The 144,179-nt window shown below is 41.9% G+C and overlaps 1 protein-coding gene across 1 annotated transcript; it reads left to right on the top strand.

Annotated features, from left to right (window-relative positions):
• The first annotated feature begins 86,996 nt into the window (after positions 1-86,996).
• SMYD2 (SET and MYND domain containing 2) lies at positions 86,997-143,190 on the top strand. The gene is made up of 12 exons (XM_007988460.3): positions 86,997-87,292; positions 111,702-111,765; positions 121,260-121,370; positions 124,603-124,663; positions 125,374-125,498; positions 131,172-131,239; positions 134,110-134,212; positions 136,641-136,751; positions 137,418-137,538; positions 138,470-138,644; positions 140,639-140,747; positions 142,764-143,190. The coding sequence occupies exons 1-12, from the start codon at positions 87,120-87,122 to the stop codon at positions 142,842-142,844; spliced, it is 1,302 nt and encodes a 433-aa protein (XP_007986651.1). The 5' UTR covers positions 86,997-87,119; the 3' UTR covers positions 142,845-143,190.
• The last annotated feature ends 989 nt before the right edge of the window (positions 143,191-144,179 follow it).

The following is a 144,179-nucleotide window of genomic DNA, read 5'->3' as shown; positions in this document are numbered from 1 at the left end:
ATGGTAGGAAGGTAGTGCTTGGAGACTGAAGTCAGAAATTATCTCCAGACAGGGCCACAGTTGGTTCTGAAAGTGTTCAAGTCATCTTGTCAAAATTAAAATCTGGGGGGAAATGCGTGCATGTGTTTGAAATGACTTATCTGAATCACTGATTTTGGAGAGTTCAGACCTTCAAAATACGACATACATCAGGAACATGACCTACATAGATCATTCTGGGATGCCCAGTGAAAAGCGAACTATCAAGAATCTTAGCAGATGTTTTGAGCACAGTGAAACAAGCGTGCCTAAAATGGGAGGATCTCATTTACATGTTACACCTGACTCAGGGTGGTTCTTGCATGAATTTCCCACATTAACTAATTTCATGGAAAGTTGACAAGTTTCCTCTTTACCAATCCTGCTAGGAACATCTAAAGTACAAAACGAGCACTCTACCATAAAGAAATATGAAAAGATTTCATCAGACATTTCATTAAAGCATAACTCTCAGCCAGGCATGGTGATGCACACCAGTAATCCAGCACTTTGGAAGGCCAAGGTGGCCTGATCGCTTGAACCCACAAGTTCAAGACCAGCCTGTGCAACATGTCAAAACCTTGTCTCTACAAAAAATATTAAAATTAGCCACAGGACATGGTGGTGGCCCATGCCTGTGGTCCCAGCAATTCAGGAGGCTGAGGTAGGAGGATCACTTGAGCTGGGAGGTTGAGGCTGCAGTGAGCTGAGATTGTGCCACTGCACTCCAGCATGGACAACAGAATGAGAACCTGTCTCAGAAAAAAAAAAAAAAAAAAAAAGTTACCTTATAATTTCTGGAGAGAATGAAGTTTCACAAGGGAAATGAGAAAGTCTCTCTTCTTGACCAAACTCCAGCCCTCCAGAATAGATTTGCCCATGATCTGAGCCCCCTTAACCTTGGCTGATAAAGACTATGATCATGCACTAACACAGTTTCTAACAGCTCAAGGACATACCCCTGGGATGACCCTAGTCCCCTTGAAAGTGCCAGCTTGAGAAAACTCAAGGCTGCCAAAAGAATTCACTGTTCGTTGCAGCTAACACATAAAGATAGAGTGTGTCTTCCCATTTCTGTGGGAAGGTGGGAACTTAACTTCATTCAGCACAAGTTAGCAAAAAACCAGATGGGTTTTTCATAGACCAACCCTTCCTTCCCACTTTTTGTATTTTTCATTTCCCTGATTATACTAAGCCCTTGCTCACCCCTCTCCCTTTCCCTCATTCTACCCTGAAGACTCCCAATTGCCAATGTACAAATTGAAGTTCAGTTCGGTTCATGCTGTACTCTTTTTTCCCTATCGCGATAGTTATTACTGATTAAAATCTGTCCTTACCACTCTAACCAGTGCCCAGCTTTGCTTATCTTTGACAGGAGAGATCCTCCTGCCTTGCTTACTACCATATTTCCAGTATTTGTACAATCTTTGTTCACTGTGTCTGCTTATTGAATGAATACATATAGTGAGTGTTCACTGTGGAGAATTCATTGTCAGCTCAGTCCAAAAAACTCATTCACCTTGTCCACAACTACTGATGTTTCACCCCTTTCCCTAGTTGGCACATGGGTTCACTACCTTGGAATTCCACTTCTCATCTTTCCCAGAATGTCACAGCAGGGACATTCTGCCCACGACCTGACCCACTGGACACATCTTGACTAGCCTAACAATTCCTTCCTCCCCTGGAACACATGTTTTTCTATGATGTCCATACAGTCCCAAGCATCGTCCCTGAATGAGTTTACAGGGAGAATAGATATTACCAGCCTTATAACTCACTCAAGGTTGTGGGTTCCAAATTTGAACTTGAGCTTCCCTCAGTTCAAGTTGCAATGAGCACTGGCAAAAATGTGACCTCCTACTTCAAGAATAAAGGCTTTCAGGCGTTCTTCACTATCAAGTTGCTCTCACAAAAGTAGATCCTGATGAGTCAAGTGTAAAAGAATCAGGGTCTGAAGGATTTCATTGCTCTTGAAATATTTGATGGTTTTGTGGTGAAGGAGGCATTTATTTAGTAATATGCATGTGAGGTCTCACCCATCCCAAAATGTTTAAAAAAGAGATGAAGTTATCTTTAAAATGCCATAGTCTTGCTAAGTCCCGTATTCCTTTACCTCCTTGAATAGAGTCTGCAAAGTTGCACTAAAATATTCCCACACTCATTTTGTACCAACTACAAACCAGCATTGTCCTAGATGAGATTAACTCAGGACATGGAAATGAAGCAGAGCTTAAGTTCAAATCTTGCTGCTAAAATAAAACAACAACAAGGAAAAATAAAAATTCCCCAAATTCATCAAGGTGCTAGAATCCAGCACCCCTAAAACATGGGCCTTCTTAGAGCTTGGAATATACAGTTTCTTTTTAATGTTATTTGTTGAAAAAGAGTTTGCCTATAGCTATAAATATTTCTTATGACCATCTCAGAAAGTTCCAGAGGCCCCTGGTTTTTCCAACCAAATATGGGATTCTCTGGGTTCAGAACTATCATTTACCTTCACACTTTTACTGCCTGGAATGCTTCAGGGAAATGTTGTGAGGCACCATGAGTTCTTTGGGCTCTGGTGTATCACTCTAATTCCAACAATTAAGAAGCACATAATTATTAAAAGTTTATGCTTAGGATTGAGCTAGGGAATATAGAAGAGAAAGAAATAGTCTCTACCCAAAAGAAGTTTGTAACCTGAAATCAGACATGAGACTTACATAGATGAAAGAATTTGTAAGCAAGACAATAATAATAATAATAATATTGATAGCTAATCTTGATCACATATTTACTAATGAAGGGCATTGTTCTAAGAGCTGTACGTGTATTATGTGACCACCGTCTTACAAGACAGATACTAGTATCATCCCCAGTTATACAAGAGAACACTTAAATAAAATAGGTTGAAGACCTTGCCGAAGATCACACACCTGAATAAATTCAGGATTTAAAGCCAAAGCAGGGGTTGCTGGGTATGCCTATAATCCCAACACTTTGGGAGGCTGAAGCAGGAGGTTCACTTGAGCTCAGGAGTTTGAGATCAGCTTGGGCAACATAGTGAGAAATTGTCTCTACTAAAATTCAAAAAAATTAGCCAGGCATGGTGGTACATGCCTGGAGCCCCAGCTACTTGTGGGGCTGAGGCAGGAGGATTGCTTGAGCCTGGGAAGTCAAGGCTGCAGTGAGCCCTGATTGTGCCACTGCACAGCAGCCTGGGCAACAGAGCAAGACGCTGTCTCAAAAAACAAAAACAAAAAGACAGCCAAGGCAGGCAGCTCCAGAGCTTGAATGCCAAATCTCAGTCCACTACTGCCTTCAAACACACATGTATACAGGTAAAGGTTAATGCATGTGTGTGTGTGTATAGATATAGCTACGCAATTGTTACAAACTGAAAATACAGTATGCCAATCCAGTTTTTAAAGAATCTTTAATATTTTCCATGCATTTCAACCTACATTTCATTCAAAAATATTTACTAGACACTTGTTATATGCAAGTTTTAAGAAATTAAGGCATTAACTCTGTCTACAAGGCAATAAGACAAAGCTAAACATTTTTTCATAGTGCAAGGAAGAGGAATATTAAACACTGCTGGAGACATAAAAAACATTTTCATAAAATAGAAATTAATTGAGCTAAGACAGAATCGCATGTAAAATTTGGGAGAGTAGGGTGGCATTATTTGTGTATGTTTATCTACAATCTGCAGGAAACTATTTTCAATGCACGATCTCGTTATTATTTGCTTGCATCTTACTTTTCTATATGCCATTGCAATTACTTACTACAACTGATCGAGATCTCATTCACCAAAATGGGAAGTTAGTTGGACAAGACAAAACAGGAAGAAGAAACATCATCTAAAACCAATGCTGAACCACTTTAGAGAACTCCAAGAGTGTCAGCAACAAAACAAATTCAGGGCAGCAACTTCCCTGAAGAAAGGTTTATAACTATTTAACAATATTGCAGAGTGCCTCCTTTCAATTTCTCCATTCCTTCTTCCTGGCCTTTTCATCTTCTGTATACTCTGCAATTAAAATGTTCCTTTTCCATTGGGAAGCCAAAGTAGAGGAACACTTGAACCCATGAGTTGGAGATCAGCCTGGGCAACATAGCAAGACCCTGTCTCTACAAAAAATAAAATGAAATCAAAAAATTAGCCAGATGTGGTGGCACATACCTGTAGTCCCAGCTACTCAGGAGGCTGAGGTGGGAAGATCTCCTGAACCCAGGAGGTTGAGGTTGCAGTGAGCCATGATGGAGCCACTGTACTCCAGCATGGGTGACAAAGCAAGAGCCTGTCTCTAAAAAATAAATAAATACAATAAAATGTTCCCTTTACAGTAGTCCCTCTCTTTTCTGCAGTTTCAGTTACCCACAGACAAGTGCAGCTCAAAAATATTAAATAAAAAATTCCAGAAATAAACAACTTATGTTTTAAATTGTGTGCTGCTCTGAGTAGCATGACAAAATCTCACACCTTTCCACTCTGTTCCACCCAAGATGTGAATCCTCCCTTCATCCAGCATATCCACGCTACCCGCCAGCTAATCACTTAGCAGCTGCCTGCTTTCCTCCAGAGGTACAGCCTCTCCACCCCATCACCCAGTCATCTTACTTCTAGCCATGATTTCTCCATCTTTCTGCATGCCCCGACCTTCAGTACTAAATTTTGCTTCCACCATTATGTGTCTCTATTCTCTCTTACCTAGATCATGTAAGTGGAAAGCCCCTTCCTTCTTTGATGGGGCCCAGGTCAATTTGTGTAATAGAAAGGCAAAGCTAATAGAAACATAATAAAAGCAGAAGGGGTCACTGAAAGTGTTCTTTCACTAGGTAGATATGTGCCCAAAACATGCACAGGGAAAATAAGTAAGTGTGTCAGTCCAAAAGAGGAAATGAAGCAAATATGGAGAATGCAGGACATCAAAGGAAAACTCACTATTATGTCAAGGAGGAAAGGGTTGTGCATTAATGATTTAAACATCAGAAGAAGGGGGACTCATTAGGCATTCCTCTCAAATCAGAACTGTATATATACCTCTGGACACCTGATGCATAACAAGGACACCTGCATTTCAACAATGGATGATTAATAGTACCTGACTTATCCCACACTGCTTTAGCACATGAAGATCACATTAGAATCAACATTTATTGAGCTGTGCCAGGTGCTCTTCTAGGGCCTGGATTACTGGGAAAGGTAAATATACAATAGTCCAGTGGAGGCAAAACCATGTTTTACATATATTCTAATTTTCTGGTATCATCTATAAGAAACTACTTTAAAAAATGGAAGACAATCTCTGAGAAAGTAATTTGTTCAACACAAGTTTTGAAGTTTTGCCCACCCTCATCTTAAGGAGGAGAAATGGAAGTAGTAAGCATGGATAGTCATGTACCTACCCTAATAATAATGAACAGAAAGTGAGAAAAGTAATTTTCACAGTTAAGAGAACAATTAGCAACTTTTATCTGAATAATGCTGGTAACTGTCACGAAAAGTGATTGAAATAACCCATAGGTGAAAATATGATATGGGTCTGTAAGAAAAGCAGAGCTTTTTTTTTCTTTGCTCTAACTGTAATATTATATTCCACTTGTGCAAAATAATGCTAAAATTAATTATGAAACTGATTACTTACTAAAGAATTATATTTTTGTAGAGTAAGTACAAGCAAGTGTATTAACTTGTGTTAAATTCTATTTCTCTACACAGGTTGAGTATCCCTAATCTGAAAATTCAAAATCTAAAATGCTCCAAATTGGAAAATCAGAAACTTTTTGAGCACCATCATGATGCTCAAAAGCAATGTCCACTGGGGCATTTTGGATTTTGGATCTCCAGATCAGGAATGCTCAGTCAGGTACTATAGAATGTAAATATTCCAAATCTGAAAAAAATTCAAAATTCAAAACACTTCTGGTCCAAAGCATTTTGGATAAGGGATACGCCACCTGTATTATCCATGTTGAATGGAAGTTTAAGACCTAAGCAATAGTAACCATTCAACAGATAACAACAAGCACCCAAAAGAGAAGACAACCACAGCCAACAAGTTAATTCATTTCCTTAGGGCTAATTTTTTGACCTTCAGCTATTTTGTTACAGAACTATTCACTGATTTGTTCAATTAATACACTATCTTATTATTCCACTTTGGGAGGCAACAGCATTTCAAAACAGGCTGGGTTTTGAAGCAGACAGACTGGACTGTAATCAGCGACCTGCTATTTTCATGCCCAGTGACCTTGAGGCATTCCTATAATCTCACTAAGCCAGATTTCTCTATCTGCAAAATCAAGGGCAATAAGACCTACCTTATAGGATGATTCATGTCAAGCTAAAATTAGATAAATAGGTAAGACATAGCAATGGGCAAGGGACATGAATAGATGTTTCTCAAAAGAAGACATACAAATTGCCAGTGGATTTATGAAAAAATGCTCATCATCACCACTCATTAAGGAAATGCAAATGAAACCCACAATGAGATAGTACCGCACATCTGTGTGAATGGCTACTATATAAATAAAAGATAACAAGTGTTGGCGAGGCTGTGGAGAAATGGGAACCCTTGTACACAGTTGGTGGGAATGTTAATTAGTATAGCCATTGCGGAAAACTGTATGGAGGTTCCTCAAAAACTGAAAATAGAATTACCGTATGATCCAGCAATTCCACTTCTGAGTATTTACCGAAAAGATTTGAAATCAGCGTGTCAAAGAGATGTCTGCACTCCCATAGTCACTGAAGCACTATTCACAATAGCCAAGTTATGGAATCAAACTCTGTGTTCATCAGCTGATAAATGAATAAAGAAAATATGCTACATATACACAGGGAATACTATTTAGCCTTAAAGAATAAAGAAATTCTGTCGTTTGCCATAACAAAAAGTAAAGTAAGCCAGACATGGAAACACAAATACTGCATGTTCTCATTTAAACATGGAATCTAAAACAACTGAACTCATAGAAGCAGAGAGTATAATAGTGGTTACCAGAGGGTAGGGAATGGAAGGAATGAGATGATAGGCAAAGGATACAAAGCCTTGGTAAGACAGGAAGAATAAGGTTTTTCAGGTCTATTGCCAATATACATTATTATCAAGTTTATTAATTAATCATGTATTATACAGTTCAAAATTTCTAAGAGAGTAAATTTCAAATGTTCTCACAAAAAAAATGATAAGCATTTGAGGTGATGGATATGTTCATGGGCTTGACTTGATTATTCCACATTGTATTCACAGACCATAACATCACTTTGTGCCCCATAAATAATACAACTATAATTGGTCAATTTACAATAACATTTTGAAAATAGATAGATACATAAAGCATAGCACTTAACCTAGGGTAGGCAAGTTAACATTAATTAACTTTTCCTTTCAAAGTCTTGTATTCTAAAGCTGATAAAGTCAAAATTCCATAAGAGGGCATTCACAATTCTTCCAAATGCATCCCTGACCTATTGGCCTGGATAAAGCTTTGCAATACTATCCAATGTTTTCCCTGCATTTTCTTTAATACTTTGGACTTTTCCTTAAAAATTCAGCTAGACTAGCAGTTCTTGAACCTGACTATAGTTAGAACCTACTGGGGAGCTTTCAGAACAATACCAGTATCTGTGCCCCACCTCAGACCGATCAAATCAGAGTCTCAGCCAGTGGACTTCTGCATCTGTACTCGATGTTATGGCTCAGAGCGACAGTAACGTGCATCTGTGGTGGAGGACTCTGAGCTAGACCTTTCCAGATCCCTCAGAAAAGAAATTACAAGGTAGGAATCAAGACAAAAGGGGTCTGCTGTCAACTTTTGAGTGTCAAAAGCCTAGCTTTCAAAAGAAACGAACAGAACATAGGACCTAAACAAAAATTTTGTAAAATGCACAATGGATAAGAGCAAAGATTCTCCATCATGACCACCCCCATTTCTACATCCCAAAGCCACACCCTGCAAATGACAAAAGCTAACCCTGGTTGGGAAGAGACTCAAAAGGGAGGTAAGAATAGCGATTGGAAGCTTGTCACTTCTGAGAAATGGAGGGCTTGTACTCTGTCTTCCTGGGGTGGAGGGGAGAAGGGAGACAGAATCCTTCTTGATGAGTCTGTGGATCCAAAATCAGAAGGTCTTGTGCCTTGCTTCCCAAATAGAGCCCCAGATAGGCAACTGGAGCTCAGAGAAGTTAATGCACTGTGATTAAGCAAAGCAGATCTTAGTGTCAGAGAGCCACAGAGCCTGAGGCTGCCTCCTGGGACCCTGGGAGCAGCTCGGCAGCCTTCCCAGAATGACCTAGCAGCAGCCATCAAGAACTGACAGCCAAAAGTCAGGCAGGATAGCAGTCATCTGACCATTTTCCATTCCCATTGATGTCTGCATAAAGCCTTGGAACCCAGGGAAAACTTAGGAAAAGAGGAGAGGATTCCAAAATAGATAGAGATTAACTTTTCTTCACGTGGCAGAATGCGAGCTTTAAAAAGTAGGTTGATCAATAGAAGAATAAGTGGAAGTACATGCCCCTTGCACCTGAGCATGTGGACTTAGATTTCCACCGTCCTCATTACTCTTCCATGTTTATGAGTTTTAGGGCCACATAACTTGTCTTTAGAATGCCCTCTCCCACCCTCCCAGGCAAAGCCCCCCATGTTTTCTCCCTGATGCCCACTCTGACTTTCCTCGGAAAAACTCATTATCCCACCTCCACATGCCCCTTAGAGAACTGCCCTAGTCCTCTAGACAGCTATAAATGAAGCTTACATAAATGTCTAGGAAGAAGAGCATGAGTGTATAAATGACTACATATACACACATTTGCATATATAGCCACTGTATTAGTCCATTTTCATACTGCTGTGAAGAAATACTCAAGACCAAGAAATTTATAAAGAAAAAGAGGTTTAATGGACTCACAATTCCACATGGCTGGTGAGGCCTCACAATCATGGCTGAAGGCAAAGGAGGAGCAAAATCACATCTTACATGGCAGCAGGCAAGAGAGTGTGTGTCGGGGAACTGCCTTTTATAAAACCATCGGGTCTCATGAGACCTATTCACTATCACGAGAGCAGCACGGGAAAAACCCAGCCCCATGATTCAATTACTTCCCACCAGGTCCCTCCCACAACACGTGGGGATTATGAGAGCTATAATTCAAGATGATATTTTGATGGGGCCACAGCCAAGTCATATCAGCCACCAAAACCCTTAGGACACCGTGTGATAGTCGGGAGTTCGTCTGTCTCCTCCACTACATTGTGAGCCCCTTGAAAGCCAGGATCATGTCACACTGATCTTTGTATTCTGACACCTTGCACAGAGGAAGTATTCAATTGTTTGCTAAATGAATGAATGAAAGCATTAATTAATATGATAAATAACTATCATGTGTAAGCCACAGTGATACTTTTCAAAATAATGGAAAATTTTTCAAGGTGTTGTTTTTTTGAAAAGATTACTCATGATATCCTCAAAGTATATAAAGGAAACGATCATTCCCCATGTTGGCATCATTCCTTCTAATCACATCCACAATTGTAGACTGCATCTACTTCAATTAAAATAGATGGACTAGCTAGATAATCAAAACCCTGATGTCTCTAAACAAAAGTTATTTCGATGCTTCTATGTAATGCTGTTTACTGCCTTCAATCAATCAGTAGAGAATTAGTTAAGCAACTGACAATAACTATGGGATTGGAGAGGGACAAATATCTCATTTGCAACCAGTAGCAAACAAATTTGCTCCATGATATCGCTATGCAGTGGCCACATGCCCTCAAAATTCAGTTGGATTCCTAAAACATTTGTAGTGCCATTTCTCATGTTTTAATATCCAGAAATTAGTCAAAGTGATAAATATGACCGCCATGCACACAAAAGCAAACTACACGCTAAACAGAGGAAATAAAATGAAAATAGAAAAAAATTAAACCAGCTTCAGAGAGAAAATGCCTGATGATTTGAGAAATCAGGAGTGGGCAAGGGTAGTATACCCAGGAGAGGCAAAAGATTCATTCTTTTTTTAACAGGCTATCGTAAAATGACTTGATTGGATCGACCAACTTTTAAGCTAAGGTATCCATGTCACTGTGTGTTTGTTGTGATGGAGGCACAATCATAAGCTCCGAGTCCCAACAGCCTAATGTGCCTTCTTTCACTCCCAGCTGGCCCCAAACTGTACCCTGTCCTTCACGATGAAGATCTCATCTCTCTGACTCACCCTGGTCATCCCTCTGGCCTGGGAAGTGTCAGTTCTAATGAGCAGGAGGAGAAGGACTGAGATTCTTCAATGAGCATGGAAGAATGGAGGGACGCCAGCTAAATGCCATTCACACCCTAAATAGCCATTCAGATTAGTGGCCGTGGCTCCTAAAGGACAGATCCCACACTGATGTGTGTGCAGACCCCTTTCGAGATCAGTGATCCATGCAACTTGAGTGGTAATGGGATCCGACCCTTAGTGTCGAAACCTGCACCTGTTAGGCTTGGAACAATGGGTCATTCTGAAGTCAGCCACTGCAACTTGCTCTTTTCCAGACCAGTGAAAAGAATATCTCATTTCTCTTGGAAATTGGTGACCACCACGCAAAATACTTTCGGACTATTTGCAAAACAGCATACAAGCCGTGAAAATGATGCTATTATAGATGTAACACCACAGACCTGCTAACCTCACATTTTGAGAATGATGCTCGTTAATCATATCTTCCTTCCATGTCAGCGGACTGTATATTAAGCTCACATGAATGGGTAGGAAGAGGGACATGAATATATGTGTGTATACATAGAGGGAGGTGTTAATTAAACATACGCAAAGAGCACATTGACTTCTAATTTGAAGCACGGGGTCCTAGTCTCACTTCTCTCACTAGTTATGTGACTTTGGGTAAGTCAAGTCATTGTGCTTCTCTATGGAATGGAGAGAACCTTAACCTCAGAGCATCACAGAGGATCAAGAAATTTACCTTCCCTTTGATTTACTTTCAGTGAGTTTCATCATCCATTAAAACTTCGAATTAAGTGATTGCTAAGGTTTCTTCTAATTCTGAAATTATATTATTCTACTTAGTTATTTGCTTAAATTATTCTGTGATTCAATATAATCTTAAAAGATCATGCTGCACACGACTTACCAGTCAGCAGAATTGTACCAATATATTACACGTTGATGAAAATGTATAACAAGTAGCTGCCTAAATCTGTTTTTATTCATTTTACCAAAATAGCATTGATTATTTGTCTTTTGTTTTTTTAGACAAGGTCTGGTTTTGTCACCTAGGCTGGAGTGCAGTGGCACATTCATAGCTCACTGCAGCCTCAACCTCCTGGGCTCAAGTGATTCTCCTACTTCAGCTTCCCTCCCAAGTAGCTGGGACTACAGGCACATGCTACCACATCCAGCTAATTTTTTTGAATTGTATTTTGTAGAGATGGGCTTTTGCTATATGTTGCCCAGGATGATCTCAAACTCCTGGCCTCAAGCAATCCTCCCACCTTGGTCTCCCAAACTGCTGGGATTATAAGCTTGAGCCACCAGCCTATTTGTGTCCTTTTTAATTAGCTTAAGAAGGCACTATCTTCAACTGCCCTGCCTCAAGGAAAATAATTAGAATAATCTTGCAACACTAATTTTGAGGATGAAGATTCTGCATGCTTCCTTCATAGTTGGTACAGGTTTGTTGTCACACTAGTTGAGTATTGACAACCCAGTTTCCCTTTTGCTTCTGGTCACATGGTTAGGCTACATTTTCCAGCCTCCCTTTCACCTGGGCACAGCCACGCATCCTAGTTTAGGCCAATATTGTGGGTGGGAGTAATGTGTGCCACTACTAGTTCTGGCCCATAAAATCCTCCCACATGGAATCCTCCCCATCTGTCTATTTAATGGAAAGAATTCTAATGATTAAAGGAGGTGCAGCCAAAAGATGGAAGGTTTCCATGTCCCCAGATCAGAGCTTTAAGGAGACCTACTCTGAAAAGCTACCTGAAAAAAAAAAAAACACATTAAATTGTTGTTGAGCAAAAAAACCGAAGTTTGTTAAACCTGTTAAATTGAGCAGTTATTATTACCAGAGTTAAATAACCCTGATTAATAAGGTCATACAGAACTCACCTTGATTCAGAGGTAGCCTACAAGGATACTACCAGGCAGACTACCCCAGAGGTTACAGAACAGAAAGGCTCACAGAGCAAGTCAAAACGCTCTGATCACATGGGTGATTGAATTCATTTGAAACACACAAGGAAAGCAAGAAGGAAAGAGAGGGGGTACATTAACACACTGAGGCCTGGCCCACACTAACTAAAGCCTGGAGCACATGATGTTCGTATGTCCTGCCTCTGGTTCAGCAAGCTTCCCTCATGATGGTGCAGTTATAAGCAGCAGAGTGGGGATCCAGGCAACACAGACCCTCCAGAAACTCACTGAGCCTCGAGAAACTCAACACAGATCCTCAGGAAACTCGGGCCCCCTCCCAAGCCCACACACTGCCCTAGGGATCTTCTCGACTCCCTGCTTCTCTGGAACCACTGGATTCACCAAGGCCAAACACACGAAATGTGTAGGCCAAAGCCTTGCCACCCCAAAAAACTGATAGATGAAAGGAGCAGAGGAAATCTGAAGGCCCCTATGTCATTTCAAACATTCTTCTCATTTTTCCCAGTCCTGGAGAGATGACCCAGAGGATGTGCCTTGCAGTTCTTTTGTCGATAGCTCATGTTTCAGCAAATAACAAGGAGGCAGCCCTTTCTATCATGAAATATGAGGTATTATTTTCTTCCCCATTATTCAGCATTGTGAAACCCTCCAGAAACTCTTCAATCATCTGCAGCAATTTTTCTCAAGACAAATCCAAGTATAATAAATGGTGTTTTGCATATTGAGAGGATAATGGCCGTTGGAAAAAAAAAAAAAAAAAGAAATTCTCTCCTAAATTATTCTGTTAGCCTAATTTATATTCCCTGATTAAGATGAATACTGGCAACAATAAGAAATTACTCACATGCTCTAAGATATTTCTCAGGGGCCTAAAGCTTATACAACTGGGGTGCCATTTTAAAGGAAAACTGTATTAAGAAGTCTTATTTTCACAGATTTAACAAAAACATGGGACCATGTGACCACATCACCAGACCCCTTCTCAGGCTCTTGAATGCAACCTGTGAAAGTGAGAAGCCCTGCAGCTTAAGTTTTATTCATTCACGGTAAACACACCTCTAACTGAGGGTATTCTTAAACTACAGGTTTAGTCCAGAAGTATCTGGGGATCTCTCTGTTTTTGCAAAGGAAGCCTAAAGAGACACTGCCAGGAAGAGATGGAGTCAGGACATTTAAAAACTGAACTTCCACATTTCCAAGCAATTAAAATCACAGTTGTAAACGGATGTTCCAATACCATTCAGTGCACAGCTATTCTTTATTCCTCAGAAAGAACCAAATATCCAGACAATATTTGAAATGTCTTAAGCAAAAAACTCACAGGAGGTGGGAGTAGGGGATGACAACTGATCGGCAGCTAATACCAGGAAACAGTCTTTGTGTTCTGCGTCGAGACACCGTCTGAGGCATCAGATACACACATGCCTGCTCTACCTCCTAAGTTAGCCTGAGAAGAGGATGTGGGGCCTGCAGAGGTAGCCACATTTCTCAGCATAACCTTTCCAAGCACGCCTTCCCGTCTATGCACAGACAGCGGGCATTTGGGAAAGAGGCCAGGCTCAAGGGGACCAGGTCATTTTCCTGGTGCTTTGTCGCTGGCTTTTATTTTCTGGGAATCCCACAGAGTCAGCACAATCGGGATAAGCTGAGCTCATGTGCAGACAAAGAGCAGACTCATTGCCTCAGCATAGAGGTCTCTGCTTGCTTCACATAGCTCGTGATGTGGATGGCAGGGAAGTGGAATATGCCGGAGATGAACATTAAGTAGAGAAACTTGGGTGCCTTTGTCTTTTGACTTAGATCACTTCGTCAGGTCCAAACACAAACCTGATAGCACAGACCACTTTCTCCAGAACGATCAGATGGAAACAGCAACCAGCGGTCAAGAGATTTCTTTGTCTTCCTGTTGGCAAACATCTGTGCACGTAAAAACATCCGGGGAGCTGACTGAACTCAGTTTAGATCCAGAGGTTAGGCATCCTACAGACACGGCCCCTCCCACCACCCACCATTTCCGTAGCCAGCTGTTTACCTGGTCCTCCCAACAACTTGCCAAAGAGCCCTAAAGTGTCCCGGTCCTCACTCAGCGAGGAGCCAAGGGCCAAGGGAGGTAACTCCATCAGAGTCCATCAGATGTGAGCCTGGCAGCAGGGCTGCACCGCACAGCTGCCCCTTTTATTCCAAAGGGCCCACTAAAAATCACTGGGTTTTGCTTTCCTGGCAGAGCATCAGTCCTTCACGGAAGGCACCTACTGTCAGGACAACTCAGCAGCTTCAAAGGCCTGAGGATTCCTGCGACAAAGGGAGTGCAGCTTCGTCCATGGGAACGATAGGTCACCCTGGGGTGGCCAGCAACTCGCTCGGCTCCTCGTGGCTGCTCTGCCCTGGCCGGGGAAAATGAATCCCTGCTTTAGAGCCAGAGGAACACAATGACCTCCTTATCCCTTTTTAAACAGCCACTTTCCTTGCAAATCTCTGCTAATAAGCACAGCTTATCTTTATTTACCAGGTAGCTCCTTTCCCTTCTGAGATATCAGAAGGCCCAATGAGAGGAAGCAGAGAGAAAAGGGTTTTCTACAAAGTGACAAGAAGACAGCACTTTTCTGTCTAAAAATACACCGATGTCCTTCCCCTTAGTGGATGCTAACTTGTTATAGATAGTTTGGGGACAGCTTTGAAAAACTTCTTATGAGAATTCCATGTAGCCTGTGATTGGTGGGAGTTCCCACTTAACTGTTCTGTGTTCTTTTCATCTTTCCATCAGCTGAGCTAAACACTGCAAAGCAAAAGAAACTTTAAAGTCAATTGGTCGAGCCCCCACCTCTGAGCAGAGTTACACTTAAACATTCAATATTCTTAGATTAAATGACTTTAATAAGCTCTCGTGATTCTCCCACTCCAATCCCATAAACCAGGAGTGAAATCCTCAATTCTGAGTTCAGATGCTAGGAAATCCTTTTTCTGAAGCACACTTTATGACTTTTATGCATTTTAATTCTAAAAATGCTACTTTCCTAATTAAATGCAGTACAATCTTTCCTAATCTTATGCAGTACAATTGCAGCTCAATCATATATTTTGGAACTCTAGAATACCCTGGAATATATAAACCACAGCTATATGTAAATATATACATATATATGTGTGTGTGTATATATATAAGGATACAGTAAGTCGACACTCCTAATATATAAATAAGTCTGTTCACTTGCATAATTGTAAGGACTGAACAGGATAAATTTCACTCCTGTAAACCCAATAGGCCTAAGAAAGACCCCAATCTCTATCTCAGTTTCACAGGGAGCTCTAGGGAAGCACATTCCCAAAGCAGGTGTGGTTGGGTAAAAGCTAATGCCCTTTTGTAGTAAAAATATTGCAAATTTCCTAAGCAAAATGTGTTCCTGTTCTAGAAAAATAGGTTATGTTCACCTGGATCACCCAAAAAGGCTTCTGGGATTCGATGGAATACCAGGATCCACTGAACTGTGAAGTACCTGAAGGCAGAAAATGTATCATTCATTTTTTAAATCCCTGACACGAAGCATAGGGACTGGCGGTGCTGGTGGTGGTGGTGGTGGTGGTGATGATCATGATGATGATGATAGCAGCAACTGTTCATTGAGCACTTACAATGTGTCAGGGACTTTGCCGTTTCCTTTATATATATTAATTCATTTATTACTCACAGCAACCTGTGAGCCAGGTACTATTAACAACCCTATCCTACAGATGAGGGCACTCAGTAATAAATTCAGAGTTTAAGTCAAGTCAGAAAGTTTAAGTAATGGCCAAAGTCATACTTCCGGTAAGTGGTAGAGACAGGATTCAAAGCCAGGTCTTTCTGAACCTGTAAATTGCACTACTCCTGTACCTGTAAATTACACAACTATGATAATATAGCCTGGTACATGGTAGATGCTTAATAAATGTATTTGGACAAAACTGAGCAGATGTAGTAGAATTGGTGGGATAATTCTCTCCCTACTTTCAATTTCTATCTGACTTGCGCAGGCATTTCTTTGTTATAGACCACATTCTTGTGATTATTACTGTGATGGCCTCAGTTCCCCAAACTACACTACAAGTCTCTTGAGGGCCAGACAACATATTCTTCACAATAGTAATAGATGCTGTATTATGCTCCATACTTTCATACGTTTTTAATCCTTATGATGGATCTGAAAGGGACATATTAGCATCTCCATTTTTCAAATGAGAAAACAAATGCAAAGGGGTGAATGACTTGCCTGTGGCTACAAAGCTAACAGTGGGAGATTCAAACACCTTCTGTCTACCTCACATTTTTCCACTTTGCTCTGCTGAGAGCCAACCACTTACACTACCCAGCTCTCAAAATTTAGCATGATCTATGGTATTTGAATATTATTGTCTCAGATACTCTTCATTCAGAGCTCTTTCTCCTGGCTAGACTGGTGAAAAACATAGAGCTCTGGTAGATGAGGAATAGGGAGGAAAAAGATGTCACATTTCTGGTCTGGTTTGGTTCTCTGATCTCATTTGCTTGGATGGGCTACAGAAAATCAGCAGTCGGGGTCAGGGGATTGTGGGCCAAAGTTTAGTTATGTAAGAGAGCTGGACAGAGAAGAAAACCTTCCACTTTCTTTGTCCCATCTGCTCCACACCCAAGGGCTGGCATCGCACCACTGCTGACATGTACAGTGTCTGTTGGCTGGGCTGAGAACCCCATGTAACCTCCACAGCTATGGTGTCCTTGGGGGATACAGGCCAATTTCTCCAGCAGCCCCAGTTCCAGAGGGACAATAATGTCTCATCAGGTCCTAACACTGTCATGTGCTACCCCTACTTCTGGGGTTAGAATGCTTCACTAGGAACCATAATACCTCCTAGCTATGTAGTCTCACCTCCCTACAAGTCTGAGATATGGTGTCTGACACAAGGGAAGGGTATTTCTTAGACTGTAAAGATGTACCGCTTTTATTCTCAGCTAGAGGCCTTCTCTTTGGGGTCATGACCAGCCAGTAGCTGCAGGCGTGGGAAAGGGTTGCCTTTTCTTGATACTCAGTCACCTCTTATGAAAGAATGTAAAAGTGAACCTAAAGACAATAAATATTACATAGAAGAACAGATTCCTAAGAATATATTCCTTTCTAATATTAGAAAGAGGAATAGATTCCTTGGCCAGTCAGCCTCTGCATGTCTGAAATCACCCAAAGAGTTCTACTTTTAAAAAAATGTTTAGATGGAGTTATCTAGTTAAAATCAAACCCTCCAGGCTGACTGATATCAATGGCTCATATGTGCAATTGACTTTCCACCTGGTTGTAAGCAAGAGGACAAGGACCACATCTTCCCTGTGCACCCAGCACAGCATGGCCCATAGCAGGTACTTCATAGGCACTTGTACACATGTACAACAGTAATTATGGCTTGTTGTAATTATTCAATTTGTTGAATGAAGGTTGAACATCCTCAAGAGAGACTCACTTGGCCTTCATCTGTGAACATAAAGGATGAAAATGTAATAGAGAATAATAGAATAGAGACATCTTCATGGTCCCTGACTCCCAGGAGAGCTAGGATCTTTGTACCTAATCATAGGTAACAGGGATGTTCTGAAGGGGTTCTCTGGCCCCTTGACAATTATAAGTGATTTTGAGAAATAAACATTTTGATATCTAGACCCAAAGCATTAGTCATGAGACTGACAATCATTGATGAGACAGTGGAAATGTGGAAGTTAGCATTGGGCTGTGAAAATGCAGTTCCGTGGGACTTGGATGAGGCATGACAGCCAGAGATCAGCTTCAGATGCAAACCCTTCCCCCCAGCCCCACCAAAATTACTCTTCAGTGTGTAGCTCCATTGCATATGGGCTGGGGATGAGCCTTCTCTTCTGTGTTGTTCCCCTGATTCTCCTTCATGCACATTCTTGGCATGTCACAGACTCTCCCCGGCCTTGAATTCTAGCCCCATTCCATCTCATCTGGGGCAAGTCTCACAATTCCTCGTCTATTCAATGTGCACAATTCATATCTGCTCTACCTGACTCAGGATTCCTGGGAGAATCAAATGAGATTATTCATTCGGGCTTTCAACAAATATTTGTTGAGTAGTTGCTGAATAACATAGTGTAAGGGAGACTGTGAGAGACGACGATGAATCAGACTGCTTCTTACCCTCAGGGACCCAGGCAATGTACAAGGCGAGACAAGTCTACATTCCAAGGTGAAATCATCAGTCCAAGAGAGGCCCAGATACTGGGCTATGGGAGCTCAGAGGGAATATGGATTATTCCAGCAGGAGGTAATAAAGAGGGCTCCAGAACAGAGTCTGCTGTTTTTGAGCTCAATTTCCAGAGTTAAAATGCAAGCAGTTTGGAAACAAAATTGCTACACAACTATTGAGCATAGGTTATAAATATCTAATTTATGAAATTCTCTATGTCCCAGAGTAATGCCTGCCTAAACTCACATAGATTTCCAGCAAACAACAGACAACATTTATGGAGTACTCTTGCAGTGCAAGATACTGTATGCTTTATATCTGAGAACTCACGTAATCTAAGCAAAACCCTAAGAGGCAAAATCTAGTATCAAATCCACGTTGTAAATGAGGAGAACAAGGCACTGAGAGGTTGAGTTTCTTGCTCAAGGTCACATAGACAATAAATTGTAGAGCCAATTTTTTAACTCAGGTGGTCAGAGTTCAAATACTGCTTCTCAGACAAAGGAACAAAAAAAATAAAGTCATTACTCAAATAATTCGGTCCATTCGGAACTGTTATTTTGAAAAAAATAAATGTTGGATCCTGGTGAATTATGGCACAATTTATCTGGGAAATTACATTTCAGGTAGAGAAAGTACAGGAATAAAGCCTCCTTCCTCACAGGCGTCATTGAAGTCATTCCAGAGTATTTTGTGCTATGGCCGGTAGATGGCAGAAAGTGACAAGAAAAGGACTGGAAACCGGGACCCCCCCCCCCCCCCCACCTCCCCACCAGCACACACACACACACACACACACACACACACACACAAGCTCCCTTCTTGCGGAACAAAATGCATTTTGCCTACAATATGGTTTGTTTAGAGTAGCAAACCGTTTCTCCTTCCTCACAGCGAGCTCCAGAGTAGAAACCGCAATTGTGTTTTTGAAATTCTCCAGTCACCAAATCCTAGAAAGGTGAAAAGGAACTGCCCCAGTGGTGTCTGTGAGGCGTTTCCTCTATAAAGCTGTCGTCCCCAGCTCTGGTCAGTGCTGACCAAGTCACCCTGGCCTCCTCCCCGGCCCCTCTTTCTACTGCAGGAAAGGCTGGAGCTTCAGAAGAGATAACATCGGGAAGTACTTGGCAACTATGAAGAGTTTTACCCCTGTTAAGACAAAAGCCAACAAAGCATTCCTTCAGCAAAGACACATTAAGCACCTATCATGTGCCGGGCTCTGGGCACAGCCAAAAGCTTGGCAGCTGCTATTTAACTTCGTCCTGCTTCACCAGCAGCAAACTGTTGCCAAATGAGCCTAAAAATAAATTAGTTCCATGGATTCCTTTGCTGAGTAATTCTGCAGTGAAAATAAGAGAAATCAAAGACACACTGGAAACTTTGAATTACAAGAAAACCTGAGGGAATCCTATTGCCATCTTAGATTATAAAAGACCCCTCTAAGTATTAAACTCAGAAGCTTTAAAAGGAAAAAATATTATTAAACTTGACTACCTAAAAATTTTAATCATCTGAACTGCAAAAGGCACTTTGAAAATCAGAAGAAAAAATTAAAAACTGTAAAACATATGACAAAGGATTTATGTTCTTAAATATAAATATTCTAAGAGCTCTTTATAAATCAATAAATGTATATATCAATAAATCCTGAAAATCAGTGTTCTTATAAATTGATCAGATGGGCAAACAGCATGAAGAGGCATATCACAGGATAAAATGGAGCAAAGGGCCAATAAAACATTGGAAATGTGCTCAATTTAATTCATAGTAAATAAATACAAATTTAAATGGAAACAATAGTTTATTTTTCACCCCGGGTATGGAGTCAGCCCTTTCCTGGGGTATTGGTAAGTACGAGTTGGCAAAACTTTTTCAAGAACAATTTGACAACATTTAGGAATATGTTTGCATTTCTTTGACTTAGAAATTCTAGTCTTTTCTGGCTCACTCACTCAGGTGCACTCAGTCAGTCCGGTATCTTTCAACATGTCCCATAGACTGACAGTGGCCAAATTAAGTCTCCAACCCTGACCTCTCCTCTGCCCCTCTGGCTCCTGTCTGAACACCTCCCTCTGGATGTGTAATAGATACAGCAAACATCAGTCCACGATGGAATTCTTCTTCCTTTCCCCTACCTTCTCAAAACTGTCCCTGCTCCCCATCCCCTCTTAGTAAATGGCCCTGCCACTCAGCATATTACTGAAGTTCCGGAACCCTGGAGTCATCCTTGATATGCTCTTCTCTCCTTGAACCTGCCATATTTCTGTCTTTGACTTCCTGTTCCAGAATATTCTCTCCCTTGCTTCATTCAGGTCTCTCACCAGAGAAGTCTTTCCTGACCACACACTCGAATAGTAACTCTGTCACTCTCCATTCCCTCCACTGTCTTATTGTTCTTAGCTTACATCACCACCCGACGTCATGACTCTTGTCTGTCTAGGCACTAGTGTGAAAGCGCTACTGAAGCAGGATCTATATTGTCTTCAACACAGCATTCCTAGTGCCTATGGCATTTCCTGGCACATAGTGGGCTCTCAAAAATCAGTGTGGGATGCATGAATCCAGGACTTATCCTACAGATGTGTGTGTGTATGTATGTATAAATATATATTCAATTAACTATGCCTTAATAGGGACTAGTGAAGTGGATTATTATTTTTTAAAACCCTCAGTTTCCTCATATAAAAATAGGATGGAAAAAAGTACCTACCTCATATGGTTTTTGTGAGAATAAAATTAAAAATGACACCTGGTACTTGATACACAGACACACTCAACAAATGTTAGGTATTGGCAGCTCATCACTGCTTGGCAGCCAATAAAAAGAATGAGTTAAATCAAATGTACTGACCTGGGAGATGTCCACAACATACGGTTAAATTTAAAAACCAAGGTTGCAAAGCAATGTGAATACTAGGCTTGAAAGGCTCAGAAGAAGTTCAGGGAAGCATCTGAAGACGATGGGTGGCTGTGGTAGCCACCTATGGTGAATGAAGTTCACAGAGAAAGGTCTGGGGAAGAGAGAAGAGACCAGGCATGTAACTTATTTGCTTAAATATGCTTCTGTAAGGTTTGAATGTTTGGCAAAGCACATTGTTACGTTTACAATATTTTTAACTTTAAAAGCAGATAACGCCCCACAGAACTGCTCTGTTGTTAGACTGCAACAGGGAAATGTGTTGAGGGAAATGTGTTGAGCTTCCAAAGAGTTGAAGACAAGCTGCTAAAGAAATTTTGCCCCAACCTGCCTTGAATTTTTACAGGTAAAACCTGACACTACAGGAGAAGTTTGGGACAAGTTAGCAAGCATATTCTACTCCAGTCTGGTGAGAAAACTGTAATTGTTAGATTTTAATTTTTAAGCAAGACCACAGGATGGCTAGAAGGATTCAATGAATTGGCAAATGTGAAACATGGAGACTTGTACCTAATGGCTGTCCATTAGATACCAGCTGTGTCAGAATCTGATACAGACAGGAACATTTTCAAGGACTGGGGAGAGTTATTAAACTGCATTTGCTGTTTGTTCTCCTTCACTGAACAAATATTTATTGAGCATGCACTATGTGCCAGGTGCTGGGCCAGGCATAGGTATTCAGCAGGACCAGACAGACTTCATTTTTGCCTTCAGGGGATTTCCCTCCTTTTGTACTCATGCAACTGCAGTGCTTCCAGGGTTAGGCAGGATTTCAGGCAGCCTGGTTATTCAGGTAGCATGCTTATCTTCAGTGCTGTGGGTTTTCCGTCTAGAATTAAACAGATAAAGTGATGAAAACATAAGGATTATCTCTAAATTTAGAAATTTAACCAGGATCTTTCCTGAGCAATGAAATGGCATGAAAGTAGTTTCCAAACAGCAGTATTCCAAAAGTGCAATGCTAAGGAAACCACACACCACAATAGCAAGAGTTGTATTCCAACCTTCATGTAGCAGAGATGAAGACTACAAGAGCTCTAAGGAGAAAAGTCCACACGTTTGGTGAAGAGTAGCCCATTACCTAAGGAGAGTATTCTCTTACAAGTAAAATAAAAACTCAAGCCGTTACACCTGTGTACAAGAGTCAAAGTTCCATGGGCCCTTCTCGACCTAGGATCTACTTGAAGAGGGACATAGACCCCACACAACAGCCGAGGGATGAGACATGAATGGGGGAAGGTGGATTGGGATACGCTTTCAACAACATCTCCTGGAGCAGATTCCTTGCTCCAAGCTTGGAGGACTCTTCTACAAGAGCTCCGTCCATAGCAGAAATCATACACATTTGAGAATCTGTTTATGTGGGTTTGTTGTGCTGGCCTTTCATCCATTCATTTCACAAGAATTTATTGAAAGTCGCTGCCATTTCTCTTCTGTATTCCTCTCATGAGAAACAATCCAGTGCCTTGCCCAGAGTCGATGCTCTCAAAGCCACCTGTACATATCGGGGACAAAACAAGTGGACTTCACAATATCTATTTAACTTCTTGAACTACAGGAAACATTATTAGAGCGCTATGCTATGTTTCCTCCGCATTACCTTGTGGTCAAGCAGGGCATTGAACCGAGGACACAGGGACGGCAAGGTTGACTGTGTCATCAATATTTGGGGAAGGGAACATAGCAAGACTGGATTGAAGGCCATCCCACAGTTCTGGCATGGCTTCTGTAGAAGAAGGAGACAGACAGAAAGGAAAAAAAAAAAAAAGCCTGTGTTGCCCATTCTCAATGATCCTTCCTCACTAACCTAATCCTATCGGCTGCTGCTCATTATGGGGTATCCTTTTTATCTTTGGTTTAAACTAAACCAGATCTCATAAAAAGTTGGCTTTGTTTTCAATCATTCGCCTCCTTTTTCCATTTTTTTATTTTTTGCAGAGAGAGAGTTTCACTATGTTGCCCAGGCTGGTCTTGAACTCCTGGCCTCAAACCATCCAGCTGTCTCAGCCTTCTAAAATGCTAGGATTACAGGCATGAGCCACCAGCACCCAGACTCCCCTTCCTTTTTAGGTCTAAGTAATAAGCCAAGTCTAGATCACCTCTTATAAGGAGTTGGCCCCAAAGACACTCCATAACATTTTTGTGTTTGATTAAGGTAACCCAGAGAGAAAAGAATGGGAAACCAATCCTTAACTGTCTCTTTAGACATTAAAAAATATAATTTTAAAACAGTCTGCTGTTCATTTGCAGAAAAGCCTGCCCAGCTCCCCAAATTCTTCAAAACCACTTCTGTTCAGTTCCATCCAGATGCCTTACTTATTACTAATCTAAAATTAAGTGCAGTGTTTTGGAGGTGAGAATGACATTTTTGTTCATTTTTTAAATAAGATATTTGAGTATTCCTCTTCTCTATAACCATAAACCTTTCAAATATTAATCTTGAGTTAAAAGATAAATTATCCCTAAAAAGCATTCCAAAGGATTTCCATTTAAATTCAACAATTTTTACACTTAACCTTCATTCCTTTGGATTTTCCCAAAAGGTTTTGCACATCTCTTCCGGCCCTACCTTCAGTCCCTGACTCTCCCAGCCGTCAGTATACGCCTTAGCAGGCAGTTCTTTCTAAAGGCAGGTCAAGCAGGAAACACTTCCGTCAACTTAGCAGGAAACTGGTGAATTGGTCTCCTCCCTCCTTTGACCACTATTCCCTGCCCCTAAAACCCACCCCAGCCGTGGAAAATCCAGCATCGTTGTGGGAAGAGATAGACAGTGATGAGTTGGCTATGGAGGAATAATTCATGGAAAAGTTATGGGAAGTTTGGGAGCACTCGTATTAACAGGTAGTCATTCTGAAATCTGGCTGGACTGAGCCCTCAGATGGAATGAGGGGCCACCAGCAGAGCCAGTCACTCAGCACTCTGAGCATCTTGTGCCTTTATTGAGAAATATGACAAATACAGTCATACATTTAAATCCTAAAACTTCAACTTTGCAAGAAGCTTATCTCAATTCTGTTGTTTTACAATTGTTGAGCACTAAGTGCCCAGTGCTATTGCTAAATAATGTAAAGATAAATTTAAATATATATATATGTGTGTGTGTGTGTATGTGTGTGTATATATATATATATGATTTTTTCCCCTGTGGGAACTAAGAAATCCCAGCCCACTGTTATAAGAAACATTCTGCCTCAGAGGATAACATCAAGGAAACAATTTAGAAAATTTCCCATATTGAGTTTCCCTGAGTTTTCCAGATGAAGAGCCCATAGGGTGCTCAGAACCGTGGAAGAAAATAGAAAAACACAAAGCACATCCTGGTAAAATTTCAGAACACTGGGGACTAAGAAAAGATCCTTAAATCTTCTAGGGGTAGGGGAAAGCATGCTCATTTAAAAGGATCGGGAATCAGTTTAGCATTGTAGGACATGTTGTAATGCATTAAAATACTGAGGAGAAAAATATTTCCAACACAGAATTCTCCACCCAGCAAAACTATCAAAGAGACATGGAGGGTAAAGATATATTTAGACATTCAAAGTCTCAAAATTTTCCTTTTCTGCACTTTTCTCAGGAAATTTCTAGATCAAGGAAAAGGAAGAAAACGGATCCATGAAAAGGAGGATCTAACTCAAGAGGGACACAAAGGGAATCCCCAACATGTTGAAGAAAAAAAAAAAAATCCAGGATGACCGTTCTGTTCCAGCCCAGAATGGAGCAGGTCAGGAGGCTCTCGGAGAGCTGTCTCCCAGGAGAAGAAATGGACAGAATTCCTGCTGTGTGTGAGGGAGATTTAGACAATGGGGAGAGGAGTTGGAGGATGAATTAGTGATGAGTACATAGAAAAGCTAAGCAAAGCAAAGCATGAGATAATTATTAACTCCAGGAAAACAAATAGTTGCACAAGAAAAGAGACATAATCATGATGTACTAGGTGGCTCACATGTGATTAGCATTCGTATAGACAAAATCATGTAAATACTGGGTTCAGATCTAAGCGAAAGTATGATTTAACCACACTGTGAGGATGCAGGTGGGTAGGCAGAAAGCAACACGTGTGTTACAGTGGAGGCGGACAGTTAAAGAGAGATAAACCTTTGTCTTCCATGGTGAGAATTCATTGGATAATCCCTAAAACTGAAAAATTAAGAAATGAGAGCAGAAAAGCCAGACTAGTTGGAAATGTTTGTTGCTAGGGAATGGCAAATGGAGATATAAGTAAGTAAGGCATTGGTGGTTTTTGTAATAAGTCTTGCAGAACCACTTGACTTTTAAACTATGTGCATATATATCTTTGTTAAAAATTTTTTTAATGTAAAGACCCATCATCTTCTAAGAAATTTCCATCTTTCGTGGCCTGGAACCACTGTTACGTTTTTAGAAAGCCCATATAAAGTAGCAGTTAAAGCATGAGTTTTGAGTCAGACATGCCTGGGCTCAAATCCTGGAGCTGGCATCCACTAATTATGACCTTAGGAAAGTCACCTAATATTTCTGAGCCACAATTTCTTCATCTGTAAAATGAGGATAGTAGTAATAATAGCACCTATCTTATCTGGTATGATAAAGATAAAATTATAACAAGCATATAAAAAGCAATAAATTGTTCGATATTGTAATTGTCATCGACAGGGAAGTATGTAAATCGATAGAAGAGTTCAGGCTAACAGAAGCAGATATGGCACATGCTGTGAATTTGTCTGCCTGTTACCCTTCAGAATTCAGCAGCTAGCATGTTGCCTGGCACATAGAAAGGGCTCACTTTTAAATATTTGTAGAATGAATGAATGCATGCCCCAAGCCTCTCTGGATATTCTAGAACTAGTTCAACCATAGGTAGAGGAAACCCAATGAACCCTGAACTCAAAGACTTAGTAACTGGGGCAGAGGCTTTCATACTAAGGAATGAAAGTGTGTCTTTCATTCCTTAGTATTTGAATTCCAGGTTTTAGCTGGGCACGTGGCTACCACATGGAGACTGCATTTTCCTCCTGGTTGTAATTCTGCTCTTTTTTTTTTTTTTTTTTTTTTTTTTGGAGACAGTCTCACTCTGCCACCCTGCCGCCCAGGCTGGAGTTCAGTGGCACGATCTCGGTTCACTACAACCTCCGCCTCCCGGGTTCAAGCAATTCTCCTGCCTCAGCCTCCCGAGTAACTGGGACTACAGGCGCCCACCACCATGCCTGGCTAATTTTTTGTATTTTTAGGAGAGAAGAGGTTTCACCGTGTTAGCCAGGATGGTCTCGATCTCCTGACCTCGTGATCTGCCTGCCTCACCCTCCCAAAGTGCTGGGATTACAGGTGTGAGCCACCACACTTGGCCTCGTACTTCTTATCTACTGCTATTAGGATTTCCTCCAGTACTGCTTCTCCCCTAGCCACTTAATCTGCTTTTCCTGGCCCATCAAAGGTAAACTCATCTCATCGCTGAGCAAGCCTGTTCTGACATACCATCTCTGGCTGTCAGAGCCAGCTGTGATGCGGTCAACACATTGAGAAGATGAGCAATTCCAGGGACAGTGGGCATCAGACTGATGCCACTGAGGGATTTCTGGATGAGTCAAGTGCTGACCCCTACCCCAACAGATGTTAGACAAATGTCCTTCAGATGTTTTGAGCTGAATCAAATAATCCAGGTGCTTTTCCCCAAAGTATAACTAAATGATTTGATTCCTTGAATCTTTTACTAATTTATTTATCTATTGAAACATCTCCTCACACTTGTAATCTCTGCACTTTGAGAGGCCAAAGTGGGAAGATCACTTGAGGCTAGGAGTTTGAGACCAACTTGGCCAACATGGCAAAACCCTGTCTCTACTAAAAATACAAAAATTAGCCAGGTGTGGTGGTGCACACCTATAATCCCAGCTACTCAGGAGGCTGAGGCAAAAGAATCGCTTGAACCCGGGAGGCGGAGGTTGTGGTGAGCTCAGATCGTGCCATTGCTCTCCAGCCTGGGCAACAAGAGCAAAGCTCCATCTCAAAAAAAAAAAAAAAGAATATAAATATTCCTTAGCAAAGGGCTTCAACACGTGAATTCGGAAGGAGATACAATTCCATAACACCTGTTTTTTCCCCACACAACTGAGACAAACAACATATGAAGAAGGAAAGTCATTTCACTCCCAGGAAGCAGGGAGAAAACTTTAAGCAATATTGTGTGAAAATTTCGAGTCTGTGTAATAAATGGCAAGAAGTGGCATGCCCAGTGGTTTGTAACCAGATCCTGGAAGATGAGGAATTGCAACATGAGTTTGTAGACCAGAAGTGGCAAGCTCAAATGTTGATGAGGTGCAGGCAGGCACTGTAAATGCAAAAGCTGGAAGGGTAATGTAGGTGCACATGTAGACATTGAGGATGTGATGGAGACACTGATAGGATGCTCAGCAAATGGAAAAGCAATGCCCCTTCTAAAAGGGGAAAGAGCTACTCAGCTCCAGGCAGGCCAAATGGTTCTCATTATTACCAAATCTTGATATGCTTCCAAAGAAGCCAAACACTAGACTTGCATGTAACCTTTGGATATTTAAACAATAGATTTTTGAAATTTTTAAATGCTATTCAAGTCCATTACAACTCATTTACTGACCAAATTTGAATCACAAACCATGAGTTTTAATCTTGCTCCAGGTGTTTCTGGACTAGATAGTAACATGAGGCAAGGCAACAAATATTCATACGGATTGATCGTGTATACCCCGCCCTGTATTAGGAACTGAACATATGTGCTTAAAACGCATTTATACCTAGTGTTCCATTACTGGAACCCTAAGCATGTGGGAGTTATTGATATCCTACCACTCAAGGTCATCGCCAAGGTCTGATTGCAAAAATTCAAAAAAGTGCAACCTCAGGCATAAATGGGCTAAGCCTCACCATCCTAAGAGGGAGGCAGCATTATCCCCTGTTCTTATGGATGAGAAAACTGAGGCTCATATAGTGGAGTGCACACCCAAGGTTACTTGGCCAGTCAATGGCAGAGCCGGATTCAAACCAGGGTGAATCTGCTGCCAGCCCATGTGCTTCTACACCACCTTTCCACCCTCCTTTCACCGTCCATATCAGCTGTTCTCAACCCTGACTTACACATGTAAGTCACCTGGAGGGCTTGGAAAACTCTCACACCCAAAGTTAAAGATCAGAATCTTTGGAGTGGAACACTGACTTCAGTTTAGTTTTTGTTTTTGTTTTTGAGACAAGGCCTCGCTCTGTCGCTCAGGAGTGCGGTGGCACAATCACGGCTCACTGTTGCCTTGACCTCCCAGGCTCAATCAATCCTCCTGCCTCAGTATCTTAAGTATCTGGGACCACAGGTGTGTGCCATCATGCCAGGCTAATTTTCTTATTTTTTGTAGACATGGGGTCTCGCTATGTTGCCCAGGCTGATCTCAAACTCCTAGGCTCATGCGATCGTCCCACCTCAGCTTCCCAAAGTGCTGGGATTATAGGCATGAGCCACCACATTGGGCAGCCATCATCAGTATTTTTTAAACCTCCCCAGGAGTTTCAAGGGGAACCAAGAACCATGATCCAAGAAGCACTGACATCACCTGGGAGCTTGTTAGAAATGGAGGGCTGGGTGCAGTAGCTCATGCCTATAATCCCAGCACTTTGGGAGGCTGAGGTGGGTGGATTGCTTGAGGTCAGAAGTTTGAAATCAGCCTGACCAACATGGTGAACCTGTCTCTACTAAAAATACAAAAATTAGCCCAGTGTGATGGTGGGCATCTGTAATCCCAGCTACTCGGGAGGCTGAGGCAGGAGGATCACTTGATCCCAGGAGGCAGAGGCTGCAGTGGGCCCAGATTGCGCGACTGCACTCCAGCCTGGGCGACAAAGCAAGACTCCATTTCAAAAAAAAAAAAAAAAGAAAGAAAGAAAGAAGGGAAAGAAAAAAGAAAGAAAGAAGAAGAAAAAAAGAAAGAAATGTAGAATCTAGGGCCCCATCCCAGACCTACTGCATCAAACTCCGCATTTAAGAAGATCTCTATGAGATTTGAATGCACATCAAAATTTGGAAAGCATTGGTCTAAGAAAGAAGTAATGAAGGCCTAAACACGGCTTCAGAAGTGTGGCTGCTTCTTCCAATTTTGCATTTACTGATTATCCCCCCAGCCACCCACAAAGAAAAAAAAGAAGAAGAAGAAGGAGGAGGAAAGAGAGAAACAGAATTTACAGTACGCTGATGAGTAAAACATGCCCTTAGATGTGAATGTTATGCTTTCCCTTCTAGGATTTGTGGGTTTTAGTTAATTTGCTTTTGCCTTCTCTGCAGATTATTAAAAAATAACTGGTGCTGTCTTCCCAGCTTCAGACTCTGTCTCAAGAATAAGGAAGCAGAGAAGTTACCATCAGCCAAGTCTCAACTAAACATGGACCCAACTTCATACAAGCAACTGGCATTCCACATTCCCCAAGCACCCTCCTTGGGCCAGGCACTGCATCATATGGGAGGTGAGAGAAAGGGACAGCAGCTTGGCTCAAGCAGGCCACGTGGTGCAACGCTGCAGGCTCTTCCCTTCCTCCATCCTTCCTGGTTTCCCACAATGATAGGGAGCAAAATTCATCTCTCCAGTTCTCCCGCTCCTTCCTCCCTCCTCCTCAACCTCCTCGTTTGTTAGGAGCTGTGACGCCTGGCTCTGGGGAGGCGCTGGCACTGTGTATTTTACAGCTCTTTAATTCTGCCTTATTATCCTCTGTTCCTACAACCAAGGTCTTTGACTGCTGCTTTCATTGTGTTGTCAGGTTTCTCTTTGATGCCTAAATTAATACTAATGGGAAGCCCTCTCAGCTGTTTGCTTACTTTTCTTTCTGCTCGGTTTCTCCCAGTTGAATATTCCCCAGTCCGTGCTGTGCACTCATCTGTCAGCCCTTTCTTGGATCCACTTTAAAAGAAGCCTGAGTATCTTACACACGGTTTGCCACTCTAGAGCTGGGTAATTCAGATGGTGACTGGGGAAGAAGATTGTATGGAAATCTGCCTGTTTTCCCATCCCGTCGCCTCCCGCTTGAAACTGCAGAGCATTGGCTCAGTCTCTTCGTCCCTTGGGCGGAATGATTTTGCCCCTAACACTTGCTAGTGTTTCTTATTCAACGATTCTTCTAGAGGCCAATCCCTGCCATTTGAGGGCCTCATGAAAGGCTCTCCTGCCCCCACTTTCTTTCATGGCCTGCTTATATCAAATATATTTCACTTCTTCAGAAGTTGTTCCTATAGGTTTTTTCAGGGTCGAACCAAAAGAAGAATCAAACAACTTTGAGAGGTTTTGCATACTAAAGCAATGATTATTAGTACCCATTTGAACTGGGGACTCAGTGGATGGATAGATGACAGGAAGACTGAGACAGAGAGTCCTGAGGCTGGGGTGGGTGGGTGAGGAACCACGTGCCTCTTCCCAACTTTGCCTAGGAGTAGCTGTGATTAAAAAAAAAAAAAAAGGTTAGCCACCTTCCCCTCCCAAGATCATTTATCCTGGTATCTTTCCCTCCCTAGGCAGCCAATATTCAACAAATATTTATCAAGAGCATAAGCCAGGTGGGGTGGCTCACACCTGTAATCCCAGCACTTTGGGAGGCTGAGGCAGGCGGATCATCTGAGGTTGGGAGTTCGAGACCAGCCTGACCAACATGGAGAAACCCTGCCTCTACTAAAAATACAAAATTAGCTGGGTGTGGTGGCACATGCCTGTAATCCCAGCTACTCAGGAGGCTGAGGCAGGAGAATCGCTTGAATCCAGAAGGCAGAAGTTGCAGTGAGCCAAAATGGTGCCATTACACTCTAGCCTGGGCAACAAGAGTGAAACTCCGTGTAAACAAACAAAAACAAAACAAAACAAAACAAAGCCTAAAGTTCTAGCCAGAGTACAAAGAGAAAGAAGTAGAACATAAAGATAAAAGTAAATCAGTAACCAATCTTAAATACCTTCTAGGTTCAGAATACAAGCCACCACAGAGGCCTACAAAGAACATACATATACAGGTCTTGTCTTTCAAACATACAGGTCTTGTATTTAAAAACTTACAGTTTAGGGCCAGGCACGGTGACTCACACCTGTAGTCCCAGTACTTTGGGAGGCTAAGGTAGGGGGATCACTTGAGCCCAGGAGTTCAAGACCAGCCTGGGCAACATAGTGAGATACTGTCTCTACTAAAAATTAAAACATTAGCTGAGCATAGTTGCATGTACCTGCAGTCCTAACTACTCAGGAGGCTGAGGTAGGAAGATTTCTTGAGCCCAGGAGTTCAAGGCTACAGTCAGCCATGACTATACCACTACACTGCAGCCTGGGTGACAGAGTGAGACCCTGGCTCTCAAAAAAAAAAAAAAAAAAAAAAACCATAAAACAAAAAAACATTTACAATCTAAGGTACAGAGACACACACATAGTTGGGAGGGGTGGGGTTTGCAAGCAATACCTTCATACGTATATACATATACACCCATATATAGCAGTACAAATTTTATATATCTATTCTCCCCATATGTGTCTCTTCAAACCTTAGACTATATAAACCTATACAAATACATACACATAATGCTCAATTCATAGAAACAAATAAAGCTGCTGCTCAACTTACAATGTGGTTACATCCTGATAAACCCCTTATAGGTTGAAAATATCATAAGTCAAAAGTGCTTTTTCAATTTATATTTTCAATTTACAATGGATTTATCCAGATGTAACCCCATCATTAAGCCAAGATTGCATATGACTTTTGCACCACTGCAAAGTTGAAAAATTGTAAGTTGAACCATGGTAAGTCAAGGACCATCTGTACAAATTAATAACTTCTTGTTGCTGAACAGGCAAAGTCTGAATCCCATGGGCTAGAGGAGTTACCCACTACCCCCATGCCCCTCTTAGTTTTCTTTAATAGCCTCAACTCAGGAAATTTTTCTCCTTTTCTTTGTTTCGTTATTGCTTCTCCTCCATCTCTTCCATTGTTTCATCTCATACTCCTCACAGTCTCATGTTAGCCATCCAGGATTTACTCACTAATGCTTTTTTCTTTTCCCCACTATTTTCTTCCCTTTGGTTGGTTGACTTTTTCTTTATCCTTTAAGATTTTTTTTCTACTTGGTCTTCCAAATTATTAACTTGAATTTCTCAAATCATAGCTTTTAATTGCAAAGTCTTCTTTGAACTATCCTTGAATTCCCTTAAGTCATCTTATTTTCCTTAACTAAAGTTGACAAATATCTCCCAGGCTGCTCCACTTTATTCGGATTGTTCTCTTTGATCTTCACTTATTTGGCTGAAGGGTGTCCTTGTAGGTGCTGTTATTGTTGCTTGCCTGCTTTTAGGGGCCTCACCCAGTTGTTGGAATCGCCATGGAGCCCAAGTTTTTAATTGCTCTGAGCTGCCTGCCAGCCCCCCAGCTGCTGGGCTCAGGACAGACAACAAGTTTAGAGCTGGGAATGGAGGGGGAGTGGGATGGAGTCAGGTTGCCATCTGCCCCAAATCCCTGAGAAACCTTTGGGAATTGAACGTTTAAATCACACTCCACTGTATTTTCAAGAATCCCATATTTAGAGTCAATGACCTGGATTCCAGTGTGGTGTCTTATTCTCTATCCGAGTGATCTTGAGCACTTACAATGTGAGGTTCCTCTTCCTCGAGCAAAAATTGAGGATTCGCTGTATTGCCCCTCCATGCCTCCCCAGGATTTGTTGTGAGGATCAAGTAAAACCACATCTCAGTGCCAAACACTGGTATGTTTATCCTGGCTATGGTTCCTAATCCTAGCTTCTATTCTTTTTTTGGCTAAAGTAATAGAAATGGAAAAAGAATGTACGTGAAAAAAAAAGTTGTGAGATATATACAGTTGCTAGAGCCCAACAGAAAAATGCCTACAAACAGAACAATTCGAGAAGATTTTCAAGAAAACTATACATTTATTGTTTCACCTAAACTATAGATAGGGAGAAGGAAGAAGGGTCACTGCAAACACACACCAGTGCCAGTGCCTGCTCCCTGGCTAACTACTAAGCAGGAGTGGAGAGAGCAGGAGAGGAAGAGGAGGTGAGGGAGAAGAGAGGAAGTGATTAAGCACAGCAGTTTGAGATCAGAGAGAAAGAGAGACATGCTGGAGACCCCCCTCACCAGTCTCCAATGATAAAAGAAAAACTTTAGTCAAAATCAATTTAACAAAGTGTATTTGTTACATTTTATTTGATCAAAGAGCGATTCACGAAGAGGCAGCGCTCAGGACCCGAAGAGGTTCAGAGAACTCTACTCCGAACTGTGGGCATTGAGAACTCACAGGCAGGAAAAGGCTGAAGAGAGCAGAAACAAAGAACACCAAGTGGATCTGTCATTTCAAAGTTACTTTCCTGGTAAGGGTTAAAGCAGAGGGACTTACTTATGCCTGCTAAAACTGACCTCTTTGGATATTTGGCTATTACCTTTCTCCTGATTTCTCGGAAGGTTAGATAAGCCACTTAGGTGATGTGGAACTTTAGCACAAGTGATTCCATTTTGGTTTGGTTTATTGGAGCCTAGTACGTGGGGCTTAGCCAAATCAATAACCTCCCACAAATTGTATTTAACACCGTTTATGTGACCTTGAGCAAGCTTTTTTATCTCTCTGAACCCATCCCCTCATCTGTAAAATGGGGAAATAATATAAGAGCATTGCCAGGGAGTTTCTGTCAAGATAAAGTGGGATAATAACATATTATACACAAAATTCCTGACACATAAGAAATTCTCAATAAATGGGAGTAAATTGTATATGTACTTCCCTTTTCAGATTACTCACACTACATTTGTTTGACTTTACAGACAGACCTTTTTTTCAATTTTCTGATTTAGACCCCCAACCTATTACTTGCAATTCAAGGGAAAGAAAATCCCTTTCTTGAATTATAAAATAACAGCCCTTCTGTGATAGGCTTGAATGATGAGTTTCTCCTCTGCCAAGAATAAAAATAAAGTGAAATTAACATTCTCATCAGCTGAACACAGGCCTCAGAGAGACTGGCAACTGTCACTACGTCATTGTGGAGACACATTGACAAGCAGGAACACAGAGTGCCTGGTGGAACACTGTATGTCTAATTATAGAATATTTAATTCGCTGGCCTATTTTGGCAGGGATGGCCCCAGCACAGATTCATGAAGACAAATAAAGCTTCTGCATCTTAGCACTTGGCTTGACAGCCAACAAGCACTTACAAACACCTGCTCAGTGCTAAGCACCAAGCATTAGGGGGAATCAAAAGAAATTAAAGAGGTGGTCCCTGCCCTTGAAGAGCTTATGGTCTATGCTTATGGTCTACATGATCAAGTTGCTTCTACATTCTTACTTTAAAATAGATGTATATATAACCACACAGTTGGGATTTGCAGAACCTTATTTTAAACACCTTTAACATTATGTTATTTAACTCCCTTTGTTTCATCGTTTAGTTAACTGTGAGACCTGAAGAATTTGTGTGACTTATTCATACAAAAATGATATCACTTAAAGAGAAAGAGTATGTGAAAGGTGGTTTCCAAGTACAGATCTAATGAAGTTCTTGAAAATCATAAAAAATTCCTGTGAGTGTATCAGGCAAGCTGCATGGTGTGTGTGACCCAGTTTTTTTTTTTTTTATCACACGTTTTTCTTCCTTTTCAGCAACACACAGATACATAAGAAAACTGGCTTAAATGAAAAAACGGACAATTCCAAGGGGGGAAAAGGATGGAGGTGACAAGTGTGTAAGTTGGCAGCCAGCCCCAGTGGCGGGGGGGGATGTACAGACCAGGGGGTCTCAATCAGCAGCAACCGAGTGGCCACCTCCTTCACCTCTCACAACACAAGAGCCTCCAGGAATGGCTCCACCTTTGACTCTGAAGGATCATCCCTGAAAGAGCCGGCAGAGGGCAAGCTCCCAGAATCGGGGCCTGTCTTAGGAACTTTTCCGGCTAAGGAGTTAGAAAAACATAATTTTCTCACAGAAACTCATCCAATGCCTCCAAAACATTTTCTTTAATGTAATCCAAATGCCCATAGCAACATTGACTTCTACGCCTCAGAACACTCCACACCACCTCTCACTCCAGTTACACATAAATACAAGATGCAATGAATGATTCCTGCAGTTGGGCGGATGCAAATTCCCATCCAGGTTCTGTAAATTAGACATACAATTGACCCACTGCAAGCCACAGTTTTCCTGTCTGCAAAGTTGGGGTCACGAATCCTCCTCGGGGGATGTGTGGGAGAAGAGGGCCAGGCACCCGGAGGCATTCAGAGAATGGCAGCTCCCCTCATCTGTTCCACCTCAGGGACTGCTTTTCCCAGGTGACCTTATTTGTGTCACCTCCTTTCAGCAAAGGGTTTACTCTGGGCTCCTTAATGGAAATGTGCAGAGAAGCTCCAAAAAACGTCTGGAGAGAAAGGGCTACAGAAGCTACGTGAGTAAAACCTTCCACTCTCATAGCCCCGTGTGAGCCTTCGCAATCACCCGAACTTTTCCAGAAGTAGAAACTCGGGCAAGTTGTGAACTCCACAATGTGTTAGTTTTCAAATGGGGATAATACGACTATGCCTACCTGAGGACACAATTATGAGGGTTTAAAAGAACTAAAATGTATGCAGTGTTCAGGACCGTGCCGTGGCCCACTGTATGCACACAATGCAAGTGTTTGCTCTTAGTGCAAACTCAGTTTCTCAGCGATCACCAAGGGAGCTGGTGGCAGAGCTATGGCTAAACCCACTCTCCAGACTCCTCACCCAGTGCTCTTTCCCAGACCCTGTGTCTTTCGTTTCCTAAGCTGCACATTCCTAGCTTTTCCTCTTAACTTGGAGCAGAATTGGATTTCTATTTACTGTTTCACGCACCAAGCTAACATTTCAGGTATACATTTCCCATCGTCCACAAATCTGTGGAGAAATATGAGCCTTGATTGCTCTGAATTAGAATGTGATCCAATTACATAATTTTTTTCAAGACATGGTGCTTTAGAACATACATGTAGTAACAAGAATTAAAACAGTCTACTGTGAGAGGATGTGTGCTGGGATGCCTGGATTGTCTCTCAGTTTAACACCAATACCTAATTCCTACTTCCTTTCTGCCCAAGCCCGTGGAAGAGATGTTCTATTTCCCCTCAAGGACAAGCTCTCCATCCTTGCTTAAGATCCCTCAGCTACTCCTCTTTACCTTCTGGTGAAAATCCATACCGTTCAGCAGGGCACACAGGTTAGGAAGGCACCACGTGGCCCCACCCTGCCTCTCCAGCCTCTCCTTTTTTGCACATCATAACCACTCTGGGCTCCTGCCGCCCTGAACCACTGGTAATTACCTAGACATACTAAGCCTTGTCAAGCCACTGTAGCTTCGCACACACTGTTTCCTTTGTCCGACGTGGTCTTTGCCCTGCTCCTTCTACTAATTAATGTACTCAGTCATCAAAACTCCTATCAGGTAACTCCTCCTCCAGGAAGCCTTCCCGTACCACCCCAGCCTGCCTCCTACGTGCTCTCATTGTACCTTAAGGCCATCTTCACCTCAGCATGCATAGTAATCCATCATCATGGTCTGTGCTTGGCTGACTCCTCTTCCACACCAAGAGCAAGCTCAATAACTAGCAGGGTGCTTGCAAAGAGCAAAAACTCTGAAACTGTTTGACAGATAAACCCAGTCCCACAACTTACCATGTGACCTTGAGCAATTCATTTGCCTCGTTCAGGTCTCAGTTTCCTCATTTAAGACAGGAAGAGTTAGATCAGATCATCCCTAAGAATCGTGTTAGGGCCGGGCACGGTGACTCACGCCTGTAATCCTAACACTTTGGGAGGCAGAGGAGGGTGGGTCACAAGGTCAGGAGATCCAGACCATCCTGGCTAACACGGTGAAACCCTATCTCTACTGCAAATACAAAAAATTAGCGGGGCCTGGTGGTGGGTGCCTGTGGTCCCAGCTACTCGGGAAGCTGAGGCAGGAGAATGGCGTGAACCCAGGTGGTGGAGCTTGCAGTGAGCTGAGATCGGGCCACTGCATTCCAGCCTGGGCGACAGAGCCAGACTCCGTCTCAAAAAAAAAAAAAAAAAATCATGTTAGGCCTGTATTTTACAAGGTGCTGTGGTTCTTTCATTTTTTTTTTTTAAAAACAGCTTTTCCCACTCCAGTTATTGATAAAATCAGATTAGTAATTTGAAAACACTTAAAAATGAATGTTTAATGTTTTGAATTCACATTAAAATAACGTGAATTTTTAAATTCACGTTATTTTATGTAATTGTAAAAATAAAAAATAAAAATGTTTTTGGTACTACCTAGCACATATTGGTAGATGATATGCATTCATTAAGTGTTCCTTGAGAGCTAGATTCATTTTGTCATATAGTTACAATTACTGCAAGAAGTAGAGGTGTTGGCTGGGCACAGTGGCTCATGCCTGTAATCCCAACACTTTAGGAGGCCGAGGCGGGCAGATCACGAGGTCAGGAGATGGAGACCATCTGGCTAACATGGTGAAACTCCATCTCTACTAAAAATACAAAAAATTAGCCAAGCATGGTGGCGGGCACCTGTATTCCCAGCTACTCCGGAGGCTGAGGCAGAAGAATCACTTGAAATCGGGAGGCTGAGGTTGCAGTGAGCCGAGATCATGCCAGTGCACTCCAGCCTAGGTGACAGAGTGAGACATCATCTCAAAAAACAAAACAAAAAAAAAAGTAGAGACGTTAATTTTTCAGCAGAGGTAGTTAAGCAAGTCACACAGGTAACTTGGCAAGTGACTAGCTGAGATGGAATTCCCATATCCATATTCTTTCCACTGCTTTCATTTTTAAGTAAGCTTTAAAAAAAATCACCTTGTATGACATTTTTCCCAATAATGAAAATAAAACCTCCCCTATTCCACCTCATCAAATTGATCACAAACCATGAAATAATGTACTTTTATTTAAAATAAACCTTTGACATACTTCAGATTTTATGCAAGTAGCCAGAAGGGAGTAATAATATCTGAAAAGTACAATTAAGTTAATGCCATGATGCCTTAAAACAGATTGGCTGATCACCACGAGCACCACACTCCCCAAGTCTTAAAGAAAAGATGATTGGGTTCAGCCCAATTTCTTACACACCAAATGATGGGCGTGACTGCAATTGCTTCTACTTTGATTTGCAAGGACTTTTCCCGGCTGCCTGGCCTCGGAGGCCCCCATTACACCGCATGAGGACACTGGTACTCTCTGCCACTTGTTATGGCAGAAGTTGTTTAATTTCTGTTTTCCATACACAAAATTCCAAATAACTACTTGCTCTCAGCCACATGTAACTACCATTTTTCTTTCCCTTTTTTTTCTATCAATGTAAGAACTCTACAAATTTTTTTTGCACAATCATAAAATGCTATCAGAGACCTTGTTATGGACTGAATTGTGTCTCCCCAGAATTTATATATTATATTTGGAGATAATTAAGGAGGTAATTAAGGTTAAGTGAGGTCATAAGAGTACGGTCCTCATCCAATAGGACTTATGTCTTCATAATAGGACTTGTGTCTTCATAAGAAAAGGAAGAGATACCAGGAGCACAGGCACACTGAAGAAAGGCTATGTGACGACATAGCGAGAAGGTGGCCTTCTGCAAGCCAAGAAGAGAGCCCTCACCAGAAATCAGCCCTGCCAGCACCTTGACCTTAGCCTTTTAGGCTCTAGGATTGTGAGCAAAGAAATTTCAGTTGTTTAAGCCACCCAGTCTGTGGCGTTCTGTTATGGCATTCCCAGCAGATTCATACAGACCCCTACCATGACCTGAACTCCCTCCTCATCTCTGTTGTTGAACGTGAAAACATGAACATACGTATCTATGGAACATGGAGGGGAAGCCATGAAAACAATCAATACTTCAGCAAAATGGAAAGTGTTTAAAATCGTTCACATTAGCAAAAAGGAAAAAAGGTACTGCAGGGTCTTCCAATTGTTGTGTAAAGAAAAAAGAAGTCCCGCTGAGTTTATCAGCATTTATTTTTTACATTACTTAAAATAACAAGTGAAAAAGTTTATCTTGTCATTCCATGGCAAAAAAAAATAAAATAAATTTTTGCATTATAGTTCCTGTTGTATTTTTAGTTAGAAGGTAAAATCTTGGGAATGATGTTTGATTTTTCCAAGTGTTCATTTCATTCAAAGCAAATTAGTCAGAGAATCACAACTGGTATAAATCCATCATCGCAAGTGGCCCTGATCTCAGAACACTACTGTGCTGAATCCTGAGATAAATCTTTATGTCAGAAATCCTATTATTCAGAAGTACAATAAAAATAACAATCGGAGATGACATCAGAACAGGGAGAACATTGAGTTTTTCTTATTTGCGTGTCAGAAGAATTTAACTTCCGCTCATCACCGGCTGAAATGATCATACAGGATCCTGCAAAATATCTGGTTAGCTCCAACATAAATAATCTTCTGTCCTCTGGGGAAAATTCTCTTTTCACTCTATGGCTTCAGAAAAACTGTTGGCATAGGCACCCAAACACCTTCTGGAGATGGCATGGAAATATCATTCAGTGAGTTGAGAAGAGATAAGGATGTGTTTTTACACTTGTGGATAAGCAGACACTGCTTGGAGAATTACGATCACTCTTGTCAACACGTCCTTTCTCAACTCTTAGTCTGTGGCTTATTTGAAGACATTAAAGGGAGTATTGGTTGGTGGGGTGGGAGTGCAATTAGGTAGAAGAAATTGGCAAGAGTGCAATACAGATAAAATTGAAGAGATGAGGCAAGGCAAGAGGAAACATCTGGAGCACCTAGCAGGGGTCATTTTAGGCTTCTCGCCTGAAGTGGCTCATTACTGACTCTTCTTCATTGTTAGCCTATAATCTGGTTTTTACTGCTATTGCAGATTTCTCTAAAAACAAGTAGGATAAAAGCAAACATTACCATTTGCTTTTAAGGTTCGCAAGATGTCCTCTCCACTCTCACACGCAGATCCTATTTCAATAATGTCACAACTAATTGGAGCTTTTGCCATGACTGCTCCTCAAAACACCACTTAACTTGAAGAACACATCACAGAGAAACTATAATCAGAATCTGCGTGAGTCACTCGTGCCTGATCACAAATCAAAGAGAAAGCCCTGCAACTGTGTTTCTTGGGTCTGACTAGGTCAGTTTCCTTTTACTTTCATGAGACAGTACATTAACCCAGAATGTTCAGAGAAAACAGTTTAATTTTAAAATATATATATATAAACAATATATTTATTGTTGTATATATATTGTTTTATTTATGTATATTGTTTTATTTATAAAACTATATATATGTATATTGTTTTATTTATATATATATAGTTTTATTGTGGTAAGAACACTTACCATGAGATTTATCCTGTTAACAAATTAAGTGTATGTAATACAGTATTGTTGATGGTAGGGACAATGTTGTACAGCAGATCTCTAGAACATGTTCATTTTGCTTAACTGCATCTTTAAGCCTATTGATTAGTAATTCCCCATTTCCTCCTCTGCCCAGCCCTTGACAATCACCATTCCTCTCTTTGATTCCATGAGTCTATTTGAGATATATCATCTAAGTAGAATCATGCAATATTTACTCATCTGTGACTGTTGTTTCACTAAGCATGATGTCCTCAAGGTCCCTCTATGTGACTTGGAATATGGATGTTTAAAGCAATAGGATCAAGTAGGATCCATTTGATCCTGAAGCCCTCTGAACTGAGGCAGCCCTTTTCATCCTCACCTAGAAAATAGTCCTGAGTCTTGCTGAGTGACAGGGCTGTGACGCTAACCCTCAGTTACGTGGAGCACTTTTGAAGAAGCAGAAACTTTAGCTGACATCCAATAGACATTGCTTTGGGGAACAAGTTTCAGATGTCTTCTACTTTCTCACTTTTTTGCTTTCTCAAAAATGAAAACTCTAGATACTTTTGTGACCCTTATTTTTTCCCTCTAATTCAGCTACAGATTTCTGTGGACTTTTCAATCCTAACATGTCCAAGTGTCAGCTCTTTCATGACTAAGCAGACACTTTATTGATAGCAAGAGTAAGATAAACAAGTTCATAGGGATTTAAATTTAAAATAATACCTCATTTACTTCATTATACATGGAGCCGAGATGAAATTTCTATCTATACATTCTTTCCCATTATATTTTCAGAGCACTTTTCTACAAAATCCCCTACCCCATAAACAATTGCTATTCACAAATTAATCTAATCAAATCAGGTCTCAGCAAATTCCCAACTCTGCAATAAAATTGCAATGTTTTTTTTTTTTTTTTTTTTTTTTTGAGACGGAGTCTCGCTCTGTCGCCCAGGCTGGAGTGCAGTGGCGCAATCTCGGCTCACTGCAAGCTCCGCCTCCCGGGTTCACGCCATTCTCCTACCTCAGCCTCCCGAGTAGCTGGGACTACAGGCGCCCGCCACTGCGCCCGGCTAATTTTTTTCTATTTTTTAGTAGAGACGGGGTTTCACCACGTTAGCCAGGATGGTCTCGATCTCCTGACCTCGTGATCCGCCCGTCTCGGCCTCCCAAAGTGCTAGGATTACAGGCTTGAGCCACCGCGCCCGGCCGCAATGTTATATATAAAAGGCATCCTGAAATAAGTGAGCTATTATCATATATTTGAAAAATTGGCCGGGCATGATAGCATGCGCCTGTTATCCCAGCTACTCAGGATGGGGAAGCTGAAGTGAGAGGACCACTTGAGCCCAGGAGTTGAAATCCAGCCTGGGCAATATAGAAAGACCCTGTTTCAAAAAACTAATGATAATAAAGAAAAGAAAATCTGTTTTGGATATCAGAGATACTAACTTTAGTAATATTTGTTGTGATAGCTCTTCACTTCCTTTTTCCTTTGGACGAATACCAATTTGTAGAACAGATCACTCTGTAAAAATAGATTTTATTTTTTCACAAAAATTTAATGATGTGAATAAAATTAATAGATGTTCCTCTTAGATCAAAATGCACAGAAGTTATGAAAGTATTCAGTAACTATTACTTTATTTTCTTTCTCTGTCAGTCACATTCATTTTAGAAATGCAGTTTTACTAATATACTTTCCTCAGAAATGGAGGGAAACAGGCTGGGTGGGACCTCATTAGGACTGATGATATGACACTCCCTAGGTACAGACAATCCCTGCTCCTTTATCTAATTCTGCTGGTGGGCTAAAATTTCTCAGTTAGATATACAACACATATTAATAACAGCTACTTGTTATTGAGGGCTTACCTAGAACTAAGCTATGGTATTTATTCACATTATTTCATTGAATGAAGAGACATTATTATACACATTTTAAAATGAAGAAACTGAATCCTAGTGAGATTTTGCAACTTGGCTAATCAGTAAGTGACAGAGCCAGAATTTGAACCTAAATTATAGCAGAGGTTCTCATTATAGAAATGGGCATCTCCGAGGCCAAAGCTATTTTTAGAATACTGAGTTATTTGCCTTTTTCACTTTTGTTTTTTCATGAGCGTACACTTGAATTTTCCAGAAGCTACATGATGTGGGCTGATAGCAACACTCTGACAGCTAATAGAAGGTGGGCTTGTGTATTCCCATATTTTAAAAATTAATTGATTTTCATTTCCATCACGGTAAATATTTCTAGAAATTACCCACATATCATCTGCCTACTTTTTAATGGGGTTGTTTTTTGCTTGTACATTTGTTTAAGTTCCTTGTAGATTCTGGATATTAGACCTTTGTCAGATGCATAGTTTGCAAATATTTTCTCCCATTCTGTAGGTTGTCTGTTTACTATATTGACAGCTTCTTTTGCTGTGCAGAAGCTCTTCAGTTTAATTACTACAGGTCTCATTTGTCAATTTTTGCTTTTGTTGCAATTGCTTTCCGTGTTTTCATCATGAAATCTTTGCCAGTTTCTATGACCAAAATGGTATTTCCTAGCTTACTTTCCAGGATTTTCATAGTTTTAGGTTTTTAGGTTAAAAAAATCAGGTCTTTAATCAATTTTGAGTTGATTTTTGTATATTGTATAAGGAAGGGGTCCAGTTTTCAGTCTGGGGAAGACATACGTGTGACCAACAAGCATATGAAAAAATGCTCAATATCACTAATCATTAGAGAAATGCAAATGAAAACCACAATCAGATACTATCTCACAACAGTCAGAATGACCATTGTTAAAAAGTCAAAAAATAACAGATGCCAGCAAGGTTGCAGAGAAAAGGGAACACTTATTCACTGCTGGTGGGAGTGTAAATTAGTTCAACCATTGTGGAAATCAGTGTGACAATTCCTCAAAGAACTAAAAACAACTACCATTTGACCCAGCAATCCCACTACTGGGTATATACCCAAAGGAATATAAATGATTCTCCCATAAAGATATATGCCTGTGTATGTTTATTGCAGCACTATTCACAATAGCAAAGACATGGAATCAACCTAAATGCCCATCAATGATAGGCTGGATAAAGAAAATGTGGTACATATACACCATAGAATACTATGCAGTCATAAAAAAGAATGAGATCATGTTCTTTGAAGGAACATGGATGGAGCTGGAGGCCATTATCCTTAGCAAACTAACGCATGAAGAGAAAACCAAATACTGCATGTTCTCACTTATAAGTGGGAGCTAAATGATGAGAACACATGGACAGAAAGAGGGGAACAAAAGGCACTGCGGCCTACTTGAGGGTGGAAGGTAGGAGAAGGGAGAAGTTCAGGAAAAAAAAAAAAGAAAAGAAAAGAATACCTACCGGGTACTATGTTTAGTACCTGGGTGACAAAATAATCTGTACACCAGACCCTCGAGTTACAAATTTACTATATAACAAACATGCACTTGTATCCCTGAACCCAAAATAAATGTTAAAATATATTTTTTAAGTTTACCATCACACTGATTTTTTTAAAAAGATGTGCAACATGTATACCTATGTAGCAAACCTGTACGTTCTACACATGTATCCCAGAACTTTAAAAAAAAAAAAAAATGTGCAAAATAAAATCACAATGAGGAAAAAAAAGGCTAAGGAAAATGTCTTCTTTTCCTTAAAATATATCTAAATTGTCCAAGTCTCTAGAAAGAAGATAAAAATAGCATGATCTAACTCACTAGGTCATGCTGTGCTTCCTCACATCTGTGTTTTGTTGCTTTATCGATGTGTAAGGAAATAAGCTCTAGTTTATTAATTTTTTTAAACAGAAAAAAGGAAAAAAAAGAGATAACCCACATAAACAAATGTTTTGTCTTGCTTTTTCAAGTCCTCAATAATTTTTTGTTGTTGTTTTGAGATAGGGTCTTACTCCATCACTCAGGCTGGAGTCGAGTGGTGCAATGTCAGTTCACTGCTACCTCTGCCTCCCGAGTTCAAGCGATTCTCCCACTACAGTCTCCCAAGTAGCTGGAACTACAGGCACGCTCTACGACACCCCGGTAATTTTGGTATTTTTTGGTAGAGATGGAGTTTCACCATGTTGGCCAGGCTGGTCTCGAACTCCTGGAGAATGATGCATTTATGTTGATATTTTGCCTTTTAAATCTACTTGTAATTCTTGTTCTCTTGACCTCAAGTGATCCCCTGCCTCAGCCTCCCAAAGTGCTGGGATTACAGGTGTGAGCCACCATGCCTACCAGTCCTCAATAATTTTTAAGAGTGTTTAATGCAGACCTGAGACTAGAGTTTGAGAAACACGACATTATATTACACTGGAGAATAATGCTACTTCAACCTCAGATTTCTAGTAGCCCAGTAAAATACATTTATTGAACAAAGAAAATCAGCGGGGTGCGGTGGCTCACTCCTGTAATCCCAGCACTTTGGGAGGCAGAGGCGGGCGGATCAAAAGTTCAGGAGTTTGAGACCAGCTGGGCCAGTATGCTGAAACCCCATCTCTACTAAAAATACAAAAATTAGCCTGGCGTGGTGACGGGTGCCTGTAGCCCCAGCTACTCGGGAGGCTGAGGCAGGAGAATCACTTGAACTCGAGAGGTGGAGGTTGCAGTGAGCCAAGATCGCATCATTGCACTCCAGCCTGGACGACAGAATGAGACTCTGTCTCACTAAAAAAAGAAAGAAAGAAAACCTCGTTGATAAAGTATAAAACAAAGCAAGAGTTTTTGTTGTATTTTATGGGGTGGAAATTCTTTATTTCAAGGTTGGAGATAAATGATAGGTTGGTTCCCAGACCCAGTTTTAAGGGAGATTTCCAGTGAATCCTGGAGAAGTCCATCTTGAACTGTCCACATCAGCACTTCCACCTGCAACCTTCTCTTGAGGTCCAATAGAAATATCCCTCCTTTATGGGACATAGTAGAAAGCTTACAAGCCTGGTTAAGGATTCAGTCAGACTGGTTTCAAATCCTAGCCTCCCAGCTATGAAACCATAGGCAAATTATACTTATCTTCTCTGAACCTAATAATAATGTAACTAATAATTATTATATTATAGGGTTATTGGGAAGATCAAATGAGATAATGCTTCTCAAAAGTGAATGAAATAAAAATCGTTTTGAATGCTTAGCACACAACCCTTGGGACACAGTAAACACTCAACACATTTTAACTGTTATTTTATGGTAACTAGACCCCTTGATGTGGTCTCATTTTTCCCCCCTAAACTCCATTCAGATTTCAGGGAAGAGTTGATTTTTTCTTTGGCAGGGAATTAATTCTTCCTCTTCTACCACATTTTTAGCCACAAAGTGACTTAAAATAATCAGGAAAAATTTCAAGAGGCAGTTCGGCTAGTTGCTTCTCCCTTTTCAGAAACCATCTGTCAAAGATGACAATTCTGGAGAAGATATAAATTGTGGACTTCACTCTTAGACCTGTCTCTCCTGAGAACTATGGGTGTGACCTAAAGCAGATCGTGTCTCTCTGAGCCTTGTTTTTCCCTCGTGAGAAGGGAAAAGGTATCACCTTATAAAGATCCTTGCAGCCGTGTCATACTATGACTATATATTTTTAGATGTAAGCATTATTTCCTCCCTGAAAAGGCAAAAAAAAATCCAATGTGTCCATGGCATTATTCTATGATATGTTATTTAAATAAAATTGAGTAAATTTTGCAAACAAGAATTACAAGTAGATTTAAAAGGCAAAATATCAACATAAATGTATCATTCTTCATATTTTCCAAGTAAAACACAGATTTTAATGTGTGCATAGTGTTTTATCCATTTTCTTGAATATTTCTAATTTATTATAGCAACATAATCTAATCCTAGACTGATTTCCCTAAGGGATTAGTCAACATTTATTTTAATGCCTTTTAAATCTTTGGGTTCATAAAATCTTACATGTCTCAATTTAAATCAAATCTTGATTTCCTGGAAATCCTGGTTAATGTCAACAATCCCTTGAATCCTTAAAGGGTAGCTGATAACTCATGGAAATAGTTGAAGTAGATTAATTTTCAGTGATCACAGCTTTCCCACATGGGGAACAATATATTTTTAACTTTGTTTATTCACACATTTTAATGAGGAAAACAAAACCAAACTTTTCAGTCAGTCATCAAAATGAGCACTTTTTGTTTTATGATGCTACAATATTAACAGCTAATTTATTCATTTTGGTTAATCTCTTAAATCTAAATGGTGTTAATCGTTCTTTTGTTTTTTCCTCCACATCATTGTTAAAGTTTGCATTTATGCTCATTCATTCATAAATGCTCTTCAGCATATTTGTATTCTAGTTTTCTATCATGCTATCCAAAAATGCAAGGACAAATAAGAGGTTAAAATATATAGGTATTAAAGTAGACATATTTAGTATACGTATTGAATTATAGTATATATTTTATATATGAATATACGTTGATTTAAATATGTGTGTAGTATACATTCACATGTATGTACCTGCTTACCAGGTGTATGATAAACCTAAAATCAACAAGGACTATATTGCCTTACATTATTGTATCATTTTCTCTCTCCCGTCTCTAATAAAATAATGTTCTGCACATTGGGAAAGGAATAACCAATGATGACTCATTGCTACCATTTCAGATAGTAGAGTAGCAGTGCTAAAGAACTAAATCCAACCCATAACATTTAAAGAGAAGTTCCTGTGGCATTAGCTAAGGCACAATGAGGTAGTTAACATTTACCACCATCACCATCATCGTCATCAACATTTTCAACAATCAAATATAATAATCTGGGAATTCCTGGGTGGACCGTTCCAAGGTGACCTTTATGTCTGTCTCACTCATTTGTGTTCCTCTATTCCGGGAGGACACGGGAGGAGAAGATCATGGGGAAGGAGACAGCTCCATAGGCTTTTCCCCATGGATTTTAGAAACACCCTCCAAAGCTCCTCCTTTGAGAACTGTTAGAAGCCTGGAAGATGAGGGAAAGGTGAGAAAACATATAAAGACATAGAAAAAAGTTTGCAAATCAGAATGCAGTCCATTTGAACAAGAGAATCCTAAGAAAGAACAAAGTGGGGGATGGCGACGAAGAAAAGAAGAAAGGTCTAGAAGGGAACTTGGGACAGAGCCTGCCCCGGAGAGACTGATCAGCAGCTTCTTAGGGCGGGGAGGGGAGGGGGCGGACACGTGGATGACACAAGTAACACAGGTAAGCTTGCAGCCTTTCCTATAGTCTGTGAGTCCCCGTGTTGATTGATTTATTCAAAATGAGAATTCTGTGTCATGATGATAACACCACACTTTTAGAAATCTTACTTTAGACCTGTAATACTCCCATACAGACTTTTAAATAATTTTAAATAGAAGCTGGACCTAACATTGTATAAGAAAATGTCTGGAGATTTTGATTTGCTGCTCGAAAAAGTGAAGTCACAGTTATGAAAAGCCCATTGAGTTAGGAATTGTTGATATGGCTAACCAGTTCAATCAGGCTGTATACTTCTGATAGAGCTTGGATCTGTGTCCCCACCCAAATCTCACGTTGAAATGCAATCCCCGGTGCTGGAGGTAGGGCCTGGTGGCACGTGATTGAATCAGGAGAGCAGATTTCCCTGTTGGTGCTGTTTTCATGATAGTGAATGAGTTCTCGTGAGATCTGGTCGTTTAAAAGTGTGTGGCTCCCCGCTGGCCTTCTTCCTCCTGCTCCTGCTGTGTAAGACACCTGCTCTTGCTGTATAAGACACCTGCTCCTGCTTTGCCTTCTGCCACGAGTAAAAGCTCCCTGAGGCCTCCCCAGAAGCAGATGCTGCCATGCTTCCTGTACAGCGTGCAGAACCGTGAACCAACTAAACCTGTTTTCTTTATAAATTACCCAGTCTCAGATATTCCTTTATATTAGTGCAAGAACAAACTAATACAACCTCCCAGCCTAAGTCAGATGACTGCATAGAGCAGTACAGACAAACTGCCAGGATGCAGACTTTCCTGAGGTTAACATTAGTCTTATTCACCCACAAACAGTCAGGATGCCTTTGACCTTGAGACACTGCCAACCCTTGCCCCACCACCACCTCACAGATCAAGTTAACTGTGGTTTTCCAGTGGACAACAGCATTGACGTCAAGGGACAGCCAGTTTTGTAACAGTCTTTTTTGAAGAGATCTACATAGTTTGTGCTTAACTGTACATTAGAGTGAATTTTGAAATAACCTATGACATATTTTTGCTTTCTGGCGGATCAAACAGTTTTTGTTTGTTTGTTTGTTTGAGACAGAGTCTCAGTCTGCCACCCAGGCTGGAGGGCAGTGGCACAATCTCGGCTCACTGCAAGCTCCGCCTCCCAGGTTCAAACGATTCTCCTACTCCGGCCTCCTAAGTAGCTGGGACTACATGCACGTGCCTCCAGGCCCGGCTAATTTTTTGTATTTTTAGTAGAGACGGGGTTTCACCGTGTTAGCCAGGCTGGTCTCGAACTTCTGACCTCGTGATCCACCCGTCTCGGCCTCCCAAAGTGCTGGGATTACAGGAGTGAGCCACCGTGCCCGGCCCCGCCAGCCAGTTTTAAAGGCAGCATCAGAAGATGTCATGGTTCTTGGCTGATAAACTACACTTGCTCATTGGAAATAGAGGTATCAAAGCATTCTTGTTGCCTTCTCTAAAGCACTAGATCACAAAATGTAGTGTGCATCAGAATTTCCCAGGCTGCTTGTTGATATTTAAAATTTTGTTTGGCATTCCCACCCTCTCATCTCCCCTTCCCCCCCAGCTACTGATTCCTCGGGTCTGGAATAGGTCCAGGAATCTGCACTTTAATTGGTTCTTCCAGGTGATTTTAATGCAGGTGGTATAAACACTAGCAGAAATATTGCTGAGACAGACTCAGTGGTTTCTGTCTTGTTTTGTTTTGTTTTGTTTTGTTTTGTTTTGTTTTTGAGACGGAGTCTCCCTCTGTTGTCCAGCCTGTAGGGCAGTGGCGCAATCTCGACTCACTGCAACCTCTGCCTCTGGGGTTCAAGCGATTCTCCTGCCTCAGCCTCCCGAGTAGCTGGTGTGTGCTACCTCACCTGACTAATTTTTGTATTTTTGGTAGAGACGGGGTTTCACCATGTTGGCCAGGCTGCTCTTGAACTCGCGACATCAAGTGATCCCTCCCTCAAACCTCCCAAAGTGCTGGGATTACAGGTCCTCTAATGTCATACTATCTCTTTAATGTTTGCCACATTTTAGGTTTTCCAAGTATTAACCCTAGGAAATAAGAATCTTTACCATCGACACAAAAGCCTCATATCAATTTCAAGGAGTGTGTGTGTGTGTGTGTGTGTGTGTGTGTGTGTGTGTTTGTAGACATTGGTATACAAGATAACTATTCAGAGGGCCTTGAACTTGGCCCCCTGTGACCACATAATTTGACTGGTCTCTGTCTACCCTGGTGTTACTGGATGAGAAGTACACTTGCAGAAGTGATGGCTCTATATGAGAGAAATTAAAGTACTAATGCTGGGGCATGGAACTACGTTGATAATTCAAAGTGACATCATGACTATTTCTATTTCTATTTCCTGAAGGTGAACAAGTTGATAGTCATTTAAAAGGATAAGTTTTTCTGAGGACAGCCAGAAAAAAGAAAGGTATCTATAAAATCAACTCGATGGTATTCTTTAAATTCATTCAGATTCACTCCTATATGCTTTCAGGAATAATGCAGGGAGGAGGTTGCTGACATAGCAGGCTGCATTTCCTTGGACTTCAGCTCCTTGACGCTCTTTGTGGTCAAGATTGAGGGCTTACCTTTAAGAAGCAGCTGCGGTTGCTACCCAGGTGAACCAAGAACGAGGGACCGTGTCCACTGCTATCTCCCAGAAGCTCGGACATGTCTGGAGCACAGTAGGTTCTTAATCAGTATTTGTTGAATGAATTAATGTCCTGATACATTGGTTGTTAATGTTCTTTTAACATAAAGTATTTAAGCTTTTTAAATCTTTGCACAAAAGAAGAGAATTTGACTTATTTTGTTTTTGTTTGTTTGTTTGTTTGTTTGTTTTATTGAGATGGAGTCTCGCTCTGTCACCAGGCTGGAGTGCAGTGGCGCGATCTCGGCTCACTGCAACCTCCACCTCCTGGGTTCAAGTAATTCCCCTGCCTCAGCCTCCCAAGTAGCTGTAACTACAGGCATGCACAAACATGTCCGGCTAATTTTTGTATTTTAGTAAAGATGTGGTTTCACCACGTTGGCCATGATGGTCTCCATCTCCTGACCTTGTGATCCGCCCCCTTTGGCCTCCCAAAGTACTGGGCTTACAGGCTTGAGTCACCGTGACCAGCCAAAAATATGACTTTTTAAATAGTATTCTAAATGTTCTCCTTATCTTTGTTGGCAAAGACATGGTTGTTTTCCTATTGCTATAATCGAACTCAAAAGTCATTTCATGAATCTGAATTTGTTCTCCAAAAATGTTCTCCGTGATTCCAGGCAACCTTCATTTCTCTCTCCCCTCTGTGCTGCCTCCAGCACTGCAAAACATTACTCTCTTTCAGACCTCCAACTGGCTCCTGCCCTCCTGCCCACAGTCTGGCTTTCCCAAGGCTTCTCAATTAAAAACACAGCTCCAGGGAATGAAGGGGAAAGAGATTATTTCAGTTGTCTTAGATCCATACGAATGAGAATTTTTCTGGGGTAAATTTAGCTAAAATGATTTTATAGCCCTTTCCTCCTCCTTTGAAAATACTTGGGTTTTAAGAAAGACTGGGAACTCGCACTCCTCAGTTTACCTCCTGCTCCTCAAATGCACACACACACACACACACCCCTTACTGTTGTCTAAGGCAAAGTTCAATTAATTGTCTATGGGCGTGTCCCCAAATCTTTATCTTCTTCTCAGAAACATTCTTACCTGACTTTGTCATCAGAGACATGAAAAGTAAGTTTCCTGTCTTCTTGGCTATAGCTTTTTCTAGTCTTTATTTTTTATTTAATGTGTGTTTTTTTATTTTTTGTTTTCTGAGACACAGCCTCACTCTGTTGCACAGGCTGGAGTGCAGTGGTGCAATCTCAGATCACTGCAACCTCTGCCTCCTGGATTCAAGCGATTCTCATGCCTCAGCCTCCAGAGTAGATGGTGTGTGCTACCATGCCTGGCTAATTTTTGTATTTTTAGTAGAGACAGGTTTCCCCCTTTTGGCCAGGTTGGTCTCAAACTCCTGACCTCAAGTGATCTGCCCACCTCCGCCTTCCTAAGTGCTGGGATTACAGGCGTGAGCCACCGCACCTGGCCTAATGTGGTTTTAAATTCAAAATGATCTACACTGTATTTCTTAAAAATGAGAAGAAAAGCCAGCAGGGAAATATTTTTAGCCTGTATTTTTTAAATCTTCATTATTAGTTCTTCCATCGCAGGGGGCTTTACCAGCTCTTGGTCTGAATCTTGTCCCAGAGCTGTCATAACTGCTCAGAAGGCCCAGCAGTGTCGCTTTGCTGAAAACAATCTAATGTGACTCCAAATTTGCCTATTTAAGAAAGACAGAAGTCACTATCTAATTATCAGCCATGGCAAGAAAGCATCTGGGTAAATGGAGCTCATATAGGTAAGTGAGAAAACTAGGACTTTCCAAATTGCAATTAGCTAGTTGACTAACAATGCGAAAATCCCATAGTGACCAGAAGGGTCAAGCATGCTGCCTCCTATTGTTCTTTGCTGTCTGTGCTTTTATTCTCTCTGTCCTCTCCTTTCCCACCTGTCAGTGTGGGTCTCCGGAGACACATACATAATGGGCAGGAAATTATTGTGGAATAAGCACACAAGATAATGAGATGAAGTGGTTGACAACATGCTACACAAACACAAGAGGCTACAACAATAGTCATGGCTTTCTTCTAGAAAGTGTATAAAACAGTATTATAAATCAAGCATTGCATTAGGGTTCCCTAGAGGGAGAGAACTAATAGGAGATAGATAGATAGATAGATAGATAGATAGATAGATAGATAGATAGATAGATAGATATACAGATATATAGGTAATATATATTTCATTAACTATTAACTTACACAATCACAAGTTCCCACAATAGCTCATCTGCAAGCTTGAAGAGCAAGGAGAGCCAGTCCAAGTCTCAAAACTGAAGAACTTGGAGTCCGATGTTCAAGGGCAGGAAGCATCCAGCACTGCAGAAAGATGCAGGCTGGGAGGCTAGGCCAGTCTCTCCTTTTCACATTTTTCTGCCAGCTTTATATTCACTGGCAGCTGATTAGATTGTGCCCACCAGATTAAGGGTGGGTCTGCCTTCCCCAGCCCACTGACTCAAATGTTAATCTCCTTTGGCAACACCCTCACAGACACAAGTAGGATCAATGCTTTGCATCTTTCAATCCAATTAAGTTGACACTCAGTATTAACCATCACAAGCATGCTTTTCTTCCCTCTTTCTTTTTTTTTCTTTCTCTCTTTCTTTTTCTTTTCCCTTATGTGATAATTTCAAGATGTATCGTCTTCATTTCTAATAGACAAAGGCCTGAATCAAAACTCCCCCCCTTTATTTATCTGTCAAGGAGTTAACAAGAAACAAACACTTAAAAGTGTTACAGAACCTTCTTTATTTCAGAGAATCTTAAAGGGGAAAGAGACTTCAGAGCTTATCCATTGCATTGGTTCTTAAATGTGTTTTATTGGATCCACAACTAGAGATTCTGATTGTGTAGGCTGGGATGGAATCCAGGAATGTGTTCATTCAAGGAGCCCCAGAGTCGTTCTGCTGTCCAATGTGGGCAAATCTAGTCCAAACATCTTGTTTTTTACAGGAGAAACTAGAGACCATAGAGACTAAGTGAATGATTAAAGAGTCATTTAAGTCTCTTTAAAAATAAAAATAATTTTTTATTCAGCAATCTCTATCACATGCCTACTATATGCTGTAATCTGCATTAGGCAATGATAGTATAAAGATAAATGAGACAAAGACTTTGTCCTCAATTATCTTATCTAGTCAAGGCAAATAATCATCAAATTATTAAATTAGTTCATGCATGTTAAAAGCACTTGCAAACTATAAAATGTTAGTTTTATATTACGTGTAATTATTGCTTCTTACATTTAAAACCTGAAATTTTATGTGAAGTAAATACTCTTGCATTTTTTTTTTCTTTTCAGGAAATAGTGGTGAATGTTTTGATATATGATGGAGCAACTCAAGGATTCCACATCATTAATTTGGGAAAACTGAAAAGTAGCTTCTGTGCTATTTTAGCTGAGCTAACCAACCCGAAACCCCCATGGCCCTAGCTCAACTGACTCATGTATTTATACACGTGTACTCTCATGTATATCTACACAATCATCAATATGAGAAGAGGGCAAAGTAAGAGCCTCTGGACTTTTCCAGATTGTTCTGCTGCCCCTTTGCAGAAGACATAAGATGACAACAATTATTTTGGGTGTATTGAGATTCTGAACATCTATTTCATTTCCAACAACACGTCAATGTTTTTGCTGAGTGCTATTCTCTCGATTACCTCACTTCTACTAACCCTTGTGTCTGCTGTGATGCAGGCGCCCCTCTGCAAACCCCACAGTGAAAACATATGGCACTGTGGGTATTGAGGTGGACAGGACTTAATTCCTTTTCCATTCCCTTAGCTAGCACTGGTGCATTTACTCCCTGATAGAGTGCTCTAGAAGATTAGCAAGGGCATTCATTTTCCGCTAACTGCACACAAACACCGTGAGCCGACTTAGGGGCTTACTGATGCCTCAGACAATTCTGTTTTCCAAGTTTGCTTTTCATTCTTCTATGTCTTTTCTTGTGCCATTTGGCTCAGTGTTTCAACTCCATAGAAAACTAACTTTGGGATTCTTTTCATTTGTATTCAGATTCTCTTGTCTCCCATTTTGGGCAGAATCTTACTAATAAATGCTTAAACAGCAACTCCACAGTTATTAGTGGTTTTTCATTACCAGAATAAACACCAACTAACTAGTTATATAAGTAGGTCCTTGACTGGCTTAGTAAAAATGTATTTTACTGTTAAGAACAAATAATAGAAGGGAATTTTTTTGTGGACACAGCCATAACGCCAATAAGAAAGGGTTAAGGATATTATATTTTTGAGTGCATCAGTAACTTTTTGAGAACAGCACCCTAAAGGATGATGATCTTTTCTACAAATTATCCTTCAGTCCTATTTTCTGGAAAAAATCCTGAGATGGGTGGATCATAAGTGTCACTTCAAACGGCCTCTGATGTGATTGTTTTTAAGAAAGAACACAGATGTGTATATAGACTTGATGTCCCCAAAGGAGACTTGCTTATGGGTTTATAATGTTCAGTTATCCTACAGTTGGCCTTACTCATTTCTTTATTCTCATCTATGTCCAGGATGAATTAAATGAGATTACCCTAGACTAGGACGTGCTGGAGACTTTAGTCTCATGACAAGGAATCCCTTCGTGGCATTTCAATCATGCATTTCCTCTTGGAGTCTAATTCTGGAGGGAGATGATCCCCCTGGGTAACAATGCCTCCAACCCACCACTTTCTCAGAGCCAAAGTCTTATCTCAGGTTTGCTCTCAAACACTATGTATCATGCATCCGTGGCCATCTTTCAAGCTCTTTTCCTGTTGATTGCCTTAAAACTGGGAAATGGTTCACTGAACAAAGGCAGTCCCCCAAGGCCAAGCAGTGTGCAACACGCTAATAAATATTCAAGCCAATGTCTTTCAAATGTTATTGTGAATCATCTTTCCCTCCTTCCTTCCCATGGTTCAGTCATCTTGCTGGCTCCGAATTTTCACCTTTTGTCTCAGGCCTCAGCTGCCTCCAGTTTACTGCATATGACTGCAATTGTCTTTGTCTCCTTTATCCGCTTCACTGTGTCTCATTTTCCTAAAGTATCTGGCACCCACTTTTCCACAACATTGTTCCTTTGTTCCAGGAAAAAAAAAAATCGGAGGCAGCAGAAACACAGTTCCAAAGGCCACAGGGTGACATCCTCTCTCACCTGATCTTTATTCATATCTGGCTTTTAATTGCATTTTTTTCCCATTTCTCAAGCACCATACACCTCCCTTCCTCCCTGACAGGAAGGAGCATTTTATTTCTCATTCAAAACGCTTTCCTACTGATCTCTATTCTTCAGAAGCTCCAGAGGTCCCTTGTTACCTGTTGGTTTTTCTCATGTTGGTTGATCTGTTGGCCTTGCTGTAGTTTATTGCCTTTTCAATCTTTTTTTTCCTCCTCTTTCCGAACTTAGACCAGAACTTACAACCTGCTGTCTTTTCTCATCTTCACTATCATTATCTTCAGACTGAATCTTCCCAAAATGGATTTTTTTACCAACCTCGTCCTCTTTAAAGAAACAAAGAGGAGAATTATGTGATGGTTTCCACTGTCGGAGCGTCTGTGGCTTTGTTTGAGCGAGAGCTTCAAATCCAAAGCTAAACCTTGACTTAACACACAAACTCAATTGACGAGAGGAGTACCCATGTTCAAGCCCACCAATTGGCCGAGGACACAATCAGAGGGTTATTGGCAGGTATCTTCTTATCTCCCTGGTGCACTGAAAAAACTCAATTCATTAAAATAATAAAAAAAAGATCTTGGTCCCTCATGTGAGCGGCATGTGATTTTCCATGAACGTTCGGCTCAGAAGGCATCGTGCCTATTATACATTCCATTTATAAATCAAACACCCCTCGTCCTGCGGCTGCACGCTGACATGTCAGCGAGGTTTGGGTCAGCCGCACACACTTCCACGTGAACAGCAGATGAAGGCAAAGAGACAGGGAAGCGGCTCTTTTCTTCCCCCCCTTTTCCACCAGTAATAGGCAGCTTGAACGTTAAAATTGGGCTGAGACTCCAAAACCAAAGTCCCATGAACCATAGAAGCAAAGAGACTTGAGATAAAAGACAGGATCTGTCTGTTCTCTTGGATCCTTCACCTTTCTTTCTCTCCCCTTCATCATGTTCATTGGAAAGTAAAGTATGTGCATGTGTGTGTGAATTAAAGAATATATCTAGGAAAAGATGGGATAAAATCTAGCCCAAGAAAGACTTTGGTTTCTAAAACCTGTGAAGGTGGTTTGGGCCTGGGACTCTAGGGCTTTGTCCATGCCCAGAAGTGAAAACAGAAAGAGGACTTTCAGGTTCCCAATCAGAAGACCATGGAGGGTCCCGCTGAGTAGCTCCACCATGAAGGCAACAGGTACCAAGTCAGCCCAGCCACATTTTAAAGGCACACCACAGCTCCTTCCTGCATGTGGAACTAGTTTGATCTTGTAGCCTCCTATCCATGTCAAAACATGCAATTTACCAAGATCTACTGAGGAGAAGATTTCATTAAGGTAATTAATTTCCTACAGAACAAGGTATGTCAAAATGTTCCAATCGTTGCTCCCTTGTCCCACTCCCATCACTCAAAACCCTATTATCTTGTCATGAACAATAGGAAACAAAATTGAGGTGGGGTGGGGTGGGCAAAGGAGAACTCTGCCTGTAACTTGTATTTCTTTTGGACTTTTCTTTACCTACGGTACTAGATAAGAACCAGAGAGGAAATGAGTTGAGGGGATCAAGAAAGATAAGAACCTACCAACAATGCGAGGTTCTGAAATTATACATTATCAGAAAATGGTCACATGTCATAGGTATTGATCCTATATGCAAACAAGAGAAAACTGAAAGGGGAAAGGAGATATTGAAAAGTGGTGGTAACATAATTTTGTACCTACTTTTTTCCTATGCCATGTCCTAAGACTTACAGGTCTCCCTGTTTTCCAGGCTTTGAGAAATATAGAATAAATAATCCAGTAAAACCTTATACAAGGAAAAACAGTAAAGACAAGGCAGAATACAACTAATTATTTCCATTCAAGCAATAAAATATTGTCAAAACAAATAGGCCATAACATGGTAAGCTAAGAGGACTTATCACTAACATTTCACACCCAAAGGTCAAATCTAAAGTTATGGTCTATAATTCAAATGAATTGTAGGAGAAATGGATTGTGTCAGATATGTCTGTCTCATTGAAGGGTTAGTTGTCATACAGAACAATCTTTTTCAACCTTTGGTTGATATTTGAATTGGCATTTACTGTAATTTTTCAAAAAAAACTAGATTACAGATAGATTAAGCAAAATATTGAGGGTCTAAGCACTTGAATTTGAAAAAATAAAAATCCTCAGATAGTTCTAGTATGTATCACAAGTTGAAAACCATTGAAATAGTCACTTGGCACATATTTAAGGGCTTTAAATGACAAGTAATATGTGATTATTTGAACAAAGACTTGTCATTCAATATTCCCTCTTCTAGTAACAACAATGAATCTATGTTGTTTACTTGGCTCCCCTTTATGGCATGGCATTTGCCAGAGGGGACAGAACTGAGAAAGAAAAGCTAATTGTCTTCAAACTGTAGGTCAACACTCCCTTAGCAGCAGAAAGACCATACTGCCTGTACTTATCAATCACAAAATAAGCACACTGTAGCCTGCCTGGGTTTGGCATAATTATTCTTATTAGAGGCAGTGTTTGTTTATTACTGTTTTCGTTAAGTACCATAACTAAATTGAAGATATTTTTTCTTAGATGGTACATAATGTATACCTACTGAGCTTTTTATGTGAGAGTCTGACTTTTTTAGGGTAGTTTCTAATTCTTTAACTCAGTACAGATGACTTATGTCTTCAGTGTAGATATTCATCTGATTTTGCAAGGTCAGCTTTTGCCTTGGTTGGCAACATCACAGGGTGCATAAAACAAGAAATGATAGTTGCAGCAGCATAAAATATAATGGATTAATATTTAAGGTAGCTAATTTGCTTAGAAGCAACATTTAGAAAATATATGCCCCATTTCCTTACAAATGTGCTGCAACCAGTTAAGAAGCATTTATCTCTAGAATATCATGCCATACATAAGTTACTAGCATAGAATGCAACATTAATGTTTCTTAAACTTAAAAAATTGTTTGTGCTCTACTCAGATTTTTTTTTTTTTTTTTTGCCCAGTAACTTAAGTCTATGTAGTTCCTTCTGTTATTTGTCAACATACTGCACATATCAATATCCAGACCTTTATCAAAAGGTCTCAATAAATTTTCACTGTGATGTAATCTAGTAATAGAGCATTTAAATAAATGCGTATGTTTTCATACAATATTGTAACTGTAAAATGCCTTAGAGATTTTATAACTAAAAATCATTTTAGTTATAAATGCCTTCATTTATAAGACAAAGAGAGAACGTTTTTCGTTTCTGTATATCTCAGGTAAGATTAAATCTGAATCAAAACACAAAAATTTACCATCAGTAACAACGCAGGAGCTATCTTTCTTAGTTCAATATAACTCCATAAAAGCAAAAGATCTAAAATGCCACACTTAGATCACATTTTGTGTATTATGTTTGCCATAAAAAAATTACTCCAGAAATGTTTTGAATGTCAACTAAGACTAGTAAATTTCAATAGCTTACTAGGAACAGAAAATTATGCTAGCAATCTTTGTGTTGCCACTGCTTTATTTTAAATTTAACTACTGTATTTGTCCATGTTATATATGGATAGTCTAAAGTTTCAAATAATTCAAAGGCTTATTAAAAAAAAAAAAAGTCTCTGACCCCAAAAATACTGTCCAGAGACAATCTTTCTCAATTATTTTAGCTATTTAATTTATTAATATTATCTTTCTTTCAATAACATGATTACTTGTATAGGATCAGTATTCAAAATTAGGCATGAACAATGGACTTCCTCACCTTAGAAATTAAAGATTTAGCTTTTCTTCACCAACACTGCACTCATCATCATCATATATACATATGATTTGTGCACATAACTGGCCCTCTGCAGCTGTGGATTCAACCAACCATTGATTGAAAATATTCAGAAAAAAAAACTACAAAATAACAAAACAAGAATAAAAATTATACAAATTTTTGAAAATACAGTGTAACAACTATTTACATAGCATTTACATTGCATTAGGGATTATAAGTAGTCTAGAGACTGTTTAAATTGCACAGGAGGATGTGGCGGGGTTATATGCATTTTATATAAGGGACTTCGTGGATTTTGGTATTCACAGGAATCCTAGAACCAATCCCCTGAAGATACTGAGACTAGTGTGTGTGTATAATCATACATACACTTGCTGAACTCATCACCATCATATATATGTATATTTTCTTTCCCTCTATCCTCCCAATATAATTATATCTTAACTTTTGGTTCATATTCAGTGTTTATAGTATTATTACTATGTTTATCCTAATAATAGATGAACAACTTTATTAAGTTGATTCTAGGATTCTTTTTTTTCTACCATCTTATTACAACTCTGAAAACTGGGTGTGTGTGTGTGTCTTTCAATTGCTTTTGGCCAGAGAGTCATTGTAATATAGTTGTCATTGCATATGTAAAAGTTTGGTCAAAGCTACTGATAATGTCATTACTTCAGGTGAGTTTGTGCATGGTTGGCATTACACATCAGTTGAGTTTAACCGCCACATAAAATATCTTTAAGAGGAATTGTCACTAAAACAAAAAGTTATTGTGTACCTGAAAAGGCAACAAAAAGAATAATAGAGCATAAATTTACTAGTAATAAATGTTTGATATTGGAGGAATGACAGCAGCTCAATATTTTCTTACAAAGCATAATTGAGTACTTTTTAAAATCTAAAACAAAAAGATATCCACGAATAGATGAAACTATATTATGTTAGTTAATGAGAATATAGAAAAGATTCCCTATCATAGCAAATGCAACTGAAGACAGGAAAATACACCAAAACCCTCAGTATAAGTGCAATAAATTTCAAAACAGCAGAGACAGATGTGACTGATTATTACATTACACAGAACTAACATTGTCATTCTGTCATTATTTGATTGCAGAGATTTTTCTTTCTTAGTAGCACATAAAACATTGGTGCATATATAATTGATGGCACCTTAGAGTCAACAAAATATGGAATATAACACAATTGATCTTAGCCAAAAGGCCGAGAAGTAATGGAATATAATATACTATGATTATATTTATTGTTTCAAACATTTTGTTTTCCTAGAGCTATTATTTTATATTTTTCATTTGTGTTGTTTTCTAAATGCCTATCAAACTCATCCACAAATTTTTATCTAAAAGTATAAATATCTTCGGAAAGAAGGCAAAATCAGGAACATTCCCACTTTTATCTGATTAATTCCAATCTGCACTAGGAGCTCTGTAGTTCTACAGTACAACTGATGTCCTAGGTTCTTCCTTCACTAGCATCCCAGCATACTTTCTTCTACCTATCAGATGCATCTGAGATACCATGTTATTCATCTTGACTTGTTTCTTTGTTTGCTATACCATATTCCCTAGTTGGTTCTGGGAAAAGGAGCCACAGATGTCATATTTTTTGAGAACTTGCATGTCAGAAAATGCATTCACTCTGAATAATATTTTTGAAGGATATGAAATTCCAAGTTGGAAGTCATTTACCTTCAGAATTTTTAAGCCATTATTCTACTGTCTTCTTACTTCCAGTGTTGCTATGGCTATCTCAAATGCCATTCTGATATTCTATGTATCTGACTTAGTACCCACTCCCTGCTCCCTCTGGAAACTTCATGATTTTCTCTTTCTCTCCAGTATGCTAAAATTCTATGGTGATATCTTGTAATGTGTATCTATTTTCATCCATTATGCTAGGCTCTTGGTGGGCTCATTCAATAAGTAATGAGAAATTTTATAAATTGTTTCTCTGATTATTTCTACCTCTTCTGTTGGTCTATTTTCTTTTTCAGGAACTCCTATTATTTAAATACAGGAAATCCTGTACTGATCCTCTAAAATTTTTAATCTTTTATATCTTCTATCCTTGTCAAATTGTTCTACTTTATTGGAAATTTCCACCATTTCATCTTCCTCCTTTACTTTTTCATTTCTGCAATCATATATATTTTTTGAGATGGGGGTCTCACTCTTGCCCAGGCTGGAGTCCAGTGACACAATCACAGCTCACTGCAGCCTTGACCTTCCAGGCTCAAGTATCCTCCTATCTCAGCCTCCTAGATAACTGGGTCTACAGGTGCACGCCACCATGCTCAACTAATTTTTTAATTTTTTGTAGAGATGGGGTCTCACTATGTTGCCCAGTCTGGTGCAATCAATCATAGTTTTAGTTTCAAGCGTCCTTTAATATTCTCTGATTGTTCTTTTTTTATAGCATCATGTTCTTGTTTCATAGATATAATGATTTCTCTTATATTTCTCAGGCTAGTTTTTCCCTCACAGTTTTCTCTCCATATGGTTTCTATTTTCTCCAAATTTCATTTTCTGTTGTTTGGTCTCTGTCTTTCCTGATAGAGGCTTCCCTCAAATGTATGTTCTTATTTTATTTTATTTTTATTTTATTTTTTTGAGATGGAGTCTTGCTCTGTTGCCCAGGCTGGAGTGCAGTGGTGTGATCTCAGCTCACTGCAACCTCCACCTCCCGGGTTCAAGCTATTCTCCTGCCTCAGCTTCCCGAGTAGCTGGGATTACAGGCACCGGCCACCATGCCCAGCTAATTTTTTTGTATTTTTAGTAGAGACGAGGTTTCATTAATTTGGCCAGGCTGGTTTTGAACTCCTGACCTCAGTTCATCCACCCGCCTCGGCCTCCCAAAGTGCTGGGATTACGGGCGTGAGCCACTGCGCCCAGCTTTGCTTAGTCTTTTCATTACTAGATCTTTGGCTTTCAATACTTTTAGGTCTATGCTCTTGGGTTAGTTGGATTCCTCAAAGAAGGGACTTCCAATCTTCTGCATGGCTCCTGGCATTTTGGGAGTCTGGAGAGGCAATGAAATTGGCCTTCACCCCTCTTATTGTATAGAGTTCCACCTGATTACCCAGTTACATCTTCTACCCTCAGCTGTGCTGGTGTCCCCCCTGTCCAGAGATCCTCTGGTTCACCTCTCCAGAAAATAGATCCCCTCTCTTTATATTATGGAGCGGAGGAATGAGAAGGCGAACAATTGCTCATCTTCATAGCAGCAGGAGAATACCGGCATGGGGCTTAACTGATTCTTTAACAATCTCATCAACAATTCTGTTTCCACCCTGTCTACACCTTCACTTTCAAAGTTACTTCATGTTGCCAGTTCCCGAGCCTTTGGTAGTTTAGAGGCTCAAATTGGATTGCTTCTGTATTTTTTCCACTGTAAGATTTCAGTTTTCATGATCTGGAATGTGCCCATTGCCTTTCAACTTCCAACATTTTGTTGCTGTTGTCTCCCTTCATGTTCTGTTTGTCCTTGAGAATTTATGCCTTTAAAAACACCTTTACTTTCATTTTAGTATGGTTTCAGTGAGGAAGCTGTGGTAATCATATATGTTCAATTCATCAACTTTAGTTGAAAAGCCCCCATTAAACTGTGACATAAATATAATGTCCCTCTTGGAGTCATCCATATAATGAAATTTGAAAGTGTTGGAAATAAGCTTCTATCATAAAAATTCATTCAAACAACATCAGTGACAGAGAAGTGTTCACATAAAAATGATATTTATGTATATGTTGTTCTATGTCTGCTCTAAGTAACAGGAAAAAAATATATTCTCTATAGTGCCTAAAAAGGCATTTGTTTATATTGACTAGTAGCTAAGGAAAAAGTGAAGGATCTTCCTCTTGTCCATGTCTGAGTTTTAGCTCAGAATTTTTCATAACTAGATATAGTTGATTTTCTATCACTACCAAATGGAGAAAGCCCCTGAGAGAAATATCAACCAAAGTTAGGAACCTCGAGTCTCCACAATAAATCCAAGTGTAATATTAATTGAGTTTGTATTATGTGGGTGATTCAGGCCACATGGAGTGCCATGATGCTCATCTCCCCAACAGCCACGCCCCCCGACCCTTGCTGCACAGCAGCCAGTGCTTCAAAGGGCATTGGCCCCACTGACATCTCCAAAAATGCAAGTCAAGGGAATCCCTTTGAGTTTGTCACAGGGCTCAGGTGACTGAGGCCATAAGACTGCTAACACATGGCATTACCCTGGCCACAAGAATTGGCACTAAACTCAGATCACTTGCCTGATAAATTGAAGAAAGGGATTTCTTCTCTTTGGGCATTTTCAAGAAAGCAAATAGCCCAGCTCACTTTTGGCAGCTTCTCTAGACCTGTGAAGAAAGCTAGCTTTGGGTGAAAGACAACAATTTAGATGGCAGAGCAGAGAAGTAACAAAAAAACAAAGAAATAAACAAAACAACTAGATTCTTGATCAAAAACACAGAAGCCTGGTCTGCCTCTGTATTTTTCAACATATGGATCTATAAGCTTCTGTGTTTCTAAAGTTAGATTAAATTGGGTTTTTCCTCTACTAATAAACCTCATCACATGTCTGCATTATCTAGCTTGTCTACTACCATTATACAGTTTATTGCGGTGGGAAAATATGTTCTGGAGCTTCCTTACATTTACCCAGTTAACCAGTTATTCAGTTAACCAGTTATAACAGTTACCCAGTTATAAGAGTGTTAAAATGGGTCTGACACTAAAATTCAAAACTTACTAATACATTCATCACAGGGACTAATTTGCAGTTGAGTAAATTCGTCATTTTCACCAGTTATTTTTATTTTACAAAAATAACAAATATGTGTGTGTGTTGGTGGGTGTGTGTGTATGTATTTCCCACCCCACCCCCGCCCCGCCCGAGAGATAGCATTTCCTTTCCTCTCAGTCCTTGCTAATAGTAGATATGCTTGGGCATAACCTTTAAAAGCCATTTACTATATCACCAAAATGAGGACTGTCAAGTCATAAGCATCAGAAAAACAGGAAAGAATTCTCATATTCCAACAAAGCACACTTAATTTAAGGAAATAAACACATATGCAGACTATTCCTCCACCCAGAGAATTGCTTGAAAGCATTTTTGAACTTTACGGTTCTAAAGATGAGTATGTTACTGATTAAATAACACTAGCAGCTCAAAATGTAGATGTCACAGTATCTGAATAATGCAGACATTTGTAGAAAACCAAACCAGATAATTAAGGAAGATTAATATACTTTGCAAATTTAATTATTTGATTGACTATCTTCAGTCATTTAAATAATTGTCAACTCTCATTTTTATTTTACACAGTGTAATAATTTTCTAAACAAAATGAGAAACATAACAAGTATAAATAAACAATAAAACAGAATAATTCAAGGCCACATTCCTTAATACTCTTCTTCTCTCTATCCACACTCACTGTCTTGGTCATCCTATCCAGGCTTCTGGTTATGAATACCATCAGTACACCAATTGTGACCAGTTTTAAATCTCTAGCCCCGACCTCTCTGCAATCTCAAAACTTCTATATCCAACTACCTTTATGGCATCTCCATCTGGATGTCTGATAGACAGATCTAACTCAGCATGAACTCTTGATTTTCTTGATTTTCTCCCTCAAAACCTGCTCTACCTAGTCTTCCCTATCCGTGGGAATGACAGCTTCATTTTTCCAGTTGCTCCAGACAAAAATATCGAGTCACCCTTGTCTTTTTCTCTCAAACATCACATCTAATTTATCAGCAAATCCTTGCTGTTGGCTCCACCAACAAAATATCCAGAATCTGATCACATCTCTCCACCACTAATTCTTCCAGCCTGTGCTGAGTCACTCTCCTCTCTTGCTTGGATTGTTGCAATAGGCTCCTAAAGGGAGATGCTGCTTCCACCTTTGTCCCCCTACGAGATTGATCCTTTTAAGTGTTAAGTCAGATCACCTCACTCCTCTGCTCAAAATCATCCAGTGGCTTCCTATTTTACTCAGCATGAAAACCAAAGCCTTCATGGTGACCTCTGTGAACTCATCCTCTATTTCCTCTCTGACTTCATATCCTTCTCCTCTTTCCCCCTTGCTCACTCAGCTCTAGCCATACTCTGGGCATGCTGTCACCTTAGGGCTGTTCTTCTCTGTTCTCTTCTACTTTCCTTCCAGGTGCCATGAGGTCATATTTGATGAAACCTACCCTGGGGATCCTCTTTAAAACCGAAACCCTCTTCTCTGCAACTGCCTGTCCCAATTTCCCACTATGCCGCTCTATTTTTCTACTTTTCTTTGGCAATAATCACTTTCTAACATTCTCTGCAGTTTACTGAGCTATAATGTTTGTCTCTCTGTCCCATCAGAAGGTGAGCACCATGAGTTCAGAGATCTTGGTTTCCTTACTGGTGTATCCCATATCCCCAGCACTAAATCAGTACCTGGAACACAGTGCTGAATAAATAAGGCAGGCAGTCTCCTACAAATGCCTTATTTGTTGATGATAAAAACAGAATAATCCCAAGACTACAATTAGACCTTATTTAGTTTCATACAGGCTTTATAATTTGCACTATTTATTTTCTATTGGATGGAAACTTGATCTTTTTTTGAAAATACATAATGGTGCATGTGATACCTAGTACTAATGGAAAGACATGAATAAATAAGATGTAATATCTCATACACTTTCATATAACATATGTCTACAGATTTCAAAGCTTGCCTGTGGATTCCCAACTCTAACACACTTTGCTTATTTGTACCACTTGGGGTGTCCAGGCAGATACCTTGGGTGTAGCCATGACTACCTCTTATTTTGAAATAAGTAATTATTTTGCCTCTACTTTTTATGCTAAAAATGCCAAACCTAGAAAAAAAATTTTAAAATAGTATAATGAACATCATATACCCTTTACCTAGTTTCCTAATTTTTAACGTTTTGCCACATTTGCTTTCTCTTTCTTTTTCAGGTGTATTTTTTCCCTGAATTGTTTGATAGTGATTTGCTGATATCATGATATTTTAGCCCTAAATAGTCCAAGTATCACTTAAGAACAAGGACACACTGCTATATAACAATAAAAGGATCATACTCAAGAATTGGTAACATTAATATGATTATCCAAAATATAGTCCATATTCATATTTTCCTAATTTCCCAGTAATATTGTTTATAGCTTTGTCTCTTTATATCCAGGGTCTAACCATGGATGATGAATTATATTTTGTTGTCATATCTCTAAAATAGTTCCCCCCTTCCTCCTCCTCCTTCTCCTTCTTTATTTATTACATCATTGACATTTTTAAAGGCTCCAGGCCAATTGTTTCCTCATTACCAGATTAAGGTTAAAGATTTTTAACAAAACCTCTACCTAAAAATTGGACTTGCAATACATGCCTTGATTATAAGCCAAGTCCATGGAGCCAGAGCTACCTGGGTTCAAAGCCAGTTCTACCACCCACGAACTGTGAGAAATAGTTAGCAGTCCCTTGCCTCAGTTCCCCTGTTTATAAGATGGAGATGCACATACCACCCACCTCATTAAATAGGTCATCATATGCGAGGTGCTTAGAATAGTACCTGGCATGTGGCAAGTGCTTTGTAAGTGTTAGCTCTATTTATAGTTTGAAAACAACCTTGACTCATTTCTCTTTGATGGTTGAGACGTAGGGGTTGAAAAACACAGGACTGAAGTGTTGCATCTTCCCCAATATAAACAGCAACTCTCAATGGCTTAGCTTGGAATTCTAATTAAGTCTTATTATTGTTTTGGAAGCTCAGAGTGGTTTTGCCTCAACCCTTTTGACAAATGGTATTTAGTAGAGATTCAAAAGGGAGACAAAGGGTGGACTGGTGGTGCAATCTGCCGGCAAGGCTCAGAGATGAGCAGCCTTGGCCTGACACGCCTCTAGAGGGCAGCAGAGGCACGAGCGGCTCTCTGGCTCCCTTGCAAGTGAGGCCGCCTGAGTCACTCCTGTCCACAAACCCGTAACCGAGAAAGGAGGTCAGCTTGACTCAATGGACTAAATAGGGGTGAGACTGTTCACTTGAGGAGCTGAACCAAATAACCAGGAGTAATACCAGCGTACACTATATTTTTGGTAATAAATTTAACTTTCTTAAATTTAACTTTCTGAAGACTCAATGTATCACACTAATGTGCTCTCCACAAACAAGCCATGGTAACATGAGGCTCACCAGATCTGGTTCCAGCAATTTAATTCTTAGCAAGCAGCTGAGTATGGAGGGTGACTTAGTGATGTAATCGCTGCCAGTGCCAGCTCCCCAGGGCAGGGAGTACCATCAGCTCTGCACAGAACAGAGAGCTCGTCTGCCTGGCTGCCACCTCTTCTCTAGAATTTCCAAACACATATAAGGGTTTTAGACTTCATATCAACTTTCATACCGTTTTGTAAATGTTTCTTACTATCAGAACTCAAGTTTTCTCCCATAGTTTAGTTATTACCAAGGGTTAGATACAGCTCTCTTAAAAAAATTGGAGAGCAGTCAGAAAGAAACGACAAATGAGTATTACCAATGTTATCAGCATGTTCTCCACATTGCAGACGGGTAGTACAGGGTAATGGGTAAGGGTATGAATCTGAAAGCAGACACCAGAGCTTGAATCCCAGCTCCATAACTGACTTTTATAGCTGTGTGATGTTGGTCAAGTTATTTAATCTCTCTGTGTCTCAATTTCCTTTTCTGTAAAATGAAGATAATAATAATAGCACCTACCTCATAGGGTCATTAGAATTGAATCAAAGGAGTTCATATAAACTCTTACAACAGTTTCTTGCACTTAGTAAACACTGTAAAACTGTTAGCTTTCATTATTTAGGCTCTCGAAATCTTTCGGAAGCATTCAAGCCTTTCCCTCTTTTCTTCCCTCCTCCACAACAAACAATCCTGATCCACGGCAGAGATTAGGGCTAAATGCACCCACACAGCGTTACCCTCCACAGGTCTGTGCAAAAAGGGGGCCTTTCTCCCTTCACCCAAAACACATAGGAAGAAAACTGGAAAACTTCCACATTTCCTAAGCCTTTCCTGAAAGTGTTCTCACTCTTCTTGGTGCCATCTTCTCTATACCAGCAAGGTTCTACTGAATTCTCTTCATGCAGGTTGGGTTACCACTTGTTTCTCTTCTGGTCATTTGCTCTCCAGCACTGCCAATCTAAGAATCTGGAAGAGGTTATGAAATTGGTCACCCACCGCGATGCACAAACCTTCCCTCTTTTTATCTAGCAAAAGCGATAGACAAGTATTATACATACTCCTGTTTTTAGAACAGAAACATAAAGAGAATTCTTTTAGTAAAAAATGAAGCAAATTGTTCTAAAGTTAAAACAAATAAATTTTAAAAACTTTCAGAAATCAGATATCGCGTTACAACAAAACTAAAAAAAAAAGGTGGGGGTGAGGTTTAAGAGGATGATGTGCATGTAGAGAATCAGCACAGCATTCTAAACTGTCATCTTAATGTAAAAATAGGCTCTGTATAAATATGTCTTGTTAAAAAAGACTTATAGAATCACTTTTTACAGAATTCTATAAGAACTGGGCACATTCTGTCAGAGTGGGTTGGGAGCATACCAATTGTCTAATATTTCGTCTGTTCTCTGAACTTAACCTTAGGCTTGGGGGCTTGGGTATCTGAAGCTTAGTTCAACAAAGTATTAATGGATTTCATCTCAGACATACTTTCAGCATTTTTAGAAATCCAATAAAATCAAAATAGTTACATGCTACATAGTCCATTGTGAAAATTGTAGAAATTTATTGATAATACCATAGCAAATGGTAAAGATCAGATCTTATCCAAAATAGCATAGTGGTTAAGCACACGACTTTTGGAACCAAGCGGCAGCTTTTCAAATACCAGTTCTTCCACTTGCAAGCTTTGAGATCTTGGGCAAGACTCAGTGGCCTGGCTGTCACATGGTGGGAGAGCGATAGTATCTATCTGTAGCAGATAAACTAGGCGTTTCTGTTGCACTCCTCTCGGTGTGCAGCTGACACATTCCTTCACAGATCACACAGATACAACTTTTGTGCCATCCTTGGAGGTTGCCAACCAATGACTGTGCAGCAGGATGGGTGCCAGGCTCCCTTTTCTAGCCTGAACCCCAGAGTCATGCTATGGGACCAGGCTGAAGCTACCCTCTAAGGGACTCTAGCCTGAGATAGAGCCTTGCTTGGCAGCCTCCTTTCCCTGTTTTACCTTCCCGTTTTACCTTCCCCAATCTACTACAGGTCCCTCCTGGAACCACCTCAGGGATACATCCCATGCATTTAAGCCTCTCAGTGTCTACTCCTGGGATCCTAGGGCTTAACACTTAGCCCTCATACAGTTTTTAAATGATGCATTCGAATACATCTAAAGCCCCTAAAACAGCACCTGGCATATAAATGCTATTTCAATATTAGTTACTGTTATCGTCTGAGGCTGGACCTACGGTATCAAGGAGAACCGAGAGAGCTATACAGGGACTTCGAGCAAACATAAAACCACAAACATACAAACTCTTGAGAAATGTTGAGGGAACTGAATAATCCACCTAATTGCTTCCTTTCGCATCACTGGTTGCACCCTTGGCCTTAATTACAAGGGAATAAATGCTTCTGGCTGAGTTGTAATACAAAGAGGTTGCTGCTGTGTGCTCCCAAGAGACCCACCGCAGGCATTCAATTGAGTTAATAAGTATGGATACTGGAAGACTTGAATGTTCTCTCTCCCATGTGCCTTTTTTTTTTTTTTAATAAGTGAAACTCTTTGGTTCGTCCTTTAACCGGGTTTCATAGAGCAGTTTCAAGGTTGCTTGTTTGAAGGTAAGCAGCAGGAGTCTTAAGAACTTAATTTTAAGAAATTCAAAGAGCAAAGAATGCACTTTGTTCTTTGAGTTTCTTAAACCTGTATTTCACATCCTTTCATAATAATTTGTCTTTTATGGATAAAATATACACAAATCACTTAGGAAAAAAGGCATGTGAAATGACCTTGGGCGATCAAGTTCTTCTGTTTTTAAATGGCATGCACAGTGTAATATTAAGATTTCTATATGGGAGCATTTCTAGCACATAGAACAGCTCAGAAAAAGAATTTATTATTTATTTTTCAGTTCAAAAATAAGGGCAAAGAAACTTACTCATAGGATTTCTTTTTTTAAGGTTTTCATTTATCAGCACCTGGGGGAAAAAAAAAAAAAGACCTGATACAGGAAAAATCCCAACATGATTAAACCAGAACGAAAGTAATAGTGGCTGGGGGGAACCACTAAGTGAATTATTATGATCCTAGGTGCTAAAAAAATTATTCTTCCCTGGTTCTCTCATCTGACCCCACTACAGACTGGCTTTTGTCCACTTCACAGCACTTGAGCCATTAATGATCTCCTCCAAGCCAAACTGAACGTTCTCTCTTCTATCCTTATTCACTTTAATCCATTTGTTGCCTTTGTTAGACTCAACCACTCTCTTCCTCCTCCTCCATAAGCCTCTCTTCTCCTAATTTTGTCTGATCCTTTAGTATTTCTTTTCTTTACAATTTTATTGTATATTTTTAAAATAAAAATGAAAACGGTAATTAGAGAAGAGGGAAAAAAGAACTCAATCCAAACACTATTATTTTATTGTATTTTTCCTCTGATTTTTTTTCTTATTGGTTTTTATACACTATGAATAGGATTTTGTATCCTTCATTTTCTACCAGATTTTTAAAAGTTATTTCACATGTTGCTGTAAAAGTCCTCATAACCTCCCTCCTTAATTCCTCTTAATACTTTCCTATCTCTCTCTTTGACTTTCTCCTCCTAATCTATTCTATTTCCCCATGGGAATTCACTTCTCTGCACTCTACTCCCATGCCAACTAATCCACTGATGAGCCAAAAACTTTATATCCCACATTCTCCTTTTACATTCAAGTATCCCTTTTGTTCTAATGACATGGATATCATTTTAAAAACAAAACAACTCCAGTGTGTGCTCATCAAACCATTCATACCAAAATACTACTTACTCTGGAAGTTAATCTGGAAATTTAGATCAAAGATGTATTCCTCTGAAACGCCTAAAGCATATCTTTCCTCTAAATAATTCTGAAGATTTTTTCAGAGTTCGTAGAAAAGTAACAGATAGATACAGGTACTTATCTACCTGTTAGTAGTTTTCAACAAGATTGATATTAGATTAGTGTTTTCCAAATTCTTTCCAGATGAGACCAGTGAAATATTAGTACATATTCCATTTTTTAAAGGGGTGATTCCACAATCAAAAAAAAGGTTGGGAAACCTTAAATTACGTAAAACTAAAAAGGTTTTTTTACTATAAGAATTCTCAGAGCGGCCAGGCGTGGTGGCTGTCACCTGTAATCCTAGCACTTCGGGAGGCTGAGGCAGGAGGATCCCTTAAGCCCAGGAGTTCGAGAACAGCCTGGCAATATAGGGAGACCCTGTCTCTATTTTAAAAGAAAGAAAGAAAAAAAGAACTCTCAGAGCCATTAAAATATTAATCTCAGCACCTAGCATAATTGGTAGGTATTTAGTAAATATTTGCTTATGACATGAATGTGAATTGTAAATATCCAGGAAATGATACTACCTGTAACATTTCCCAAAAGAAAAGCAATTTATTTATTAAAGGTACTTAAACAACTATTTAAAAGATTGTTGCAGTATTGTTCAACTAGTTAAAAATCTTCAACAATCCTGATATCTATAAACTGAGGGTTGGTTAAAGAAACTACTACTGTACAATAAAAGAGCATGTAGCCATTACACATTATGATATAGGTCAATTTTTATTTTATTTTATTTTATTTTATTTTATTTTATTTTTGAGACAGAGTCTCGCTCTGTCACCAGACTGGAGTGTAATGGTGCAATCTCGGCTCACCGCAACCTCCGACTCCCTAGTTCAAGTGATTCTCCTTACTCAACCTCCCGAGTAGCTGGGATTACAGGCATGCACCACCACGCCCAGCTAATTTTTGTATTTTTAGTAGAGACAGGGTTTTACCATGTTGGCCAAGATGGTCTTGATCTCCTGACCTCGTGATCTGCCCACTCGGCCTTCCAAAGTGCTGGGATTACAGGCGTGAGTCACCCCGCCCCGCCAGGTCAGTATTTCTTAACAATGAGAGATGACAATGACATTTGAGAAAAAGTAGATTATAGAACAGTATGAAATTCTGTATGCTATCTCTCTATAGAGAGAGATAGGTCACATAAAGAATATATATGTAAAAAATGGCATGGATATAACCAAAAAGTTAATAGTAATTATCTTTGGTTGGTGGGATTATATATCATTTTCACTCTGTATTTTATATTTTTATTATTGATCTCACAATGAATATGTCTTATTTAGTTAGAAAAAGCAATAAAGCTATTTCCGTTTTTAATAAATAAATAGGCTGGGTGTGGTGGCTCACACCAGTAATCCCAGCACTTTGGGAGGCCAAGGCAGGCGGATCACCTGAGGTCAGGAGTTCGAGACCAGCCTGGCCAACATAATGAAACCCTGTCTCTACTAAAAATACAAAAATTAGCCTGGCATGGTGGCAGACGCCTATAATTCCAGCTACCTGTGAGGCTGAGGCATGAGAAATTGCTTGAACCCGGGAGGCAGAGGCTGCAGTCAGCTGAGATCATGCCACTGCACTCGAGCCTGGGCAAGGAGCGAGACTGTCTCAAAAAATAAATAGATAATAAATAGAAAAGAGCAGTCTTGACTAGACTTATACATTTGGTGGCCATTCCTATAAAACTACAGATAATAAATCAACTTTTTAGAAAGCTTTTCTGAGCTAAGCATTTTAGTCACAAAATGATTTTTAAATATTCTATCTTGTTAATAACAACAACCACAAAATTAATGGTGAAACTTACATATCAGAGTCTATTTCACTTCTTTGCATTTAATTCTCAAATGTTACTTGGATATCTAAAGAACAACAACTTGAACTTCCCTGAGCATCTTGGAGCAAAAAGAGCACCAGAGTCCACAACTGGATTGGCACTGCTCCTTCTTAGCTATGTATGCGAATAGGATATGTAATGACTTCAGCCTCAGTTTCCTTGACTCTAGTAAAGCTTTTGGACTAAAGGATATATAGAATTTCTTAATCCGCAGTTTGATGATTTCAACTAAAATGTCTCATATAAGCTGTGATGAATTTATTGGAAATTAAATGAAATGCAGGGAGTGATACTCAATGAGTTAAATTATTTTTCTATCCTCTCTATGAGCTGTAAACATTATAATAAGTATGCAAATAAATAAATATATACATTTTTATATCAGTTCCATATAACATACTAGGTCTTATAAATTTGTATACACTTTACCCAGCAATTCTAGTTTTAGGATTTAGCCTAACAAATTATTCAGGAATGTAAATAAAGATTTTACTTGACAAAGATGCTGATTTCAACATTATAATAGAAAAAAAATGGACATCAACGGTATTTAACAAGGAACTAGTTAAGTAGATGGCAGGATATTACAGAACTTCACAATATAAAGCCACTAATTTGATATTGAAAACTATTTACTTTCCTGGAAAGAGATTTACAACCAGGTTATAAAACAGCATGTACAATATAAACCCCTTTTTGTTATAAAATATTTATATGTGCATAAAGAAATGTATAAAAAGATCTATAACAAAAACTTCACACTAGTAATCACTGGGTTGATGTGTTTTTTCAAAACTTTATATAATTAACGTACAATGTTTATAAAGCAGTAAAATCAGTGGTCTTGTAATTTCTCCGTAGTTTGTTTCCTTAGTACTCTGGGTAACATAAATACATCATTTATAGTCAAAGAAAAAATAGGATTCGATAAAACTATATCAGTAAATGTTTGCTTAATATAGTAGTGTTAATAACACTGGCATCAAAGATGCCTAATCTCTCTTCTAAAAATAATGAAATTGTGGTAAGGACAGAAATGAATTTTTAAAATGCCTTTAAATAAATGATAGTTTTCTATTCAATTACATGTGGTCTTATACTTCTTGATCCACAGCAGTCTTGTATATTAAATGGTGTAGACATGTACCAGTGTCCATGACCAAGACCTAAAATAAATCAAGGTGTCATGATTCTAAGCATTTAGCATAAGTTTATTTGAATATTCAACAATCTGGGTTAAGAAATAATTCCAGAGTAGTCTCTGCAATAACACTGTAATACTATTCGTAACATTCATGCTTCTACACTTTAGAGACTAGTATAACGTTTTTTAAAAGAAGATGGGATCTACAGTGTTGACAATTTTTATTTTGCCCAGAACATTAAAAAGAATACAGCCGGGTGTGGTGGCTCACGCCTGTAATCCCAGCACTTTGGGAAGCAGAGGTGGGTAGATCCCCTGAGATCAGGCGTTCCAGACCAGCCTGGCCAACATGGTGAAACCCCATCTCTACTAAAAATAGAAAACTTAGCCAGGCATGGTGGCACATGCCTGCAATCCTAGCTACTCAGGAGGCTGAGGCAGGAGAATCACTTGAACCCCAGAGGCAGAGGTTGCAAGCCAAGATCGCGCCATTGCAGTCCAGCCCGGGTGACAAGAGCGAAAGTCCCTCTCAAAAATAAAAATAAAAGAATACCATCTACAGCCTCCATTGTTCAAAAGGAAAAGATATTCTAACCTTGAAAATGTCCTGATCTCAGATATTTTTTAAAGTCCTTAAAAATGAGTCAGTTTAGTCTTACAAGTAGCACACTGTGCTCTTCTCATTTTGCTGCAGACAGGCAAAAACCGTAGCAGACGCTGGCATTGCCTCTTAGGAGGCACAATTATCTAGTAAAGAGGTCTCTGTAAGAAAATGCCCCGAGACAAACAGACACTGTGTATATTTAGTCAAACATCCAGTAAGTTGTTGAAAAACAATTCAGAGAATATAAGAAAGTGGCCCGGCGCGGTGGCTCAAGCCTGTAATCCCAGCACTTTGGGAGGCCGAGACGGGCGGATCACGAGGTCAGCGAGACCATCCTGGCTAACACGGTGAAACCCCGTCTCTACTAAAAATACAAAAAACTAGCCGGGCGAGGTGGCGGGCGCCTGTAGTCCCAGCTACTCAGGAGGCTGAGGCAGGAGAATGGCGTAAACCCGGGAGGCGGAGCTTGCAGTGAGCTTGAGATCCGGCCACTGCACTCCAGCCTGGGCGACAGAGCGAGACTCCGTCTCAAAAAAAAAGAGAGAGAGAGAGAAAGTAAGCTGAGTTTATTTAACATTATTTAGGCAAGGCAAGGGCAATTTTTTGGTTGAAGTTGATTTAAATGATAAAACATTAAAACTCACATAACCTTAATGATCTTCCTTCCCAGGCTTCCCAAACTTCAGTCATTCGTGTCTTGTCCTCACAATTTTTGGCATATTTGCGTAACACCTCCATTATTATTCATTTAGTTCCCTTAAGTCTCCAGCCAAGGCAATAACATCTATGAAATCAGTAGTTTGGTGCACTAGCTGTCCACATTTAATCATTCTGCCACCTAAAGACCCCACAAACACAAATCTACTCTAACTTCCTCATTTCAATTAAGAAATGTGTTAAGTATATGAAGCATTGTGTTTCTGATCTTACATGAAGAGGATGGCAGAGCAGTTGATTGATTTCAGAAAGAACAGCAAAACACAGGAGATTCTGTTTATGGCCCGACTGTCGTATTAATTATCTATAAATTACACTTATAACTTCAAAGATGCCGGAAGTTACCTGTCCCTCCTATCACTGATTTTTTTGTTTTGTTTTCAATTCTTAACATGGCTCAACACTCTGCCTTGTATTATCCATTCATCTAACAAATATTTACTGAGCACCTACCTTGTTTCAGGATCTGCCTGGGGCTATAGCAGTGTGCAAAACAGACAAACATCCTTGACCTCATGAGGTTTTCATTCTAGTAGATTTTTAGAGCTTTCTAAGTATATGTCATGTTTCTTCTTGTAGAGTCTAAATTCTTGGAGGACAAGATCTGATTCCAATTTAATTTTGGCTCCTCCACAGCACCCAAGAGAGCATTTTACAGTTAAATCAATAAATGACTAAATACGGAAAGGATGCAAAAGTTCTTCAGCTGGTTTATCCTTTGACCCTGAAAGCTATACTCATTAATCATTTTTTTTTAACTTTTATTTTAGGATCGGGGTACATGTGAAGGTTTGTTACATAGGTAAACTCGTGTCATGGGGGTTTGTTGTACAGATTATTTCATCAGCCATGTATTAAGCCCAGTGCCCAATAGTGATCTTTTCTGCTCCTCTCCCTCCTCCCACCCTCCATTCTCAAGTAGACACCAGTGTTTGTTGTTTCCTTCTTTGCGTTCATAAGTTCTTATCATTTAGCTCCCGCTTACAAGTGAGAACATGTGGTATTTGGTTTTCTGCTAATCATTTTCTTGTTTTTCCACATAATCTATTTTTCTCATCAGTATTCAATGTTTCTGATTTCAATTTAAGAAATGTTGAAGACAGAAACATAGCCTCTAGTAAAGGGAAACTAACAATTGATGCAAGAAAAAAATTAAAATGTCATCTGCTGTATTCAAAGTGCTATATTTCAGAAATACAAGCCAGTGATATAAAAGCCTGAATTTTTAAAACTTCATAAAAAGTAGCATTTGGAATATATTCAGATATTTGCTTGACTTCTATGTACTTTCCAAAACATTTAAAATAATTATTAATACCTGAGCATTAAATTAGCTGTATTTAAAGATAAAGTTGTATAAATTCATTTGTTATCAAGCAAAGAAAAAAATCCTGTTTTTTTTTTTTTTTGGTTTAAGAAAATGTTATATCTACCTTTAATTTTAATCATTTCCCAAATAACAAACAATTAATGTTACTAATTTTAACCCTTATTAGGAAAAAAACTAAGCCTCCAAAATTTTTTTGCAGTGTTGCAATAGCTTCCAATTAAGATGACGGCATTTGACCATGTCAGCTGCCTCAGCTCAAAGCTATGAACTTTTTTCCTCCTGTACTTTTCTTCCCTCACATAGAAGAAAAACTAGACTGATATATTCAAACTCTATGTCAAGATTAAACCAGTAAAGCAGGTAGAAGAAGGTTTTAAGTTTTTAAATATCCCATCTCTCTTCTTTTTGTGGAATTTCCCTGCCCTCAAATAACATCAGTTGGAATTTCACAGAAGCACTGAAAAATCTGGCTTCATGTGAGATGCTGAAGGAGCCTGTGGTAGTGAAGTCAACTTCTGTGCCCAGCCCCCTCATTCAGCCACTAGAAGACACTGCCTCCCCCGAGTAAGAAAGTTGTTAGCAGTTCTCAGCAAGAGAGAAATATGCAAGATTTCTGAAATTTGTTACCTTTGGTACTTTTTGGGGTGGGCCGGGTGGAGTGGGGAGATGGGGAAAAAAGCATAATAAGACTTGACAGAGATAAACATTTTAAAAGCTTACATGTCTAGTTCAGGACCAAACATGTTATAACGTAGCCTTTTCTGGGCTCTTTTTTGCCTTTTAATTCAATTTTTAGTATCTGGTCAGAGCTATTACATTGCCAGAATCATAAATACAAAGTTAGCTTAAGCTTTTCTTCCCACCAACCCCCTCTCATATACCAGAAAGCATGGCTGGTAGTTTAAGAATTCATCAAATCTGACCCTCAAATAGTTATTTAAGCATGATTTCTCCAGGTTCTTCTGGGTAACTGCCTCTAGTAAAAATGCTGCAATGCAGTTGAGATGCTGGTGTGAAGACTGTAAATTATGCATTAGGGGAATTTGGCTCTTGCTGCACTTTAGCCTGGAAGCAAAGGGTTTTTTCTGTTCAAGTGCACAACCTTTGCTTGCCAGTGAGATGGCAGAGCATTACGTGGGTGCCTTTTGACCATCTGGATCCATAGGCACCCCAAAACAACACTAATTCCATAATTAGGAAACTCTCATCACTTCTATTAATATAATTGTTTTTTAACTACTTCAGAATAAAGATTCTGATCAATAAAGCTAGTGATCTCTAAACACTTCACAGATTCACTACCTAGAATTATGTATTCATTCTTTGCATATGGTGTCATAAAGTCTAGGTATCAGTTCAAAAACATTACCTGTGTAACATACTGTTAAAATCCAAGTGTTACCTCCCATCAAAACCTGATGAGCAATTTCAGTACCTCAGTCATTCAGAAAATATTTCCAAATTTAATACATAACAGGTATCAAGCTATCCACTAAGAAGACTATGAAATAAATACAATATACAGTATTTCCCTCTGAAGACCTTTTAATTTACATGGGAATACACGTGTGTGTGTGTGTGTGTGTGTGTGTGTGTGTGTGGTTTATGATCATAAGCCAACAAGGTACAGATAAGACTTACTTTAGGAAGTAGATACTGTTATGGAAGAAATGTTTGGAGAAGACTTCTCAGCATAGATAGAACTCAAGATGTGTATGACAGTTAAGGTTTGGGTTTTTAAAGCCAAAAAGAGAGCTTGGCCTTGATGAGGCATATAATAAAGGGCAACTGGGAGTTTTTCAATGAAATGTCATTACTAATGCAGTTATTTTAAGACAAGGTGTTTGACAGGAGTAACAAAGGCATATAGAATAGGGAGAGACCTGAGTGATGAAGCTCATCTGTAAACTCGTGTATTTAAGAAACTGTGATAATTTTCATTACGAGTATTCATTTTTCCTGGGTGGTAGAAATGTCATCTTGGTCAGTTTCCTGGGGTTGCTTCTTGCATTTGGCTGGCACAGTGATGCTCAGGCAGTGAGTGCTTGGCAGGGGTGGGAACATTTGGTCCTTGGTCATCAATCCACACAGATCTCTGGGCCATCCCTTGCTCTCATCCACAACGGTGCTCTTGGATGGTATCTTGGTCCGTTCTGGCTGCTGTAACAAAATGCCATGGCTATTTCTCACCGTTTGGGGAAGACAGATCAAAACACCAGCAGATTCAGTGTCTCATGAGGGCCTATTCCTAATACATAGTGCCCTTTTGCCCCACAAAGTGAGAGTGCCAGATAAGCTCCCTTGGCCGTTTCTGTAAGGGCACTAATCCCATTCACGAGGGCCATGCCCTCATGGTCTAATCATCTCCCAAAGGCCCCAGTTCTTAATATCACCATGTTGGAGGTTAGGATTTCAACATATGAATTTGGTGGGGAACAGGGGGTGAGGAGAAGTGGCACAAACATTTCAGATCACAGCAGACAGCTAACTTGTCTACTCTAGTGCTCCTCTTGGGTGCACGGGAAATCGATCTTCTGTTTCTCATGAATTATTTCAAGTCATTTCTCCTACACACTGAATTCCTATTACATAGGGAGTTCGGGGGTCAATGTAAGACTAGGACATAAGTCAGACTTGCTCTGAATCCCCTCAAACCCATGGGCGGGGTGGGGTTTAGTTATGTTGTCTCACTCATCCAAGGTTCAGTCTGGAAGGAGACTATGGTGCATGCCTCTTTCTCAGAGAAGTACACCAACTTCTCTCTGGCTTTCCTTCCAATTCTCCCTTATCACAGGCCTGGAGAATCTTTTCTGACCGAGGGAGTTCTGGCTCCTACATCATCCTGAATTTGATAAGGCTGGAGCCCTGACTTCCCCAAGTCCTTAGGATTTTGCAATCCAAAACTCTAGGCTTTTGAATCTAAATTCAGGGGCCTTTTCACTCCTATTCTGCAATATCATTTCTTCTCTAAGTCAACGCCACTGACTAAGTGGGAAGTTAATGGTAAGGGGTAAAAGCAAGCACAGAGTTGGAATGTATGATCCCTGGCTAACATCTCAAAATTTTAACTCACTCTGCTGTTGAGTCTACTGCACAAAACCAGACATAAAGCCTTAAGGGCTGAGTGGCATTAAGAATGGAAATAAAAGATTAGACAAGAAATATGGTGAAGGAAGAAATAACAAGATCTTGTTTGGGGAATAAACATAAGGCTGAAGCAGGGGCAAAATGAACGGGGGTGGGGGGAATTGAACTGGAGGAACTGAATGGAGGTGATGACGTCAGTTGTCCTTGGACATATTTTCTATGGCCCATATTCCCTCTTCTCCTTTCTCTTCACTTGCCCCAATTACTGGATCCTGTTAATTAAAAGTTCTTCAAATCCACGTCCCTCCTTCCCATTTACCGTCACTGCCCTTGTTCATGCCAGTAACATTTTTCCTCTGAACCCTTGTTGCCTCAGGCGCCTGAGTTCCCTCTGTCTCCTCAGCCCCTTCTAGTGTATTCTCTATTTAGCTACAAAATGAACTTTCTACAGCAAAACTCTCATCATGTCAGCCAAAATTCTTCTGACTCACAGAGCCTACACAGTGCTGTCCAGCTCCTAGGTTCATGGGTTTCATGATGGGGCCCACTCCCGCCCATCTACCTTTACCCCAAGTACTCTAAGAAAAGCTGTAGCACTGGCTGAACAGAGAGGCAGCTCTGGCTGAACAGAGAGGTGGAGTGGCTCTAAGCCTGGATTCATTGCTAGACAGCTTGTTCATGCATGTCACTTCTGTGATTCTGTGTCTGGAATTTATTCCTTCTGGTGGGTTCTTGGTCTCCCTGACTTCAAGAATGAAGCCGTGGACCCTAGTGGTGAGTGTTACAGTTCTTAAAGATGGTGTGTCTGGAGTTTGTTCCCTCAGATGTTCAGATGTGTCTGGAGTTTCTTCCTTCTGGTGGGTTCTTGGTCTCGCTGACTTCAGGGATGAAGCCGCCGACCTTTGCAGTGTTATAGCACTTAAATGTAGTGCAGACCCAAAGAGTGAGCAGCAGCAAGATTTATTGTGAAGAATGAAAGAACAAAGCTTCCACAGCGTGGAAGGGGACCCGAGTGGGTTGCTGCTGCTGGCTGGGATGGCCAGCTTTTATTCCCTTATTTGGGCCCCCTACATCCTGCTGATTGGTCCATTTTACAGAGAGCTGATGGGTCCATTTTACAGAGTACTGATTCGTCCATTTTACAGAGTGAAGATTGGTGTGTTTACAATCATTTAGTTAGACCCAGAGCACTGATTGGTGCATTTTTACAGAGTGCTGATTGGTGCATTTACAATTCTTTAGCTAGACCCAGAGTGCTGATTGGTGCATCTTTACAGAGTACTGATTGGTGCATTTACAATCCTCTAGCTAGACAGAAAAGTTCTCCAAGTCCCCACTTGACCCAGGAAGTCCAGCTGGCTTCACCTCTCAATTCGGTGTTCTCCTTTATGGAATGTCATTAGGAGGATTATATGAGAATATATTTTAAAGGTGCACCTGGTACATAGTGAGAGCTATGGAAACATTCATTAAGTCCAAGAAATATTGTACGCTGGACTGTCAAAGTCTCGCCTACCCCAGTGAATTTGAACTGTGGTCTTTATTATTTATTTATTGAGATGGAGTCTCACTCTGTCACTAGGCTGGCGTGTAACAGCACGATCTGGGCTCACTGCAACCTCTGCCTCCTGGTTTCAAGCTATTCTCCTGCCTCAGCCTCCCGAGTAGCTGGGATTACAGGGACACGCCACCATGCCTGGCTAATTTTTTGTATTTTTAGTAGTGATGAAGTTTCACCGTGTTGGACAGGATGGTCTTAATCTCCTGACCTTGTGATCCGCCTACCTCGGCCTCCCAAAGTGCTGAAATTACAGGCATGAGGCACCGTGCCCAGCCTGTTTTTTATTTTTGAGACAGGGCTTAGCTCCGTTGCCCAGGCTGCAGTGCAGTGGCATGATCAAAGCTCACTGAAACCGCCACCTCCCAGGCTCAGGTGATCCTCCTTTCTTAGCCTCCTGATTAGCTGGGACTACAGGCACATGCCACCACACCGTTTTTGTTGTTGTAGAGATGGGGTTTCATCATTTTGCGCAGGCTGGTCTCAAACTCTTCGGCTTGAGTGATCCACCCACCTCGGCCTCCTAAACTGCTGGGATTACAGGCAGGAGCCACCACGCCAAGCCCTGCACTGTTAGTCTTAAGCCCATTTTGGGAGACTTGCTTTCCCTTGGTCAATCATTCCTCTTCCTTCTGGAAGCTAAAATGTCAGATTCTCTGTGAAGCCTTCCTACTGCACTTTGTTCAGCCCCTTATTAAAATTTTATTGGATTATAATTTTATTACCTCCCTGTGGCTGCTATGACAAATTACCACAAAACGGGTGGCTTAAAACAACAGAAATTTATTCTCTCACAGTTCTGGAGGCCAGAAGTCTGATAGTAGATTAACAGGCTGAAATGAGGGTATCGGCAGGGCCACACTCCCTCCCGAGGCTCTAGGGGAAAGGTGTTCCTTGCCTCTTCCAGCTCTGGCGGCTGCCAGCATTCCTTGGCCCATCACTGTATCGCTCTCATCGCTGCCTCCATAGTCACACTGCTGCCTCCTCTCCTGTCTGTGTCAAATTTCCTTCTGCCTCTCTCATACGAAAACTTGTGACAGGACAGAGGACCCACCTGGATATTCCAGGATACTCTCACTCTCTCAAGATCCTTAAAACACACTTGCAAGACCATTTGAAGCCATTTGTAGGTTCCAGGGATTGGAACCTAGTATCTATGAGTGCCAACATTCAGCACTTCATAACTGTTTACATGTATGTTGGTCTTTACACCTTGGTATGACTAGGGTCTATCACAGTGTAAGTACATAGTATGTCCTCAATAAGTGACATGTAGACATAGATGCAGAGCTATACAGCATCTAGGCCCTTTGCTCACGTTCATTGGGATACCTTCTTTGCTAAGGCTTCATTTCCCTAGGCCAGAGCTATTGCTTTCATGTGCTAATCTGTGGTTGGAAGGATCTTTCACTCATAAATTACATCAACTTCTAGGTTAGAGAAATTAAGCAAAGGAGTTTTCATCCTTTCATCCTTGTACCACATCCTTGTACCACTTTTCTTTGCCTCACTTTTTGAGGCAAAGTAAGCAAAAAATTCCTTTCAAATTCCGTACCTCTTACGTTATGCAGCAGAGGGCACAGGAAAAGTGGATGGGCCCTGGCTGCTTGAAGACTTTCACGGAATGTGAGATTAGAGTGGCAGAGTGACAAATATGGGCTTCATGAAGAGCGCTGTCATCAGTCTCCCTGGGCTGGTTTATTGCCATTCTTTGGCTGTTTATTTTAAACACAGTTTTCTTCGTAATTTAAGCTCCTAAATTCATGGCTACTGCTTCAGTGACCATTTCCCCTCTCGAGTCATTTAAGTTCATCACAAGGATTTTTCTGAAATGAGGCGGCTTCTTTTCCAGTGTTCTCAAGTCAGAGTCACCTCCACTCTCAAGAATAAGCCAGTGCTCATCTGGAAAGACAATTCAGTAGCTGTGTAATTGCTTTTTTCTCAGCTGTGGAAATCTTTCCCAATTAAAGTGGAAAAAGTTTCTTGCAATAAAAAAACAGGTAGATTACTATGCACCATTAATCCTTGAAATAGTAAATTATCTACTGTATTGTAACTGTTTACTTTTTTTTTTTTTTTTTTTTTTTTTTGAGACGGAGTCTCGCTCTGTCGCCCAGGCTGGAGTGCAGTGGCCGGATCTCAGCTCACTGCAAGCCCCGCCTCCCGGGTTTACGCCATTCTCCTGCCTCAGCCTCCCAAGTAGCTGGGACTACAGGCCCCCGCCACCTCGCCCGGCTAGTTTTTTGTATTTTTTAGTAAAGACGGGGTTTCACCGTGTTAGCCAGGATGGTCTCGATCTCCTGACCTTGTGATCCGCCCGCCTCGGCCTCCCAAAGTGCTGGGATTACAGGCTTGAGCCACCGCGCCCGGCAACTGTTTACTTCTATGTCAGTCTTTTCATCTTTTTGCTGGTTAGAGCCCTCAGAAATCAGAATGAGATTCCATGACATTTATTCAACCTCCAAATATTTTTTACATTCTCTCTGTCTTCCAGGAGTAGTGATAAGAGCTAGTGATGTAAGGGTAACAAAAACGGACTCATTCCCTGCCCTCACGGAGCTTGTACAGTCTGGTGGAGGATGTAAACACTAATCAGGTCATCACACAGACAAATGCAAACTGTCAGTGGTCTCACGTGCCAAGGCTGTTTACATTACATGTAAACAGTTATGAAGTGGTGAATGTTGGCACCCCAGCCAACCCACAATGCTGCTGGCAGATCAGTTTAAAACACTGGACTCAATGTGCCACCCTCGCTTAAACACTTTCACTGGCTCTCCCATGGCCTCTGGAACAAAACTCACCTCTGGAGAAGATGCTCTTCAGCTGTTCCTGCCTCATTTCCTGTCCTCTTACAGATGCTCAGGGGCCCCCAACTACAAGCTCGGTCCTTTCAAGGTCTTCTGTCTTTGTATGCAGTTCTCTCTGCCCAGAAAACTCTTCTCCCCACCTCCACTTGCAAAATCCTGTCCATCCTTCCGTCTCAGCTCTGTTACTTGAATGTGATGCTTGTCTTGACTATTTAGTAGGCTAAATCTGTCACTCCCTGCCTCTACTACCACAGAACATTTTGTACAAGTCACCATAACTGCACTTATCCCAGTGAACTGTGTTTGTTTGCAGCAAAACACTGTGGTTAGGAGCATGGACTCTGAATTCAGACTGACTTGGAAACCAAATTCTGCAATTTATTGTGTGGCCTTGAAAATCATTCCTTCTGGGTCTTAGTTTTCTTCCTAATCTGGGGGATGAGGGGTATGATACCTAACTCATTAGGCTGTTGTAAAGATAAACGAGGTAATGTGTTTAATGATGGAGCATGATGCCTGGTCAACAATACTCAATAACTAATGGTGAGTATTACCGAACTTGAATGTGCCAAATGCAAGGACCTAGGACTACGTTTTGTACAACTTTCTTTATTAGTATTATTATTTTTGAGACAGAGTTTCGCTCTCATTGCCCAGGCTGGAGTGTAATGGTGCGATCTTGGCTCACTGCAACCTCCGCCTCCCGGGTTCAAGTGATTCTCCTGCCTCAGCCTCCAGAGTAGCTAGGATTACAGGCATGCGCCACCACACCTGGCTAATTTCGTATTTTTAGTAGTGATGGGGTTCCTCCATGTTGGTCAGGCTGGTCTTGAACTCCCAACCTTGGGTGATCTGCCCACCTCGGCCTCCCAAAGTGCTGGGATTACAGGCGTGAGCCACCACAGCTGGCCGATTTTGTCCATCTTTCTATCCCAGTGGCTGGTCATAGTCGATGTTTCTTAAAATGCATAAATAAAAATACTATCATAATGTCCTTTACTTGAAGAGGGGTTACAAGCTGATTTAGTTGGTCATTAGTAAGGACTTTTTTGTTTTCTTTTGAGACAAGGTCTTGCTCTGTCACCCAGGCTGGAGTATGATGGAGTCATCACAGCTCACTGCAGCCTTGACTTCCCAGGCTCAAGCAATCCTCCTACCTCAGCACCACTTGAGAGGTGGTTAATTTCCCATAGAGATGGGGTCTTTATGTTGCCCAAGCTGGTCTCCAACTCTCCAATTCCTGGGCTCAAGTGATCCTCCCACCTTGGCCTTCCACAGTGTTGGAATTACAGGGCTGAGTCACTACACCCAGCTGAGAAAGCCATTTTACTGAAATGCCAAAAATTCCACTGATTTTACATCTTCAATCATATTCATCCTTTCCCCTTGCTAAACCAGTCCTGAACTTACAGAGGTAACTGTTTTAGGTTCTAGTTTGAAGTAGTGTTTTCTGCTAAATGATCTCGTCACAATTTTAGTCTTTACTGCATGTACATCAATTCCAGTCTTTACATAATCATGTGGAACACGGATTATATTTTCCTTTCTCATATGAAAAGTAATAGCGTGCATGTGTACAGGATTTACGTTTCAGGCTTTGTAGGCTTTAAATCCTCTGATTCCTAACCCAAGTGACTTTTCTAAGATCACAGTTGGTGGGTGGTCAAGCATATTAAAACCACTGCACACTCTGGCGCAGTGTCCTGGACACTGGCCACAGCATCGCATTATCCCCCAACAGCCTAAATTCCTTGAAGGCAAGGTTATCTCTGGCTTCCTCTGCATCGTTCGCAGCATGCAGAGACTCGGTGAGCTGGGCTGGCCAGTGCATTTCCTCTTCCGTCAATGTAATTCTACTAGAGGAGCAGAGGGCAAACTACGTTCTCATTAAAGCCACAAGGTTTAAAAACCTCTAACCTTGGAAAAGTACACGTCAACCCTCTGCACAGCAAACTTCTCTACTGTGGTTTCCCCTCTGCCGCTTTCTCCTTGGCGTTCCCCTACCACTGCCTTTAGGGGTCTTTACAAGGGCAAGTGAACGTAGGGTTTGGGGGCCGGCTTCGCCCCCTTCTATTTACCGGGTGCTGGTCATCCTTCGGGCCAGGCTGACTGTCTAGGGGTGGCCCTGGGATACCTGCTCCGCGCAGGTGACTCCCCTCCCACCGAGGAGGGCGCGTCCCGCTTGCTCCGTGCAGACGCCGCGGAGGCGCACACGCCTCACGTCCTCCTCGCAGAAGCCACAGGGGCTACGGCTCTTTGTCGCGGCCACACCGGAAACGGCCCAGAGCGCGCGCGGGGCGGCCGCCGAGGGTCCCGGCGCGGGGCGGGGCCGCCGGGCCCGTCTCCCTCCCCGCGGGGGCGCGCGAGGCCCGGGCGGGGCAGCCGTCCCTTCCGGGGAGCAGGGAGCCGCCGCCGCGTCCGCCGGGCGGCTCCCACCCCGCCCCCCGCAGCTCTGGGTGACGCGTCTCCAATAACAGCTCGCCAGGAGCCGCAGCTCGGGCATAGCCGGCGCCCGCGCCCCGCCGCCACCATGAGGGCCGAGGGCCTCGGCGGCCTGGAGCGCTTCTGCAGCCCGGGCAAGGGCCGGGGGCTGCGGGCTCTGCAGCCCTTCCAGGTGGGGGACTTGCTGTTCTCCTGCCCGGCCTATGCCTACGTGCTCACGGTCAACGAGCGGGGCAACCACTGCGAGTACTGCTTCGCCAGGTAGGGCGGCGGCGGCGGGCGGGAGCCGGGGGCGCCGAGCTGGAGGCTTGGATCGCGGCGCCAGGAAGTGCGTGCGGCTCGCGGGGTCCTAGCGCCGGCCGCTGGGGCGGGGTGGGGGGGCGGGGAGGGGAGGAGGCCCCGCGCTGAAGCCTCACGCCGGGCACCACGTGCTAGAGGAAACAGGACCGGTGCCCGCTGCACGCCCTGCGCTGCACGTTTTCAGTTGCTCACGCAGGATGCGCAAACTCGGGAGTGCAGGTTCCTGGCTTCAAATGTGGGCTCCCAGCCAGGCTTGTTCCAAGCCTGGGCACTCACTGCCCTCCCGGTGCATTGGCAGTGGAGCCCCAAATTTGGGCAGCCACGGGCTGTCACCTTTAACTTATACTTCCTGCGGTGTATGCTGCTCCCCACAGGCCAGCCCTGCCTCAAATTGGCCGTTTCTTCCAAGGAATTTAATGACTTAGTATATGTCTTGTAAAGTACGTTTACGTGTTAAAGTACGCTTACATGGGTGTTTGGAGGGATGCCAGTGAGCACTGACCACACGCCCTGGATTCTGAGGCGCTGCAACGATGAGTTGCAGTGTCCAGTTTTGGTTTGGAATTAGGAAGACATGGTCGCAGTAAGGGATTGGGCAAGATGTGTGGTTGCTAACGGTATTTAATTGTAAGATACCATATGTATATATGTGCCTGTGTTTGTATATATGATGCATATACATTGGCACACACCAACACATATAATTATATCCTCAACTCTTATGAGAGTTTCAGAGCTGAAAGGCACATTAGAAATCACCAATTCGATCCTGTTTTTCACTTAATAGATGAGAAAACTAAAGCCCAGAGAGAAAGTGGGGTTACCTTTATCCATTCACACCAGTAGTGAAGGGAGTGAAATCTGGCCTCATTCACTTCTGCCTGTTTCTCACTGGTTAGGTGCTCAGTAAATTTACTAAGGCAGGAGGCATGGCTTTGGGGTTAAGTTTATATCAGGCCTTCCAGTACTCTGAGTAGAGACCGTGTTTTGCTTTCTTTGAACCTCAGTTTCTTCATCTTTGAAATGGAGATTCCTGGGCTGGATTAAGCTGACCTGCGGTCCTGCAGGGACCTTTTGAGTACAGGTCTCAGGTCCAGCATACTCAATCTCTCAGACCTGTGTGCCTTATTCTACAATAAGACGTAGCAAAAGAAGGGACAAAGGCTAAATATTGTAGTAATCTTGCCCAGACTCCCTGCCAGAACTGTCTTCCGCTTGGGGGGACCTGGAAAGGAACTAGACACGGAATCATGCCGTGGGCAGCTTAAGGGCTGTATGTGATGTGGCTCTTTGAATTGGTGAGCCAAGAGCTAAAGGGTCATGGCACCACTTTGCAACGTTTGAGTGAAGTGAGCATTGGGTTTTCCCAAAGTTAAAAAGGCTGCTGTGACTGGTCCCTTGATCTTCTGAGCCTTGCTGTGGCTCGGAGTCTGCAGCAGCGTGGGTGTCTGCAGTGGCAGGAGCAAAGCAGGTCAGGCAGCACAGAAGGAGCCTCCATCAGGGATCCTGGCAATTCCTGGAAGCCATCACCTAAGACCATGGATGCCAGGCACATAGTAGGTGCTTATTGTATATGGGTAGTTGCCGTTCCTGGCCCCCAGTGAATGAAAGATCAAATCCCTCTGGGTTTAGAAGGGATTAGAAGAACTGAGAGATGCTTCTGTTTAGCCGTAAGTGTCCTAATTGTTTCTACTACACATACTCCCAACCTTAGAACATTAGTGAATAGTGAGATGCAACTTCACAAAGCGTTCAGCCTGGATTGTTCTGCCATATGTGACAGTTTGCTGCCTTTTTTGTTGCTGCATTTTTCTGATTGACATTTATTAGTGTTATTCACTGTTGCCTTGGGTCCCTCACCAGGGCTGCAACTTGCAATGGGGTGTTACTACGACTTGCAAACCCCTTCTCTGTTTGATTTCCCTGAACTTCTGTCAATACCCATAGTTTATTTCCTTTCTGTTTCCTCAAAGAATTTTTTGAAATCAATTAAAATAATACAGAAGAAATGATAGCCATGATACTTACGCAATTAGAAATATCTTTGTACCCTACTTTATGATTTCAATGAAATCTGAATCGTTTAGTATTAGTGGTTAGATCATCTGATAGATTCAGCATCAGTTTCTCTGTCAACAATTCGTATATGACCTGGGACAAATCAGTCTGTCCAGATGTATGAGGGGAACATGTGTTTTCTTCCATAGGGCCTCAAAGTATTGGAGTAGAATTCTGCAGATGTTCATACATACAGGTCAAAATCTGCTGCCTGCCTCAGCCCCACACACCCAAAAGAAAGCTACCCCTTATCCCTTCTTTTGCTGGAAGTTTAACGTAAACAGTATTGCTTAAGATAAATGAACGACCCAGGAATTTCCATGTCATATTAATTGTATCAGGATCTAACTTTTTTTGAAGGAAAGAAAAGTGATTTCTTTAGGTAGGAATAAGTATATTCTACAAATTGAGAAATAATGGAAAATGTCTTAAGTCTCAACAGAATGGGATTCTTATGGTCAGGGCAATTCAGACAAAGGTTTGTTTGGGGAGTTTTTAATTTGTATCACATTTCTCAGTCTGGTGGGTGCCACTGGAGAAGATGCATATCTTGCCTGAGCTGCTAGAAGGCAGCTCCTAATAATATTATATAAATTTCTTCCACTTGGAAGCTGTCCCTGTCAGACTTCTCAGATACACTTTATACACACACACATAAACGCACACATACATATTTTGGCCATTTATCACCGTTTTTGGCGGTTTTTTTTTTTTTCCCCCAGATATATAGATTTGTTTGTTTGTTTTGAGGCAGTTCTTGTTGCCCAGACTGGAGCGCAATGGCGCGATCTCAGCTCACCGCAACCTCTGCCTCCTGGGTTCAAGCAATTTTCCTGCCTCAGCCTCCGGAGTAGCTGGGATTACAGGAATGCGTCACTATATCCGGCTAATTTTCTATTTTTAGTAGAGATGGGGTTTTTCCATGTTGGTCAGGCTGGTCTCGAACTCCCGACCTCCCAAAGTGCTGGGATTACAGACATGAGCCCCCGCACCTGGCCAAGTATGTTGTATTTTAAACTGAGTTTTAGACTTTTTTTTTTTTTTTGGAGACAGAATCTCGTCTCGCTCTGTTGCCCAGACTGGAGTGCAGTGGCACGATCTTGGCTCACTGCAACCTCCGCCTCCCGGATTCAAGCAATTTCTGGCTAATTTTTGTATTTTTAGTAGAGACAGGGTTTCATCATGTTGGCCAGGCTGGTCTCGAACTCCTGACCTCAAGTGATCTGCCCGCCTCGGCCTCCCGAAGTGCTAGGGTTACAGGCATGAGCCACCGTGCCCGGCCTAGACATATTTTAACACCCAATGTGATTTATCTCAGAAGGAGACAGGGTTCCATTTAAATATTTGTTCTGTGTGCCGTTCCTCAGGTAGGCAGATGTCTCCCTTTTGATATTTTGTTCTCTTGGCTCATGGGTTATTTAAGGGTGAGATTATTGTCATTTCCTTGTTTCTTCTGAGTGTAGGGGGGAACCAGGAAAGCCCGTTTAGCCGCCTTGGAATAGAGCTGTTAGAACCCAGTTTCAGTGAATTTCGGTCATGTCTTGCTTAGATTAGTTGTTTTAAAAAATAAATTGTTTGCATGAGCCAAACGCTGTGATTAAGGTGTCCTGCTTCAGCAGTTATAAAGACTTTTTTCTCATGTCCCCCAGATTTATTCCCTGGTGTATTCATCTTAGCTTTCTCTTGTTTTATCAAACTGGCAGAATAATTTTTAGTTGATCTTTATCAGTATTAAGGGCCATGAAATCCTAATGCTGTTTTCCTGAAGTTCTCTGAACTAGCCCTGGTTCTGGCTGCCTGAAGCTGTGCATGAGAAGGGGACCTTGTCCCCAGGGCTGCTGTGACTCTGGCTCTCCTCAGAATGCTTTCAGAGTTGTCTCGGGGGAGAAGTGGCTTCAGATGGATTTAAATCATTATGTTTGCTGAATTAAAAAAATTGAATACGTGCTCTAATAAAGGGGTTCCCCTTCTTTTTTAGATGTAGTTTTATAAAATAGGTGGTAAGACTAAAACATACATACAACAGATTTCCTGTAAAAAGTTCCATTAAAGAATACAAAATTCAGCAATCTGTATGTTAGGTAAGGAAATGCTGTTTTCACTTTCCGCCTTTCAGTATTTCAAGGTTTCCTGTACATTAATGCATAACTTAATGACAGGGATATGTTCTAAGAACTGCCTTAGTAAAGCGGTTTGGTCCTTGTGCCAGCATGCTAGAGTGTACTTACACAAAGCTACATGAGAGAGTCTACTATTCACCTGGGCTGTATGGTGTAGCCTATTGCTCCTAGGTTACAAACCTGTACAGCATGTTACTGTACTGAGTACTGTAGGCAATTGTAACACAATGGTAAGTATTTGTGTATCCAAACATCTAAACATAGAAAAGGCACAGTGAGAATATAGTATTACAATCTTATGGGACCACCTTTGTTCACGTGGTCTGTCATTGACTGAAATGTTGTTAGCGCATGACTTTATTTCAGTTGAAACCGCAAAGCAGGGACTTTGTGGCAGGTGGATTGGGTTTGAATTCTGGTTTCATTCTTTCCTGATGGTTTGTCTTTAGGCCAGTTATCGCTTAACCTCTCTGAACTCCCAGGTTCCCTTATCTGTAAAATGTGCATACTAATGCCAGTACCATTAATCCCAGCACTTGGTAGGCTGAGGTGGGAGGATCGCTTGAAGCCAGGATTTTGAGACCTGCCTGGGCAATGTAGCAAGACCTCATTCTCTACAAAAAAAAAAAAAAGTATTGAGTTTAACCAGCTGTGGTAGCCCAGGCCTGTAGTCCTAGCTACACTTGGCTAGGCTGAGGTGGGAAGATCCCCTGAGTCAGGAGGTTGATGCTGCAGTGAGCCGTATCACTTACTCCGGCCTGGGAGACAAAGTGAGAACCTGTCTCTTAAAAAAATAAAAATAAAAAAGTGCAGGCTGGGCATGCTGGCTCACGCCTGTAATCCCAACACTTTCGGAGGCTGAGGCAGATGGATCACTCGAGGTCAGGAGTTTGAGACCAGCCTGGCCAACACAGTGAAACCCTGTCTCCACTGAAAATACAAAAATTAGCCGGGTGTGGTGTAGTCCCAACTACTTGGGAGGCTGAGGCAGGAGAATGGCTTGAACCTGGGAACCCAGGAGGCAGAGGTTGCAGTGAGCTGAGATCACGCCACTGCACTCTAGCCTCCATCTCAAAAAACTAAAAGCATGCGAGCACCCACTCTACCAAGCTCAGCTTGAGAATTAAATGACAGAGTGAAGAAAGTTAGGTACTCAGTACAACCCTAGCACACAGTGAGCCATCAGAATCACACCCTGATCTTTTTTTTTTTTTTTTTTTTTTTGAGATGGAGTCTCACTCTGTCACCCAGGCTAGAGTGCGATGGCACAGTCTCCGCCTCTCAAGTTCAAGCGATTCTCCTGCCTCAGCCTTGAGAGTAGCTGGGATTATAGGCATGTACCACCATGCCTGGCTAATTTTTGTATTTTTAGTAGAAACGATGTTTCACCATGTTGGCCAGGCTGATCTTGAACTCCTGACCTCAGGTGATCTGCCTGCCTCGGCCTCCCAAAGTGCTGGGATTACAGGCATGAGCCACCACGCCTGGCCTGATCTCTTACTTATACTTGTTTGATGAACTCTGCTGGCTAAATGTTTCTAACTTAATTAAATTGTGTGATAAAATATTACAATTTTAGGGGCGTTTTTATGGAGTTTTGGGGAGGAGTGGATACTGGGAAGGAAATACTGGAAATTGTTGACCCGTGGAATCACCATTAAGCTGGCCTATTGGCTGGGCGTGGTGACTCACACCTGTAATCCCAGCACTTTGGGAAACCAAGGTGGGCAGATCACCTGAGGTCAGGAGTTTGAGAGCAGCCTGGCCAACGTGGTGAAACCTCATCTCTACTAAAAATACAAAAATTAACTGGGCATAGTGGCGGGTGCCTGTAATCCCAGTTACTCCGGAGGCTGAGGCAGGAGAATCACTTGAACCCAGGAGGTGGAGGTTGTGGCGAGCTGAGATGTTGCCACTGTACTCTAGCCTGGGCAACAGTTAGACTATGTCTCACAAAAAAAAAGATGGTCTGTTGACCCATAGCCACAACCAGCACTTCTCAACCTTGGGTTCCCCAGAATTAATGATGGGTGTCTGGGGTCAGTTTTCAGGATTTTTCTAAACTTAATGGGAATAATATAACATACCTACACAGGTAAACCTTCTTCAGAAAAGAGCCTTTTCTCACTCCAAAGTGCTTAAGCTCTTTAATATTCTTTTAATAAGATTAAACAAATATTTATAGAGAGAAATGGAGGGAAACAGAATTTTCCACATTTCAAGGATATCAGGGCTCCTTTCTGCCTTTTGCGTTCAGCACAATTGTTTCAGCTGCAGCAAGGAGCCGGCCTTTAAGACTTCAAATGTGCCAGGTGCTGTAACTCACGTTAATTTTTCATATGCGGGGAACATAATTTCTGTTATAGCTTATAGGGACTCAGTGACCAAGCTGCACGTTTGGAACCGATTTCAGATGAAAGAGACAGAATAACAGCAGGATATCCTGAAGTGAAATTCAAACCCTGGTGAGTTAAAACCACCATCTAACACCTTTCCCTCCCCAAAGCAATTGCACAGAATCCTCTCAATCAAAAAAAATCTGAAGAACCTGTATAAAATGGCATTTCTTTAAATCATATTGCTCTTTGCAGCCCATAAAGCATTTCCAGATACATTCTTATTTTGATCCTTCCAAGGATGGCTGGTATACACAGGGCCTTATTCCATTTTACATAGAAAGAAACTGAGTGTTAGAGAAGTTAAGCAGTTTCTCTGAATTTCACACCTTTTTTGTCAAATATTTATTGAGTGCCTCTTAAAGGCTGGACTCCGTGACCTTCAAGGATGGAGCGAAATCCCCGTGTTCCTTTTGTGATCTTTCTGTGCCCCCTTTGGCCTGAACCTACTGTGTGGTTCACCTGGGCACTTAACCCTACTTTACTACTGTGTGGTTCCCTGGAGACTGGGGACTTAATCCATCTCTGATATCTCCTTGATTGAACACAATTTATAATTGCCCAACAACTTAACAAACGAATGCATTGTTTAAAGAATTGTTTTAAGTTTTAAAAAATGATTCAGCCATTTTAGATCTATATCTTATGCTGATATGGACTTAGATCATAATGCTTTGAAATTTGCATAAGAGCTACACATATTCTTTTATATGTATGAATTATTATGTAATAAAACATAAAAAGAACACGAGGCTTTGGTCCTTTTGTGGGCTTGGAATATTTTTAATATTACGCTAGGACTAAACCAGAGTTAGGCATCTCAGCCTTTATACCTACATATAAAGAGTTTCGTATGTAGAGTATAATAAAAAAAAGAAAGAGTTTGTTTCTGTGCCGTGTGCTAGGGCAGCATCATCCCATAGCCTTTTTTTTTTTTCCTCCTTAAGCAAATCCATTCTTCAGGCTCTCTGCAGAAGTTAAATCGCTGAGTTGTGGAAATGGAATTTATGGTGCAGTGGTAGGAGGAGGTCCCTGGTTGGTACTCCTGTAGAACAGGCAAGTCTCACACCACCTGTGAGAAGGTTCTTGTAAACCTATGTTACATTTCTTTGAGAAGATCCGGGGCTCACTGCTACAGTTTGGCAGGAACCTGGTCTTGGGGAGAGCTCAAAATTCGTGAGAATTCAGGACAGCAAAATTGTCTCTTTTAAGATTTGATATAGTGAGAGAATTGCCAAGGAAGTTTCTACTGTATTTGGGTGTTTTAGGCGTACTGCTTTGAACTTAGGTTAATATTCCCTCCTCTTTTCCCTGTCAGTCTAAAAATATGAAATAATTACTATTTTATGCCACTTTATTTCTGTCCTCGAAGGAAGCCATCAATAATTACAAGCGTGCTTTATCTTCCTGGAGTCATGAATAACTAAATTCACTCCCCCCAGCCACACACATCTTTTTTTGGACCTCAGATGTACAGTTGAGGTAATCATACTTCTGAGTTCAAGGCATGCTTTTATCTGGTATGTGCAAGGCAAGTTTGGTTTTTTAGAACGTCCCCTCTCATTTCTGGCTCTTCTCGCAGGCAGCTCCTCTATGGGTTTGGTTGTGTATCTTTGAATACATGTGTATGTGTGTCCTGATGATCACTCGGGAACTAGACACACCTAGAACAAGGCACCCCGATTGTCCTTGGCAGATTCAGACCTTGAGCTCTCTTCTGATCCTCCTGCTCATTCAGCGTTTTTCTGTAGCTGTGTCAGGGCAGGGGCCCCTGCACTGGCCCCTTCCTCCTGATGAGTGGCCTGTTCTGACACTTGGGGGAGGCAGGGCATTTTGAGGTCTCCTTTGCCTCTCAGGAACTTGCATTGTTAGCCCACCCACATCCCCAACGTTCGCGTCTTTGGATTCCTAGGAAATCTGCAGTAGTTTAGGGGTGCAGTCCTTTGGCAGGGAATTAACTGAAGTACCTGCCTTTTCAGGGGTTGAACCCATGACCTTGGCCTCATTAGAGCTGTAACCAGTCACAAAGCACACACCTCACTTTGTGTGACTTCTGCCGACTTGTTCCTGCCACCCTCCGCGGCTTCCTATTCAATTGCAAAGGCGTTCACACCAACACAATAGAACAGAAGGAAATCAGATCTCTTGGAGACTTCTCTGAAGGACAGAAATATGCAATTTAGCAGGAAAATAATACAAAAAAGTCTTGAAGGTTCAGGAAACAACTTATCTTTCTAGTCCATACATTCGCTGAGAATCCAGCTGTGTCTCTCAGATTCTTCTTCAATCAAAAATTTAAAAATAGTATGGGACTCCTTGTGTCAATTTATTAACATAAAATCTAGTGACTCTTGTACATGAAGTGGAAGGTTTCGGATGACTGGTAGAAATATTGCGTGTATATTATTAAAATGGATTGGGTTAGCTTTTATAGAAAAAGTGGATCTGAGAATTCATAAGTGCTTGTCTTTGGCACGTTTATAGTCCCTAGAGATAAAAATGAATGCGTGCTATAACAACAAAGACACAGTTGTGTCTTAGCGAGTGCTCTGTGATGCACAGGGTGTGTTGGTGCCCAGGGGACACAGAGTCACCATGGAGGAGAAGAGAAACAAGGACAACTTGCTAGAGAAGTGAAATTCACACAGGGCTTGAAGACCTGAACGTATCTTGGGGGAGGGACATGATAAGATAATCAGGCTGTCCAAAAAGATACAGGTTTTTATTAGAGCCAGATAAAAATCTCAAGGATTTTATGTCTTGGCACTTGGAAGGAGTTATGTTGAAATCTGGGTTCTCTTTAATCTATGGGTACCAAGAAAGACTCTTCAGGGATGTAGGTACTGGCTCATGTTTTTGATGAGATGGTGATTTTTCTTACTCTGGTGATGTTTGGGTAGGAAACATTTGCTCATTTGCCACCTGAAAAATCTCCTCTCTGTCAATTCCATGAATCCGTGGTACAGTGACAGTTGCTGTTCACAGCGATAACCTCATATGTTCTTAAAACCTCAACAATAAGACACATTTAATTATGAGCCAATAGTATACTCCCTAAGGGTAGGAATTCTGTTTTTTCACTCATTCAAAAACATTTATATTTATGGACACTTAGTGGGTTCTATAGTTCTGGAAAACAACTCCAAAGAAAAGGAACAAAAATCCCTACCACCATGGAGCTTATTTTCCAGCAGCTTTTATTCATCTTTATTTTACCCCCAGTTCCTTGGACTCTGTAAGGCTTCAGCAGATGCTGTGTAAAGGGCAGGAAGGTTTGCGGGTTATGTTCTTTTTCTTCTGATCATCCACGTATGTCATGAAGAACATTCTGTTAACCAGAACGTTTAACCATGTTGGGACTCAGAAAGTGATACCCCAAAGTTTGGCCCTTTGGCATACAGAGCACTCTCCACTGAAGGGGGTTGGAAGGGCCTCAGAAGCAAAGACTCTGTGACCTTCCCTGCCCGTCAGTCTATTACCATTATTAGCTCATACCCTTTTGTCCATTCTTCATTGAACCTAAGCATAAACATAGGCAGTTTTCCTTGAGTTCTTGAGTTATTGGACTCTCATTCTGAAGGATCTTGTGTCACGTAAAAACTTTGACTAAATCAATTTGTTACGTTTTTATCTTGTTAATCTGTCTTTTCTTCCAGGGGTGTTGGCCATGACCCTTGTGATGAATGAGGAAGGACATCACATGCTTCCACCCCTACAACTACAACACCCTGTCTCATGACTGACACAAGCTAAGAGAGAGCTTTGATAAGATAATACTTAGGTCCAATGAATTGGCAACATCCCTATGTTGTTTAAAATAGCAGCAGCTCTGGGTAGATATATTGTAGAAGTTAATGAAATATGGCCTATCCGTACACTTGAGTAAAATTTTATTTTATTTTATTTTTTTTGTCTGTCGCCCAGGCTAGAGTGCAGTGGCTCGATCTCAGCTCACTGCAAGCTTTGCCTCCCAGGTTCACGCCATTCTCCTGCCTCAGCCTCCTGAGTAGCTGGGACTATAGGCGCCTGCCACCACGCCTGGCTAATTTTTTTGTATTTTTAGTAGAGACGGCGTTTCACTGTGTTAGCCAGGATGGTCTCCATCTCCTGACCTCGTGATCCGCCCGCCTTGGCCTCCCAAAGTGCTAGGATTACAAGCGTGAGCCACTGCGCCCGGCCACCTGAGTAAATATTTTAAACAGTAATCTAAAAAAACCTTTAGGGTTTTTTTTGTTTTTTGTTTTTTTTTAAACTTTAAAACATTCAAGTTAACAAGGAAGTAGGGATTTAGGAAAAATCTATTTCATCCAATATTTAGTTGATTTCTGCACATGTTCCAGCTTTACAAGATACTCAACTACTAAATATTTTCTAGGTGCAGAGAGAGATAGAGAGAGAGAAGCCCACCTTTCTTGATCTAACTCTATCTGTGAATCTGAGGATTGCCCCTGATAGAACTCCATGGTAGAGTAGGGGCTTCCTGATGGACACCCTCAGGCCAAGCCTCAGGAGCCATATCTGAGTCTAGCTTGCTCTGCTGTGTTATTTTCACTCTGGTCGTCCTAAATTGCTTATAGTAATGAATACACCCATGCACACACATATATGCACCTTGCTGATTCTCTTGTCCGTGTCCCTCTTTGCCTGGCTCTCTCCTTTGGTTCTGAGAAATCTGTCCTGATTTCTGCAGGCTGGATTAGTTCCTTTCATCTTTGCTCTCACAGCACCTCATACAAACTTCCTTTATCACGCTTACTCCTTGTATGCATGAACTAGGTCTTACTCATCTTTGTAACCCCAGGATTTAGCAAGAAGACTAGCCTCTGTTCCTGCAGTAAATATTTGTGAAATGTACTAGTCTCATTTCTGCATCTTATCTTACTAGTGGCCCTTTGCATAGGCCTCATCATCTCTCTTAATCTGCAGCTGTTTGTTCTTGGAAATGACTCCTTGTAAATACTCTCAGAACTCTTCATTGACTCCCTGCTTTCTTCAGGACAGATTCCCTACTAAGTGCCCCTCCCATCATATCCAGCATTATCCCTCACTGCATTTTGACTTAGACTCTAAGTTCAATTTGGGTGGTCTTTGCAAAGCTGAGGAATGTCATTCTTCATTCTTCCTGTTGTCCATTTGTCATCTAGAATACTTTTCTCTGTAATATTTCCTTCCTTATCCTCTGCCTTCTTCCTAGGTAAGGCCTTAGAGCCTCCATTTGTTTATACTCAATTCAGATCAAATTGCATCTCTTTCCAAAGCTTTTTCTGTTTCTGTTTTTTTGTTTTGTTTTGCTTTTTTGTTTTTTTGAGACACACTCTCTCTGTCACCCAGGCTGGAGCGCAATAGCACAATCTTGGCTCATTGCAACCTCCGCCTCCCAGATCCAAGCGATTCTCCCCCTCAGCCTATTGAATAGCTATTGAATTACAGGCGCATGCCACCACGCCTGGCTAAGTTTTGTATTTTTTCATAGAGATGGGGTTTCACCATGTTGGCCAGGCTGGTCTCGAACTCCTAACCTAAGGTGATCCACCCACCTTGGCCTCCCAAAGTGCTGGGATTATAGGCGTGAGCCACCGCGCCCGGTCCAAAGTTTTTTTCTTGACTACTTCAGCCCACACATCTTTCATTTTATTTATCGACTTGTTTGTATTTTGCAATAATTTACTATTTGTATTTATTGAACATCATACTCTTTCAAGCATTGTGCTCTCACTGTGGAGTTTCAGAGATGAGTAAGACAACATGCTCAGTAGGTGCTATTTCCCTAACTTCTGTGTCTTCAAAGAGCTCAGTCCTAGGGGTAGCTTTCTGCTCTCAATTCCGGGTCATGTGGGCCATTTGGATGCTGAATCATTTTGCCTGATATTTATATTTATTTACCACTCTCATGTAGGCAGGGAAGATTTCCCCAAATAGCTCTTTTTTTGGAGGGGATGGAGTTTTGCTCTTGTTGCCCAGGCTGGAGTACAATGGTGTGATCTTAGCTCACTGCAACCTCCGCCTCCTGGGTTCAAGCTATTCTCCTGCCTTAGCCTCCCGAGTAGCTGGGATTACAGGCATGCGCCACCATGCCTGGCTAATTTTGTAATTTTAGTAGTGACAAGGTTTCTCCATGTTGGTCAGTCTGGTCTTGAACTCCTGACCTCAGGTGATCCACCCACCTCGGCCTCCCAAAGTGCTGGGATTTACAGGCATGAGCCACCGCGCCCAGCCACTCAATTTTTTTTTTTTTTTTTTTAACAACAATATTATTTCCCAGTATGGCTGTAGCACAGTACTTTTGTACCTAGAAAATAACACTTTTGAATATAAATTACTTAGCTATGATAGATTAACATGTCTTCTTACTGCCTTATGTGCAAGGTTTTATAGTATAAAAAATGTTCTTCATTCAGAGAAATACAAATAGAATCAATAAGGATTGAAAGAAAAACGTCTGCTAAATCTGTTCAGATGGTATCTGATCAGTTTAAGTTTTCAAGGTAAAGTCCACAATTGGGGGTAATTCGCCTAAACAAATTGGTAATTCAATTTTTTTTATTTTGTTTGCAGGAAAATAAAACTGAGGGGATGAGAGAATGTCGACTCTTAAAATTCTTTTGTAGACAATTAAAAAGAGCATTTTCCAGGCCAGGCGCGGTGGCTTATGCCTGTAATCCCGGCACTTTGGGAGGCCAAGACAGGCGGATGGCTTGAGGACAGGAGCTCAAGACCAGCCTGGCCAACATGGTGAAACCCGCTCTCTACTAAAAATATAGAAATTAGCTGGTCGTGGTGGTTCATGCCTGTAATTAATCCCAGGTACTTGGAGGCTGAGGCTGGAGAATCTCTTGAACCTGGGAGGCAGAGGTTGTAGTGAGCCAAGATTGCGCCACCACACTCCAGCCTAGACGATAGAGCAAGACCCTCTCTCAAACAAACAAACAAACAAAAAACACACATTTTCCCGTAAGATTCAGAACAGGTCTGTCTGGACAGGTAGTTAACACTCATGTTTTGCTGCAGCAGACCTGACCATGTTCTGGGAACTCACAATTAGCATTAGACTATAAAGGAATTTTTACCATGGTTTATTTGTGTTTTATGTACAGAATGTTGAAGTGAGGAATACTGTTAGGAGTATTTTAAGTTTTCAAGTAGTTAAATTCATATTACTTTGGTGTTGTCGTTTTCCTTGATATTTAATCACATGAGTTTTATGCAACAGCAAGCCTAGGGGACTCTAATAATATTGGTATACATTACAAGGTACTAATAGTAACATCTGTCATTTAACTGGAAGAAACGGTCGATATTATTTTATTGTCAGTTCCTTTATGAGAGAACTGAGTTAGGCATTCATTATTTTTTTTTGCTTTTGACTTTTCAATCAGAAGGCATTAGAGAAGTAAAGATAAAAGTAGCAAGGAAGTGTCATTCTGACTTTGCACGAAAGTTAAGACCGAGCGTTTGCAGAGGAAAATGTGAAATTTTAAAAGTGCGTACATTCATTCTTTGGACGAGCTTTAACTATTAGAGATTGTGCGGGGCCTACAAGAGGAGCTTCGGATATAGGTGTCCAGGGGCTGAAATGAAAATGTAATGTTCACTGTTTCACAGGCTAAATATTTCTCTCCTATATTCATAAGCTTTGTGAATTTCTTTTTTTCTTTCTAAGGCAAAGGTAAATTTTGTCTGGGCCAGAGCCTGCATGAAAACAAATCCGTGTTATTTTGTAACTAGGTCAGCCATCACCCTAACCACTAAACCCAGCTTCCTCCTTGTAAATTACAGCTCCAGTTCCAATAGTTGGGAAAATCTATTAGTTGCCACCTTACTGCCCTAAATATTTCCTGCCTCCCCAAGAGGGTGCGGGTTCTAACTTTTAACAAGCCTCAGAACAAAGCCTGGTGCTGAGCGAAGGTTCAGCACAGCCCTGGGAAGAAGCCCCCTGCTGCACGTGGGTCCCGTTCACTGTTACATTGTGGATTAAAGTGATGTGTGGAGCACCTTTCACTATCACACAAAAACCTGTAGCCTGAGTATTATCCTTGTCCCCTGACCAGGGTTATAATAGGGTTCTGCCACAATTCCTCCAATTTTTATTTCTCTTAAACAAGATTGGAGGCCTTGCTAGTATAACCACCCTCACTGGGTGGGAGGCTAACTTTGTTTCTGATTGTCTTATTTCAACCTATGGTGAAGTTATATTGCGCTGCTGGGCTTTTTTCCCTTTCTCTTTTTCATTTGGCTGGGGCTGCCTCTGTTCAACAGAGCAGACTTGTCACTTCTTCTGTCACCATTAGTTAAAAGTAATTGTTATTGCAAACCCCGTCTATGCCAGTATCATTTTCTTTCATGGTGAAACCCACTAAGCATTCATTTCAGTAGCAGAAAGTAGGGAGCTTACAGAATCAAACCCTTTTTATCTAGACCAACAGCACCTGCGGCAACGCGTTAACTAGCAGGAGTTGTTAATTACATTTCTAACTTGTTCATCTTCATGGTTTCCGATTTTTAAAAGCAAGGAAATTAATCGCTGTGTGTGTCTCCTCCAGTAGGAAATGACAGGAGCGTGTCTTCTAAGTTCTGTTCCAGTCAGTAATAATCAAATACTTGCATTTTCCTGTAACATTCTTTTCTTCCTTTGTGGATGGAACTATTTCTTACGTTCAAAGAGCCCTTCTGTTCACAGCAGGGTAGATATTTGCCCATAAAACAAAGGCTTTAGAAACATAGATCCTCTAGCTATGAGTCTGAGTGAGACTGTGCTGATGGTATTTCAATAGTTGACATCACTTTAAAAAAAAAACACAAAGACTAATTATGAGTGTGGTAGTGCCCGGCATTTATTGAACGTTTACAGTGTTCTAAGCGATGTGTTAAATGTTTTGCTTGTATTTTCTCATTTAACTTTCATAACAAACCTATGAGGTGGAAATGATATCTTTATCTGACAGTGAAGGAAACTGAGGTTCAGAAAGGACTAATAACTTGCCCCAGATCACATAGCACATCAAGTACCAGAAAGAAAAAAGGATTTGAGAGAGGGAAGTGGGAAGGGTAACTCATCATATTCATCCTAAATTGTGAGACAGGAATCAAGAAGCAGCAGAACGAAACCTGAGGATTTGTTTCCTAAAACTTGCACCTGCTTCTAGGATACGTCGTCATCACAGATTAGAAAAAGACAGGGTCAGCTACTTTATTGTTATGTAAACGTTCATCATCAAGGTGGTTAAACAATCTGATCCATCCTGTGATTCATTCTTAAGAATATCAGAAAAATCTAAACAATCTGCCTTGCAGAGTGCTTCAACTGTATACAGCAATTTCCGCACGAAAAAGCCACTCCACCCAAATGTGTTACCATTGGCCTGTGACTCCACATTCTAGAAGCACATTGGAATCTCCTGGGAGCTTTCCAAAAGTCCTAGTGCCTGGGCCCAACACGTACCAACTGAATGAGAACTGATGAGCCCTGCCCCAGACAGCCAAGGTTGAGAACCACTGTGAGAGGTTATTAGTGATTCACTCTACACTTTCCTTTTTGTTCCACTGCTTTGGGGTTCAGTTCTTTTTTTTTTTTTTAGGGAAATTTTGTTTTCTTTATTTTGCGCAGTCTTTTCCCAAACTTCCTGAACAATTCAGATCATATTACATTGCAAACGAAAAATTTACGACTGGTCTTTTGTAGAAACAGAGTTTATTCCAACTGCTTTATATATTCCTACAACGAAAATGGATAGCCCATATGAAGTTTCTCTCTGGTTGTAACTCTCCAGTCAGCAATAGTTGAACACTCACAGGATCTCTCTCCTTCTCTCTCAAGCACGTGTACTACACATGCACAGTGCAGGTACCAGCTCAGCAAGTTATAGTTTGAATTTCAGCCATGAGACTTATGAAGAGTTTAAATTTCTTGCTAGCTGTGGAAAGAACTGAAGCACACGTCTGAATAATTTAAACAGTGCTTCCTCCCTGCCCCCACCCCACCTCATCTAGAATTGCTTAAACCAAAATAGATCAAAGCCGATTCTTATGTTATTCACTATCAGTAACAGTAGCTATCAAAAACTCTTAGCTTTTCTTCTTTACTCTGAAGGCACGCTGGCCCAAGAAGACCTGTTAAGAAAATTCACACTGCTGAAGTAAATTAGAGATGACACAAACAAATGGAAAAACATTCCATGCTCATGGATTGGAAGAGCCAATATTGTTAAAATGTCCATACTGCCCAAAGCAATCTACAGATTCAACACTATTCCTACCAAACTATCGAAGTCATTTTTCACAGAATAAGAAAAAAACTTTCTAAAATTCGTGTAGAACCAAAAGAGAGCCCAAATAGCCAAAGCAATCCTAAGCAAAAAGAACAAAGCCAGAGGCATCACATTACCCAACTTCTCAACCTTGGCTAACCAAAACAGCATAGTATGGATACAAAACAGAGACATAGACCAGCAGAACAGAGTAGAGAACCCAGAAATAAAGCTGCACACTGCAGTCATCTGATCTTTGACAAAGTCAACAGAAATAAGCAATGGGGAAAGGACTCCCTATTCAATAAATGGTGCTGGGATGACTGGCTAGCCATATGCAGAAGAATGAAACTGGACCCCTACATTTTACCATATACAAAAATTAACTCAAGATGGATTAAAGATTTAAATATAAGACCTCAAACTGTAAAAATCCTAGAACATCTAGAAAATACCATTCTGGACATTGGCCTTGGCAAAGGACTATGACTAAGTCATCAAAAGCAGTTGAAACAGTGATTGACAGGTGGGACCTAATTAAGCTAAAGAGCTTCTGCACAGCAAAAAAACTATCAACAGAGTAAATAGACACCCTACAGAGTAGAAGAAAATATTCACAAACTATGCATCTGACCAAGGTCTAATATCCAGAACCTGTGAAGAAGTTAATTGAACAAGCAAAAATCAAGTAACCCCGTTAAAAAGTGGGCAAAGAAGACATACAAGTGGCCAATAAACATGAAAAAGTGTTCAACATCACTAATCATCAGAGAAATCCACATCAAAACCACAATGAGAAACCATCTCACATCAGTTAAAATGGCTATTATTAAACAGTGAAAAAATAACAGATGTGGCTGTGCATAGTGGCTCACACCTGTAATCCCAGCACTTTGGGAGGCTGAGGCAGGAGGATCCCTTGAGACCAGGAGTTTGAGACCAGCCTGGGCAACATAATGAGACCCCCATCTCTACAAAATCGACAACAAATTAGCCAGACATGATAGTGGGTCCCTGTAGTCCCAGCTGCTTGGGAGGCTGAGGTGAGAGAATTGCTTGAGCACAGGAGTTTGAGGCTGCAGCCATAATTACAAGCCGTGATCATGCCATTGCACTCCAGCCTGGGCAACAGATTGAGACCCTGTCTCCGGAAAAATAAAAAAATAACAGATGCTGGTGAGGCTGTGGAGAAAAAGGAATGCTTATACACTGTTGGTGGGAATGTAAATTAGTTCAGCCACTGTAGAAAGCAGTTTGGAGATTTCTCAAAGGACTTAAAACAGAACTACCATTCGACCCAGCAGTCCCTTTACTGGGTATATACCAAAAGGAAAATAAATTGTTCTACTGAAAAGACACTCAAATGTTCATTGTAGCACTGTTCACACTGGCAAAGACACAGAATTAACCTAGGTGCCCATCAACAGTGGATTGGATAAAGAAAACATGGTACATATATACCATAGAATACTATGCAGTCATAAAAGAGAATGAAATTGTATCTTTTGCAGCAACATAGTTGCAGCTGCAGGCCCTTATCCTAAGCAAATGCAGAAACAGAAAACCAAATACCTCGTGTTCTCACTTCTTTTTTTTTTTTTTTTTTTTGAGATGGAGTCTCTGTTGCCCAGGCTGGAGTGCAGTGGTGCTGTCCCAGCTCACTGCAGCCTCTGCCTGCCAAGTTCAAGCAATTCTCCTGCCTCAGCCTCCCGAGTAGCTGGGACTACAGGCATGTGCCACCATGCCCAGCTCATTTTTTTGTATTTTTAGTAGAGACGGGGTTTCACCATGCTAGCCAGGGTGGTCTTGATCTGCTGACCTCATAATCCGCCCACCTCGGCCTCCCGAAGTGCTGGGATTACAAGCGTGAGCCACCACACCCAGCCGTGTTCTCACTTTGAAGTGGGAGCTAAACATTGGGTATTCATGGACGTAAAGATGGCAACATTAGACACTGAGATTACTAGGAAGGAGAGAGGGGAGGGAGCAGGGCTAAAAAACTACGTATTGGGCACTGTGCTCACTACCTGGGTGATGGGATCATTTATATTCCAAACCTCAGCATCATGCAAAATCCCTATGCAGCAAACCTGAACATGTACCCACAGAATCTAAAATAAAAGTTGAAATTATTATTTTAAAAAAGGAAAATTTGCGTATAACCAGGTATTTGGTTCACCAAGCATACGTGTAGTAAAGTCTTCCCTAGAGCCAGGCAGAGCTTTTCAGTTTTTAGTGAGGAGTGCAGTGTTCTCTCACCAGGTTCCTAGAGGACATGATCCAGCTTGGACTCTCCCAGGATCTGTTGGAGAAACAAGTAGGCTCACCGTACTGAATGAGAGGAGGGACCCATGTACACAATAAATACATCAGTCCTTGCTTTCTTACAATCTGTTTTAAGTGAAATGGGTTCCTGGAGCACAGTGGGTTGAGAGACGCTCTTGTGCGGCTGTTCCCTCCCCGTATCTCATTTTGAAAAATGATCCTGTATCCCCTCCCCATTCTATCTTTAAAGCAAAGTGACATTAATGGGATACCACTGGAGCCTGGAGCCCGGGCATTATGCAGACCAGAGTAAAGCGTGCCTCTCCCATGCTGTGTTGTTACTGTTAGCTTATCCACTCTCGTAGAAAGACTGTTTTTGCTGCATGGAGTCTCCCCTCCTGAACCATTGTCACAGTACTCAAGGAAGGATGCTCCGGCATGATGGAAACAGGATCTGTGAATTCCAATTCTGCCACCTACTTGCGGAATGACCCTGTTGGATTCGTTGTTTCATGTCTAAGACCCTCATTATCTTCATTTGGAAAATAGAAATAATAATAGCTTCTTCTTAGACCTGATGAGATTACTAAAATAGATCAGCAGTTTTCAAACTTTTTGGTTTCAGGGTCCCTCTGTACTCTTAAAGGTTATTGAGGATCGCAGAGAGCTTTTGTTTATATGAGTTATATCTATCATTATGTATCATATGTCAAGTTAAACAGAAAATTTTGAAGGTTTATTCATTTTGAAATAACAACTATTCTAACATTTGTCTGTGAGAAATATCTTCCAAAACAAAAGAATTACTGAGAATAGTGTTTTTGTTTTAAATTTTTGTTAAGTCTCTTTAATGTCTGGATTTATAGAAGACAACTGGATTCTCAAATATGCTTCTGAATTCAGTCTGTCATGTTAGTTTTAGTTGGATTACATAGTAAAAATAAAGCTTCACATAGATATGTAATTGGTAAGAGAAGGGTATTTCAATACCTTTCTCAGTTACATGCAATGTTCTTATTTGATTCATCACTAAACTTTGATAATTGATGTTGTCTTAAAAGTTGTGATGTGCAATCAGAAGCCATATTGTGAACTTTATGTACTCAATGACATAAAATCTATTGGCTTCCCTTACACTTGGAATGACTTTTTTGCCATGCATAACTTTTGAAACAGTGTCATTGGCCATTTGGAAAATGTTAGTTACCTCGATTGTGCAGCTGTCCTGAAAATTGACTCATTTTATCAAACCATATCAAAAAATCATATTTCTTAATATTATCACTAGTCTCATCAGATAAGTCTTCAGTATTGAGAAGCTGTCAGGCTCAGGATGGCAGATCTCTGTTTCCCAAAATTCTAATTTTTCCTTGAAAACTCAAATTTTATCATTGGCAGCAAGTGTTGTTTTCCTGGAAGTGACAGGCTCACTTCATTCATTTCAGTAATATATCTGCCAAATGCTCAAGTCTGAATAACCACAGTTTATCTAAAGCTGTTCTTTCAAGTAAAAAAAAGAAAGAAAGAAAGAAAAGGCCAGGAATGTTCCAAGAAGAAAGTGGCTAGTTCAGTTTACAACGCCAGTGATCACACCAGGGCTCTTTCGTGACATAGCCACTGGACTTCAGTACGAAGCAGAAATAGTTTTTGCATTCTTCCTGCTTCAGTATACAATGCCAAAGAGATATATACTTAAGAATCGAGATTTAGTAAAGTTAATATTCATTTAGTAAAGTTAATTTCATGAATGTCAGGGACATTCGTGAAAACTGGCTTTCCCCCTCTTACTAACAGTGTGGCAGTAAAGAATACAGTGTTGGCCGGGCGCGGTGGCTCAAGCCTGTAATCCCAGCACTTTGGGAGGCCGAGACGGGCGGATCACGAGGTCAGGAGATCGAGACCATCCTGGCTAACACGGTGAAACCCCGTCTCTACTAACAATACAAAAAACTAGCCGGGCGAGGTGGCGGCGCCTGTAGTCCCAGCTACTCGGGAGGCTGAGGCAGGAGAATGGCGTGAACCCGGGAGGCGGAGCTTGCAGTGAGCTGAGATCCGGCCACTGCACTCCAGCCTGGGCGACAGAGCGAGACTCCGTCTCAAAAAAAAAAAAAAAAAAAAAAAGAATACAGTGTTTCCGACCGGGCGTGGTGGCTCATGCCTGTAATCCCAGCACTTTGGAAGGCTGAGGGGGGCGGATCAGCTGAGGTCAGGAGTTCGAGACCACCCTGGCCAACATGGTGAATCCCTATCTCTACTAATACAAAAATTAGCTGGGCGTCATCACGCCTGGCTGTCATCCCAGCTACTCAAGAGGCTGAGGGAGGAGAATTGCTTGAACCCAGGAGGTGGAGGTTGCAGTGAGCCAAGATTGCACCATTGCACTCCAGCCTGGGCAACAGAGGAAGACTCTGTCTAAAAAAAAAAGAATACAGTGTTTCCTGGGCTTTGATTTACACTCAGGCATCTGAAGGTTTACTACCCTCCAGGAACCTTTATGTCTTACACCTTCTGCATCGCAAATGTTAAGGCAGTGAGAAAAAAAGCAAATAATCTGAATTCTGTCTCTTACCAACTCCCTGAAAGGGTCTCCAGGACCCCAGCAGTTTGCAGACCTTCTTGAGAACCACTGGGATAGATAGTAGAAATGATGTATATATCATATGGCCAACACTGAAAAGTTAGCCTTTACTTCCTGCTCTTTATTGTTTGTGGCTATGGACTTGGTGACAAGCTGGTTCGAATGAAGGCCAGCCTTTGGGGGAGGTATTATTTTGATGAAATCTCAATGGAGTTCTTTCTTAGTTCCCTAGAGCCTAGTTGCCTACTATCTTCTTGGGATGTTACGTGGAGGCTGCAAACAAGTATTGGTTTCAGGTTAACTTTACTACTGGTTTCTGTGCAAGAAAACCTGTATTAATCCTTGCCGTATTTGTATGTTGTGGAGCTAATAAATATCTTTTTAACCGTGATGATTTTCTAATCTCTTGCATCAGGTGTTCTTAACGCTGGTGTCAGAGGCTCTTTGCTGGTCCTACATATGGGCTTTTAGGTGGCCTCTGAGCCTGTTAATTTTTTTGTTGTTCAGCATTTAACAACAAGTTAAATGCTGTTTAACTTATTCATGTTGAATGAATTTCAAAAAGCCCTTGAAATTTTACATACTTCTTTTGTTTCATTAGGGTTGGGGGAGAAGGTGGGTTATTAGAGAAAGTTAAAAGCTTCAACCAAGTTCTTAGAGGTCTCTAACCTGCCCCTATAAAAACAAACATTAAAGATGACTTTTTGGATGGACATTTTTAAAGGGTAGCATCTCCCACCATTATCTATTTCCTGACACACCTCTCTGTGGAAAGAAGTTTGCAAGCTTCCTCCCTGGCTCTGCTGTCTTTGCTTTTCCTCCCCTGGGCATTTCTGCACAGCGCACGTCACCCAGTGCTTGCTGACGAGTCACTTCACCGTGGTTTTTTTAGTGCATTTCCCGAGAGAGCAAGGGTCTGTGCATCATGTTTCTTTTATATTCCAAAATGCAAAGTCAGAGTTCAGTCCCTTCAGATATACCCTGGGGGTTAGGGGGAGTATTTTAGACCAGAGAATACATCAGCTAAATTAGCAGGTTCCTTTTTGAACTATTGAGGTGTGCAAACTTGGAATATTTATTTATGCCTCAACCCCGAGATGTGTTTTTCTCCCACATTCTTCAGTCTGCTTCTTGGAATCCAAGTGCTGTCATGAAAGCTGCAAGGCAGTCTGTTTAGTTCCAACAGTAGAATTTTTGGAAGACTTCCTTGATTCTGTAGGAGGAGTGTGGTGACTACCACTTGCTAACGAGAAGCCGCGGAGGATTCTGCAGCGTGACAATATGTATATCCGTATTATAAGATGTCAGCTCCACCGTGCATGCTCCCGCCCCCTTCCCCGTCAGCTCTGCTGGGCTGCAGAGGAGGTGGGACGAGGTGGCACAGGGTGGCTCTGCGGCAGCGTAGCCGCTTCATGGTGTCGGTATCTGCACAAGTCCAGAAGCTGGCTTCACCGGGGTGGGAAAAAGTTAGACAGCAGGTTTTACCGATTGCGCTCTGACTTAAACAATGTAATTGTTCCCTACTTCGGAAAAAAAGTAAAGAGTTTTGTAGTATGTGGCTTAATTCAGTGGCTTTTCAGCTTTTGAAAAAGCTTTGGTTCATCTCACACAATACACACGCTAGCACCTAACAGTTGGGAAGCAACAATGTCCCCGTCCTTTATGGGAAGCAGGAAAATGATATAACAATGAATAAGTTGAATTGACCCCATTATGAAGAGGCAGAAGAATAGCTAAATAGTACACTGACAAAATGGGCATGTGTAGCAATCAGATCCCATAATACTGTATTCAAGAATCTATCTCTTGGCAGGGGCACAGTGGCTCATGCCTATAATACCAGCACTTTGGGAGGCTGAGGCGGGTGGATGGCTTGAGCCCAGGAGTTGGGGATCAGCCTGGGCAACATGATGAAACCCCGTCTCTACAAAAAATACAAAAATTAGCCAGGCATGGTGGCACATGCCCTGTAGTCCCGGTTACTTGGGAGCTGATGTGGGAGAATTGCCTAAGCCTGGGAAGTCGAGGCTGTAGTGAGCCAGAATCATGTCACTGCACTCCAGCCTGGGTGACAGAGTGAGACCCTGTCTTTAAAAAAAAAAAAAAAAAAAAAAATCTCCACTTGCTAGGTTGCACTTTTAAACTTAGCTTTCTGGACGACATTCGTATAGTCGTAGCATACTAAATTCCATCTTTGCATTACTTGCAGTTTCTAAATAATGAGAGTTGTCACTCACATGGGATTTTCACTAGAGCAGCTACACCCCAACACTCCATCTTCATGGGGTCAAACCTACAACATGGTTTTGTTTATTTCTGTGCCTCTTTAGCAGATGAGAAAATCAGGACATAAGAACCTTGACTTGCCCTAAACTACTGACCAGTAGTACAGATGATGTTCATAGCCTTGGTGATTTTGGCCAGGTCACCGGTCAGTCAGAGCCGTTGTCCCTCATCTCTTTGGCCAGCACCCTTCATACTGGTGGGCTCGGTAAATGTGAGTGCGTGCGCTGTTTGACTCACTCGCTCCTCAAAGGCTAAATCTGGTCAAACTCTCGTTAAGGAATATGTGCCTTTTTGGTGGGAGAGTAAGGTAAGGTGAACCTTGGCTCTGCTTTCCAACCAGGTGGCTTTTGTTATTGCATGATAAAATGTACAGCTTCACGTTTCTGTGCCTCTCACCACTACAGTGCCCTTTCTGTTTTTAAGGAAAGAAGGATTGTCCAAATGTGGAAGATGCAAGCAGGCATTTTACTGCAATGTGGAGTGTCAGGTAGGTGCTGGGCCATTGGCAGGGAGGGCCTAATTTCCTCTGAAGTCCTCCTCTTCCTTGTCATGGCATTCCTCAGCGCCCCCCTGTAGCCAGAGCTGGAAAGCATAGGATGTGGCTGGATATCCTTGGATGTATGCTGACCCCATCCTCACAGGCAGCCAGTGATAGGCAGTAACAGTTTGAGGCCGCATGCAGCACCAAAATTGAGGTGCAGGAGAAGAGAAGACCATGTTAGATACAGGCAGGTGTGCTAGCAAGTTTGCCCCAAGGACTGTAGCCACAGATGGAAAATGCAGAGATGACAAATAAACAATGTTAAAATGCTGTCTTTAAGTTTTAAAATTTTTTTATTGTTGTATTTTTATAAATTCCTCCATAGCAGGCTACATCTTACCCTTGGGCTGTTTGAATCCAACCTGCTTACAGCGAGACTCAGATGAGCCCCTGGTCCAGACTCTGTATAGCCAGAGAGGGGCTATTCTGAACTCGTAATTGGGGCCAGTGCCTCAGGAGCAGTCAGGGCTGAGGGGTTCAGGATGGATAAGTCTCAAATGAATCCTGAAATGTAGGAATGGGAAGGTTAATAAGGAGGATGTTGGAGGAATTCTTGGTAGACTCTTTGAAGGCCGAAAAGTGGTATTTCCCAAACTGTTACAGTAAACACTCGTTCCACAAAATGTTCGGAGATATTCCACAGAAAATGCATTTCATGTTCAAACAATTTAGGGGAACGTGGTCTCTTTACTTCAGAACCTGTTATAGTCTTTGATACACTAGTATGGCATTGTGAATTTGTAAGCCTTCTTGTTCGATCTCTCTATACTCCCCCTGGCATTTATTTTTAAAGGGAACCTATTAATATACCTTGGGAAATGGTGATGCTGTTAAGGGGTGGTTCTATGGTACAGGGAAGATTTTCTCCATATCTGCATCTCTTTTTGTTGTTCCAAATACCTGGTGTCGTCCTTCTCCCCTCCACACCCTCCAGCCCCATCCCCAGTCTACTTTGGCTTACCCACTATTTTTTTTTTTTTTTTCTTTCTCACCTCCCTACACTGTTGGCCTCTGAAAGGCCTCAAAGAGCATTATTTAGCAGTGGGAGAGATTGCTAAGCCCTGGTGTCTCATCTGACTAGCACCCCAGGGACAGCGGCCCCTCCCCAGAATGAAGCACAGGCTGAGACCTTGGCTTGGGAATCTCAGACTCTGCCTTGGCTGTGAAGACCATATGTACCGTCCCCTTCCCTGTGTTTCCCACAGCAGGCTCCGAGAGGCTGTCAGCCTGTGTGGCAGTGAGAATATAAATGGAGCTCGTAGTTGAGTTTTCGGGGAGGGTGCCTTCTTTTGAAGAGGAAAGATCATACTTTGCTCCTACCAATTGTAGATAGAGTAGTGCATTGGTATTGTAGAGATCAGCAGGCCCTGCGACATATACAGTTTGATTCTAGGCCTGCCAGATGAGTTAGCTGTTTCTATATGTAAGTTAAACACTTCTAAAAAGTTAACTCATTCCATTCTGGTTCTGTAGCAAAGCAAGCATAGGGAGTCACATGTAGTTCAGATCATATAGCATAGAGTAGCAAGAGGCCGTGGTTCTAGGAGCAGGTCCTGGCTCTGCTACTTGTATGAAATTGGCAAGTTATGGCCGGGCGCAGTGGCTCACGCCTGTAATCCCAGTACTTTGGGAGGCCAAGGGGGATAGATCACCTGAGGTCAGGAGTTGCCAACGTGGTGAAACCCCGTCTCTACTAAAAATAGGAAAAAATTAGCCAGGCATGGTGGCGGGTGCCTGTAATCCCAGCTACTCTGGAGGCTGAGGCCAGCGAATCGCTTGAACCTGGGAGGCGGAGGTTGCAGTGAGCGGAGATCGTACTTTTGCACTCTAGCCTGGGCGACAAGAGTGAAATTCTGTCTCAAAAGAAAGAGAGAAATTGGCAAGTTACAAAACATCCCTGAGGCTCAGTTTCTTTAAATGTGAACTGAGGACAGTGGTGCCCACCTTGATGAGTTAGGGACCACGTGATGTGATAGATATTAAAGTTTTATATAAGCTGTAACCCTATATACAGGTGTGAGGAGTTAGTATAAATAAGCATATTATAGTCCACAGGAAAATCGAATTTGTGTAATTCAGGCTAGACTAAAGCTTAGCTTTATGCAAAGAAATAAACAGCATAGTTTTGATTTAAGGGGCTTGGTTTTTCAGCCTGAGAGTATGACTGGATTCTAAGAACTTGAGGGTACTGATGGTGTACGTTGTGTGAACAATGCTTATTATAAAATGAGTCTTAACTCCGTTAAGTAGCTGTGAAGTGTATTAATGAGTACCATCAGAGTATGTGGCATGTGGAGTTAGCTCCGAGTCTGAGTCTCCTGAGCACCTTGCTAAACTGTCTTCTGTTAGGCCTTACGGGGTGGCAGTATTTTGATGAATCGTCATGGCCCACGCTGGGATTTGAGATGCCCTTTATGGTTTCCCTGTCCCCAGGACCTAGAATCCCAGATGTGCAGATTCAGAGACCTCATTTGTTCGCATGCCATGAGGGGTGTCCTCCCTCGGGGGAGGCTCACATTAACCAATATCCCAACCTGTATGTGCCACAATGCCAGTTTGTTACTCTACAACAAGAAGTTGAACAGTCTAGATGTCCTGCCCTTGAACAAAACTGTATAGGTGGTCACTTCGTAATGAGACTATTGTTTAGTGGAGCAAGGAACTCCAGGATGGAGGAAGCAGTTATGGGATTCTACTGGTGCAAGGCTGCAGGCCAAGAGAGCCTTCTGTGTTCAGCCTCATGCTGGAGTTTCCCCTGCTGCCTACTCAGTTCTCGGGCAGGGGCACCCTGAGCACTGGGGATTACTTCTGCAATTCTGCTTTCCTGTGCTTCTGTTAAGTATCTGGTGACCAAAGCACCCTTGTAGGAGGTGAGTGGTACCGCAGCTCCTGAAGCCTCTTGTTTCTAGAGGTGGCAGGCTGGATCTGACCTGTAAGTTTCATTTTTGTTTCATCTCTCTCCCACTGCTGAAGGAAGAGGCTAATGACCATTAAGGTTTTTCATCCTTTAGTACTGAAGAACTAAATAAGTATGGGCAGTGTATTATAAAGAGATAGAGCAGACATAAAGGTTTAATAAAAGTAAGTGCCTAGAAATAAAGGGTAGTGCAAGGGCTTCGTAAAGGAAATCATTAGGGAGGAATCTGGGGCATCTGCTCCAGATAAAAATGTGTTCAGGGTTTGGCTTAAGGGAGCGCTTGCATGGGATCAAAGTAGAGACTCTGCTTAAAGGATAAAACGTGGCACAAAACAAGAGCGGCGATGAGGAAGGTAATTGAGTGATTCTCCACCTAAGAAAGCATGGCCCTCAGCTGCCAGTAATTAACTGGTCCTTTCTCAAAGGTAGGCCCTACCCCCCTGGAGTCATCAGGTGGTCGGTGCCACACAGCAGATGGTGGAGTTGGGATAGAGGTTATCGAGTTCAGTGTGTCAGTAGATAAGAAAGCATAGTCCCAAGTGGTTGGGTGATCCAAGATCACCCAAGGTCAAACAGTGGCAGAATGAAGATGAGACTTTACACACTACTTGGGGAGGGCCTTCACCTCTTTACAGTAGTGTACTTGGGAGAAGTGAGGGCCCTCTAGAAAAGGAGGTGCTGTGGGAATGTCAGAGAAAGAGAAGTGGCCTTCAGTGGATGTGAAAGGGGAGAGCTGCGTCCATTGTCGCCTTGGCCAGAAAGCTCTCCAAGAGTCCTAAAGGCTCACATTGCTTCCTGGGGGTTTCCTCTTTACACAGAGTGAAGCTTCTTAGGGGATCCTAGTCATGGTGTATGTTCTCCCCAAGCCCTCTTCTGTCTGCATGCTGTGCTTTCGGATTTTGCTTTATTTGATACAGTTTGGTTCTGTCTTGTCCCGTTACTTTCCTCTTAGTTCACTTGACTCAGTGTGATGGTGCCAGAGGAAATATTTTAATTGCTAATGCATGAAAGGGTAATGGGAGGGACAAAAGAAACAGAAATTCCTTTTTAGTTGGGCGTGTTATTTTGTAACCTGTGTGTTTTAATGAACTGTATTTATTTTTCTAAATACACCTGGGAAGCAAAGTATATTATTCATTCACCCATTCACCCATAAATTGTACCAGGATATTTTCAAGAGAAGAGTTTTAGAAAGTTATTATATAGAATAAATCATTGTGCAGTAGAACTTTCTAGGGTATATTTCTTAACCGTAATGACTATAAAGAAGAAAACCTTTGTGTTTTAGAGCTGAGGGGGTTATGAGTAAGCTTTGAAAGTAGGAAGGGATTTTTTTTAAATGTGTATGAGGAGCATATGAGAAAATAGTAGGCCCTTATCATTAACTAGAAAATAACTGAAGTATAGAACATGTCTAATAAATGCTATTGTTATGGGTGATTAGTGTAATGGGGCCAGAGTCGTAGGTTCAATCCTGGATTAGTTCTCTCCTGTCAGCCATAGGAAGCATCTTAAATTTGGGCCACTCTTTTTGTCTAAATCTTTAATATCACCAGTAGGAAGAAATGCATGTGAATGACTGAGTATGTCTCATCGCTTAGATTGGGAAAACGCAAAGCGTATGTCCTAGTGATGGTAGCTCAGCAGCATGAGCCATCTGTGTATAAGGTGGTCAGGCGTCCACCTGATGGCTTTTGTACTCTTATTCTCAAGGATCATGCTAGCGGAAAGCAGAAATCCTGTGACATTTTCTCCCTGTTCCACATTTTAAGAAATCACATGTGAATGTGTACAGGTAGACTGTGTTTGTTGTTAGAAGAATAGAAACACCAAATGCTAGAGGCAGAAAAGGGACTTCATGATGAAAATCCAGTCTCCTTATTGAGGAAGGCAACATATTTGCTCAGCAGGAAACTGGATGCCATAGTAATCACTCTTTTCTTCCAGTGCTGGAAATGCTGGTGCACCATGAGACAATTTTGCAACTCTTTATGCATCTTTAAGCATTTTTGACTAGGCGCAAAAGTGAAAGCCATGCACAGTAGTTATTATCTTAGTTGAAAATGAATTAGAAGTTTTAAAACAGGACCATCAGTATGAAAAATTCCGTATCTCACCTTTTTTATAGATTTGATTAAGTTGTACATTCTGTCCTCATTTTATGGGAGAATCAGAAAGTGCAGACTAATAGAACAGAATAAGTATTCATAATCTTATTCCTTGAGAAAATACCTTGGTATATATCTTCCTGAATCCCTTCTGTGCTTGTATGTGTATTTTATTATTTTATTTTTGGAAAATGAGATCCTGGTTTACAGAAAATTTTATAAGGATTGCAATCAGGGCAGGAGCACTATCTTGAATTTTGAAGAATAGTGGGAAAACTTTTAGAAAAATTGATAACATTTAAAAAAGCATAAAGAGTTGCAAAATCACTCTGTATACAGCAGTACTGCCAGTATTCAAAAATAATTTATAACATTCATTCCTATTCATCAGGTTAGCCTAATTTTTTTTTCAATTTTGTCCAGTCTGGTTGCTTATAATTTCTTACGGGCAAAACTAGGGTAGTTGCCTCTGTCAAGTTCTTTAAAATATGTGGACCATCTCTGTGATAGAAGAGAATGCATTGAAATATGCTTAAAACCTGACATTTTTACTAGATACTATCACATCTTCCTTTTTTAAGAATTAAAGCTGTGCAGTGCCATCGTGGTATATCTCTGCCCTTCCTCCGTTAATCCACCTTCAAAAAAGAAAGTGAAACAGTATTACTATAGTAAATTTTCTTTAATGAAATTTAACCTGATTCTGCATTTTCTTGTTTATCCAGCTACCTGATTTTAACTGCTATGAGTGGGACTGTATCTAATTGTAGGTGCTCTTTTATCTTCGTTCTGACATTGCCATAAACTGCTTGAAGTCGAAGACTTCATCTCCCATCCCTGCCTCTAGGGTCAGTTGCAGGACTTGTTGAATTAATGAATGGACAATTACCAACGTTTCAGAGCGCAGCCTGGGCCAGGCACTGTTCTGAGTGCTTCTTGTGGATCTGCTGATGGGATCCTTTGCATCTGCATGAATGCCTGATGATCCGTATTTGGCCCACATTTGTTGGTAGTCTTCAAGCTTGATATCTGATTATCACTGTTGGAAGGTGTAAACTCATAGACTCAGAATTCTGGACTTGCTAAGTAACTTAAGGATCATGTTATTTACAGCCAAGGAGACAGATGCAAAGGGATTAAGAGACCTGCGTAGTCACACAGCTGTTTCGCTGCAGAGTGGGAATAAATGGCAGGTTTCTTGAGTGCCAAGTCAGTAGCCCTCCTGCTTGACAGCACTCTGCTTTCCTCCCAGAGCTTTCCTTATGTTTGATTCCCTTCCTTTTGAGGACATTTATATCAATAAATATCACCATTATGTAATATTTACAGTAACATTAATTTTAAATCAACTACATTAATAAATAGATTGTATTTTATAAATAATAATTATATTAATAAATGTTCATACTTAACTTCCCAGGAATTCATTGTAGTTGCTAAACACCAAAGCACCACCTGCAGTTCAGAAAACAACAGCTTGCAGGCCCATTAGGGACAGAGTTCATGTCTTGGAGTTTTCTTGGAGTTCCTAGAGTCAGAGTGGGCTTTTGTCTATAGTTGTTAATGATCCATCTGTCCCCAGCTGGTAGGTCCCCTTATCCCCTCAGATATCCCGAGGGTCATCTCTGTCTTTTCCTCTTTGCTCTGCAGCTGAGGAGGGAGCTGATTAGTCTGCAGGGAGCCAGACCCACCTGTTCCCACCTCTTCGCCTCATCACCATGCTCTCATTTTAGGCTTTGGCTAAAAACAGATTCTCTTCTCCCTTGTGCATATCTTGTCATTTCTTTTCCTCCCTGCTCTTAGTTATATTTGGCGCGGCGTTATTTAACTCTGCAGAACATCTTGGCCCAGAACTTGAGCTAAGGGGCTGTACCACAGACTGCATTAAATCATTAAGTGACTGTATGTGCTTCCTTCTTGGGGGATCAGGGTGGAGAGAAGGGGGTAGGGAGACATCTTCATTCCTTCAGCATCTATATTGAGTGCCTAGTAAATGCCAGGCACTATTGTCAGTTCTGGGGTTACAGCTATGAACAAAGTAAAGTTTCTTTATTTTCCCGGGGGGAGACAGATACTAAACCAAACAACTAATCAATATGTAATATGCTCAGGTCGTGAGAAGTACTAAGAAGCTGCAGAAAACAAGTAAAGGGAGAATGATGGGGCAGTGCTGTTTCTGACAGGGTGATGGTGGCAGGTATCTTGAGAAGGTGGCATTCCAGCAGCGGCTGGAGAGGAGGAGGGAGGGAGCCACATAGATATCCAGGGGAGGAGAGTGCTAGCCACAAAACAGAGCAAGTGCAAAGGGCCTTGAGGCAGGTGCATGGCTCCAGGCGCAGCCAGGACACTGCTGTGGCCAAATGCAGTGAGGCAGGCGAGAGTGCAGTGGGAGATGACGGGCTGGGGGTGGTGCAGGGGCACTCCCATCGCGTATGGCCTCCTAGGTTACCTTTAGCGCTTGACCTTTTGCCTGGATGAGAAAAGCCGTTAGGTTTTGAGCTGAGGGCTGGCCTGATCTGAGTTTTGTCAACAGGATCCCTCAGGCTGCTCTCTGGAACCTAGTCCATGGGAGCAAGGACAGAAGCGGGCATCCAGTTAGAAGGCAGTGTCAGGACATTAGTCATGAGAGACTTTGGGGCTGCAGCCGGGTAGAAAGGTTGGGGCACTAAGAAGGGATCAGATTCTGGGCAAAGACAGAGGATTTGCCAGAACTGACTGAATGTGGAGTGTGAGTGAGAGAGCAGCGCCAAGGATAACTCTAGCTTTCTGGCCTGAGCATATATTTTTATCTTTGAGACAGAATCTCACACTGTTGCCCAGGCTGGAGCACAGTGGTGCAATCTCGGCTCACTGCGACCTCCGCCTCCTGGGTTCAAACGATTCTCCTGCCTCAGCCTCCCGAGTAGCTGGGACTACAGGCACATGCCACCATGCTCGACTAATTCTTTTATTTTTAGTAGAGATGGGGTTTTACCACGTTGGCCAGGCCAGTCACAAACTCCTGACCTCAGGTGATCCACCCACATCAGCCTCCCTGCCCTGAGCATTTATGGCCATTTTCTGAGCTAGGGAAGGTCAGGGACAGAGAGGACAGTACCCTATCGTGAAAGAGACAGTTTATAAGGGCTCCCATCAGTATACAACGTGCTCTGACATTTCCCACCTAAAAAAAAAAAAAAAAAACCCCCCGCAACTTCCCACTACTCTAAGCTGTGTCTCCTTTCATTCTCTCTTGAATTTGCTCCCAGTCGTTTCTTACCCCATCATCCCACCAAAACTGGTTTTTATGAAAACCAGCAAGCTTCCATGATTCCAAATCACATTCTCCGTCATCTCACACTAAGCCTATCTCCAGCACTGGCATCATCATTTACTCCCTAGTCCTCAAAGTACTTTCCTCCCTTGGCCTCCAAAACACCATGGTGTCCTTCTCTCAGTGCCTTCCCCATCTCAAGTGATAACGCCTCCACCCTTCCAGCAGCAAGTGTCCTTCATCCCCCTACCTGGGGCAGGAAAACTTCAGGGCATATGATAGAAAGAATACTACTGTTAGGCCAGGCATGGTGGCTCAAGCCTGTAATCCCTGCACTTTGGGAGGCCTAAGTGGACGGATCATGAGGTCAAGAGATCAAGACTATCCTGGCCAACATGGTGAAACCCCATCTCTACTAAAAATACAAAAATTAGCTGGGCATGTTGGCGGGCACCTGTAATCCCAGCTACTCAGGAGGCTGAGGCAGGAGAATCGCTTGAACACAGGAGGCAGAGGTTGCAGCGTGCCGGGATCCTGCCACTGTGCTCCAGCCTGGCGATAGAGCGAGACTCCATCTCAAAAAAAGAAAGAAAGAAAGAAAGAATGCTACTGTTTTATCCAGTGCATCTTTGGGAAGTCCTAAATATTCCTAAATTTCTTCCAGTGTTGCCCTTCATGGAACCCTCATTTGTGCTTTTTAAAAAGTCACCTGTAAAAGGGACTCATTGCTGTGTAAGTCAACTCTCCATTTTTTGCCCTGATGTGAGAACAAAACCAGAACGGAACTGTGAGGCAACAGAGCCAAATCAATGGCTGATACTCAAATCGCTCCCTCTGCAATTTGACAGCTTGAACAGATGATGGAAAAATGTATGTGTTGTTTGGAATAATGAGGAGCTGCAGAAAGCCATGAGGTGCTTGAGGAAAAAACACAAAGTAGATCTTCTCCCAACAACCTTGACCAGGCCTGAGTCGAGGTCATACAATCCTGTCTATCTTAAAGGATGTTTTTATCTCTAGCTTTTGTGAGCATCCTCGTGTTTTCCAAAAGGAAACATATTTTACTTGACCTTAACTAGGGGGACTCATTGCATCCTCTTCTCTCACACTTTATTCCAGTGTATGTGCTGTTTTTTAATAATGTTTTTTTCGATCTTCCCAGAAAGAAGATTGGCCCATGCACAAGCTGGAATGTTCTCCCATGGTTGTTTTTGGGGAAAACTGGAATCCCTCGGAGACTGTAAGACTAACAGCAAGGATTCTGGCCAAACAGGTGAGGAAATGGGACAGTGTTCAAGTGCATTTTATTTTATTTTATTTTATTTTTAAAGGTCAGAAAGATGAGTAACTGACCTTTGGTAACCATCTCTCATTAAACGTCCTTAGACTCTATTTCCTATCATATCCATATGGACAAGGGTGGGGAAAATACTCCAGGCATAATCTGGTTCGTTGTGTGCCGTATGCAATTAGGTTGTTGCTCACCCCAGACCAGGAGCATAGCCACAACTCTGAAATTCTGAGCTGTTTTCATGACAGATTTACATGGAAATACATGACATGAAAAGCCTGACCCCAAATAATTAGAGCTTCCTAGGGAAGCAGATTGATCTGAGCAGCTTTGAGATTTTCCCCTCTTTCCATTCTGACATAAAGAGTGTACTCTGTTCCCCTGTCCTGTGCAATATTCTGCTGTTTCTTGGCTCCTTTCTTGCCTGTGCATGGGCAGGCAAAGAATTGGATGGAGCAGCCACGACTATGACATGTGCAAAGAAGAGAAATAGTGGAAAAGTAGAAATAGAGGCAAGGGAGAGGGGAAGAGAGTTAAAAAAAAAAAAAAAAAAAGTGAAGAAGAAGGAAAGAAAAAGGGGCCCTTGATGGAAACAGATGATAGTCATCAATGGCTTTCTCCAGAGGTGATGCCAACTCTTGACTATTCAGAGTCAGAATGGTCAGACTGTTGGCCTGGTGGGCACAGGCCTGGTGGGCAGGCCTATGCAAACTTACCCTCAAAGGACTAAGGAAGCTGAGAGACAGAAGAAAGAAGCTGACAAATCCAGTTTATTAGAAACATTTACTAGGACTTATGAACTGAAGCCATATCTATGTCTTGGGCGGCAGCAAGACAAGATGGTGGATCCCTGCACCATTACCCGCCAGACCCAGGGCTTATATACCATGGGGAAGAAATGTGTACAGCAGTTATAAGAAAAGGTAAGGATGCTGTGCGAATCTGCCTGAGAGCAAGATTTGTGCTCAAGTTTGTTTTGACCTAAGGCAGGATTTAAGGTAACTGTACATAAAGTAGAAATCTTAGAAGCATTCCCAGAGCAGGAGTTAACCAGAAGTCAACGTGGTGCATCAACATCCAGGATGAAATTGCTTTAGCCACCACACTGACTGTTCTCCCCCCATCTGGTTCGTTCTTGCTGATTGCATGACAGTTAGACACCCAATCTTGGAAGGGCCAAACTAAAAAGAGGACAGGAAAATGCCATAGGACTTGTCCTTGTGATCCAGTGAAATAGGCAGTGTGGGACTCAGAAGGCCTATGTCCAGGCTGTGGAGGTCTTGCTCCTCAGTGTTGTCAGAGAAGTTGGTGGCAGGGCCTCTGGACTAAATCTTTTAAAGCTGAAATTTCGTCTGGGCAGGCATAGTGGCTCATACCTGTAATCTTAGCACTTTGGGAGGCTAAGGCAGCAGGATTGTTTGAATCCAGGAGTTGGAGACCAGCCTTGGCAACAAAGTGAGACCCATTCTCTATAATAAATTTTAAAAATTAAAAAAATTTCCCAGTCGTGGTGGTATACACCTGTGGTCCCAGCTATTCTGGAGGCTGAGGCAGGAGAATTGCTTGAACCCGGAACTTCAAGGCTGCAGTGAGCTGTGATTGTGCCACCGTACTCCAACCTGAGCAACAAAGTAAATGAGATGGAAAAAAACAAAACTGAAATTTCATCTCCCCCTTCCATATACCTACCAGCCCTCCTCTACCCTTAAAATTTTTCTATTTTTTAATCTAAGCCAAATGTGATGGAAAGGATTAGCATATATCTGTCCCCAGACCAGGTTAGGATCCTGGGCTGTGTAAACAGAAGTAGAACATTTCCAAACTCTGAGGTCATCTTTCCACTATGTTCAGCTTAGGTCAGGTGCTTGCTGAAATGCTGCCTCGCCAGCTGAGAGTATCCAAAGCCATTCATGGGTTGCCTGTAAAGTGAGACCAAAGCATCAGAATTCTTTCCCTGTAGGAGGTTAACTTTCGGATCCTTAATAACAGTTATCTTTAAATTTATGCAGAGTATTTGGGCTGAATGAGTCAGAGGGAATAGGATGACTGGGTGAGGCATCAGAGCTAGTAAGTCATCAGATGGGATCTCTGTGCATCTTGGGAGGATTGGGTGGCCAAGCCGGTGTTTTATTATTTTCTTCCCCTGAATTATTGATGATATTTATAGTGATATTTTAAGAATTCAGAAGAGGCTGGTAGACTTTGCTGAATGAAAAGCTTTCCAAGAGAGATGACTTATAAATCTTGTAAAAATGCATTCCGTGAATGGAAGATTTCTGCTCTAAAAAAGAACTATTGAGATATTTCGGCACCAGGAGGGTAGTCTGAATGCAAAGATGAGTTTATACAAGCTTCATTCAACTTTTATTATAATTACTACTACTACTAATAGTGTATTAAATGAAAGGTACCTGGCCATCTTTTCATCTCTATAGGACTTGATGATTAAAAAAACAGACCATTTGTATTCTAGTAGCTTGCAAAGGATTAGGGGAGACAGGCTACCAAACTACCAAGGGGAGGCTTAACATGTTAACTAGGGAGGTGAGCGTGCCCTGCTAGACCACCTGTATCCCCAAATTGAATAGCCAGATTACAAAGACACGGCCTTGGGCCAGCTCCTGAGCTCTGCCTTTGAACTCTTGTCAACACCAAGTTTATTCATGTTCTCAAAGCCTAGCGGGTTTACTATTGTTAGCTCCTCTTGGGGTGTCTAGAACAAAGCCAGCAACACGTTTAAAGTGAATCTGGGCTCACAGATACAACCAAAAGTGTTCTTTTTGAAACACAGAATTTGAGATCATTTTAGCCTATGCTTAAAGAAAGTGTAAAATGGATGGGGGGTTTGATTTTGTTCCTTTTTAGAAGGCGAAATAATAAATAGGATGGTTTGTCTGTAGACCCAGTCCTTTTAAGTAAAGACCCTAAAAAGTTGTTGTCCGGCCCTGTTCTTTCCCATAACAGGCATTTCTGAGCCTACTATGTGCGTAGTATTATCAGGGTGTTACGTACGCAGTAGACATTTTAAAAAGCACTTTAGAAGAGTCTTTGGATTTGGTTATTGGAGAGCCGTAGTGGTGGAGTCCTTGGGTGCCTGTTTTACTTCCTTAAGAATTGTTACTTTTTCTTTATGTTGATGTAAAAGTGAAAGTGCCACTTTCTACACTGGTTGTTAACAAATCTGTATCTGTATGATGTCTTCCCCAATTGCTAGAAAATCCACCCAGAGAGAACACCTTCGGAAAAATTGTTAGCCGTGAAGGAGTTTGAATCACGTAAGTCTTTCTGTGACCAGCCATGCAGTTCTCTGAGCCACAGATTTCACATGGGTTCGGCAGGATTGAAGCGAGGATGGGCTAGCCTGTGCTCCGAGTAGTGATTTCGTTCATTACTAGTTTTTATTTTGACTTTTGTGCTGTTTTGAAAAGCGCTTTTGGCTTTTTCCTTCTGAGTTGACAGGATTGTTAGGAAATAATTAAAGGAGGTAGGAGCTCCCAAGAGGAATTACTGCACCCTGAGCTACCTCCTGCTGGCCCTCTTGGCATGCTGAATATTTTTGGATCTTTGCTGAATTGCAGTCCTGTAAATAGCTGATGTTTTTACTGAAAGCCATGAAATCAGGGGTTATCCAGTTGTTTGACCATGGCTCAGATTTCTGGGCCAATTGGGGGGCCCTTGACTAGGCTGAAGCTATTTATGAGTCATGGCTACTCATCCCTCACCTCGTCACTAACAGTCAGTTGAAATCTCATGTCCTGAGTGACTGCCAGTCATCAGAGGGAGAGGAAGAAGAAATGGCTTGCTTTCTTTCCCTAGGGTTTGTCAGTTAAACCAAGTAATGGGGAAGGATGTTCTCTGGGGGTTCAACATGTTAGTTTGGGGTTTTTTTTCGTCCTTTCCTCTATATCATTTACAGCAACAATAGGATGTAGCTAGAAAGCCTGTGTTTTCTACCAGGTGAGAATAATGGATTATTTATCCACAGATCTGGATAAGTTAGACAATGAGAAGAAGGATTTGATTCAGAGTGACATTGCTGCTCTCCATCACTTTTACTCCAAGCATCTCGAATTCCCCGACAACGATAGCCTGGTAGTACTCTTTGCACAGGTAAGGATGCCGACAGCAGGTAACACTCAGTCTGGCCTTTCCCTCTCCAAGCCCCTCTCCCCAGCACGCACTCAGTGAAGATGAATGCAAATAGAACGATGACATCTTCCTGACAACGAAGCTCTGAGCCAATTGGACCCTGTGTTGCCATAGCCTTGCTTGGTGACCTTGAGCAGATCAAGGTCCTCTCTGCTGGCCCTCATTGATGGGTGGAGTGTAGGAAATTCGCCTCTGCCTCTGCCTCACAAAGAGTTCATGAAAACAAAGGAGTTGTCAGTGCCCTGGTACTCTGGCATACTTTAAGCTCTTTGCAAAGAAAAGATCATTTGAAGTTCCTACATTAAATTTAACTTTTACTCTCTTGAACCTTCTGTTCTATCTGTAGTGTTTTTTCACTCTAACCAAGGCTGCACTGTTAGAGCGGAGGCAAAGACAGGTGCCCCGACAGGAGGGCCCTTTGTGATGGCCCGAGGAAGGGCAGTCACTGCTGAGAGAAGCCCGAGTGGGTCTAGGTGTGGGAAGTCTTTCCTGACGGTGGCTAAGAAATCTTGTTTTAGAGAAGCCTAGGTTTACCGAAATCAGATCTAAGGAAAACTTAGGTTTCTAAGCAAGAGCAATTTGAAAGTGATTACAGCTTTGGAAACTAGGCCACTGGCAAGGCGAAGACTTGGGCATTGTTAGGAGGAGAGAAGAAAGGGTGCAGCGGCCATGCCTCGGGGAACGTACAGCTTTCCTGTTATTGTGAGGGTGGCTCTTCCTGGCCTGACTTACTAGATTGGATTTTCTCTCTCCCGTGTGCCTTTGCGATTTCCTCTACAAACTGGGCATCTAGTTGAAAGTGACCTTCGCAGAGAAATACTAGAATTCTGCTCCACGGGAGCAAGAAGCTACATCAGTCTCCGGATGTGTAAAAGAGATGAAGTGGACACTTCCATGGTTTTATCTTAGAATAGAATAAGCGTTACCTAATGCACCCTTTGCCCAGTAACTCTATTTGCAGGAATCTGTCCTAAGGATCTAATCAGAAATCATGGACAGAGACGTACATACAAATTGTTCATTGTAGGATTCTTTTAAAAGCCAAAGGCAGAAAAGAAAGAACGAATGAGGGAAGGGAGGGGAGGAAGGGAAGAGGAAAAGGAAAGAGGAAAAGGAAATACTATAAATGGCCAGTAGTGGGGGTTTGGTTACATAAATAATGGCATCTCCATGTGATGGAGAGTTACATAACCTTTATAAGTTACGTTTCACAGACTGTCTAAAGGTGTGAGAAATGCTGATGACATAACATTAAGTATCAAAGCAGTATGAAAAAAGGGTATAATACGAAAACATACATAACTTAAAGATTAAGTGGAAGTTCACAGTTGTCTTCTGAGTTGGGGGAAAATTTAGGCTTTTTACTGGGTGACTTTCTGGATTTTCTACAATGAGCATGTATAACTTACAAAAAGCATGCTAAGAAGGAGAAAAAGGCAAAAAGCACACACTTTAAAAATTACACACGTAAAGAAAGTGGCCAGGCACCATGGCGTGTATCTGTAGTCCCAGCTATTCAGGAGCCTGAGGTAGGAGGATCGCTTGAGCCCAAGAGTTCAAGGCTGCAGTGAGCTATGATCACACCACTGCACTTCAGCCTGAGCAACAGAGTGAGACCCTGTCTATAAAGAGAAAAAAAAAAAAAAAGAAAGTGAGTCATTCATCACTTCTGCCCACCTCAGCTTCCCACAACTGTGAACCACTATTAACAATTTATTGAATTCTTTTATAAACTTTGTGTTTATGTAGATATATTTCAGTTATGTGAGTGTCATAATCAGAAAAATATGCTACTCCTTGTAGGTAAAAAAGTGGCTTCAAGTTTTGAGTGTTAAGGTAGAAGGAATAAAAGACCTTTGTAATTTTCATATGTACTTTCCTAAGTATCCTGAGACAGTAGATTTGGCTGACAATGGGAAGTGAGGAATCGACTTCTGTTACATTTTCTGAAAAATCGAATACATAATTTTTTTCTGGATTAGATGAAGTATGGTTATATGAGAAAGCAGAGAGATGAAGTAAACATAAAGTGTCTACTTTTCTGGCTATGGAAAAAGATAGCTTTTCCTCTAACGCAGTGATGCATGCTGATAGGATTTCTCAATGTTGACGCAGTAGTTATAGGACCACATTTTCATAACCAAAAATCAAGTCACTCGATCTCACAAGTAGAAGTATATTTGTGGTGAAAGTGATTGACTCTTTGAAATATGAACTGACTCAGAAAATTCAGGACATTCGTATACCTTAAAAATGTGTATATACACACACATATACATACACACGTATACACACACGTGACTACAGAGAATTAATTCCTTTACTGACTTTATCAAATAAGTATACATTTTGAGATTATATGTGTTCACACAAATATATACACATATACTTTTTTCATATGTAAATTTGAAAGGGGGCATTTACTATCCCCAAAGAAAACTCCAAAGCAAAAATGCAAAGTGCTGCTGTAGCCACATGCCACCGGTCCCACCTCTCAGCCGGCAGCTACGTGTCTGCTGTTCCAGCCCCTGAGCCCTTTCCACCGTCTGGTCCATGGGAGGCTGTTGTGGGTTACCTCGAGACCTGGCAGCAGCTGGCAGCAGAAGGTGACCGCACATCTTTGACAGCATCGAGGTGTGTTCTAATCACTGGGAACATATGTATGATTGGGAAGTGTATTTTTGGTGTGCAGCCGACATCTAGTCTAAATGCTAATTATGAGAATAGCTTTAGCAAGGTTCTTACGCCTGATTTGACTTCAGCAAAAGGACCATGTACCATGCATTTTTTCTTAACACATAAGTTCACTTTTTTTCTCTAGGGATATTTCAGAAGGGCGGGAAAGCTGGCAGGAAAATTGCTATGTAAGTAGGCTTAAACACCATCACGAAAGGAAAAGTAATGACTCTTAGGCTCATGGAAGCCTTAGCTTATGAAGAAACACACACAGTCTTCCACAGTAAGAGGAGCGGGGGAGGGAATAAAGGGACTGATGGTCATAAAGTGATTGAGTCTGAAGGAATCTGGAGTCATCGACTGGTCTAAGTGGGCTTGCTGCAGAGGAGGAACTGAAAAAGCAATGAAACAAGAATCTTGTCTCCCAAAGCAGTCAGAAGCTGTCCCTAGCTCAGTTTTGAAAACTGTTGCAAACTTGTCTGATTCATTGTTTCATTCTGAAAACATTTGTACCAGACACTGCTGAGGCGTGCTAGTATTCAATCTGAGATGATACACAGATCCTTTAGAAGCCACTGTAATACAGGATACAGGTCATGCTCTGGTAATTTTGTTGAATGAATGAAAATTTTAATGTACTCTTACCTAGTGTTGGTTGATGGTCATTGGTTAATGGTTGTTTGTCAAGGTCTGTATGACAGAATTGGTCAGGGTACTTGGTGTTGGCACAAAAAATAGTATGTAAGTCTTCTACTGACAAACGCCCAACCCCTCAGGATTTTAAAGGCTGTGTATTATTTAACTAACCCACAGTACCCTCCCATTTTCTGCTTTTTATGTTGAATTGTGAATACTGCAAGTCATACCCATCATTCAGCTCTTATCGCTTTGTATGCCAAGGTTTTCAAGCCCCTGCGTTTGGCCCTTTAACGTGAAGCACAGTAACCACATTAGCCTTTAGTAGATCTGACCAATTTTAGAAGGAACATGGTACAGTGTGAAGAAACCAGAGCTGCTGTCAGAATTGAATTCTGACTCCTGTTCTGCCACTTATCATTTACATGTCCTTGAGCAAGTCACTTAATCATTGAACCTTCCTGAGCCTCAATTTTCACATCTGTAAAATGAGTTGCTGTAGTAATGCTATAGTGATATTACAGATTTATGAGATGGTAAATCTGAAGTACCTAGCACAGTGCCTGGCCCAGAGTGAGTGCTCGGAGGATGCTAGTTTTACAAAGCCCATCTGTTGACCTGAATTGTAACAGTTCGGTGTCTCCAAGTGCAGAAGAGAATGGGTTGGAATTGTTCAGTGTGAGTGCCTCACGGACAGAGACTTCATAGCAGCGTGGGACAAGCAGGGGTCTCAGCCTTTGTCACCAAGTAGCTTTGTGACTGTAGACAAATCATTGTTCCTCTCTGACTTCAGTTTCGTCCTCTAACTAGACTCTGAGTTTTCTTCCAGCACTGAAATTTTAGAGACATATGAAGATCACCTACTGAATTGTCTTCTAATAGTCTGGTGTTCTTTGATGCCACAAATTTTCAACCTGTTTGTCTTTCTGTTTGTCTTTCTGTGCCCAGTGCCCAGCATATAAGGGCTCCCAGGACATATCTGTGGAAAGAATGAGTTTATAGAGCAGTACATAAGTTAGACATGTATAGTCCTCGTTTTCAGCCTGCTTGCTCTAAGTTAGGCTTCCAGAATGGTGAAAGTTGCCCTTGGTATTTTTCTATGCAATATTTCTTTTTTTTTCTTTTTTCTTTTTTTGAGATAGAGTCTCACACTGTTGTCCAGGCTGGAGTGCAGTGGTGCAATCTCAGCTCACTGCAATCTCCACCTCCCAGGTTCAGGTGATCCTCCTGCCTCAGCCTCCCAAGTAGTTGGAGCAGTTGGGATTACAGGTGCATGCCACTAGGCCCGGCTAATTTTTGTATTTTTAGTAGAGACAGGGCTTCATCATGTTGGCCAGACTGGTCTCGGACTCCTGACCTCAGGTGATCTACCCACCTTGGCCTCCCAAAGTGCTGGGATTACAGGCGTGAGCCAGCTGCCCCGCACATTTCTTTTAAAGGATGAGAAGGTGGCCTGTAGTTGATTCGGCTGAGACTTGAAAGGCAAAGTGTCAATGCCTTTGCTTTAAGCCCTCAATCCCTCTGCCTTCCTTAACAGAGAGAGGGATAGCAATTAGATTAGATGAATAAGGGCTTCATATTGCCGCCTCACCTTATGAGATGAGCATTGGATTGAATCCTTTTTTTTTTTGAGACAGATTTTTGCTGTTGTTGCCGAGGCTGGCGTACAATGATGCAATCTCGGCTCACCGCAACCTCTGCCTCCTGGGTTCAGATATTCTCCTGCCTCAGCCTCCCGAGTAGCTGGGATTACAGGCATGCACCACCACGTCCAGCTAGTTTTTTTTTTTTGTTTTTTTTTTAGTAGAGATGGGGTTTCTCCATGTTGGTCAGGCTGGTCTCGAACTCCCGACCTCAGGTGATCCACCCGCCTCAGCCTCCCAAAGTGGTGGGATTGCAGGCGTGAGCTACCATGCCCAGCCAGATTGATTCTTTTCTTTAAAGACACAGTGATTCAGTGATAGGCTCACGATCATACAACAGAGCTGTAGCAGAATTGAGATTAGACTCCAGGTACCTTAACTCCCATGCAAGTATGCAAACGTCAGTCCTCAGAGTCTTGGGGGTCTTTGGCATGCGTAGGCCACTGTATTCACATGGTAGGTAGGCTACGCTAAGGGATGCATCACAGTTCTGCTTGTTTGTTTATGCATGGAACCGATAAGTAAATTTTGTTTGAACAATAACATGGGCAAAAGAAAGGTTTTAAAACCACTACACCAAAACATCTTCCTAATTTGTTAAAGGTCAAAATTTTAAAAAATGATCTCTACCCAGAGAGAAGCTCCAGCTCATTTTTTTTCTTTCTTTTTCTCGCCACAGGTTAACTGTAATGGCTTCACAATTGAAGACGAAGAACTTTCTCATTTGGGATCAGCGATATTTCCTGAGTAGGCTGAGTTTGACCTCATTTCTTTCCTTTTTACTTACTTAACACTAATTTGATTTTTTTTTTTTTTCCATTTTTAAATAACCCACCTAACTGCATGTGGCAGACATGAAACTCCAAGTGAATTAAAACAGCTTTTTAATCTGCCAGGTTTCAAAATATTTCCCCTACACTTAAGGATCCAAAGGTAGTAGTTAAGAGAACAGTTGCTTGTTAAGTCCTGCTAGGCAGAGAGCTGTTATTAAAGAATATTTGATAGTGTGCATAGAAGAAACAGCCCATGCCCTGCTGAGAAATTTGCTTTCTGCCTATCTGTGGTTCTGGAAATCTTTGCATTTCTTATGCTCAAAGTGAAACATTAATTGCCAACCAAGACTTGGCCACAGGCTTGAATACAGAATATATGAGCTTCTTCTCCATCTGTCCTTTTTGATAAATACCAGTACAGAAACAGCACAGTTTGGAGGGAGAATATACTGAAGTAGTGGGCCGGAGAAAAATTTCAAAGAACTGTAGGATTTTCTCTCGACTTGAAGAATACTTGAGTAATTTAACAAAAGCTAGCCAGTTGACAAATGGAGATCGTTGTAGATCTGACTTTAATGGATTGCCAAGAATGATTTTGCCTTTGTCCGTCTCATGGAATGAATATTTCCAAAATGCTTCAGTCCCTGAAATCAAACCCTTGCTTCACAGATAGAGCCAAGGAATTCATCATGCATGCCCCCCCGCCTCCAAATTAATCCACATTGTAGATGAGTTCTATCTAGAGGGAGGTTGCTTAACATATGCTGCAGGGGTCTTTGGCTGTAGGTTGCCACATATGTAGGAGACCCTTAACACTCATGCATTTGCCCTGTGTGATGTGCCTGCCCTTAGCTCTGTGCGTCTCTGCCAGACGTTGTGCACTGTGTAGGTCAGAAAGAGAAGAATACGTACGGTCTGTGTCCCATGAGCAGCTGTCACAGGCTTACTTGAACCAGAGAGACTAAAAGTTTATTCATGTAATATTTGTCCTTGGGGCCAAAATGGTATCATCTGCAGTTGGAATTCTGGTAGTGAAGAAAGAAGCTTTTTTTTTTTAACTTCAGCCCCTGGAAAAGGCAGGAGAAAAAGAGGGCGTTGGACCCACTGAAGAAGGCGCGTATTGACACCTTTAGAACTGAAATGAACTATGGAATGTCTCTGTTCTCAATGTCTTAAAAGATTAAGAGTGAGGTGCTGCCAGGCGCAGTGGCTCACACCTGTAATCCCAGCACTTGGGGAGACCGAAGAGGGCAGATCACGAGGTCAGGAGTTGGAGACCAGCCTGACCAACATGGTGAAACCCCGTTTCTACTAAAAATAAAAAATTAGCTGGGCATGGTGGCACACACCTGTAATCCCAGCTACCCCGGAGGTTGAGGCAGCAGAATCACTTGAACCCGGGAGGCGGAGGTTGTAGTGAGCTGAGATTGCGCCACTGCACTCTAGCCTGGATGACAGAGCGAGACTCCGTCTCAAAAAAAAAAAAAAAGAGGTGCTTTGAGGGTTCACACCTGTCAGTGGTTGCCAACAGAATTGTGATACCAAGAACACACATTGTTTTAGGGTCTTTGCCTTAGTGCATTCCCCCCACCTTCGTTAAAAAGATAACCTGAGTCTGCCTTGAACTATTTAATACTTCCGCAAGATGGTTTTAGAAATGTGCTTTTATTTTAATACAACTACCCTTTGATGCATTTGTGTATTTGATTTCCTAGGGCCTGATTCCTTGGGCATCACTTTCCAGGAAGCCAAGTGGGCCTTGGTGAAGTGCAGAGGTGGTCCTCCCCAAGGTCAAGACCAGGAAGTTGCTACCTGTTTATCTCAGGCACCAGGCCAGCCACATACTTTGCTTAGGCCTTTAGCAACCAGGAGGTGGGGGAGTGCCCTTGGCCATAACCAGCCTGAGGTGGTTCATCCTCATCAGACGTCGAGACCCCTTTCCCTTTTTGTGTTCTTGGAGCACGCAGGAGAGGGGCTGTGGTCTCTGGAGGGTCAGGGAGGTGACATGGGCCACCGGAGCAATGACACGCATGGCTGTGAGTGCCCGTAGGAGCATGAGCCCCAGTTTCTGGGCAGTTTTAATTGGGGGAAGAAATCCCTTTGGGCTGAAATCATATCGGCATTGTGATTTCAAAGGCAGCATTTTCAGAGATCAAGCACTTTTTCCCTGTAGTTTAGAAATTTCTGTTCTCAGAACTTTGACCTTGATATAATCAGAAAGCTCAAAGCACCTCGCATAGGCGAATCTCTCTCTCTCCTTCTCGCTGTCCCTGAAAAGCAGACAGTGAGCAGCAGGAGCAGTAATGTCCCAATTTTCCAGATGAGGAAATTGAGGTGCAGAGAAACTCAGACGGGTGCCTCCGGGTCTCTCAGGGGAGTACACACCCTTCCTCCCTTAGGAAGCTGGCATTTCTCAACATCTGAAAAAAACGTGAGAAATAATCCACTAATACAAAAACTGCTTGAAAATGACAACACACCTGTCTTTGACAATGTATAGTGGAGTAGCAATTAGCTGTGGGTATTGGGCTCTGAGAGCCGCCTTCTATCAGGAAGGAATATTTGTGGCATTTATTGTTTTTGCTGTTGTGTGTTTTTTGGTTTTGGCTTAGATAGTACGTGAATTGTGGATTTCAGTTTTTCATATGGTGAAAGTCTTAGATGGTAGATAGGATTATCAGTGCATGCAGAACAACCTCTTAGAATATGATGGCCAACTATTAGATTTTTAAAAAAATGTCTTGCAAAGATTCAGTTCCTCGGACTTAGCAAGTAAGTAGCGAAGGAGACTAAACAGTCTGCCTATCTCATTTTAAAAACTGGGTTTTCTCTTCTGACTGACAGCGTTGCACTGATGAATCATAGCTGTTGCCCCAATGTCATTGTGACCTACAAAGGGACCCTGGCAGAAGTCAGAGCTGTACAGGAAATCAAGCCGGGAGAGGAGGTGAGTTCATGGCTATGGGTGGCCGCAGCAGGGGGCTTGAGACTACTCTTTTAAAAGGCAGTGTGGACAGATCCGTGCAGTGTCACTTGACTGAATGAGCTGTGAGTGCCTCCAGCAGTTTAGCTGCGTCCGCCCCCAGGCTCTCCAGGAGTCGGTGATCAAGTTTGTGACCTGTAGCTTAGATTCCCACACTTTGGGGCTTCTGTTTGGTGCTCACCATTTCCATCTCTGGTCAAGAAAAACAGGAAATAATAAATTTGAGTCAGATTTCTCACAAAACTTCATAGGGATTTACAGAGAAAGAAGACATTTACTACCAAAATGACCTCAGTCAAACTTTTGATTCTCTTCAGAGTTTCTGTATCCCTATTGCCAAACAACTGAGCTTGAGCTTTATTGTATTTTATTTTTTTCGTGAATTCTTGCTTGTTTCCCACCATCCCTCGAAGGTCCGAAGCAAAAGAAAGCCAGCGACGCAGCAATAGCTGAAGAGCTGGCACTGCAAGTGACACATCAGCATTTCATGTTCTATTAGTTCCACATCTGAACTTCAGGTCGCAGTTCACTTTTTAGGAATCTAATTCGAACGTCCAGGTATATGCAGTAATAGGAGAAGTCAAGGCAGCCTGTGGCCGAGGGGCACCTTAGCTTCTCTCCTCAGCTTCAGGACGAGGCAAGAACCAGCTTTCCCATCACCTACTCAGCGATTCCCTGTTCCCTTCCCATGTGTGATTCCTGACTACCCACCTAGGAAGGGCCGGCCTGGTGGATTGCTGTAGTATGCTCTGTGTTCTTAAGTAAATTCCCAGCAAGACACGTGAATTTTTAGGAACTTGTAATCACAGACTTAGGTTAAATGTCAGTTTAGCAATTTGTAATGCTATTGTACGGTACACGCCTGGGTATTTGAAGTGTGAAGTGTAACTGTCAGTGTGCTGAATGAGAAGTGCTTTGCCTTCTCTGGAAGGCGCTCACTAATCCACAGCTGCCTGGGAGCTGAAGCCCAAGGTGCAGGTTGGCCCTTCTACCTTCAGCTAAATCCATCATGATGAGGGCGTGTCCCTTTTCGGCTGGGGTGTCTGAGTTTCCAAAGGTCTTGCGGAGACTGCCCTGAAGCCTTTCTTTAAACAGGTTAATTGCAGCCAGTCAGAATGCAATCACCCGGCTCCAGTGTGCCTGTGGGCTGACTGCAGAGATGAGCCGGTTATCAGCTAGGCTGGCACAGTCTGGCTGTGAGCAGTGGTACTGGAGTGGCCTTTGTCGCCATCTTCTGGAAGCTTCCGTATGTTGCAGTGTGTGTCAGTCATTTCAGAGATAATCGGCAGGCTCTTGCAGTGTGAGGCAGGGCAGGGGTGGCTGCGGTTTCCTTTTGCCCTCATGTTCTCCTGGATCTGAAATGCAGTAACCTAATTTTTGGGAATTCAGTGCTTTAGGGATTACTTACTCTTCAGAGAAGGAGAAACCCCATTCCCCAGGGTTTTGGGGTGAGCTGCAACGTGTCCAGTACTGCGTCGTGGCCTGGGGAGAGCTTGGCTGCCCCTGCAGCACCCAGCCCTGTGCGTGTCCTCCCCTGCCTGCCTGGTGGTGCCCGCGGTCACTGGCACGCTAGCGGCTTTGTGAGATCCATCTGTTCAGTCAGACATTTGCCTGATTGTGTGGGATGAGCAGCCAGTGAGTAGATAATGGACATCTAAATGCTGGTCTCCTCCATATGCTCCAAGTCTTAGTTACAGACCCCGTTAGGAAAAGGCAAGGACGATGGAGCCCCATGAACCAAAGGTAAGGACTTTCCAAGCTCCCTGCCCTGCAGGATCAGGAGCTGCCTGCTGGGCCAGGCTGCAGCATTCTGGTGTCCTAGAAGTTGTGTTCACCCTCCACTGGCTTCCTGGCCACCCAGAGATGTGGGTCCCAGGCCACCGAGTGGAGCCTCTTGCTCCATTGCCAGGTGATGTGAGGAGGAGGGGAGCTTAGCTGCGTGTGCGTGGTGTGTGCGTGCTCATACCCTCCCCTGCACGCAGCACCCCATGATGACGGCAATGAAGCATTTGCGCCGTCCCAGGTAGTGAAATACGAAACTACATGAAGGCCACGCAGAGGCAGCTGAGGGAGGCAGGGATCCTCTGAACCCTCAAGGTCACTGTTTTAAGGACTCCTTGATTCTACAGACTTTTTCCACTAACCTGCACCTTGGCTTCAGCTCTCAGTTCAGCTGTGGACTAATGAACACCTTCCAGAGAAAGCCAATGTCAGGTGGCTGCTCAGTTCAGGAATTCAGTGCCTTAAAGTAAACAGTGCATTCCGCTGCTGCAACCCGCCTTATCCCCCGCCCCTGCATGGATACCGCTGCAGGTGACTGCAAAGGCACGGGAATGACGAGGATTGAGTTTACCTGTAGCAGACTGAAGTTTTATCTTTTTGGACCCCATAGGTTTTTACCAGCTATATTGATCTCCTGTACCCAACAGAAGATAGGAATGACCGGTTAAGAGATTCTTATTTCTTTACCTGTGAGTGCCAGGAGTGCACCACCAAGGACAAGGTAAGGTGGTTCATTGGGCAAGAGCGCTGACTGCACTCTGATCTCAGGACCTCTCTGCGGAAGAGCTTGTCTGACTTGGTGGATCTCCTCTGGGATCTTTTTGACCCTTTAAACCCTCCTTACAAAGACAGCCAGAGGGAATCCAGTTAGACCAGGTCTCTGTTCAAACCTGCTCCTAGTAGCTAAAGAAAACATTTCCATTACACTGTACAAATAGGAGAAGGGTCTGCCAAACTGTTCTTTCTTGAAAAGAAACAACTGCTCAAAGGAGGAGAGGGGAAAAGCGCATGAGTATAATCTTTAGGCTTTCCAGCCTGTTCGCCGGAATGTGTGGAAGTTTCCCTGGCATTTTCCAAATTATTCCGTCAGTGCCATCCTTCCTTGTTCTAGTCTCTTGATTCGTAAATGTGTGAACGTGTATATCTGCCCATAGCCAACACAAATAAGGAGTATCTAGAAAATTAATCTATTTGTTTTGTTTCTGTAAAAAGGTAATGGAGTACTGAATTTCTTTAGATACATTGCCTGATTTCCTTTCATTCTTTTGTAACCTTGGAAGGAGCCAGTGTCTCTCTCTCTATGGGAATGTGTATTATATGAGAGGTTTGCCTATCAGTGTGGTTTCCATGGGCGGTAACGCATTGCCCTTGTGGACATTTCCTTCAGGATAAGGCCAAGGTGGAAATCCGGAAGCTCAGTGATCCCCCAAAGGCAGAAGCCATCCGAGACATGGTCAGATATGCACGCAACGTCATCGAAGAGTTCCGGAGGGCCAAGCACTATAAATATATCCTTTACAACTGCCCTGATGGTTTATTATCCCTTGTCAACAAGGCAAGGTGGGAAGTTGGAAAGAGAGCAGGAGAAGGATGAATTTAAGATTCTGAAAACCAAAGGAGGAATGTCTCCTGGTAAATGTGTAAAGACATACCACCCCGATGTGGTGTCCATCCTATCGGAGTTGTATGTTCTTATTTCCCCTTATTTGGCTAATTTGGCTGGGAGCTCCATGTGGTGGAGGACTGTGAAGGACAGAGCCTTGATGGCTTTGTGCGTTGGGTATTTGACTTTGGGCAGGGCACAGTGCCAAGGGCCTTGCTTATTTCAGCTCTCCTCACGGGCACACTCTGAGCAGGGACTTTGCTCATTCCCATGCAGCAGATGAGGAAACAGCCTGATAGATATTAAGAAATTTGCCCAAAGGACACAGCCGATGGTGGTAGGATCTAGGATTGTTTCCCAGCTCTAACTATCAGAATCCGTGTTCTTAACCATTGTATTGTGGCATTTTCTTGGGAGTTGAAAAGGGATTTGATTTGTACTCTAAATGGTAGAATTTAAAAGCAGTGAGAGGAAATTAAAGAAAGGCACATTGTTTCTCAGCATAAGAAAGAACTTTGCCACTGTGGGAATAGTGCTCAGGGTTCCAACTTGGGTGAGGATTTGAATTTGATTAGAATCGGGATTCTAATCAGCATTGTTTACATCAGAACTAAGGGTCTGGACCCTGCGGCTAAAATTCTTTAGTTGACTGGTTTAGATCTTCAGGTTTTCTTCTGCGGAAATATAATTCCTTTCACTTTTGCTTGGCTTTCTGTAAGTTACTTTTTCATAGGGTGAGGGTGAGAGAGGTGTGGAGGAAAGAACTCCTTGAACCCAGCCTGGGGAAGTCTCCGGGCAGCATGGGCCTGGCGGCCGTTTCCTTGACTCCACAGCACCCCCTAGTGAACTGCTGGAGATCTGCGAGCTCAGCCAGGAGAAGATGAGCTCCGTGTTTGAGGACAGTAATGTGTACATGTTGCACATGATGTACCAGGCCATGGGTGTCTGCTTGTACATGCAGGACTGGGAAGGAGCCCTGCAATATGGACAGAAAATCATTAAGCCCTACAGGTGATTGCAGAGGCTGTTCTAATCATCCACAGAGTGGAAATTGGTTGTTTAGAATGTATACGATAGTGTCATCTTCCTGCCCATTGCTCAGACTTGCCTAGTGCAGCTGCCTCTTCTCTGCACCCACATCTGGAGGTGCTGGTGCAGGGCACTGCTCCTGAGTCAGGCCCGTTCTCACTACCATCCCGAGGAGACAGGTTGAGGTTATACAGCGGATACTGGGGCAAGATCCCTCCCAGGTCCATCCAGGCTCATATGCATAGTAGTTAACCCAGGCTAATTTTGAGAAGTCACTAGTTTGCTTCTTTTCCCACCCACTACCTAGCAATTAAACTTGGAAGTTTACCTGCTTTTCATCGTTACTCACACCATCCCCTTCTTTTGATTTTTCAAATTACAGCCCTAGTTTGCAAATGGGGAAGCTCTGGGACCGGTGGGTTGACCGTGGTTATCTAATCATCCCCACCCCAGGTTTGAAAAAAAAAAAATGCTTTTTAATTTGCAATAATAATATTAGCCATGGAGAGATGTCCTGCCTGAGAGGGTTACTAAACCTAAAAGTGGGTGACAGACAGAAGTTGGGGCTTTGTCTTCTGACTCTGACTAGACACTTCAGGGCTGGGGTGGCCTAGATGGGATCACTGGAGCTCTTTTTAAAGGCACTGATGTTATGCATTTGTAGGGTACGTCCAACACCAAGTGGGCCAAGTGGATCAGGGTCACTGGGCATTAGACCCAGAAATATGTGTTCTGGGAGCATCTCAGGTGTTTCTCAGGAGTTTGAGAAGCCCTCAGTTCCCTTCCACTTCCGAGTTCAGGGTCTGTGAAGGTCGTGTCTGGTCTGAATGTCCGCTGTGCACTCCACCCTCTACTTACCCCACTGTGCCCTGATCAGCCAGCAGGGGGAGCCCAAAGGAAGCCAGCTCTGAAAATCGGCTCTTGGAAACAGAATTTGTTAAACTGGGGATAAACTCAAACTTTCCCTTTCTCCTGGAGTGGGTGAGGAAGTCCGCTGGCCTCATGCACAGTTCTCTCTGTGAGATCTGTAGGGAGAGAGGGGCAGACAGACAGCATCCCAGCCCCGTAGTTCTCCCAGCAGGGCCTTGCTGTGCTAGACCCATCTTTATCTGCGTGAGCCCCTCCCAGAAGCCCAGCTCTGGTCCTCTGTGGGGCCACGGGTCCCAGGGCTGCCTCCTGCCCAGGAATACAGCTAGAACATGTCTTTTTGGACTGACTTTCAGGAGACACAGGGTGAAACAGCCTAGCCTTTAACATCACCTCTTACACACATGTAAACACACACACGGGCTTACCCACCAGCTGCCTCTGGGCCCTGTTCTTAGGGAAATGGCTGTTTCTCAGGCAGACCCCATCAGTCAGCCTTTAGGTACAGCCAGAGAGAACACCTGCTGTATCTAAAGCCCCTGCTGGACAATGGGGAAGGAATATCCAGAAGACATAGGAAGTGTTCTGACTTCAGAGCACTTACAGTTTTGCTAAACCAACTCATATCATAGTGTGGCAGAAAGCTGGGGTCTTAAGACACATTGGTGTGGGTATGTGTAGGGGTGGGGGATTGGGTGGGTGGGTGTGTCTGAGTACCTAAGGTGATAGGCCTAATTACTGCCTTCATAAATGGGACATTTACTTCACAAGGTGTTTTCCCAGGGTCTTCCTCTGGGTATATTTGAAATAGAAAAACCTGGATTGGGATTGAAGGTTGTATTTACAAATGCTTTTGAATAGGATTTCTTCTGCAGTTGTTATGTAGCTTTTCAGAAACGCACAAGCTACAAATAATGAACAACGTCTGCAATGATTCAGCAGGGTGGCAGCATCCACACTCTCCACCCAAACCCTGGTGGGTTTTGGAGAGGCCACTGGTGGGGAGAGGTTGGCCCTGAGCATGGCAGCCTCCGGGCTTACTGCACCCAGCCTGTGGGCGGCTCAGCAGCCTCTGACATGGTGGCCTGTTGTCTCTTCTCTTGTTCTAGTAAGCACTATCCTTTGTACTCCCTCAACGTGGCCTCCATGTGGTTGAAGCTAGGGAGACTCTACATGGGCCTGGAACACAAAGCCGCAGGGGAGAAAGCCCTGAAGAAGGTATGTCTGTAACTCGGCCTTAGGATTCCCAGTGGCCAGACGGCCTCCTTAGCGCACCTCCTTCATGCCTCACCAGGCTGAATGGCTAAAGCAGTGGAGGGTGAGCAGCTCTCACCCACCCTCTGGCCGTGGGAGCAGCGGGGGTGGGTCCTGCAGGTGAGGGTGCAGTGAGAGAGTGCACCTCTGCTGTGCCTGGAGGAATTCTTCATTTGTTTGCCCTTTAGGATTTTCAGAATGATGATCCCCAGTTGTGGTGAAATCAAGGAGGTAGGGAGAGTTAGGGTTAGGATGTTAGAATTACGCCTTTGCTGTTTCTAAAATGCACGTAATCATCCTCTCAGTTCATTGAGGACCAGTTACATACTAAGACCCTCGTGTGCTTTTCCTTTGAATTCTCACAAAAATGAGAGGCTTTCCTGATGAAGAAAAGTGAGGTTCAAGCAGGTGAGATGGGTAATAGCCTAGGGTACATAGCGGGGACTTCATTCAAATGAGGGTCTAAGTTGAAAGCTTCAGCTCCTCCCACTCGAGCTGTGGTGAAACTGGTGGGGAGTCAGGCCCCTGGGCAGCATTCGCCTTTGGTTCGATGGCTGCCGTGTGCTGCCCAGGAGCCAGGCCCTGACCCTTACATCACGGGAGGTCAGAGTCATCCTCCTGAGTATTCATTCTCATTGTTTGTGATGTGGAATTCACAGTCAATACAGTGTAATTTAGGGGATAGTCCATTTACTCCTGTAAGAGACTTTATAAAATGTTGGGGCCATGGACAGGGCCTGCAGGCGTAATCCTTCACCTTCTCCAAAGTTTCCCAATAGACTATTTGGGAAGGTGGAATAAGGCCCGCATCCCAAATAAAAGGGTCAGGGCACAGTCAGGCTGGAAGGGAGCATGAAACAAAATTTTCTGTTTTAAACCATGGAATTTGTCTTCTGAGAATTAGCCATTTAGGTCACAACTGTAAAGTGTGTCAGGTGATTAAGTAATAGATCAATGAAGGCTGGAGCAGATCTGAGCAAGGAACGTGAGTCTAGAAATGAATGCCCAGGCAGGGTCGGCACCTGAAACAGGTGATTTCCAAAGGCTTGCACTGTTACTTGGCCTGCCTCCTCTTGGCTTGAGATCTAGGAGGAGAATAAATAATAGATAGGAATGCCTGTCTTAGTCACAAGCCGTCAAAAATTCTCTGGGGGAATACTTTTTTCTCTGAGTAATTTGGCTGAATACAAAAGAGCAAATATATTCTTAGAGATGACATTTGATGTCAACTTCCTATATGCCAGGCACTGTTCAAAACACTGTATCTGAATTAACAACCCTGAGGGGTAGGTCTTTTTCCAGTTTTACAGTTGGGGAAAATGAGGCACAGAGTGGTTAAATTACCCAAGGCCACACAGCTAGGAAATGATTAAACCACTGGAAACCTGACCATTTTACATTGCCTCACTATAAAGAAACCTTAAGTACATTCTCTCTGGCATCCCCCAATGAAACCTGCTACGTTTCTTTAAGTTTTTAGAATATGTATTAAAAGTAAAGAGTGTGCTTTTCGGAAGGGAAAAATAGTTTAACCTGGTCTTGCAGATTAGTAATGTCAACTAAAAATCAAAATAGCTTTGATGTAAAACTCACTATGGACTTTTCTGTACCAGCATCACCTATTTTCTGGGTTGAACGTAATCAAAAAAATTAGTCTTTAAAGCATGTTTTACTGAAATTTCTAGAATATTGGGGCAAGAGAATATCATGAAATCAGTTTCACGACATCATTTCTCCAGCTGCTACCTGGATATTTTTGCAGAATGTTTTCCCTAGCAGGAGACACTGGATGAGTTGGCTACCAGATAGTCTTGTCCCCTTTTTTCAAAAAAAAGCCAGGTCCCGGTGGAGAACTTAGGCTCTAATAGCCAGTTTGCATCCTGTGCCTTAAAGCAGAGAGATCCAACTTAAAGTTACCCTGGGTGGAGGTGTGAGGGGATTGGTTTCTAGGCTGTCATTGTTTGTCTCGCTCTTTCCTAGGCCATTGCAATCATGGAAGTAGCTCATGGCAAAGATCATCCATATATTTCTGAGATCAAACAGGAGATTGAAAGTCACTGAAACTATGCAGCGTTTCAGTTTTCATTTAAACACTTAGTTCGGAAACCTTAAAGGATTTGAATATTCCAAATTGCACATGTCGCTCCAGCATATCTGTAAAATAATTGGAATGAAAATACTTCTTGCACTTAAACATTGCACATGCCATACTTTGAGGTTAGTCTGAATCTTGAACTTTAATACCAAATTAATTTTGAGTGCTTTTGTTTCCTGAGAGAGAATGGCATGGTTTCATATGCTATACTTCGGACAGAGTTTTAAAAATGCAATTATTTTTTTCTTTCGTGCCTCTTGTAATGTTCTGAACAAACTTGAATGATGAAAGAAAATAAAAGAGATATCAGTATTTGAGGTTTGTGTTTTCTTCTGTCTGTGGGGAGGATTTCTCAGTGGTGGTGGGAGCCCAGTCTTGGAGTGGAAGTGACACGTGCTGTCCATAATTCAGCAAGCCCAAGTCTTCTTCCTTGGTTCTGGGGTCAGGCAGCCTCTTTATTCTGCAGCAGCTTTCGTGGGGCTGTGCCTGTGGAGGAAGAAAATGAGAAGAAAGAGAAAAAGGTACAAGAAGGAAAGAAAAGTATCTGTGGTGGAGGAACAGTCCAGTGACCTGAGCGCCCTCCAGCAGGCGAGATTTCCAATCTGTTCGCTGGTGCCTGGTATTCCTTCAGTGTGTAAAGGTGCTTAGTGCGTGCTTTGTTTCTTGGCTTTTCCGTCCCCATCTGTCTGAAAGCAGACTTGCCATCTCTCATTCTGTTGATTGTTCTGTGCAGTACTCTCCTTTTTTGGAAAGACTCCAGGGTATGCTTGGGAAGGAAAAAAATTTTTTTCCTTACCAACCAACCCTGTGTTGTTGAGTAAACACTGATCTCTGCCCACACAGACAACCGGAATCCAGCTTTCTGCAGCCCCACAGCCTAGACAGCAGCAACCTGGGGATTGTTTGTTAGCAACCATTGTGCAGAGGGACCCAGCACACGTTCCTGAATGCAGTGTCTTGTAGTCCAAAGAGAGGAACTTCCCCACTGGTTAATAAGTAAAGCCTGTTGAAATTTACACGTCAATTACCTTTCATAGTCATAGTCTGAAAACAGCTAGAACGGCTATAAATCTGGTACATTTTCTTTCCCTCCTCGCCTACACGCACCCGCATCTTCACACACACTCATGCCCCTCTTTCACACGCAGTTTACTGCACACAGTGGGATTTAGCAGATAGAATGCATTCTTTTGTCCTGTGTAGTCCAATAAGACATTTATTGAATACCTGGTACTATCTATGCAGAATGCTCTGAGTAGCTCTCTACGTGCAAAGAGAAGAGTAAGGCATGGTCCTGGATC

The sequence above is a fragment of the Chlorocebus sabaeus genome, chromosome 25 (genome assembly GCF_047675955.1).
Source record: "Chlorocebus sabaeus isolate Y175 chromosome 25, mChlSab1.0.hap1, whole genome shotgun sequence".
Taxonomy (NCBI): Eukaryota; Metazoa; Chordata; class Mammalia; order Primates; family Cercopithecidae; genus Chlorocebus; species Chlorocebus sabaeus.
The sequence above is the reverse complement of the archived record's forward strand: the minus strand, read 5'-3'. Positions and strand labels throughout refer to the sequence as shown.

What these genes read in the sequence shown, in the direction of transcription:
- SMYD2 (XM_007988460.3), top strand. Translation starts at nt 87,120, where the DNA reads ATGAGGGCCGAGGGCCTCGGCGGCCTGGAGCGCTTCTGCAGCCCGGGC. An exon ending in AAATCAAGCCGGGAGAGGAG is followed by an intron (nt 134,213 to 136,640) that starts GTGAGTTCATGG and finishes TGGACCCCATAG; the next exon opens with GTTTTTACCAGCTATATTGA. An exon ending in AAAATCATTAAGCCCTACAG is followed by an intron (nt 138,645 to 140,638) that starts GTGATTGCAGAG and finishes CTCTTGTTCTAG; the next exon opens with TAAGCACTATCCTTTGTACT.